We start from the raw sequence: 143,261 nt of genomic DNA on the forward strand, positions 1-143,261 counted from the left end.
CCTCCCGCCTTCCTCCCAGAGGGCGCAGCGTACCCCATCCCTGCCTTCCTCCCAGAGAGAGCCTCCCGCCTTCCTCCCAAAGGGTGCAGCGCACCCCATCCCTGCCGCCCTCCCAGAGGGCCTCCCGCCTTCCTCCCAGAGGGTGCAGCGCACCCCATCCCTGCCGCCCTCCCAGAGGGCCTCCCGCCTTCCTCCCAGAGGGCGCAGCGTACCCCATCCCTGCCGCCCTCCCAGAGGGCCTCCCGCCTTCCTCCCAGAGGGTGCAGCGTACCCCATCCCTGCCTTCCTCCCAGAGAGAGCCTCCCGCCTTCCTCCCAAAGGGTGCAGCGCACCCCATCCCTGCCGCCCTCCCAGAGGGCCTCCCGCCTTCCTCCCAGAGGGCGCAGCGCACCCCATCCCTGCCTTCCTCCCAGAGAGAGCCTCCCGCCTTCCTCCCAAAGGGTGCAGCGCACCCCATCCCTGCCGCCCTCCCAGAGGGCGCAGCGCACCCCATCCCTGCCGCCCTCCCAGAGAGAGCCTCCCGCCTTCCTCCCAGAGGGCGCAGCGTACCCCATCCCTGCCTTCCTCCCAGAGGGCCTCCCGCCTTCCTCCCAGAGGGCGCAGCGTACCCCATCCCTGCCGCCCTCCCAGAGAGAGCCTCCCGCCTTCCTCCCAGAGGGCGCAGCGTACCCCATCCCTGCCTTCCTCCCAGAGAGAGCCTCCCGCCTTCCTCCCAAAGGGTGCAGCGCACCCCATCCCTGCCGCCCTCCCAGAGAGAGCCTCCCGCCTTCCTCCCAGAGGGCGCAGCGTACCCCATCCCTGCCTTCCTCCCAGAGAGAGCCTCCCGCCTTCCTCCCAAAGGGTGCAGCGTACCCCATCCCTGCCGCCCTCCCAGAGAGAGCCTCCCGCCTTCCTCCCAGAGGGCGCAGCGTACCCCATCCCTGCCTTCCTCCCAGAGAGAGCCTCCCGCCTTCCTCCCAAAGGGTGCAGCGCACCCCATCCCTGCCGCCCTCCCAGAGGGCCTCCCGCCTTCCTCCCAGAGGGCGCAGCGCACCCCATCCCTGCCGCCCTCCCAGAGGGCCTCCCGCCTTCCTCCCAGAGGGCGCAGCGTACCCCATCCCTGCCTTCCTCCCAGAGAGAGCCTCCCGCCTTCCTCCCAAAGGGTGCAGCGCACCCCATCCCTGCCGCCCTCCCAGAGGGCCTCCCGCCTTCCTCCCAGAGGGCGCAGCGTACCCCATCCCTGCCGCCCTCCCAGAGGGCCTCCCGCCTTCCTCCCAGAGGGTGCAGCGTACCCCATCCCTGCCGCCCTCCCAGAGAGAGCCTCCCGCCTCCGTCCCAGAGGGTGCAGCGTACCCCATCCCTGCCGCCCTCCCAGAGAGGGCCTCCCGCCTTCCTCCCAGAGGGTGCAGCGCACCCCATCCCTGCCGCCCTCCCAGAGGGCCTCCGCCCCCGGCCCCCTTCCCGTCCTCCCTCCCAGAGGTCCTCGTGCCCCCGCTCTCCACGTGTCTCCCGCCCGGCTCCCCGCCTCCCTCCCAGAAGGCCTGGCACCGCCCCGCGTGCCTCCCGCTCCTCCTTCCGCGTGGCTCCCGCCTCTCCCCCAGAGGGCCTCCCGCCCCACTCACCGCCTCCCCCTCAGAAGGCCTCTCGCCTTCCCCCGTGAGGGCCTCCCGCGGGGAGACAACCCAACCTTCCCGGGCGCGCCCCGGAACCAGCGGCGCGACGTTCCTTTCCAGCTCCTGGAGGGGCACTTTTACTGGGGACTTCCGGGGCGGGAGCTGTCGGAGCGGAAGTGTCGTGTGGCGCGAGGGTTCCGGCGGCGGGAGCGGTTCGGGAGCTGTCGGAGGTGCGGGCTTTGGAGGGCGGCGACGGTGGCGCGCACTCGGCCGGCCGTGCGGCCATGAACCTTGAGCGGCTGCGGAAGCGTGTCCGGCAGTACCTGGACCAGGTGCGGGGCGGCCGGGGCACGCGGGGCCGCGGGAGGGCGCTGGCGGTGGCCTGGGACCCGCGGTGCCTGAGGGAGCCGAGGCGCGTTCAGAGGAAGCGGCCTGGGGTTCGGCTGGCCGGAGGCGTGCTTCCGAGAGGGTTAGCTGTGACTCTGTGGCGCTTCACGCGAATAAAGACGAGACCCAGCGTGTTGGAAGGCCGGGTACGAAGCTCGCGCTGCGTGGGGTTCCCCGCACCGCCCCGGCACGGCGAGTCCCTGTGCCGAAGGGCCCGCTGGCCCTGTAACAGGGAAGCGGGGCAGGCGCGTTGGATGCGGTGTTCGGGACTGAATGCCAAGCGATGTAGCCGGGTTTCTGCAGCAGGCCGGAAGGCAGCGTTTTTGTCTTCCACAAGTTAGTTTAGTCAGCGTTTCGCGATCCCTTCCGTGTGGCACGTTGAGAGGAATAACGGGGGCTGCTGTCAGAGTCCGTGGGGCGCCTCTGAGCAGACTGCCCGGGCCCAGCCTTTCCTTCTGCCCGCCCGTCTGCAGCTCTGTTTGGGTTTCCTTCTGCCCGCCCGTCTGCAGCTCTGTTTGGGTTTCCTTCTGCCCGCCCGTCTGCAGCTCTGTTTGGGTTTGCATCTGGGGAACTGAGCCCCGACCCCCGCCAGGGGTGAGAACCAGGGACTAGAGCTAGCTTTGACAAATTTGTGAGTGGCTTTCTTTTTGTCAGCGTTTTTGTTATAGTTGACTAGAGGAGGTGACCCTTCCTGTGGTCATTGATAGTTGATGTGTGTTTTTGAGTGCTGTGAATATTACAACTAAGGTATTTGCGAAGTGTTTTATGTACTACATTCCTCTTTGGGACCCATTAACAACTTATTGCAATTGTCATACAATTGTCTACACAGGAAATGCTAATGACTAGATATTGGAAAATACTGTAGAATAATCATTTCAGTTGTCTGCTGTTTGTGCTTGTAGGTACTTTTTTTTTTTTTTTGCTTGTGTATGAACTTTTAAAAACCAAATTACTTTCTTGAATTGTATATACAAAGATCTGAGTATGTTTTACTTGTACCATTGAACTAAAACTCACCCTTGTCGACCTATAAGAAAAAACGTGGTTGGTAGACCCTTGCTATGTGTAAAAACTTGTGTTGCTGTGCTGACTTCATATATGGCATTCTAATAATAGTACACATCTGTTCAGAGCTGTGGGAATGACAGGGTAGTCACCCCTTGTTTGTTTCTGTTTGCAGCAACAGTATCAAAGTGCTCTGTTTTGGGCAGACAAAGTTGCTTCACTTTCTCATGGTAAGTGACCAATGCTATTTTTTTTTCTAACTGATCTTTAAAAATTTCACTTTTTACCTCTGACCATTTATTTAATGTCCTCTCCAGAGGATCCCCAGGATGTTTATTGGTTGGCTCAGTGTCTTTATCTGACAGCACAATATCATAGAGCAGCCCATGCACTTCGGTCACGAAAACTGGACAAAGTAAGTATGTTAATAATGTAAACTTAAAAGTTTTCGAAGCTGTAAAACAGTCATTAGATAGGTATTTTAGGTGTATGTTTTGTTTATTCTCACATATTTAAAGAAATTCACCTTTTTTTGAATGAAAACTTCTTCCTAATTTATCACTTTATTCCTTCCTTCCTCATCCCATCTAGTCACTAAGTTCTGAAAATTGTGTTTTTGTTGTTGTTTGTTTGTTTTGAGATGAAGTCTCTTTATGTTGCCCAAGCTGGTTACAAACTCCTGGGATCACAGGCACATACCATCATGCATGGGCTTGGAAATCCTATTTGTATGTAGCTCTGAAACTGTGAGCATTTCTTTAGATTTTCTTACCACTTACATAAGTGAGGCCTTCAATTTATTAGTTGGAGTCCACCTTCTTGTTTTTTCTTCAGTAACATTTTCTTCCTTTCCACCTTTCCTATATCCAGTCCTTTTTACAAACTATCACAAGGGAGAATTTCCTAAAATACAGTTCTGATTGTGTTACCCAAAAAATCATTCAGTGATTTCCCTCTGCCCACTGGATAAACTCAGACGTCTTAATAGACGTGGAGGTTCCATCACTGCCGTTTCAATGCATATAACGCATACTCCAGTCAGTTGGGCACCTTTTAGTTCCTTGGACATGGTAGCAGGTGTTTATGCTACATTCTGCTGCCCAACCAGCTTCTGACTTGGCTTCCCCTGCAAATGTTTTTTTTTCAGCTGGCTAGTGCTATTATAGTGTTTTGTGTTGTGTTCATTCCCCACCACCACCACCACCACTGTAACATTTTCACTACTTTTTAAATTCGTGGTACCTGGTAAACAGTAGGTTTGTGTTGAATATGGGCTAAAGAGACTGGAATTTTTGCTGCAGGAGTGAAAGGAGAAATTATAAAACTAGCTGTCTTGTGCTTACAGTTTTGTTTTAAAATGAAAATATGTGACAATTTTAAAAATAATTTCTTTCCTAGTTGTATGAAGCGTGTCGTTACCTTGCAGCTAGATGCCATGTAAGTATGCTATTTTTCCTTTTTATTTAATAAAAGTTTGATTATGTGAGCATTGTTTCCCTTATGTATGTATATGTGAGAATTTGGGTAATGGAATTTGGCAGGTTATTGTAGTATTTTGTGAGGAAATGTGTTTTTCTTTAGTATTGTTTGCTATGAAATACTTATTTACTAAAAGCTGACATATATGAAGAAAATTGTAGTTCAGACAATTTAAGTGGATATATTGTCCGTTTAAAATCTAGAAGTCATGTTTGATGAATTGTATGTCTGTTTCCTGCATAGTATGCTGCAAAAGAGCACCAGCAAGCTCTTGATATTCTTGATATGGAGGAACCAATCAACAAAAGACTATTTGAAAAATACCTGAAGGATGAAAGTGGCTTGAAAGACCCCTCCAGTGACTGGGAAATGTCACAGTCCTCGGTGGGTAGTTTTGTTAGCATGCCTCAGAAACAGCAGTAGGAAATGCCCATATTAAGTGGCAAACTTTCTTTTACTTGTATATTATTAAAGTAATTATGATTTCCAGCTTATTTCCCCACCAAAACCAAAGAGTCTGAGAAATTTCTGAGTAAACCATATGTTGGAAACTAATGATATCCTCTGAGGCTGTGTCTGAGAGGCTAACCTTAGACTTGCTTCTCAGATGAGGTGCCATGAATTGCACCCTCAGGAGGAATAATCTTGCTTACTTTGTTCTAACAGTGTTTTGGACCTGCCCACCCAAAGAACTTTACCTAGCTGAACTTGTTTGCAGGGAATGTTGTGTTTGGTATGCTTCAGTTTATGTGCTTCTTACCACCATGAAATTGCAAGAGATTTGTCTTAGTGAATGACCCTCAGTCAGGCCAATAACCTGGATCATTATTCCTTTATTTTTAATAGTTTAAGATAAAATTCACGTACCAGATAGTTTATCCATTTAAAGTGTACAGTTTCTATGGCTTTTAATATATTCATATCTGTGCAAACCTCAGTTGTAGAACATTTTTGTTACTTAGAAAGAGACCTTCCCCCATTAGTGATCACCCAAAGATCCACCTGTCTCCATAATTGTAAGATTTATGAAGGAACTTGGTTACTCTGCTTTTCATCTTAAAATGATAGGTATATTATACATTCTGGGTGCTCACATGCTTTTTTAAAAACCACTCATCTATGTGTTTAAGCACATTAATTTTATTGCTAGATGCATAGATGAGGGAGATTGGTATTATCACTATTGTTTTTTGGATCTCTTGTTCATTAATTTATCTCTTATGAAATGTATGATTTATTTGTAAAGTATTATTTCTTCTTTGAAATTGCTTTTTTTGCTGGGTGCATTGGCACACATCTGTAATCTCAGCAACTTGAGAGCCTGAGACAGGAGGGTTCAAGGTCACTCTCTACAACTTAACAAGACCCTAAACAGTTTAGTGAGACTCAAAATAAAAAAGGCTGGAGATGTAGCTCAGTGGTTAAGTGCCTCTGGGCTAAATTCTTAATACCCCCCCCCCCCACACACACACACACACAAAAAGCAAATTTTTTTTTTTTTTTTTTTTAACACATCATAGGACACTGCTTAATTTAGGGACTAAATTAAGCATGTCTGTTAATTTTTAAATTTTGGTCTATGAATTTTCTCCATCTTCTTGATCATTTTTGCTGCTCATCTCTGGAGCATCTTTGAGCTTGGTTATGTGTTTCTTGAGGCTCAGGTCTGGAATGCGAGTCAGATTCTACATCCTGTTGATGGTCACAAGGTAGCCAGCACCATACATGGCATTTTCTCCTTTTTACAAGTGAGACCAAGCCCAGTTAATTATTATCCAGGATCACACACAAGTTTCAGGGCTGGAAAGTGAACTGAGGTCTGTGGGCTCCAGCAGTCCATGCCTTTGACCACTGGGACTATGGGCTGCCTTGCCGCCAATTACTAAGACTCACCAAGATCCTCTCATTAGGATCTATCTCAAATTATTGTTTGTCTTACAGTTGGATTTTACACACATACAGCCTGCTATCTCTAAGTCATTGCAATATTTGGGGTAAAACAAGTAATATACCTAATAGCTTTGCTATTTACATTAGTTATAAAGATTTATTGAATAAAGTGATCAGAGCCCAGGGAAGACAGATGAAAGAAACTCTTAGTCTTCATGTGTCTGTTAGTTCACACTATGCTTTGAGAGTTGGGATGAGTTGAATCCTTATTTAAAAGTTCTGACTTAGTATGTACATATCATATTTTTCTACCAGATAAAGAGTTCTATTTGTCTTCTACGAGGGAAAATCTACGATGCTCTAGATAACCGAACTCTAGCTACCTACAGTTACAAAGAAGCTTTGAAGCTTGATGTGTACTGTTTTGAAGCCTTTGATCTTTTAACATCACACCACATGCTGACAGCACAAGAAGGTTTGGAAACATGGGTGTTTTTATGTTTAGCACAATTAATACTGTTTGGATTGTCTTCTCTTAAATCTATATAATCAAGAGCAGGCTGTCTACAGGTTTTAATAGACCTACTGACTTTCTTAAGGTCTTCAAACATGAAGCATGTTGCAAAATGCAGTATCGTGCAGTACCTGTTGCTGTCAGAATCTTGAGAGACTGGACATCACAAGGTCATATTTTTGAGAAGCAATTTGAGATAATATAAACCAGGATTTCGATGTCTGATTCAGTGATTCTGAGCCTGGCTGCACTGTAAATTCCCAAGAAGCTTTAATAACATCAGTGCCTGGGTCCCGGCTTCAGACCAGTTTGGTCAGAACCTCTGGAGGTAGGGCTCTCACATCAGATGGTTTAAAGCTTGTAGTTGACCCTAATGTACCACAGGGACCAAGAAAGAGCCTCTGACCAGGTGTATTGGTAGTGATGCAAGGTGGACAGTCAAGGAAACAGGAAATGGGGTTGTTGAAGTGGTTCTCAATTGCTAGGGTTGTGTCTGGAGACTTTGGTTGTCATAACTTGGGGCATGTAGTATGGAGGAAGGATTCTGTTGGCATCTGTGGGTAACGGCCAGAGATGCTGCCAAACTGCAGTGCATAGGATGCCTCCCAACAGAATGGTCCACAAGCATCAGTAGTGTTGAACCCAAGGCACTCCACGTGGCCGCTGACTGCACCCCTCTGGATGCCTCCGGGCCCTAGCCCTCAGTTGATCTATGTCTCCTAGGCCTGGGAACCACTGTCTCAGCTTTCTCTGGTACATTTTGATCTTTCTATTTTCTCTTGAGTTGATTTATTTAGACCAAGAATTATAAAAGAGTATTTGTAGTTATTAACCTTTTTTTCTCATATTATGAGGACATCTTTTTTTGTTTCTCATCATTTTTAAGAAAAAGAACTTCTTGAGTCACTACCTCTTAGCAAGCTCTGTACAGAAGAACAGGAATTGCTGCGTTTTCTGTTTGAGAACAAATTAAAAAAGGTAAGGAAAAATGCAGCATTTGTTTATGTAAATTTAATTTCATTAAATTTGACCTTTATTCCTTATTATTTAAATTGTTAAAATTTTTTATCAAGTTAGCACATTTACAAGAAGAATTAGATTATTTTAACTATTTGGTAGGATTCCTAAATAAGCTTTCAAAATGTCTTTCTCCCAAGGACTCCTTATTCTAAAAGTTTGAATTAGTGCATGAAAAAGCAGATTTTTTTCTTATTCTTTCTGAATCTCTGTGATATGCTGCCTATTGTGGAACTCTTTTGATTAAATTGAGAAGAGAATTAAACTGATTGTGAGGAGTGCTGATGAAACTTGAAGTGTTTAGGGGCTCACATATGTCCTGTGTAATTGTTTTAACCACTTGGGCCAAACACAGAGTAAGTCTTCCTTTTGATTTGTTATTATTCATTGAGTTTATCTTTATATTTCTCTGTTCCAGTATAATAAGCCCAGTGAAACTGTCATCCCTGAGTCGGTTAATGGATTACAAGAGAATCTAGATGTGGTAGTGTCTTTAGCTGAGAGACATTATTATAACTGTGATTTTAAGATGTGCTACAAACTTACTTCTGCGTAAGTATGCTCACCGTTTTTGTGTTTGAACCTGAAGTTTAGTTCACATCTATGTAATTCAAAGAGGTTTTCCCTGAGTAATCTCAAACTAGATGATGGTTTAAGTTACCTTTGAATAATTCTGAATAGGCTGCTGCTTTTAAAAGAGCAATTTATAGCCAAGTTTTTTCACATTTGTAGGCATATTATAATAACTTTGGAGAAACATACATTTCTATCTTCCCAATCTTGATAGTTTTTATAGTTTGGAAGTACAATTTTGACGTGACACGTAATTTCATAAAATACTGTTAGAGACTAGAGTTGGGGCTATAGCTTAGTGGTAGAGTGTTGACTTAGCATGTACCAGGTCTTGATTTGGTGTACAGCACTGAAAAAAAAAAAAGAAAGAAAGAAAAAGTCTAATACTGTCCTGGGTGTTCTATGATGTCTGGCATACTCATTAGCTAAGTCATCTCCCCCACACACCAGTTTTCCAGTATGCCAAATCAGACTTGTCTTTTAGCTAGATTGTATTCTATTATTTTGAGGGTCTTTGGGTTGTTTAAAATTCTTGGAATCAGAAATTTAATTAGCAAATACCTGCGATCTATTTAATGGTTTAAACTTGTAAGCCTTTAAATAGTTGGAGAATTTATGTATTGAGATGCTATTCACTTAAAATAAATGAATGTGATAATATTTGTTTTTATTCCTACCAAATTCACCAGAATTTTCTCTTTGCTTTATAACCTGATCATTGCTGTATTGTAGCCTACAGTATCATGTATGATGTTTAATAATTAAACATAGCCAGTTATGATGAGTTCTGTCATGTACCACTTCTGTACCATCATTTAAATGGATTTTGTTCTTAGAAGAAGGGAAGGTACAAGATCCTTGCTATGAGAAGAGATTTTAATTGATTTGGAAGGGTAGTGACTAGGGTAAAGGTCAGATCTTAAACTGTATTTTTATGAATAATTAAACTTTTTTTTCCATTTCCCTAATATAGAACTTTTCTACCTTTCTCATGTACACTTCTGATGCGTTGCTTTAACTTTCAGAGTAATGGAAAAAGATCCTTTCCATGCAAACTGTTTACCTGTACATATAGGAACTCTTGTGGAGCTGAATAAAGCAAACGGTATGAATTTTCTTTTTAATGAAGATAATTCTTGCTGGGTGTGTTTGCCAATGCCTGTAATCCCAGTGATTTGAGAGGGTAAAGCAGGAGGATCACAAGTTCTAGGCCAACCTCAGCAACCTTTTGAGACCCTGTCCCAAAATTTTGAAAAGGTCTGGGGGATGTAGTTCAGGCAGAATGCTCCTGGGTTCAATCCTTAGTACCACCAAAAAAAAAAAAAAAAAAGAAAGAAAGAAAAAAATTCCATGTAATTCTTAAATAAGAAAAAGGTTAGGGCAAGAATTGTTAACTATTTAGAATTTGGAAGGGAGCATAGTTTTTACTTGGGTTTTCCACATTTTAATTTCAGGAACATTTAGTTGTGTTTGAGCAATAATTGCCCTTGCATCTTTAAAACTCAGTATTAAGTCTCTCAGGGAGCAAGAAAACCTAAAAACATCCTAGTTCTAAACCCCTGCTTCTCTCTGGTCCATGGACCAGCAGCATCACATCCCTTAGAAGCTTGTAAACTACCAAATCCAAAGTCTGCATGTAGGACATGCCTGCATGAGATGTAAGGACTGGCATGTTTGTCAAGAGAAAGTACTCTATTGCTGATGGTTTGGCAGTAGCCTGGGACTTAAGAGGTGCAGGGTTCTAGGGTAGGCATGGTGCTTTGAAGGAACCTTGGCCACTCCTGGAGTGCTTTTACTCAGGGCTTCTGTTCCCACATCGCCCACCACATGCCCTCCACATGCCCTCCACCTAGTTTTCCAAGCACTCAGCAGGTGTTCAGTGTCCTCTGTGGGACTGGGGAGGATGTGTCTGCCAGGTGGGATCTCTTTACCATCATTTAAATGGATTTTGTACTCAGAGGAAGGGAAGGTATGAGATCCTTACTATGAGAAGGGTAGTGACTAGGATAAAGGTCAGATCTTAAATTGTATTTTTTGTGAATAATTGAATTTTTTTTTTCGTTTCCCATTTCCCAAATATAGAACTTTTCTACCTTTCTCACAAACTGGTGGATTTATATCCTAGTAATCCTGTAAGTAATATCTTTTTTTCTTACCTGAATTTTAAGAAAATACTTAACTAGTATTTAGACAGTAGTTTAAGTACAAGCAAATAATATTTAAATCATTGGGGCCAATCTCCTAGTACATAAGATTTAGCAGCATTGATTTCTTCACTCCATGAAGAGATTTTCTAATTATACCAGAGCAATAACCTTAAAACAAAAACCTTTTTTTTCTAATTATAGAAATTATACATTTGTTATTTTAAAATAGTATGTAGAAAAATATAAAATATGGCTCATGCCAATCACATATCTGCCTTTCCTAAGGGATGTAATTGATTGGTAGCTTTCTCAAATTGTCTGTGTGAGACGGTGTACTGAGATGTGCACTGATTGAATCAGTGTGTCTTCCAAACTGCAGTGGATCAGAATGGAATACTAGGAATGGAAAGTGGAATTTGGAACTATGTCATTAAAAACAGAAGCCAGGAATCATGGTCTGTCTCAGACAAGACAAGAGTCTGTCCCTACCTCAGTAAACTGGAACTCTTAGTGCAGGAGAATCAGCTAATGAAGAGTCAGAACTCTGCAGTGAGAGCCAGGGACAAGCCAGGATTCAACAGGCTGGTGTCCTTAGGCACCTTGTCTTCTGGGGCAGCCATCTGAGAAACACCATGGAGTTAATAATCCCTTCTCTAGGACCTCAGTAGATAGACTGTATTAGATAAACTTGTAATTTGAATTGGAACATCTGATCTACCTCCTGTCTAGCTTAGCTTGTTAGGGTTGTAGTTCAAGTTAAGCATCTTTGGTCATGGTAAATATTGAACTTTTTAGGTTTCTTGGTTTGCAGTGGGATGTTATTATCTCATGGTGGGTCATAAAAATGAACATGCCAGAAGATACCTCAGGTATGCATTTTTTTCTTCCTTCTGTAGTCAACCCTAGGAAGAGATTTCTTGCTCATATCATATGCTTTAATGCTGTAAATAATAAGTACTTAAAAGCAATGTGAAAGGAAAAAATATTTTATTTATAAGCAAGAAATAATAGGAAACATTACAGAATAACAGTTTGAAAGGTTTTATTTTTCATTTACAGGGATATCATTAACATTTCACCAATGGCGGTGAAATTACACAAAACTTTATGTGAGGTTAGGGTCACCAAGTGAGACTATAAAACAGAATTCTTGGCAGAGTGAACAGCTTCCTGTTAAGGATCAACTGTGCATTTGGCTTAAGGAAAAGCATGCCACCCAATCATACATAAACACCCAATAATACATAATCTTAACCAGATTGTGTAAATGTAGAGAAATGCCTAGGGTGATAAGAATAGTTTTTTACAAAGACTTCAAGTGCAATAATTCCTGTGATTCCCTCTGCACACAAAATAGAAAAGGACATCCAAGGAAAAGAGCTTGTTTATAATCTAGAATTCTAATCCAAGGTCTATGATTTACCAGCCATAATTCCTGGGAAAAGTCACTTTCTCTGAATCTTCTCTAAAAGTGGGAATAATGTAGTACTTACATGCCAGATTGAAAGCACCTTGCACTCAGAATGAAACAGGAAGCGTTCTCTGGTTGTGTTCAGTACTTGAGAAAAGCCCAAGTGTATTGAGGCGGTCAGTTGTGAAAGGTCTTTTGGACTGTGCTTCTTTAATTTAGTGTGTGATTCCATGAATGACTGTACTGGAAATGGAAATTTGGGTGAAAGAAGGCATAGAAAATAAAATGCTAGAGAGAGAAAAGATCACTTTCCATGTTTTGTGATATGTTCTTTCTGTTAACCATTACCATGTTCACTAATTGAAGACTAATTACATATAGTCCAGTCCACTCTAGAGCCTGTGGTGAATCTCTTCCCACCACAGGAGATCACTTAATCTCTCATGCCTCAATACAGATGTCTTTAAAATGTAATTAGTTTGTCTTGCAAGTTGTTAGGATGAGACAATGCATCTGAGACATCAGGGAGGTGTCTGGCACAGAACAGGTCCTTGTTTGATGTCTGCTGCTGCCCGCACAAAATGGGCTCCTGGGTAAGATAATGCTTTTAGTCATATGCAGAATACTAATGGGTTCAGCCACAGCGCCTTTTTAAAAAGAGGTAGATGTCTCCTAAAATTTCTTAAAATTTTCGTTGTACTGTTAAATGTTGTTTTGGTCAGATGTATTAACACAAACGTTACATTAATATTTAATATGTTGATGATTCATTTATTCAATTAATGTTATTAGTCAATATCTTTGAGGCTGTTTATTCATATGAAACTTAAAGTTCAAAAGTAAATATTATTACTGCAATGAATGCTTTTGTTTTAGTAAAGCCACAACGCTGGAGAAGACGTATGGGCCTGCATGGATAGCCTATGGGCATTCGTTTGCAGTGGAAAGTGAGCATGACCAAGCAATGGCTGCTTACTTTACAGCAGCACAGCTGATGAAAGGGTAAGGCAGAGCAAGCTGATTAAACTCCATTAGTTATTTGCTAACCATGAAGTGAAATTTGTTAGTATGATTACTGCCGATTCTTGATAAACAAAAAACATATATGCTTCTTGTCTAATAGTTTGGTTGTAAAATAACTGAAAATGGAGGGGGAAAGAAGGTAGTGTAGTGAGTTTGCCCAGTAGCTTATGTAGTGCATGAGGAAGTAGGAAATTAGGCTAAGGGCTAAAGCCCTTTTCATGGTTCATGTAAGAGTGAAAATTACTATTGTGTCTTATCTGTTACCAAAAGTTATTTGATGAGGCTCCGTTGGTCATGCAGGACTTTATTTGCCAGTATTCTAGGTTTATGTCAATATTATACATACAGGTATTGATATCAACTGCTGTAAAAGTACCCTAAGAATATGTACTTTGAGAAGTAGAGTATGTCTGTTTTTCTCATTAATCCTTTGGCCTTGCCATTGGTTACTCCTTGTAAAGTGCTTTTGTATGGATGGTTTCCATTGACCAGTGACTCCATCCCTGTGCGGACAGCTGTGCAGAGGGCTGGTCTGCGGTCAGACTGCCTGGACTCTTTCCCAGTTCTTCAGTTTGGTGACATGTGGTAGTGGGCAAATTACTTAACCTGGTGAAAAATAGGAATAATAGCAAAACTTCCTGGTTTATTGTGAGAAGTGATTGAGATAATACCAACTAAAGACTTTGAACAGTGTCTTACACATAAAAGGGACTCAATGAAATTAGCTACCTTTTTTGCTTATAGAGTCCACAGATAGGATCATATATTTATTTATACTGAATTTCATTTTGATAAGTTTGATCTACCTTTTGACATTTAGTTCTACTTCCAGCTTATTTATTGTCCTTAGTTTTTATAGTCACACTAAATTTGATAAGGATGCTTGTTATATCCCTCCATGGGGACATAAACTATTACTGCCTTTTCTTGCTAAACATAAAACATATATGCTTTTTGCCTAATTGTTTATGAGTTTAGTTTCCACATGTTGTGAATTTCCCAAATTTCCTTTTGTTACTGATTTCTCACTCAATTCCACTGTGTCTGAAGAATGTTTTTGTGGGGTCTCAGTCCTTTCCCTATGAGCTAACATATGGTTCATTCTAGAGATGGTGCCAGGTGGGCTTGAGAATTCTGCTTTTGTCGGGTGGAGTGTTTTGTGGGCACCTGTTCTAATCTTTTTAGTGTTTTTGGAACCCTTGTTTCTTGTTGCTCCTGTACCTAGTTAATTCTGTCCTTTATTGTAACGGGATATTAAATTTTCAGCTCTTGTTGCTAAATTGTGTTTATTCCTTTGATTCTGGCAGTTTTGACTCTATGAGTTCTGAGTCCCTCTTAGTAGCTGGTGTACAACTGTATTTTCTGGCTGCATTGAGCCTTTCATCATTGTAGAATGTCCTTCCCTGTGTCTGACAGTTTCATCTTTGTCTCTCTTGTCTGATGTTGGTGTAGTCACACCAGCTCTCCTTTGTGTTATCATGGTTTTTTTTTTCCATTTTTAATTTCAACTTGTTTATGTCTTTGAATCTAAAATATATTTCATATAGTTAGATCGTATTTTTTTTATCCAATTTCTGCCTTTTGATTGGAGTAGTCCATTTGTGTTTCATACGTTACTGATAAGGCAGGACTTACGTGTATCTTTTTTGATCCTGTTTCTCATTACTGCCACCTTTTGTGCTAAATACTTCATAGATAACCATTTTGTTTTTTCCTTCTATATTTCTATGTTATTTTCTTAGTGATTATCTCAGAGATGATAATTAACGTCTTAAAACAATTTCATTTGGATTATTACCAACTTAATTTTAGTAGGATACCAAAACTTTACTCTTCCTGTCTCCTACGTGCTATTATTGTCATACATTATAAACCTGGCACAGATACATAATTACTGTTTTACTCAGTTGTCCTTTAATCAGAAAAAAAGAGTTACAAATAAAAATACCTTTACATTTGTCTGTATTTACCAATGTAGTTACTTTTGCTGGACTGTTACCTGTTTTGTGTGGGTTTGAATTGCTATCTAGTGTTCTTTCCTGCTAGTCTGAAGGAACTGCCTTTAGCATTTCTTGTAGGATAAGTTCTCTAGTAATGGAATCTCTCAGTTATACATTTGTTACCATGATTATTTATTGGTTCTTTCTTTTCTCTCTTTAGATCCGCTTTTAAACCCTTTAAGTGAATTTTTAATTTCATCTATTGTACTTTTCTATATCAGACTTATTACTTGGTTCTTCTTTATAATTTATTTTTATTCTCTGGTAAGACATTGTTCTTATACTTTAATTTTGTAGAAATAAACTTCTCAAGTTCTTTGAATGTTTAAAATAGCTTATTTAAAGGGGATGTAGCTCAGTGGTAAAGTGCCAGCCTAACATGCATGAGGCCATGGGATAACCAGCACTGGGGAAAAAAAAAAATGCAAACTTTGAACAGGTTATTTTAAGGTACTTGTCTTTTGGGGCCACTTCTGGGCTTCTTCCAGGACTTTTTCTGTTGACTGCTTTTTCCCCCCTGTATATAGATCATTTTTTCCTGTTTCTTTATATATCTCCTTATTTTTGTTGACAATTATATAATGTGGCAGTTGTGAAAATCAGATTCCCCACCTCACCCCAGGACTTCTCAGTGACTCCAGAACTCTGTTCAGTAACTTGAGGACTTTGCCCCTGTTCCAGCGTCTGTACTTGCTGGGACACACCATCAACACTCTGGCAATTGACGGCTCTGCCTTAGCCTTTGTTTCCTTTGTTCACAGAGCCTTGAGGTCAGGCAGAGATGTGAGACTGGAGCCTTCTCAGACCTCTCCTTTATGTGTGGAGAGCTCATGTGTGTGGCCGGAATCCCCCAGACTCTGTCCTCATAGACATCTACACCCAGATTTCCTTTCAACTTTTTGGCCTTCCACTTGTTTGCCAAACTGGGGTAGCTGCTTCAGGCAGCTGTGGTGGTGTCTAATTGCTGCTGATTTTTGGCAAGCACCCCAGGGATAATGCTTTTTCAGTGAGCTCTGAGGTCATATAAAATGGGGTATGAATGGGCCTTTTCTAGGGACTACCAGGCAGGTCCAACAACAGCAGTCCTCTGAATTGTTGCAGTGTCTCCACACTCCTGCCCTCTCCAGTAGCCATTGCTGCTGCTGTTCCAGTGGTGGGAAGCTGGGGGAGGAGGTAGGAACAGGACAGATCAAGACACTGTATGTTTGTTGTTCTTACCAAAAGCCAGCTATGTTCTTAAATGTATGCTCCTCAGGTTGTTGTAAGCCCTGGCTCAACTTACACAGTTCTGAAAAACATTGATTTTGACAATATTTGACAGAGTTCTTGTTACTGTTATGGGAGAGTAGACTTTGGAGGTCCCTTATGGGCCATTCTGAAAGTGTTTTCTTCCAGGTGATTACTTGAAAGGGCACTTCATGACCCTTCTGCAGATGAAGGTTTGCACTTAGCACTAGATGGTACCAATGCACATGGCAGACAGCCAGTCATGATATAGTGATGCAGATCATCTTCGAAGAAAGATCATCGTATTGCAGTCACTGCAGACCAGATAGTGTGGACAGATGCCAATCTGTTGAGACAATTTAGTACTGACTGCCTAGAACTGTCTTAGTATGAGACAGTTGAATTCACCCAGAAGATGTGGTTCAGAACTCTCCTACTAGAACCACTGAGAACTGATTATGCTGGCAGTGCGCCAAAGGGAGAACTGCCTAGTCTGGGAGAGCCAGGTGGCTTCAGAAAGTGTGGAACTTGACTGCCTCAGAAGGAACATGGTACTGAGTAGAACATGGAGAAGTAGAAGCACTGTCAGAGTGTGAGTGGGCTTCACACAGGCCAGGGGCCCCAGTTCTTCTTTTCTGAAGTTTTTTTTTTGTTTTTATCTTTTTACTGTGGAGTAATGAAAAATAAAGATGAATAGGTTGGTGATAGATTCTAGAAGTGGCAGCTAAATAGTCTAAAAGGCCATTAGGTATTCATTAATAGTTAAGAGACAAAAGTAACTTTTTTTTTTTTTTTTTGATCTATTGTGCAGATAGTATATGAAGTTGACTGATTTTTGCTGAATTACAGTTTGGAGTGTTGATTGAACATGTGGCTTCTCTGACATTTTTAGGTGTCATTTGCCAATGCTGTATATTGGACTTGAATATGGACTGACCAACAACTCCAAACTGGCTGAAAGATTCTTTGGCCAAGCTCTCAGCATTGCACCAGAAGATCCTTTTGTCATCCACGAGGTTGGGGTAGTTGCATTTCAGAATGGAGAGTAAGTACTGGGAGACCTGGCCCTGTGCTGTCTCTGAGTCCAGCTGACAGGGTACCTCTTCATTAGGTCTTGGTCTTTACTTGTAGTGTTTTAGGAGATGGAGGTACCTAGCTAAGGAAGAAAACAAACTCTTTCTTAATCTTGGTTTTCCTTAGAACAGAGACCTATGGGTTGAACCTCCTTTGATTGGGCTGTCATGAATTCTGATGCCATGTTGTAGCCCAAAGGCTTGGCAGGGTCCTAAGTGATCTCTGTCAGTTAGGAGTTGGATTCATTTGTTTGGGGAAGTTTTTCTGCAATTTTTGAACAAAAATTCATTTTTAGTTACTAATAATAAAATAAATTGGAATGACCCAGTTTCTGGTTTCTTGGTCAATTGACCGTTTTCTATAGCTTTGGATATTTGTAGAATAAGTGATTTGGTGATTTCTTTGCATGAGATTATAAATTTACAGAGAATAAATCTAGAACATCAGTTCTGTTTATGGCATATATATGTTCTAAAATCTAAAAATTGGGGTAAACTTAGAAGAAAGTTTGAGGCTTTTAAAATACATAATAATAATATAATGCAGTCTGTTTTCAGTATTTGCGAATTCACTTCCTACAAATTGGTCTACTAAGATTCACCCATTACCCCAAAACCAATTTGAAGTGCTTTCAGTCTTTTTGTACACACAGGGTGGGAGAGACTGGAGTCCTCAGAGTGCAGTTGCTGGCTAACCTTGCACAGGGCCACACTTGGCTCACACTATAAACCAGGGGCCTTGGATCTGTTAAGTGTCACATTTCTCACATTTTGTGCCCCCCCCCCCCTTTGGTGCTTTTACTGTTCAAAATGATCCCCAAGCTTAGCACTGTGTTTGAAGCTCAGGTAGCTGTGATGTGGCTCAGGGGAGACATGCTGGTAAGTGAACTTCATTCAAGCCTGTGTGGCTGTTCTGTTGACTATGAGTTCAGTGTCAGTGGATTGACAATACGTGTTAAACAGAAACACGTGTGGAGCAGGTGATGAAAAATTGTGACCAGAGGTTTACAGGAACCTAAATACCCTGAAGCAAGATAAATCAGTTCTGTTTACCAAATCACAGGCTCTGTGATATGGATGCTGTTAAGATTAGCCATTTAGCTGACTTAAACTCCGAAATAAACTAGTTGATTCCAGTAATTTACTCTGCTTCATTTCAGCACTATTAGAAAGAAATACTCAAATTTTTCTTAAAATGGTCAGACCTGTTAGTTTTGAATAACCTATAATCTTTTTTTCTCCTCTCTGTTTTAGATGGAAAACAGCAGAAAAATGGTTTCTGGATGCTTTGGAAAAAATTAAAGCAATTGGGAATGAGGTATTCTATAAAATACCTGTAAATACACATGTTCACACCCTTGAGCGTGGCTACTGTTGAATGAGGAAGATAATAGGGACACTGGAAGAAAGTAACCTGATACCCGTTGTGACAAATAGCTCAATAATGTGCAAGTTGTCAGGCAACTGTTTTATCATGTTGTACAAAATGAGTGTATTTCTGATTCATGGTCAGATGTGGCCCTGGCTGTAACATGTAGGAACAATCGGAACATATGAGAAGAATATATGAAATTGGACATTTTAGGTGGTTAGTGACCACCATAAAGCATCTAACACAATCCTCCTCTAGAGCTTGAAAGAGCCTATCATTAAGTGGGTTATCAGCAGATCTTCTACAGGGCCAGTTGTCATTCAAATGTAGACCACTTGTCACTGTCCCACACTATGTGCTGACTGTATATGTAGTTCATTCCATGGTTCTAGTGTGTGAAAGATGCCCCTTAAGAATTAGTGCTAGGGCTGGGGTTGTGGCTCAGTGGTAGAGTGTTTGCCTCACGTGGGCGAGGCCCTGGGTTCAATCCTCAGCATCACATAAAAAAATTTAAGTAAAATAAAGGTATTGTGTCCAACTACAACTAAGAAATTTTAAAAAATAAAATAGAAAGAATTAGTGCTGTGGACTGCAGCTGTGGCTCAGCGGTAGCACACTTGCCTGGCATGTGTGAGGCACTGGGTTCGATTCTCAGCACCACATATAAATAAATAAAGGTCTATCAACAACTAAAAAAAAGGAATTAGTGCTAATGAACAAACACTCCAAATAGCAAGGCTGTTTGTGCACTGGCAGTATTTAAAATACTAACACTTCTAGACATAAACTTGTGCATGTTGCTGCTCTTCCCAGTCCCTTTCATTTATATCTTGTGTTATTCTGTTCTGATTTTCACGTCCCAATTCACTCTGTGCTTATGCACATGTGCCCATAGACTTTACATTTGCTTTTATCTTCTGTGATTGACAGCTCTGCAGACCTCCTGTGGTGGCAATCTCTACTCCTAGACCCAGATTCTCTTGTTTTATCTATTACCATCTAAACTCATCAACAGTACATTTCCTTGTGTTTGTGCATGGGTGTATATAAGGCAGACTCTTCCTCAGCTGAGTTTTGGGTGGCTCTGGATTATCCTAAGTGTTTTTGTTAATACAGGGTGCCATTTACCACATAGCAGTTTTCAGACAGTGCCTTACTATTCATACTGACCCAGCAGCACCAGCATCATCTGGAAGCTCACTAGAAGTGCTGAAATAAAATGTTCAGTTGGACGAAGCTCACTCTGAACTGAAGTGGTCAGGAAGGCCTTTGGGTGTGTCACACACCTGTCTTGAAGGTGACCAGATCTCAGCCAGGCAGAAATGAGGGGAAGGTATTTCAGGGAGAGAACAACATGTACAAAGATGGGAGCTGATTCAAGTGTGGCTTGGGTTTTGAGTTCACAGAGAATGTCAAGAAGCGGGGCAGAAAGCTTAAATCTGAGTCATTAAAATCAGCCTTGAAAACAGTGTTAGAGTCCACCTTATCCTAGGAGAGTTAGAACACCAGGGGTCAGGCTTGTAGGATGGGGGCCCAGGTCAGATTTTTGCTAATGGGAAGTTGAGGGTTACAGGGTTGAAGCTATACCCCAAAAGGAGAATGAACAAGCCCTGGAGTCTTGGAAGGTTGGAATGATCTCGTACCCAGGAACTGACTGATGGGGTACTTGGCTAGGGTTAGGGAGCTGGAATGGCTGGAGAGATGAATTAGTGTGGCACACTTAATTTAGAGCTTGTTTAACATATCTAAGTGGAAACACCTAGCAGATAGATGACCATAAAGATCCGTGTTTCAGAGAGAGCCCTGGTCTGCAAGTGTACAGTTTGAGCTCCATCAGCATGGATGGGCTCTGGCAGAATTATAAGTACTAAGGAGTCCTTAGGAAGTCTCCTCTAGTGGGGGAGACAGGCCCAGAAACCAGCACATCCTCTTGCCTGGTGTGGCAGTAGAAGCACACCAGAAAGCCCAGAGATGGGAAATGTTTCAGTGCAAACAAATCAGGCTAAACGGCAACTTGTGTAACTCGTGGGTTTGATGTTGCTATGTTTTAGGTGACAGTTGACAAATGGGAACCTTTGTTGAACAACTTGGGGCATGTCTGCAGGAAACTTAAGTAAGTGAAGCAGAACATTTTCAGAATGTACTTTGTACTAAAAGTTTGCTTGATTTTGAATAGCATTTTCCACATTTTATTTCATGAGCTCCTCCAGCTTTCTTAAGCTTGACTACTCAGATACAATAAGCTTCAAAGTTACTGTTGCTATTTGTCTCTATTTATATAATTTTATTTTAGAAGCATTGAGAATTACAAATAATAGTTACTTTTTAGATTAAAATTTGCATTTAAAATTAATTCAAAAGAGTTGGGATAATAGGATCTAATTAAAACCATATCCATATTTTCACTTTGTTCTCCTAATGATAGAATAAACAAATGACAGTTAAAAAATGAATTCCTCTGTGGAAGAAGAGCTGACTCATGTTGTGATTCTGTTTCCCATTGTGATACTCGGGTTAAGTGTGTTCTCTGTGATTAATAATAATGCTCTCTCTCCACTCCACCTACCAGATGCCCTGAATAGTTAGCTAGAATCAAAAGCTACTGATAGTAAATCAGTATTTAAAAGGAGAAAAAAAATAATAATAAAAAAATAAAGATCTTCATAATGCTCATATCATACCTGGAATTAGGAGGCATGTGGAAGAGTTAGATAAAATTTGCCAAATTATTTGTCTGCTTACATTTCAATTTTTGATCATCTGGTAAAATATCAAGCTAATTTCAGAACTACTCACTGAATATTGGTCTTTGGAAGTTGCAACAAGGGGCCAAAGACAAGGTACAGGTTTGTGTGTAGAAAACAGAAGGGGGAGAGTTTTAAACTTAAAGCTAAAGCAGGAGTTTAGAGGAAGAAGGTGGATCTAAGAAGATGTGAATTTTGTTCACTACATTAACTACATAATTCAGATTTATTGTTCTGAGGTTTTAAGTTATTTTTAAAGAACACATTTTAATTATTATTATTATTATTATTATTATTATTATTATTATTATTATTATTTGTGTGTGTGTGTGTGTGTGGTGCTGGGGATTGAACCCAGGGCCTTGTCCACACCAGGCAAACACTCTATCAACTGAGCTACATCCCTAGCCCATGAAAGAACACATTTTAAATGCGGCTTTTATAGCAGTGAAATAATGGCACTCAGTGATAATTTAAACTCTGATATGGATCTCTCTCCCTTTCTAGACTAAGTTCCATGAGAATTAGAATTGTTTTTGGAATTCTGAATCCCCATGACCTTGTAGAGTCATTGATACCATGACAACTTAACGAAATACATTAATCGGTTCATTGATTAATAATAAAGTCAATATCTCCCTTTTGAATTCTGAACAATTATTCTGGCTTTTTACAATTGGTAGATTAAAAGATTTATTAAGGAGTTGGGATTGTGATTTAGTGGTATTGTGCCTGCCTAGCATGCATGAGGCACTGGGTTTGATCCTCAGCACCACATAAATGTAAAATAAAGATATTATGTTCACCTAAAACTAAAACATAAATTTAAAAAAATAAAAACTTATCATTTATTGAGTCATAAAAAAAATTAATTCCTTCTTTAAAATAAGTCTTGGAAATTCTAGCCTCAAAATTTAACAAAGTTTATTTCAGGATTCCCTCAAGACTTTACTTTGCATTACAAAGTAATAATTTCAATAGAGAATATTACAAACTATAGCATTTTCCAAACCTTAATTCAGCATAAAATCTTCCCCCATCCCAAAAGACTTTACAGGGCAAGTGTCCCAGAGAATACTTTGAGGAGTGAGTTTTAGACCTTAAAGCAAAACTCCTTGGCTATGTCTAATCTCCTGGTATGGGAGGTTTGCTGTCACATGAGAGGCTCTTTGTGATAATTCACAGGCCAGGATCTAAAATGAGGTTCTGGTTCAGTCAGTTGTCCCTCAAATGGTGAAACGAATGTATACAGCAGGTCACGAAGGGGTGCTTGGGGTTGGCTAAGAGGGGATGCCAGGAGAATGTTTCAAGGTGTTTAATCCATAAAAGGACGAGTGGAGGCAGTTACCAGTCTGTATTGCTATTTGGTAGATGAGAGTCACTGTCTGTCTCCACAGATTGAGGTACATCTTGGACTTAAAAAGGAGGTGCTTTTACTGTGCCAGTAATTGTTTTCTTTTGTTTCCCCTCTCTCCCTCCCCATCTTCTCTCAACAGAAAATATGCAGAGGCATTGGATTACCATCGGCAGGCATTGGTGCTAATTCCCCAGAATGCATCTACCTACTCTGCCATAGGCTATATCCATAGTCTGATGGGCAACTTTGAAAATGCTGTGGACTATTTCCACACAGTATGTCTTGTTTATACCCAACTTTAGATCTACCACTTCTTTTCTAGGCAACGTTTTATTCCTTTACTATTTTAAACTTTTTTAGTCAGTCTTAGGTTTTATTCTTTTCGTGGCAGAGGGAAGTGTATGTGGTGTTCAAATTAGAGAGAGACGTGAGACTGCTTCTAAATGTACAGTGGGGCATGCTGTTGCCAGGGGTCATCATTATAAGGGTCAATCTGGGTGTCTCACAGGTCAGTGCAGAATGTCTGCTCAAGTGAGGGCCTGCTCAAGACAGGGATGCCCCGTCTCTGCTTGGACCCTTAATTCTGTAGAGCACATCAGTGGATGAACAGAAACAACCTGTGCAACCATCACACGGAATCCACACACCTTACTCCATCAGAGCTAAGACACCACGAACAAGCAGGATCACAGAGACAAGTGTTGCCAATTAAACTTTTATGTTTTTATAATTAAAATATTCTTTTTGAATGTATTTAGACATTAATATTTTTAAAGTCAGGGATCATCTTAATACATATATGAAAAAAAAAATAAGTGGTTAATTTCCAACTGGGTGGTCATTATTCCCATTTTCCCAAAATAGTTTCCTGATGCCAGTACACTCCTTTCATTGACTCTGGGTTATTTCTCAGCCACATGATTTGCAAATCTCAACCTTTCAGCCTTCCACTGGGTCAGCAGAAGATTTTCAGAGGACTACCATAGTTCTTTTTCTTGAGCCTCTCAGCTGTGGCGGATGACAGTGTCAGTAGAAACCAGCAGTTGTAAGATATCCCAGGTTCAGAAACATTAAAAGTTAAGAAAATGTGAGCCTTAGAATCAATGTACTAATGGTATTTGGAGAAAGAGGTCAAATTAGGCAATGCAATCATGCAGAATCTCAAAAGATAAATTCAGTGATAAGTTCAGAGCTGTGTTGTTTTGTTTGACTGGTGATTGAATCCAAGGGCTCTACCAATAAGCTACATCCCACATCCTTTTTATTTTTTATTTTGAGACAAGGTCTTGCTGAGTTGATTAGGGGCTGGCCTTGAACTTGCCATCCTCCTGCCTCAGACTCCTGAGTTGCTGGGATTACAGATGTGCACCACCATGCCTAGCATTACTGCTTAAAGGTTATTAAGAGAGATTCTCAGGCTATGTGAAGTCATGAAAGTGCCTCTGTTGTAACCAGAATACTGAGCTAGTAAGAAGTTTGGACTAAGTAAGTTTTCTGGTCTTATTTGAAATATTTTTCAAGTATGTGTATTTGAGTATAATTTATTTCTCTGTTATCTAATTAATGCTGTATCCTCAGAGGGCTTTCTGTGGAGACTTCTTGGGTGGTTTCGAGCAAAAGAACCCAACAGTGATGAACCTCCATGGCCCTCATGTGCCCTCAGCAGTCATCAACTTCTGCTCAGTCTTGGATCTGTGTCTGCACCAATACCCCCAACATCCCAACCATGGAGTCCCTGGAATATGTTGAAGTGAATCAACGAGGGAATATTTTTTAAACAAAAGAAGGGATTACATCTTAACCATGCTGAATCTTTTTTGACAGGCCCTTGGTCTTAGGCGAGATGACACGTTTTCTGTTACAATGCTTGGTCATTGCATCGAAATGTACATTGGTGATTCTGAAGCTTACATCGGTAAGATTGTAATTGCTCTTGTTGGCACTGTGTTCCATGTTTTAGATTGTTATGTATCTCTGCTTTGGTGTTTTGAATTCTCATCCAAGGTTTTAAGTATCTTTCTGCCCTTCTATCTACATTAACATCAGGAAGCTCCATTTAATTCCATATAGCTATGCAGTGGGAATTAGTTTTGAGTTGAGTACTTGCTGCATTGAGAATGCTGTATACATGTGTGAAGCACTGTGTTACAGGAGAATTGATTGAACCACACAGTGGAGGAAAAAAAATCTTTGAATGTTCTAATGAAGAAATGAAGGGCTTTGGCCTTTTCAGGATATAATAAAATGTTAGTGTTTACATTTCAGTAACCTTAGGATGTTTGCATTCACTACATGTAGTACTTTTTTTTGTGTGGCATGTAGTACTTTTTTTTGGTAATCAGTAATGGGATGTCTGATGGAACTACTACACTGGGCACTCCTTTAGGTATAGATACTACAAGATAAGGTACACTGAGGTTAGTGAGAACTTGGTAGGCAGAGTATTAATAGGATGTAAGCCCTAAGGGGAAGAATACAATAAATTGAATGATAACATTAAGAACTTCTATTAATTACAAGTACGGTTAAGAGAGTAGAAGACATGCCACAGAAGTGAATTACAATACGTAACATGTCAAAGAATTTACTTCTAGAGTGCAAGAAATCTGCAAGCTGAGGAGCAAAGGTTAAACAAAAGTGGACAAGCTCTTAAAGAGGACCTTCACAAAAGCTGGTGCCAGGAAGTTATGGAGCATGTGCTGGTATCTACCAGCAGTATTCTCAGGGGAGGTGGAGTCGACACCCCAAGGAGCCATTGCACACTCCAGATGGCTGAAGTTACATAGCATTGCTCCCTGGGGAGCTGGAGTAGACACCCTGAGAGACGGTTGCATACCCTGCAGATGACTGAAGTTAACACATGCTTATATGGAGCAGCTGAAACTCTGTATATTATCAGTTACTGGTTGAGTTAGAAATGGGTAAATTTCCTTGAAAACTTCATGGCTATTAAAATTATCAGTTATCTCTCGCTACATTAACAAGGCACTCTAAAACTAAGTGGTTGGATAGTTTTTGTTTTTTTTTTGGTGGAAGACCTCTTATTGAGCCTTCATCCTAGGCTTTTTGATAGTGTGGTGGGCTCTGGGATGTAAAGGACAAGAACTGAAGCTTCAAGACCTCTTGAAAATTTGTGAGTTGTGCCACATCACTTCTATCACCTGCTCATTAAAACAAGTCACATAATAAGTTCAGAGGCACGATGGAAAGGGGTGTCCAAAGGTGAGGATGTAGGGGTTATGATTCATCGAAAGGCATTAGGATAACAAGTAACCAGATGCAGTTGTACTGCCGGGTGAGCCCAACTGAAACAGTGCCAGAATTGATCGGAGACCATGTGCAAGATTGTTCATCCCGTACTTGCTCATGATTGTACCTAACTGTTCAGCCGTGGGAGAATGGAGAAACAAATCGTGGTGTGCTCAGACAGCAAAACACTATACAGTTAAAAAGACAACTGAGTCTTGTAGCAACGTGAAGAATTTCACAGTCTGAAAAAGCATATGCACTGAATACTTGTAAGTAAGTCTAAGTGGTGGTGATGGAAAAATCAGCGTGGTGAACTGCAGTCTTGGGAAGCTGGGAGTGAAAGCACAGGTGGCTGAATGAGTAGGCAGTGTTCTGCACTTCTGCCTGGTGGTTATGTCAGATGCATTTGTAAGAATTCTTGCAGTTGTGCACCTGAGAGGAAGTACATCTCACTGTTCATCTTATAGCTCAGTTCTTCACAATGCTGGGTCAGAACCGAAGTTCTGCTGCTCAGCAGCCTCTGTGACTCTGAGCTAAGCAAGGACTGAAGGTGCCATGAGTGAGGGATGACTCCCTGCTCTCCAGGAAGTGGTCTCAGTGAGATTTCCAAGTTATCACTCACTACTAGTTTTATTTTTAGGTTTGCATGTAATTAACTGCCAAAATACCCAATCCTAAAAGCTATTAATTTGAACTATTTAAAATTGTCAGTTATGTCAGAAGTTATTGAAACTCATGAATCTGCTCAGATCTGTCCAAACATGTATTATTGAGGGTTTTTTTTTTTTTTAAGTTTATTTATTTATTTTATGTGGTGTTAAGAATTGAACTCAGTGCCCCATGTGTGTTTGGCAAGCCCTCTACCACTGAGCCACAACCCCAGCCCTGTTGTTGCGGTTTTGATATGTGGAAATGCATTTCCTTTGAGGTTTCTGAGAGAGTGAGATTGATGACTACCCAAGAGGCACACAGCCAGTTCCTCTATAGCAGGGAAGCAGAGTGGTGCTTGTGGGCTTCTTTGGTATTTAAGGGGCTTTGTGAACACTGGCAGGGATCCATAATTACATGTGCTTTCAGAGATCCTCTCAGCGTTTCCCTTGAAAATGGTGGAAAATGAAAGAGAAGGAGAAGAGACTTTTTCCTTCTATTCTGATCTTGGAAGTCAGCTTGACTTATATGGTAGAGGCGGTGTGTATACTGATGGAAATGGCAAATCAGTGATGAAATTTCTTCATTCTAATTGTGGTGTTTCTTTTTAGGAGCAGACATTAAAGACAAATTAAAATGTTATGACTTTGATGTGCATACAATGAAGACACTAAAAAACATTATTTCACCTCCGTGGGATTTCAGGGAATTTGAAGTAGAAAAACAGACTGCAGAGGAATCGGGGCTTGCACCACTGGAAAACTCCAGGAAAACTCCAGATTCCAGACCCTCCTTGGAAGAAACCTTTGAAATTGAAATGAATGAGAGTGACATGATGTTAGAGACATCCATGTCAGACCACAGCACATGACTGCAAACAGTGGTCCCTGGTGTAGGTCAGTATTCCCTTGTGTCCTTGGCCATGTCTTAAGAACTTCCCACTTGCTAACATGAACCCAAACTACATCTCTATATTTAGGATCAGAGGCCTGCCTTAAGAGACTGGATAGCATACCTTTGCAACAGATCTTTTTTGATTCTCTGAACCTATAAAATAGTTACATGTAGTGGAATAAAGAAGATAAACATCCATTATGTCTCCTATTGGATAAACTTCTGTTTTGGTCTAACGTTTGCTTTATGGAAAAGTTGGCATCATGGTAGAGAGCTTCTGTTGGTCCCTTCCCCTTGTCCCATGTCAACATCCTAATAACATTAAGACATTTGTCGTGGCTCAGATATCAGTGGTGTGGCCCTGTTAACAGCTGCCCAGATACATGCTGCTTTCACTTATTGTGTCCCCTTTGCACTCTGGTCTGGGGTTGACTCACAGTTTGGAGGAGCGCTCCTCAGTTGGTTTTTGGGACCTCCCTTGATTTGAGATTGTTGGCTGTGCTTCTTGTGATTGGATGAGGATTATGAATTGGGTAAAACTCAATATAGATGAAGTCAATCCCTCTTCACATTTGACACAAACCTTGGTCACAGTGGTGTCTGCCATGTTCTGACCTGTTAATGTCCTCTTTTTCCTTTACGTGCTTTGTGGGGCAGAAGGGCTGAGCTTCATTTCTTGTAGGGGCAATATCCATCCATACACATTTCTTCTTGAAGATCTGCCTCTTCTTTCCTATTTATTTACTAATTCAACCATTTATATTGACTCATGGGTACTTATTTCATATTTAGAATTATAAACCTACACAGTATCACTTATTTTGTGGCTTAAATTGTTTTAGCTTTAGCCATTGGGTGCTCTTTCAGCTTGATTTCTGTGACATGCTCCCATCCATTTGTTTTCTGTTGTTGTTTTTTTTTTTTTTTTTTTGGTAGTATTAGATATAACATAAACTATGTACTGTACTTAATAATAGTGTGTCAATATTGGTTTATAATTGTAACATTACACCAGTACAAGATGTTAACAATAGTGAACGCTGTATAGGCAGAGGGAGAGAGAAGCAGTATATGGTCAGTGCTTTTTGTTTAGTTTTTCTGTATACCTGAAACTGCTCTAATAAATAAAGTCTCTTATTGGAAACATACTGATCAATCTATATATGTGTATTTTTAAAATTTCAAGAGTACAGCTTGGTGGCATTAATTAGTTTGCACTGTTATGATGCAGTCATCACCACTATTTCCAAAATGTTCTCATTATCCCAGGGAGAAACTCGACTCATTAGGCAATAACTCCCTACTCCTCCCTCAGCCCCTGGTAACATCTAATCTACTTGTCTCTATAAATTGGTCTATTCTAGATATTTAATGTAAGGGAAATTACAATAACATTCTCAAGATTTATTAAACACAAAGGTGTTGCATCTTTAAATTTCATGACACCATGTGGTGCTAGGGAAACCACATTAGCCTAAAGGTGTAGAAGCAAAAGTATCTGTGCCCTCAGGGAGCCACCAGAGTGACCAGGGTTCTTGAGTTCTGCTTCCTAGTGTGTAGATGATAAAGAACGTGAGTTTCCCCACCTTTTTTCACACACTCATTAGATGACAGCTTTTTTTTTTTTAATAACTTTTTATTCTATTTATTTTTATGTGGTGCTGAGGATCGAATCCAGTGCCTCATGTGTGCTAGGCAAGTGCTCTACCACTGAACCACCAACTCAGCCCAGATGATATAGCTTTTTTTAACTTTAACACTTTAGTAAATGTTAAAGGCTGTTTTGGCCTGTTTTTATCTTTTACAATGTTTTGCACTTTTCTCACATAATATTAAGACTGAAGATGGAATCCATGTGAAATAAGCAAGTGATAACTGGTCATAAGTCATTTTTAATACATCACAGCTAAATTACTGTTCTATAGGTGCACCTGAAATCAGCCATAGCAGAATTGATTGAAATGCCCCATTAAATTAGGTGTTTTAGTCAGCTTTTTTGCTCCTGTGACCAAAAGACCTAACTATAACAATTTTAAAGGAAAAGTTTATTTGGGGCTCACAGTTTCAGAGGTCTCAGTGCATATACATGGCTGACCTCCATTTCTTGGGGCTGAAGGTGAGGCTGAATATCATGGTGGAAGAGTGTGATGGAGGGAGGTGGCTCAGGACATCACACCAGGCAACAGCACTCTTCCCAACATGGCAAAATACAAACCCCAAAGGCACACACCCAGTGACCCACCTCCTCCAGCCACACCCTACCTGCCTATAGTACCACCCAGCTAATTCCTGTAGGGGCTAATGCACTGATTAGGTCCCAGCTGTCATAACCCAACCATTTCACCTCTGCCTTCTTGCAGTGTCCCACACATGAAGTTTTGGGGGACATTGGGCATCTAAGCTATGACACTGGGGTCAAGAGAAAAGTTCTTGTACAGTTTTATACATGTGGCGAGTGATTTATTTTTTGAAAAGATGTTAGAATTTTTAAAATACATATTAAAAGTGATACAAGACAATTTTAAAATTTTTTTCATAACTGGAATTAGCAAAGGAGTCTTGCTGTGACTCCCAGGTGGGAGTTTCATTAACCACATAGTCTGCCCATTTACTCAGTCTTTTCTCTCAAACTCTTCCAGTCCTCTCTTCAGTGGACACATTGCCTACTTTTTCATAGAAAAACGTGGTTATAACATTTATTCACAGTATCATTAATAAATAAGGTGTTATAAGAGATGAACTTTACTAGCAAGTGAAGTGCTCCTTTAAATACCCAAACTTTTTATCTTCAGCTATTTAAAATGTATATTCTTTACCTGCGTAAGCAGAACAATAGTATCTCTTGTGGCGTGAGGGTGAGGCTTATCCATCACCCTCGTAGCGTCTCAAAGCTCCGTTATTTCATTCTTCAGTTTCTCCTTTTATTTATGCTTGAAATACTTGGGAGAAAGATGTGATAGCCAAAGGGAAACATGAACCAACAGGAAGGTGTGGCACGAGAACCGCTAATAAGTGCAAACCGGCCTTTCAGGTGTCAGTAACCGCGGCTGCAAGTGAAGCCCGCCGCGGGGACGCGGTACGCAGGGGCGCAGTTCTGAGCCGCTCATTTTCTCAGGATGAAATTCGAGGTTCCTGGATCGCAACACCAGCCCCAGGACCTGCCCGCAGGACCGGAGCTCAAGGTGGCGCGCCCGGGAACCCGACCTCTGCAAGCGGAGGGCTCTGGCAGGATGCGCCGGGGGCGGGGCAGTGGCGGCCGACGTCTCGCGAGGTTCCATCCTCGCGCAGGCGGCAGCGGCTGGCGGCGAGTACGGGATGCGCTCGGAGAAGGAGCGGGCCGGAGGCCCGGGCGCGACCGTTGGTACCCGGGGCCCTGGCGGGAGGGAGAAGCTGTCTGCCGCGGAAGTCCAGCTCCGCCGTGAGGCACCACGACGAGAACCCGAGACGCCAGCCTCTTCCTCGGGCTGCGGGGGCGGGGCCGGTAAGCCTCGCGAGGAGAAGAGGACGGCGCTGAGCAAGGTGAGCTGGGCCTGGGGCGGGCGGGCCGCCAAGCCTCGCGAGGACGGCCCTGGGCCAGCGTGGGCGGGACCCGGGGTGGGCCGGACCTGCGAGCTCTGCGAGGCGGGGACTGGCCTGAGTAAGGGGGCGGGGCCAGGACGGGCGGCAGGACTTCTGTAGGGGAAAGGGACGGCCCTACGCGAGGCGGGGCCGGGGACTGGAGGGCCGGGAGAGCTTCACTAGGAGAAAGGGACCAGGGGCCGGCGGGGTGCAGAACTTCCCTAGGAGAAAAGGAGGGCCCTAAGCAAGTGTAGGCGGTCCCGGGGCGGGGCTGACGGAGTGGGGCAGCGCGAGGGAAGAGGGCGGCCCGGAGCTGGTGTGGACAGGACGTGGCAAGGCGAGGTGTGCCCTGTAAGGGGAGGATGGCTCTGTGCAGGTGAAGGCTTGGTCCGCGGGGGACTGCGCCTTGACGCTGGTCCTTCTGGTGTGAGGGGTGGGAGTGCCCACTGTTGGTGAGCAGGTCTCTCCTAGGCCCGCGGGACCCTGGTTGCAGGATGAGATGTGCTGGGCGGGGTGTGCGCGAGGCCGGCGAGACCTTTGGCTAGAGGGTGGGATGCACACTGAGGCTGGCCGGTCTTCCGGCCGGCGGTCAGTTGGGGGACGCCCCAGGAGTGACAAGCCGGCGTTGTCCCTCAGGTGGTCCTCAGACGGCTGCCACCAGGCCTCACAAAGGAGCAGCTGGAGGAACAGCTGCACCCACTGCCTGCGCACGACTACTTTGAGGTGGTGGCCGCTGACCTCAGGTAGGTTTTGGCGCCCAGGTTCGTGGTGTGGGCGAGAAGCTGAGGGTAACAGCAACCCACTCCTTTTCCATCTCCCCACAGGACCCAGAAGTTCTCACAGACTGCCTTCTGCAGGACATTCCTGAGTTGGCAGGGCATTAATGGAACTTAGCAAGAGCCCTCTGTGATGTCCTCACAGTCCAAAAGTTATTTGGTGACACCAAACCTTACTCCATGTAGCTTTAAAGCATGTGAAGAGAGAACAATTGGTCAGTCCTGCATGTATACCCTGGTGTTGCTAGTGAAGACCAGTCCCCAGGTGGCCTCCGGCTTCTCCTAGCTGCCACACCTGCTAGCTGGGTCCTTCTCAGTGCCTGGCCATACCTGCCTCTGTCTAAGTCCCTATTTAACAGAGATAGCCATGAGATAGGGGAGGAAGGCTGAGTTTGCAGTAGACCCCATACTGTGTGCCGTTGTAAGTACTGAAGTGCCTGGAAGTGCCTCTCCTTCAGTATAGATGGTACAGTCAGCATTCTCTTCTCAGAGGGCACAGTGGCCTGCCTGTCCTGATGCCACAGGTGACCTTTGTTTCCTGGCTCTGCACAGTGGCAAAACTAGCCCAAAGCATTCTCCCCAGTAAAAAGCCCTCAGGTTGTGACTTATTTGTGTTTTCAGTTTCTTGCAGAAAAATATCCAGATTGTTATAATTAACTGAGAGATGAACCTTTGACATAAAGGCTTTATCTGAAGTAGTTTGCCATTTCCAGAAAAGAAGAAAAAGGGCAAAGTCCCAGGAGTATTTCATCTTTACTAACTGCTTCTGCTGTCCTGTATTTCAGTCTGCACCCTCATCTGTACTCCAGAGCATACATTAATTTTAGGGACCCTGATGACATCCTTCTGTTCAGAGATCGTTTTGATGGATATGTCTTCATTGGCAATAAAGGTTGGGTTCCTGGCTTTTAAACTCTTCTAATGAAGCTTTGATGGGATGTTTGTGAGTTTTGATTAAGAAATTCTCAGTCATATAAAGTAATACCATAAAATTTGATTGCTACTATATCATGTGCTGATACATTAAAAACATTAAAATGAGGGCTAGAGTTTTGGCTCAGTGGTAGAATGCTTGCCTGGCATGGGTGAGGCCCTGGGTTTGATCCTCAAAACCACATGTAAATAAATAAATTATATAAAAGATCCATTGACAACTAAAAAATATTTTTTAAAAAACCATTAAAATGATAAACCAAGGAATTCTAGAAATTGTGTGATGATGACAAGATTATCATTAGAAAATGGAGTTTTTTGAGTCAATTCTCTGGATAAATGAACTTTATGTCAGAACTAAGTTATTTTTCCTGTAATTGAAAGAAAATCTCTAAATGTATCTATATCTTGTCTTCTTAAATGAAGTATTCTGCAGTGTATTCTTGATTAACAGTTCTTGATAATGTTGTGGGGAAGGGGTTGAAACTGTGACTGATTGTGCTGGGTGGTATTTCCTGGGGGCTGCCTACCCTTTCTGGGCCTGCTTTTGGTGTTTTTCTTTCTCCTCTCCTGTCACATGGTCCTGTGCTGTTGAGTCTATAGACCATTGATGGCAAACTGTTTTCAGCCCCTCACTGCCTGCCTCTTGCCATTCACCTCCCCTCCTCCACCGAGGGTGTCAGAGTAGAGGAGGTCATTAGAGTGGCAGAGCTAGGGGCCAAGACACAGTCAAGTAAAGGGAAGTTTTAGTACTTGAACTATCGGGACATTTGTGTTAATTGCGCTGTTCTTTGTCTTTTTTTTTTTTTAAACTTTTAAAAAATATTGATAAAATATAGATAACAAAATTATTGATTTTTCCTTTTTCAAATGTACAGTTCAGTAGTGTTAGGAATATTCACCTTATTCAACTAATTGCCAGGACTCCCTGCAGCTCACAAAACTGAAACTATGCCAGTTAAATACTAACTCCACATCCCTCATCCCCAGCTCCTGGCAACCCCAGGTCTATTTCTGTTTCTGGGGTATGAATTTGACTACTCTGCATACCTCTTATTAGTGAATCACAGCATTTGTGTTTCTGTGACTGGCTTATTTTTGTGACTTAGAATAATGTCTTCAAGGCCCATCCATGTTGTAGCGTGCTGCAGAATTCCCTTCCTTTGAAGGACTGAATAATATTCCAGGTTTTAGCTGTGTGAACCTGGGTGTACAGATAGGTCTTTGAAATTCTTCTCTGAGTTCATTTGGACAAATACCCAGAGGTGGGATTGGTGGGTATACGGTCACTCTAGTTTTAGTATTTTGAGGAGCTGCCAAGCTGTTCCCCAGTGGCTACGCTCTTCTGCACTACCACCAGCAGTGCACAAGGGCTTCTGTTGTTCTTGTTCCTCACCAGCATGTATTTTCTGTTTTGCTCTCATATCACATTGTGATTTAGATTTGCATCTCTAATGTCTGTTGAGGCAGTCTCATACTATGCATGCTAGCCACTTGTAGATAATCTTTGGGAGAATACTTAATTCAAGTCCTTTGTACATTTCTCTCTTCTCTCTCTCTCTCTCTCTTTTTTTTTTTTTTTTTGTGGTGCTGGGAGTGAACTTGGCTTCATGCATGCCATGTATGCACTCTACCACTGAGATACATGCCGAGCCTGCTTTGTCTGTTTCTCAGTCAGTACCTCTCTGTGGCTGAATACAAGTCTGTGTGCATGCTGGATGTTAGCCTCTTCAGATACAAGATTCCCAAACATTTTCTCCCATTCCACACATTGTTTTTATTCTGTTGATTGTATTCTTTAATGCATGGAAGTTTAAAACTTGGTGCCAGTTGATCTATTTTTCTATGGCTGCTCTTGCCTCTAGGGTTGTATCTGAGAACTCATTGCCAAATCCAGCAGTTTAGGGTTTTTCTGCTACGTTTTTTTTCCAAAGAGTTTTAAGCCTTTCATTTAGGTTTGTTCCATCTTTTTTTGTGAATAATGTTGGGTAAGAGTCCAATTTAATTCCTTTGCACCCGGATTCAGTTTTCCCAGCACCATTGTTGGAGAGTCCATCCTTCCCCCATTTAGTCATGACAGCCTTTTCAAAAGTCACTTAAACAGATATCCAGGGGACTTTCTGGGCCCTGTGTTGTAGTTCCCTGGTGGGTATGTCTGTCTTTAGGCCAGTACCACGCTGTTTTGATTACTGTACTTTGGTAGTAAGTGTGGAAATCAGGGAGCATTCTGCTGTCTTTAGCATGTAACTGCTGTGTCCTGGGAGTTGGTGCAGGAGGGAGTTGACATCGCCCCTGCTGGAGTGCCATTTTCATTCTCATTCTTGACTTTATTCTGTGTAGTTGAGGTTGGCACAAAAAAAAATGTCTTCCAGATAAATGGGAATCAAAAATCAGTCACCTGACCATTACTGACATTACTGAAAATAATTATTCATTAGATTTGGTTCCAAGGTGCTAGTGCTTCATGTGTTGATCAAACATGTTTCAGATATTTTTCAGTGAGCATCTGTTTTCTTTCTCCTGCTCCAAATAGTAACAAATAAGTTTCTACTGCTTCCATTCTCTACATTTTTATTGGAAACAAATTTTATTTGGAACATGATACATACCCTTGAAGCACCCTTTCCCTTTAGTTCTGTGTCTGTTATAAGCGAAGTAATTTCCTTGAATTGTATAACAGATTGGTAACTGAATTAACCTTTGAAAATAAAAAAAAAAATTATATAGCTCAGTTGGCTAAAGATATTTCAGTGACAAGAGTGTTTGGAAGGGGATGGGGAGGTCAGTATGGTGAAATCCACCCTTTCAAGTTAGCAGTTTGAAGATCTGAATGTGTTCAGCCATGAAGCCCCACAATGGGGCATGTCATAGTGAAGATTGTCCTCCTACCACCAGCTTGTCCTTTGTTTAAGTCTGGAGTTTGCTTGATCTTAGGTGAGTGAGCAAGGCAGAGTTCAGAGTTTGGACTGTGTCTTGGTCACAGGCCTGGAGTACCCTGCAGTGGTGGAGTTTGCCCCATTCCAGAAGATAGCCAAAAAGAAGCTGAAGAAAAAAGACACTAAGACTGGGAGCATCGCAGATGGTAAGACTGTGGAAATGCTGGATCGGGGGCTGTGAGGTTAGACACCTGGCCCACTGTCATCCTCTCCTGTGTTTGAGGAGGAATATGTTTATTTTTTTTCTTTTTTCCACTTACAGATCCAGAATACAAGCAGTTTTTAGAAACATACAGTGTGGAGGAAGAGAAAACCAGTACCAATCCTGAAATCCTTCTGGGAGAGGTAGAGGCAAAGACAAGAGAACTCGTTGGTCTGTTTTTCTCATTTCTCTTTTCTTTATGGAGATACTTATATATAGAATATTTATTCATTCTTTTCATGATTACGGTAAAGATTTAGTTTGTTGTAGACTTGGCAGAATTGCAGTGTTTTTCAGTTTTTTTTTTCTTAAATTTATTTTTTGGTTTTTTTGACACAATACCTTTATTTTATTTATTTTTATGTGGTGCTGAGGATCGAACCCAGGGCCTTGCACGTGCTAGGCGAGTGCTCTACCGCTGAGCCATAGTCACAGCCCCAGTGTGTTTTTCTGTTTTGACAGAAGGGTGGTTGACAGAGGGCATGGATGTTTCTGAGCTTTGCTCATGGAGAGCACCTGAGTTTCTAGACAGTCACTCTAAGCCACAGCCTCTGAAGGATCAGTGCTGAAGACATGGGAGTGCTCTGGCCATCTGGGGTGGGGCTGGGCAGCAAGCAGTCTCTGAGCCAGTAGAGATGAGGTGCTGCAGTCAGAAGAGTACCAAGCACTGGGGGAAGCCAGCCAAGCCAGTGGACACCCAGCCAGAGCACAGGGTCTGGTTAGGATCCAACTTAACCCTGTACCCCAGAAGCACACCTGTCACATCCCTAGACACTCCCCTGTGGATGCGAAGCCTCTTCTCTGTCACCAGGCAGATGCTGTAGTTGAGTGCCACATGCACCTGGCAGTGTCCTCCTTCCCCGCTGGTCTGCTTAGTGCTGGGCCTCTCTACCGGGCCCTATTGCACCTCCACGAGACTGTTCCTGCTCACCCAAGACTTGTGTGATGTGACAGTCACTGTTAAATTTGTTTTTTTATCTGTTGGTCTCATTCCATGTAAACTCCCTCTCCTTTCATTTTTCCGCTTCCCCAAGGGAACCATATTTTCAACTTTGTTTTCCCAGAGCATAGTAGTTTAGGAGTTGAGTACAGTTGAATGAAGAAACAGGCTGGAGGCTGGGACTTTGCGGGAGCAGAATGCATTATCTGCTGTGTGTCGAGGCGTAGGAAGCCTGGTGTCTTCTGGGGGTACTAGTGAGGGGCCTAGAGTGATTCTAGGGAGCCACAGGAGCTGATTTGTTTGGTCCTGTCATTGCTGCATCCAGGGTGGATTGTGAATATCAAGGGACAGGCTTGGGCACTGGCTGAGAGGCTTACGTACCCAGGAGGCTACTGGTACTGGACTGGGAGATGCAGCATATATTTTGGAGGTAAAATAGATAGGGAGGATAGGTGGATTGGTTATAGAATATAAGTGACAAGGGCTGGGGATATAGCTCAGTTGATAGAATGCTTGCCTTGCATCCACAAGGCCCTGGATTCAATCCCCAGTACCACCCCCCCGCCCCCCCCAAAAAAAGAGCTGATAAGTGACAAAAAGAATTATAGGCTCCAAATTAAAATCATGAAGTGACCCCTATTATGAAGGGCAGACTCTGTCTGGGTGAACTCCTTGTTATGAAGGGCGGATTAGCATTTGTGGTATGCATTCTACAGTTTCTTCAGATACATGTAATGATGGCGCTGTTTTTGAACAGCAGTACTTATGGTATCATTTTCTGAGCTGCAGTCTATATTCTGATTTTACAGAGAATGAATGTACAGGTTGAGTATCCTGTATCTGAGATATTTGGGACCAGAATTATTTTGGATTTAGGATTATTCTGGGGGCTTGGAATATATGCATGCATTTAATAAGCCACCTTGGGGCTGGCCCAGGTCCAAGCATTCAGCTCCCATGTTTCAGCACACCTTGCACTTCACCTGTGGGGGGTTCTGCACTATTTTTCAGCACTTGCATTTTGAATGACTCATCACATGAGATCCGATGTGGGGTTTTCCATTCAAGGTGTCAAATCAGTGTTCAAAAGTTTCAAACTTTGGAACATTTCAGATTTTGGATTTTGGGATTAGGGATGCTCAACCTGGATTATAAAAAATTGCAAGAACCTACAGGTTTATAACTATTGTATAGGAAATGGAGAAGTATTAAAGTGAACATATGAATTTATAATTTAATGATTTCTTTAAACATACAAAGACATTTTTAACATTTGGCAAGTTAAACATATTGTTCTCATTTTACTTTTATACTGTCTTTGTGAATAGTATTTTATTTTATTTTTGGTGGTGCTGGGGATTGAACTCAAGACCTTGTGCATGCTAGGCAAGCACTCTACCAAGTGAGCTATCTCCCCAGCCCCCATGAGTAGTATTTTATGACTCCCTTAAGAATCAAGAGCTGCATGTCTACTGGGCATTTCCAGATTGCTTGGTTTATAATAATGGAATAAGAACTCCCCTGGATACAGTACACGCTCATGTAAATTTTTAAAATAACATATGTCCCTAAATTAAAGGTTAAATTGAAAATAAGTATTTAAATAAGAAAATTTTATTTAGAAGTTACATGTGTGCATTACAGTTTTTTTGTGTTTTAGCTAGAAGAACCACGCCTCTTTTGGAATATATTAAAAATAGAAAATTAGAAAAGCAGGTAGGTCTGGCATTTACCTGGTGAATATCTTTTCTGCATCTGCTGTTTCCATTCAGAAAACTTACACAGTACTTGTCCATACCTTCAGAGAATTCGAGAAGAGAAGCGAGAAGAACGGAGGCGGAGAGAGCTAGAAAAGAAACGTTTGCGGGAAGAAGAAAAAAGAAAGAGAAAAGAAGAAGAAACATGCAAAAGAAAGGAGGCAGAGAAACAAAAGAAGACTGCTGAGAAAGAAGTGAAGATCCAGGTAGTTGTGAGGAACCATTCCATTTTTTTTTCCAAAAACAGTTTCGCTATGTGAATTATGCTTTTGAGGTCTTTTAGGTCCTTAGAATTTTCAGCAGATTTTCAGTTAACCTAGTCTTTATTGTTAGAGCTCCCTTTCCATTCTATAGCTGTGGTTTTTAAGGCTGTGCCCAGCCCCAGGGGCTCCTGGACTGTCTATGGGGACCACAGGACCTGGAGGGCAGAGGAGCCCACATATGGGGTATCTGCTCACATCTTTCTTTAAAGAAAAGTTTTCCTGGCTGAAAAGTACCCACCTAGAACCACTGTCTTTCCATGTGCTCAAACTTGGGCTCATCATTCTCTTGTGGTGACAGCCCCACAGTCTGGCTCTTTCTCACCTAGTTTCTCTTATGAGGGATGTATTTGTTCAGATGCTTCAAGGGGATTTTTCTTTGTAATATGTGTTGGCCAGAATTGGGATCAGCTTTGTCTGCTTGGGACCTTATTAAACCCAGATTTCAGTCCAACGTGATTGTATCTAACTTCACAGAGGTACCTTAAATCATAACTGTGAAGTTAGGTACCTTATAGAGGCTCGATAGAATTGTACAACAAAGAAAAAGAAAAAACATCAGGACTTAGGGAGAGTGGGAAAGAGACAGCTATAGCACAGATTACTTTCTGATACTCTCTCTAGTCAGAAATAGAAAATTTGGTCAGAATCATGCTTCTCAGAAAACACCAGCTCTTCCAGGAAGTGGAGTTTTCTCTGGGTCTTTGCTCTAAGAGAATCTCTCCTGGGGATTCGCTAACCACAGAGAGGACAGTTTCTCAGCAGCATCCCACAGAAGCACGCACATATGTGTATCTGTCAGGACTGCTATTCCCAGAGTCTCACAGCTTGGCCTGGCCAGGGCATCCTGGCAGTGCTGTGCATCTCTGGGCACTGTTGCTGGTGCTATACCTGAGCTGATGGAGTGTCCCCCTTGGTATTTGCTTTTACCATCTTGAGGATGAGAAGGGAAAATGGACGTGGGAGACTGGACATGGATTCTTAAAGCTGCACATGGAAGTCATGCATGTGATGTTCCCCATGTAAGTGGCCAGGACAACTCACATGGCCCCTTAGTTCAGAGGGAAAGCTTGAGACTACTGAAGACTGACATAGCTGCTGAGGACTGTCTCCCCAACTGTCTCTAAAAGCTTAAGGACATTTGTGCAAAGTAGACTTCATGGAAGGAATGGGACAAGAGCCAGGCCACTCAAGCCCACTTGCTTCAAAAGTGGAAGCAGGTTCTCCAGGTAGCCAATTTATTCCAAACAGCCACCCATAGAGTTCAAGTTGACTCGGGTAAGAAGTGGGTGCAGATCTGTGTTGGTTTAAAATACATAGTCTGATAGTGCTATTGAAATCAGAGAGCCTAGCTGTGACTACATAGACAGACACCTGATGGGTGGAGCAGGGGTTTTCCTCAGGAAGCTGCTTGGAGCGCGGAGAGTTCTCTGTGTGTGTATGGGTCGGGGCTCATGCTCCATGGTACGGTGAAGTCTGGCCGTGAAGGGAGGTGCCCATCTGCTGTGACCAGTGCCGCCAAACTAGCAGGTTTCAGCGAGGGGCATGGGATATTTGAAGGAAATAAAGAGTCAACACACGCAAATCGCTGCTCTCTGGTGGCAAAACAGGTCTAAAAAATTACACCAGCAATGTTTATTATATATGTCTCTAAATCAGGTTAAATACTATGCAAGCATTATTCTTTGTATTCATGAAAGTTACAGAGTTAGCAAGAATATGCAGCTATTTCCTCAGTTACATTCTACAGTTGCAATGGGCAATGTTAGGAGCCTTGTGCATCTCTCAAGAAAGTCCATTGTTTAAAGTTACTAACTCACTTGCGGATGAAGGAGCCGCTGGTGAAAATGTTGTTGTCTTAGCAGGGAAGGTCCTTGGTTCCCAGGAGCTGCCTTGCCTGTCAATAAGGTTGAAGCTGATAAGACTCCAGCATGGAAGATACCTGCATAGCAACTAGGCATCTATGCCTTTGCACAGAACCTTTCCCAGTACCCAAGTATGCCACAGTCATGAAGTCATCAGGGACCTTAATCTCAGATACTGGTCTCCCAGTCACTGTCACCGCTGTCTACATCTGTCATTCCAGAACTCAGTTCTGTCTTATTGTCGTGTCCAGGAACACGGAGGGGACACCCTGTGAACCTTAGCAGCTAACCCCGTGCCTGATGCTTTATAGTCCGTAGATTACCACTAGTTTTTCAAAAAGAACCATGGAAACTTGTAGTCTATAATTTCAACTATAATTTTTAAGTAGGACTTTTGAAGTATTTGGAAGTAAGTGTTTTATTTCCGTATTTTTGATTATGCAGTTAAAATTTAAAATAAGCTAAAGAAATAAATCAAATTTAAGTCAACAAAAGTAAGTCCAGCATCCTTCATAGGAGGAAGAAATTAGAACATGACAACAGCTAGACTAGAGGAAGAGCTAGGCAGGTCAAACCTGAGAACAGCTATGGCTCCCAGCCTGAGGGTGGAGGGAGACTCATGAGCAAGGTCATCCACCTGTTTAGCTCTTAACAGGCAGGTGTGTGTGATTTGGGATCTCTGACTTATGAATCATCTGGAGAGTTCCAATTTTTTAAGAACCTCAAAAATAAAACCTGCAGCAATGCCAAAAGAAGTCATACAAACAGCCTAAGGGTGTTGTTCATAGAGAAAGGAGCACAGGGGCCAAAGCCCACAGGGAGCTTGATGGGGAGGTATGGTCCCAGAGATGCAGATACAATCCCTGAATCAGTGGTGGCTCTAGACCAGTTATCTGGAGAAACTGTCATTGTTATCAGGAAGTTCTGACTGGTGTGTGTGAGTGATTGGGGTGTGCATATGTAGTGCAAGCACAGACCAGGACCTGATTACATGTATGAGCATCAGCACACTTGTACCAGACAGGAACATGCCTGACCTCAGCAGCCCTGGGTCTCTGGAAGCCTCGCTGTGTTGTGCTTCCTGAGCCCATAGTGCTGTCCCCACTGTCTTGCTCCTGGCTCACCCCAGCCCTGCTTGCTTTGTCCTTCCTAAACATGTGGCTGCTCCTCTCCTGGCGTCAGTCTCTCTCACCTCTGCACAGTCTCCCTTCTTCTGCCCCTCTCCCTGGGTCTCTGTGCTTCTCAACTCTGGTTTAGTATGTATGTGGAGCTTTCAACCTCTACCTGAGCTGAGCTTGTTCCTCTCCACCCCTAGGAGGACTACTGTCTTGGCTAGAATGCCAGCCATGGTGTGGGGGGACATCTGTCTCACAGCCACATTCCCAGTGATCAACACAGGGTCCTAGTGCCCAGTCTCAACACACAAATGAGACTCTTGGTCTCTGCGGAGGGATGTGTCTTGTATGCCAGCAAGAGAGCCTCAGCCTGGGGACTGGTTGCCAGAAAGACCAGGGTGGGACTGGAGAGTGGGGCTTTGAGCCCACCTGCAGTCTCCCAGGAGGGCTGGTGATTATTAGTCACTAGCAGCTGGGGACTTAATCCTGCCTTTGTGAGGAACCTCAGAATAACACCTAAGATTCCTCCAGGTTGGTGAACACGGAAATTCTGGGTGGGTTTGAGTTGGAGTCAGGGCACATGGCCCCCTGCAGCCACACCTCCCTGGCTGGCTGCTCCCAGTTGCACCTGTACAGTACACAGTGGTGGGAAGTGGAGTACCCCTGAGTTCTGTAAGTCCTTACTGCTTATCCAGCCTCTGCCAGGATGGGTAAGAGGGTCAGAGGCACCAGTGACAACCTGAGTTCTGCACCTGGAGTGGGAACCTGCCTGGGGACACACACCAGGTAGATGTTCTCCTAAGTGTGAGTAACTGCGGTTTTAGGCACATGAAATTATTTTTTGAGTGAAGGGGCATGGAGACCATTGTACTTCTATAACGCTCATATTTATCTCAGACACACTGCTGATGTAATTTAAAGGAAGGTGGACAGTTCCCTAAAAAGGAATGTCGAAGGTCATGACTCCACACAGCTGCAGGAAGAGGGCATTGCTGGTTGACATCCACAGGGTGAGAGACAGCTGGTGCTTGTCTCGGGGATTCCTTCAGTGGAGCATGCCATGTCAGGGGCTCTCCTGCACTGCAGGTTTAAACACGCTCCCTTCATGGGTGAGGACAGAGGTCTCCAGAGTGCACCTCCTAGTGGTGCACGGAGTCTCTGTGGTGCTGGGCTCTGGGGAGGCCCATGTGCAGATGTCCAACCCCTGCTTCAAGGAATAGAAAAGGCAGTGTTTGAAAACTATAGACTGGGAGCTGGGGATGTAGCTCAGTTGGTAGAGTGCTTGCCTCACATGCACAAGGCCCTGGGTTCAATCACCAGCACCACCAAAAAAAAAAAAAAGAACTGACAACCATAGATGTTCTAAAGAACAGACCTGTGGGTGACAAGAAGGGGAATGCTCAGAGTTCCACCACCAAGAATGGTGATCAGTGAGTGTCAGAGCCTGCGGGCATTGGCGCTTCATACCACCTGAAGGCCAGAAGTGGTCTGGAGACTGAGGGCAGTATGTGCTCATGGGCCAGGCTGCAGTGGTCTGACCCTTCTCGGTGTCCCCCATTGTTGAGCGAGTGTGGCTGTGTGTGTGTGAACATAAAACCAGATCATGGTGGCTGGTCTTTGTGTAATGTTCTTTTATTGCTAACATGAGCATCTTTTCATTACAAAACATCATTTTTCATAACTATAGAATATTTCATTGACAGATCCACTGTGTGTTGAACCAAAAACCTGCTTTTTGTACCTCTGGTTTAATTCTTTAGCTATTGAAGCATTTGGGCTTAATATTGATATGCATTTTTAATTATTTAAGTTTCTTTTGTAATATGCTCTGGAATGCTGATTTGTTAACGTTACAATTTCTCAGCTTCTTAAGAAACCAGAAAAGGGAGAGGAATCAACCACTGAGAAACCAAAAGAAAGAGGAGAAGAAGCTGGTGTTGGAGATGGCAGGCGGGAAGCCCACGCCCCCTGCACAGTGAGGAAAACCAGGCTCCTGGAGAGCCTGCCGGAGGCGCTCAGGGAGAAGTGAGTGTGAACTTTCCTACCACCCGTGGCATGGACTCACAGTGTCAGCATGTGTGTCATGTGTTCTGGGAGTCTGGAGAGTGCTGCTCTCGTGCCTTTGCTCAGTCTTGCCAGGAGCATGGTGGACATGGGGCCTTTGGTCAGATTGCACCCAGTCAGCCTTCACTCAGGCCTGCAGGCACTGCCTCCATGGGCTGTCCTCCTGTCAGGTTTGCCTGTTTGTTCTTCCAGCACCCCGTCTAGCCCAGTGTTTCCTGCTGGCCAGGTCTTGGTGGTAGAGAAGTAGATCTTCGGTGCTTGGTCCTCCTGTTCCTGCTTCCCCTTGCCCTTGCCTCCTTCCTTACCCCTCTGCATGGTTCTGTGGAGGGGGCTGAGGTGCAGAGGCAGCGTCTGTGTTGTTGGCCCACAGGTCACAGGATGACAGTGATGGAGAGCAAAGGGACCTGGAGAGAAGACCTCGGGGGAGGGAAGCTGAAATGCTGAGGTGCCACCTGGACAGCAGCAGAAAACATGGTGCTCACTCTGAGTTTGCCAGGTTTGCCAGGAGGAACGAAGATGAGCTGAGATGGGTCCGAGGGTCCACCCAAGATAGAGGGAAGAAGGGGCGCCAGGACGGGGGCATCCCCATGGAGACGGCAGAGAGGCTGGCCAGGGAGAAGGAGGACAATGGCCTGGCCCCCAGGAAGGAGCGTCTGGGAAGCAAGGTGCTCTGAGCCCCTGGGCTGGTCCTCCCGCAAAGCTCTGCTCTAGGGCATCCCTGTACTTTTGCAGTCTCATGACTGCGTTTTCCAAATTATCTTATTAAATCAAACAAGGAGAATCTGCCTAGCGTGTAGCGTTCCTGCCTGGTGTGTAGCCTTCCAGGATGGGTCTCCCACCGCATGAGGCCCCCACCCGTGGATTCACTTGTCATGGTCTTCTGGAGATCTCGCTCTCCTGGGGCACATCAAACCTGCAGTGAGCACAGGGCAGAGCCCACCGTCTCCTCAGAACCAAGTTGCTTTTCACCAAGAAAACTGTCTTGTTTAGTCCAAGCTAGACATTTAACCCACTGACTTCAGAGTGAGACCCTAGCATTTACCTTTCAGACAACAGGAGAGCACCAGTGGCATGCACACGGCCTCCGAGCACCCAGTGGACATGGTGTTGGGTCCCGCTCAGCCCAGTGACAGCTTCTCTTTCTTTCACTTTTTTTTTTTTTTTGGTGCTGGGGATTGAACCCAGGGTGCCTTACCACTTAGCTACATTCTTAGCCCTTTTTGTTTTTCATTTTGCAATAGGGTGCAAGTTGCTGAGGCTGGGTCTCCAGCTCATGATTCTCCTACTTAAGCCTTCTGAGTTGCTGGGATAACAGACCGCTGTGCCCAGCTGAATTTCACTTTTGTTTGGTCGCATTTTCCCAGAGAAGCATTGGTACTGTATTGGTAACAGAGCTGGGTTCCACGTCCACGCTTGCCCAGCCTGCTGAGCAACTTGACTGTCCTCTGTCTCTGGTTTGGCACTTTAAGAATATGAATGGGAATTTGATGTGTGACCTCGGAGACAGGCTGTCTCCATTCCATTCACTTGCAATCCACTGGAACTGAATGTTGGTGATGTTCATTTGTCATGTTTCAGGAAAGACCAGCCTAAGACCCAGAGGAGAGCTTCATGCATGACAGTCTTATAGTACTTGACATTTCTGTAGACCCCTTAATCTCAGGGGACAGCCATGGGCCTTTTTTGAGAGAGCACCTTCACATGCTTCCCTCCTAGCTGCCTGTGTAGGCAGTGGTGGTAGCTGTTATGTTTTAGCCTTCAGCGGCCCACAAGGCCTGCCCCAACATGGTGTGGTGAGGCGCTTTGGGGTGACAGTTGCTACTTAGGAGGCCAGGATGCAGACACCAACCTGGGGAGGACGAGGCCCGGAATGCAGACCAGGTGCCTGCTGAGCCTCTTCCTGTTCTTCTCACTGGTCTGAAAAGAAGTAATGCTAAACACTTGGGGTAACTTCCGGGGGCCCCACACCCAGCCCGGCACTAGGTCATGGTGAGCACTGCGTCTTAAGAGAGGAGAGCTTGTCTGCAGGTCATTCAGGTCACATGTGGGGCCCCTGGTGGCCAGGAGGGTGCTGGGCAGGGAGTCTGCTCCTGGGGCTCTGGGCTGTGAGGGAAACAGGATTTGTCTCCTCCCTGTTGCTCCAATGTGGTGGAAAGCTGGCTGGCCTTGGTATCCTCGGCCGTAGTCATGTACTATGGCTGTGCACCCTTGTGCCCTGACATGGTTGCTTTTCATGTCCTCAGTCCTGCCTGCTAGTGGAATTAAATCAGATCAAAACACAAGGGTAGTTGTCTCACACAGCAAAATTCATTTGCAGCAATCAAGGAGACCACAGAGAATCACTACCAAAGCCATGACTTCCACAGGTCAGGCACGCTTGCAGGAGGCTGCGTCACATGCACAGTGGGAGATCCTGCCTTCCTCCCTTGTGGTAGAAATGAGGCTGTAGTTCTTCCCTGGGAGGACATTTGGTGTTACAATGAAGTGAAGTTGGTGTCTGCCACAGCACATACTCTTAGGGTAGCTAGTGGAACGTTGTTTTTGGAAAACATCTTGGGCTCATGCTGGTGAACAGGAGAGGCTACATTCGGCTTTCCCAGGCTGCTGCTCTGCCAACAGAAGCAGAGGGGCCTCGCCCTCCTGGCTTGCTGCCCTTGGAAGAGTGATTGGCACTTCAGCCAATCACAGGTGGGATGGCAGCCGTACCTGCCAAGAGCTTGCCCTCAAGCAGGAAGGGGTACAGAGGACTCAGGCTATGGCGGGAGCAACAGCAAAAAGAACCAAGGGCTGGTCCCAGAAGAGGGAGGAGGCCGAGTGAGCCTGCAGACCCCTGTGCAGACACGCTGGAATGGGCACCACAGGGAGGAAGTCATCCCTGGAACCTGACCTGAGAAGAGAAGTGGATCTGGTTTCTTCAGCAGCCCTGGAGGGGGAGGGGGAAGGGGGGAGGGGGAGCAGTCTTCCTGGAAATGGAATAAAATGTTCATCGTTCACCTTTCCTAGTAGTAATTTGGTCAGATTGGAAAGCAGAAAAACTTGAATGAGATGGGAGGACGTTGGTATTGCCTCCGTGAATTCAGAAGCTCTTTGATCTGCTGTCAGTACCCACTCTGGCGGGCACAATGGCCACACCTGTAACCAGCAACTGGGGAGGCTGAGGCAGGAGGGTTGCAAGTTCAAGGCCAGCCTCAGCAATTTAGTGCAGCCCTAAGCAACTTAGCAAGATCCTGCCTCAAAACATTAAAAGGGGGGGGGGGGCTGGGCATGTAGCTTAGACATCTCTAGTTCCAAAATAATGACAACACTACCACCCACTTTGGGTTTGCACATCCACAGGCCTATTAGCCTGTTGGGTTCTGCCTTCCTGGCTTTCCCTGTCCTCTGGGCTGGGCCCACCATAGCCCTTGTGAAGCCTCCACGCTCCTCTCTCCCACGGGGACCTTCGGGGCTGTATGATTCCTTAGCTCTAACCACAGTCCCTTGGGCAATTTGGTTACTGCCTGGATGAAAACGGCCCATGTTTTCCAAGGCTGTGCGTGGCTTGAAAGGAGTGGCCAAGACAACATATTACTGGGGATAGGACGCTGACAGCATCTAGAGACTGGCTTGAGTCTGAGGCACTTTCATTCTGTGTGATGTACCTCTCTGAAACCACTTTCTACAGTGGTTTCTGGGGCTTCTCCCTTTCAGTGAGATTTTTAAATGTCATATATGTTTAGCAGTGTGCTTTGAACAATTTATTAAATGAAATTTTTTGTTGCTATGGATTTAAAGTCCTAAATTTAGGGTGCTTTTTCTACAGAGAATTTTATATAATAAAATACTGCATTTAAAATGGAGATAGAAAAAACAGTAGAATGAAACAAGACATTATTACTGTATGTATATATGTGATTACACAACTAATATTATTCTGCAACATGTACACTAAGAAAAATGAGAAATTATATCCCATCTATGTATATTAAAGTGCATAAATACAAAGAAAAATGGGTTTCAGTTCCCTGAATATTTTGATTAAATCCATTTCCTTATTTTGAAAGTTTGTATTTGTCAAAACGTCAATAAGTTTTTGTTTTTCATTAAAAAGCCTGGGGCTGTTGGATGTGAGTCCATTTGGGCATAGCCACACGCCTGTTACTGACTCCCGGGCCCTGGGAGTCTGTGGGAAGCGGGGGGAATAGGGTGGGATAGTGGATGTGTAGACCATCCCTGTGTGAATGAATGTGACTTTCCAAGAGCAGGAACAGCCCCTCTGGCATAGCTGCTGACCCCGCTGGGTATCAAAGTTTTAGTCAGAGCCTGTTGATAGCCAGGAGTGAGACTGGCAGCTCCCACCCACAGCAGGGAAACAGCCGGAAAACAGCCTGTGGCCTCTTGAGGCAAACATCCCTCAGGGTCAAATCGGAGGATGTCACCAGGGCCACAAACAGTGTGAAAGGCCAGGGAATTCAGGACTGTAGGGAAATAACGAATTCCTCCCAGTGCTGAACATAAAGGGTAAAAATGCAAACGAATCTCTAAATGGAACTTGGGACTTGCCAGGCAGGCACTGAAATAACTCATTATGCCTCATAGGCCAGAAATCGCCACAGCACCTCTATGTGAAGGTTGACCAGCAGTTCAGAAGGAGCAGAGCCCTGACTGGGGTGGAGGTGTGTGGGACACTCCAACGGGGGCAGTACACCAGTCCCACTGGCCCTTCCTTGCCTGCAACAAAGGCTCTGCCCTTGCCACTCTTCTTGCTTTGTACCTACCCGTGTCAGGCTAAGCAGAGACGGGTCTTGCCAGAAAATGGAGCCATAGGAGAGCTGGTGCTGGGAGCAGTCGACTTCCACACCAAGGACCCTGGCACTTCACTAATTCATGTCGCAAAACTGAGGGCACATATGCATTTCAAGGGGAGGAGTACAAAGAAGAAAGAAAAATCACTAGGGTCAGTAGTTTGGCACAGAATATGGTCAGTGTGTTGCTTAAATATCCAAGGGGTTCTTGTTGCTTCTTAACCGTCTTAAAGCAGCCTGAAATCAGTGGTGGCCCTTGTGAGGGAGATGCAGGTGCCAAAAGTCCCCACCAGACTTCAAGACTTGTAGGGATGGTGGGAGAAACAATGTGCTGCTCTCTTCCCTCCTAATTCTGGCCAAGGACCAAAGTGTACTTTCTTCACCACCTTGAGGACACCCTGGGAAAGGAAGCAGCCTCTTTAGCACAATGAAAACAGTATATTTTGTCGGGAAAAGGCCCCTAAAATATATGTTGATCCTTCCACGGGATACACCACCTCCCAGGGAAACAATTCCATACTGAGGCCTTTGCAGGCCTGATGTAGGCCCCTGGCACTGCTGGTGGCCCTGCTGTCACTCCCCATAGCCCTTGAGCTCACTGGAGAGGCTGCATTATCCACTTTGTATCCCAGAGCCTGAAGCTTTTTCTACCACAGCAGGTCCTTAAAAATGCCTAACAAGAGAATAGACCGAGGCTTGTTCCACTCCAGATGACACCTCTGGTCAGAGCAAGCAGAGGGCCAAGTATTTGCCCGCTGGCTATGGTTCTACCATGGTTCTGAACTGTGGCTATCTGCAGGAGCACTTGAAGGCATCTACAAACTATGCAGGATTGTGCTTGGCCCCCAGAGATTTCACTGGCGTGGCTGTGTGGAGCTAGGAATCAGTTTTAAAAATGCTCCAGTGATCCAAGGTGCAGACAAGGTTCAGAACTATGAATGTGGCTGGGTGTAGGGGTACACACTTGTCATCCCAACAACTGAGGCAAGAGGTTCACAAGTTCAAGGCCAGCCTCAGAAATTTATCAAGACCTTGTCTCAAAATAATAAGAAAAAGGATTGAGGATGTAGCTATGTGGTAAAGCTCCCCTGAGTTCAATCCCCAGTACCTAAAAAGAAAAAATGAAAAAACAAAAACACCACTGTGTGCCTCTCTCTCCATGAGGAAATGCTGGGTTTCATCTCTGAGAAAGCTGTACATTCCAGAAATTACATGCTGGTCTGTGTATTCAGCTGGTGCTTACTGATTCCCTGCAGTGTCCATGACACAAGACAGTTGCTCAAAGCCAAAAGAAAGAATTAAGATCTCAGTAAAGGCAAATACATAGGTAATTACAGAAGTTGGCACTATTGTAGCAATCGTTTTGTGAGGCTTGTGCATTTCACAGAATGGTTAGTGTATGCTTTGGGGCACATAATGTATAAATAGGTAACTTCCCCCACACAGTGGCTGAAAGGAAGGATGGAAGGCTGAAAAAGAAAAGGAAGGCCGGTTCAAATCCAAGTTCGAGTGTTCCAGCTCTAGGGTGTTCAATGCAATTCCCATGGCAACCACAAAGAAAAGGGCTACAGAATATACACAAAAGGACACAAGGAAGAAATTTAAATGTTTCATTATAAAAAATCAACTAAACATCAAAGATAGTGCTGCAGGAAATGAGGGACAAGAAAACTTTATAGAAATCAAAAAGCAAAATGACAGGAGTCCCTCCATGTTGGTGATTACACGTAAGGTGAATAAGCATTCTAATGAAAATACAGAGCTGGGGGTGGGGCTCAGTGGTAGAGTGCTTGGTTACCTGTATGAGGCACTGGGTTCTATCCTCAGCGTCACATAAAAATACTTTATAATGAAAATACAGAAATCAGCAGGCTGGATTTTTAAAAAGATCCAATTATATGCTGTCCAGAAGAGATTCATTTTCAATCCAAAGACACAAATAGATTGAAATCAATGAAAAAAGATACTCCACTCAAATAGGAAACACAGATGAGCAGGGTAGCTATACTAATATCAGATAAAACAGACTTTAAATCAAAAAGGTTACAGGAGACCAAGAAGGACTTTATATAGTAAGTTTCAATACACTCAGGCTATGACAAGCACAGACCTAAGGATAAGTGTGTAAATCACACCTAATGACAGACCATCAACACACATGAAGAAAAGATGACAGAAAGAAGGTCAACCCCCCTATAATGTGTAGATAAAGCAGACAGAAGTGAGGAAATGGCAGCACATGAACAACACAGCAGATGAACTGGGCTCAGGGAACGTCTGATGGGGACACCGGGAACTAAGGCTTGACGTTCTGTGTCTCTGCTTGGGAAGGGAGAGGCAGCTCTGAGAAGAGTGTCAGGCTATCTGGAAGGAGCAAAAGAAAGGAGCTGGGTTTATGGGCTTGTAGGGTTGCTGGGCTTACTGCTGAACACTGCTGGTGTGCTCTGGCCTGTGCAGGCACTTTAGCCAAGTACCCTTGCCCTGTGGTGACGACGTCAAGTTAACAAAACACCCTGGCTCAGATGATGAGCCTGGTGCTCCTTGAGGGTGGAGAGATGGCATGCATCTAGCATCTGACAAAGTGAGCTACAGTGGGACACTGAATAGCTGTCAGGCCATGAACCAAGGCCCAGAGGTGCATCTGCCCTCTCTGCCCATGGTAGTCCCTGAGCATCTCAGATCACAATAGCAACAATGCGTATGTTTTTCCCAAGTGCATGTGGGACTTTCTCCAGGATGGATTATGTGTCAGGCCAGAATTAAAGTGTCAGTAAACATAAAAAACAAATATCATGCAATGTATTATCTCAGATCAGGTAGGACGGAGTTAGAAAACCATAAAAGTAAAACAAACAAACAAACAAAAAAAAAAACCCACCATGAAGTAAAACTAGAAAATTTATAAATTTGTGGGAATTAACACACTCTGAAAATAACAATGGATCAAAGACAAGTCACAAGACAAATTAGAAAGTACTTACAGATGAATGAAAATTACAACACAACAAGCAAAACTTACGCAATGCTGTAAAAGAAGCGATAAAGGGGAAATTCATAACTATAAACATTAAAAAGCAAGAAAATCTCAATCTACAATCTAACTTTACAATTTAAGGAACTTGAAAAAGGACAAACTAAACTAAAAGCTAACAGAAAGTAAGAAACAATAGATTAAAGCCGAAAAAAATGAAATAGAAAAGCAACAGGAAAAAAATCAATGAAAGAAAAATGATTCTTTGAAAATATCAATAAAATTGAAAAGTCTTTTTTATGAGGACTAAAAGAAAAAATTAGAGTAGATTAAAATTCCTAAATCTCAAATCAAAGTGGGAATATTTCACTCATTTCTTACAAAATAAAAAGAATTTTAAGAGAGTACTATGAACAATTGTATACCACCAAATTGGACAACATATTTGAAATGGACAAATTCCTAGAAACACAAAACCTAGCAACACCAAGTCACAAAGATATAGAAAATCTGAATAAATCTATAATCAGTAAGCAGATTGAATCAAATTCTCTAAACAAAGAAAAGTCCTGGACCTTACATCTTCACTGGTGATTCTACGAAACATTAAAGAAAAGCTGAAAAGGAAGATCATGTTGTTCTCAATTTCAAAACAAACTGAAGATGAGAAATACATCCTAACTCATTTTATGAGGCCAGCCTTATTCTGATACCAAAGCCAGAAATCACAACACAAGAAAATTATAGACCAATATCCAACATCATCAGGAATGAATACTGATGCAGAAATTCTCAACAAAATACTAGCAAATCCAATTCAGCAACACATTAAAAGAATTACGCACCATGACAAAGCAGTATTTATTCCTGGAATGCAAGGATGGTTTATACAAAAACTGATCAATGTAATACATGACATTAGCAGACCAAAGGAAATGAAACAGTTGATCATCTCAATCAATACAGAAAATCACATAATAAAACACCCTTTTATGATGAACACATTCAACAATCAATAGAGGGAAACTACCTCAACACAATAAAAAACAGGTATGAAAAGCCACAGTGAGTATCATACTCATGGTGAAAGACTGAAAACTTTAAGAAACCATGCAAGCATTCCCACCTTCACAATTCTATTAAAGTAGTAGTGAAAACTCTACCTTGAGCAATTAGGCAAGAAAAATAAAAAGAAGTAAAATTATCTTTGCTTATATAGATTTTATATGATTTTTTTTTTAGAACAAGGGCTTGCTATGTTGCCTAGGCTGGTCTCAAACCCATGATCTTCAACAGCCCAAGTAGCTGGGGTTACAGGGATGCCCAAGTCCAGGCTATATGATTTTATATATATATAGATAACCCCCAAATTATCATAAAACCCTGTTAGAACCAACAAATTCATTTAGCAAAGTATAGGGAGACAAAGTTACATAAAAACTGGTTGCATTTCTTAATGAGAAATCTGAAAAGCAAATTACAACACCAATTCCATAACTACAACATAAAAGTATGTAGAAAGTAAGTTAACCAAAGATGTGAAGGACTTAAACATTGAAAACTACATAGCAATTGAAAACATCACTGAGAGAAATTAAAGATAACATAAATAAAGAGAAACACATCTCATGTACATGAATTGGAAGACAATTTTTCTTTTTTCACTATCCAGGACTGATCCAAGGAGTACTTTACCACTGAACTACACCTCCAGCCCTTCTTCTTTTTTAATATTTACTTTTTAGTTGTAGTTGGACACAATACCTTTGTTTTATTTATTTATTTTTTTAATATTTATTTTTTAGCTATAGGTGAACACAATATGTTTATTTTACGTGGTGCTGAGGCTTGAACCCAGTGCCTCACACATGCTAGGCAAGCGCTCCACCTCTGAGCACATCCCCAGCCCTTATTTATTTTTATGTGGTGCTTAGGATTCAACCTAGGGCCTTGCACGTGCTAGGTGAGTGCTCTACCACTGAGCCACAACCCCAGCCCTCTAGCCCTTCTTATTTTGAGACAAGATCTCAGTAAATTGCCAAGACTGATTTCAAACTTGCAATCCTCCTGCCTCAGCCTCCATGTAGTTGGGATTACAGGTATGCACTACCCATTGGGCTGGAAAACGATACTGTTAAGCTGTCAATCATATATAAAGGAACCAAGAAAGTCAATACATTTTCCTAAAAAGAAAATGTGTCCTAAAACCCAAGGCATCTCAAGGGAACTCAAATAGTCAAACTTAGAGGAAAAAAGATCAGAGCTTGAGGATATACTCATTCTGATTTCAAAACGTATTATCAAAAAAAAAAAAAAAAAAAAGGTAATAAACCGTACAGTATTGGCATATAAACAGACATACCAATGGAACACATAGCTCCCCACTCTCAGAAAACCCTTGCATATATGATCAAATAATTTTTCACAAGGGTGCCAAGTCCACTTAAGAGGAGAAAGGATAGTCCCTTCAATAAATGGTGCTGAGAAAACTGGATGTCCACATGCAAAATAGACTGAAGTTGGACCCTTATCTAATGTCACATACAAAAGCTGATTCAAAGCATATCAAGACCTGAACGCAATACCTGAAAGTATTGGAAGAAAACAGCATAAATGTTTAGGACACTGGATTTGACAATGAGTTTTTGGATATGATACCAAAGGCACAGGCAAGTAAAGGAAAAACAAAGCAACAGAACTTCATAAAAATTAACTTGTTTAGAGGATGTTATTTCCTAGATTTTATTGTAAATTTGTGTCCTAAAACAGTGTTTATTTTACTTTTATACATTGCATTTTTGTGTTTACATTGTTTTATGTATTCACAGTATATTAAACTGTGACATTTAAAACTTTTTGTAAGCATTTAAAGTAAAATTACAGGCTTGGGATTGTGGCTCAGTGGCAGACCGCTTGCCTAGCATGATTGAGGCACTGGATTTGATTCTCAGCACCAAGTATCAATAAATAAAATAAAGGTCCATTGAGAAGTAAAAAAAAAAAAAAAAAATTAAATGCAGTAAACTTAAAAAAATAAGCTTCAAAAGTCAACTGTTATCAGGGTAGGGCAACTCACAGAATGGGGGTGGGGAACACCTGCGGAATTGAACCTCTAAGGGCTTGATACCCAGAATTCTTATAACTCAACCACCAAACCTCGACGACTGGATTAGGAAAAGGAAAACGGGTTTGCATGACTACTTCTGAGGCTCTGGCCTGAGAGTGGCCGCAGGCCTGCCGAGGTGCTCGCCTTCACGTGCCCTGGAGGCGCACCCCAAAGGCGCGGCACAGGGGGCGGAGCTGCCCAGCGGCCGGCCCAGAAGCGCGGGCACCGCAGGGCACGTGCGCACGCGGCGACGCCGGCGCTGAGCAGCGGGCAACTGGCGGCAGCGCGGACGACCCCCGGGGTGCTCTGTGGACCGCAGAGCAGGCCACCAAGGACAAACGCGCTATCCGCGTGGGCGCGGTCCCGGAGCGTCTGGCTGACCAGAGGCCGGGGAGCGCCGCACCACCCGGGAGCGCGACGCTTCGCGACCGCGCAGGCGCACACGCCGGCCCTCCAGGCGACAGCGGCGCCGCACGCGCGCCTGGACGGTGGCGGTGACACCACGGGGCTTGACCTCGAGCCACCAGGCGCCCCGCTGTTGCACGGCCAGCCCTGCGCCTTTAAAAATAAGCCCGCTCAAACGGCAATGACAGCGGAGACCCGCGGACGCCGGAAGCAGGAGACACCGGGAGAACTCGAGGGACGCTGGCACTCGCCTGCGCAGCGGAACCTTCTGACGCTCGCCGCGGCACTGGGAGGACGGAGGCGGGAGGCGCACTGCACTTCCGGGGCGGGCACGCGGCACTTCCGGTCCCCGCGTCCAGCCGCCATTAGGGATCCCGCGCAGCAGGCCTCTCCGCGCCACCGCGCCGAGGGTGAGAGCGGGTGCCGAGGAGCTGGCGGGCCGGGTCGCCGTGTGGGCCGCGCGCCCTCCCCGCTGTTGTGCGGTCAGCGGCGGCCGCGCGAGGCTGCGCCCGGGGACGCGTGGAGCGGGGGCGAGCGGGGGCGGGGTGATGGACCCGGAGGCAAGTGCAGTCCCGCTTCGAGCTTACGGTTCCGCCCGGCGGCGGGCGCGGGAACCCGCGGGCGGTGACGTTTCCGAGGGACGCTGGCGGATGCCCGTGGGCCCGGTGTTTGGGTCGCTCTCCAGGCGACTCTTGTTGGAAATGCCCCACGCTAATTAATGCAAGCTGTAGTAATAGAAACGGGGGGTGTAGGAGAGGTTTGTGGGAAACCTTTGTGTCTCCTGCTAAAATTGTTCAAAGCATAAAACTGTTAGAAAAATAGTTTTGTTAATTAAAAGAACCAGCCAGCGATGAAGAACAGAGCTAAAGTGTATGTAAACTGAGAACCCGATTAGATTTAAACGTGCTCTGCGTAATTGGATTTTAATGTGAAAAGCTACATATCAGAATATATTTTAAAAGACAGTCCGTCGTGTGAGACCTCAAGGAAATAAATGCTATAGAATGTGGTGTGGCCCTGCATGCTGGTGGGTGGGCAGAGCATCAAAGATGCAGTCCGTAGTGGTGAAAAGTAGGCAGAGAGAAATTTCTATTAATCTTGACAATTTGTAGTTAGTATTAGAAGCTCAGAAACTTAGGGGAATTTTTCTTATCTTTTTTCTTTCTGGAATCTTAAAGCTGGACTTTAAGATTCTGGACTTTTCTGGAATGCCCCTGTGGATGGTGCAGCCAGAGTGGGAAAGAGAGAGCATTGTGTTACAACAGAGACCTGGACTCTAGAATCCATGGTCTTCTGACCTAATGTTGTAATCTTTGAGAAGCTGCTTCTCTCCCTCAGCATCAGTTTTCTCAGTTGTAAAACAGAGAAATTGGACTCAAAACTCTCTGTTCCTGTACCAGTTGCTAGCTTCTAATTATGGCCCTACTGACAAAGCATCTTGTTCCAGTTCATGGTGGAGTAGTTTGTAAAACTGTGGAGCTAAAATCTGTTCTGCTGGCTTCCATTGTTGCTTCTAGAACAGCTTCTGTGTTATCCATAGTTTTTCTGCATGTGAAGTTAAGTGACTTGTTTTCCAGTGCCACCTGCCATTGCATTGCTGTTTTGCATGTTCACTAGTTTGCTAGGGACTCTTGGAGTGCCGTCTCTCCTGCCCAGAGCTAGATACTTTGTATGTGGAGTGTGGGATGCTCTGCCCAGTGCAGAATATGGGACATGGCTCTCTGTAGTGCTGGACTTATGCAGTTGGTGTGTGAATTCTAAATGTTTGATAAGGTTCATTTTGTTAGTTTTGGTCCATTGTACTGGCTTCTCAAGGCCTTACTGAATTTCAGTGTGTTCATTGGATCATGATGCAGTCAAGAGAGTCTGGAGAAACAGAAGTCTGTTTTGTCTTGGTCAGATGCTGGTCGTAATCTTGGGCAAGCCATTTAATGTCAGATTTGAGTCTCCTAAGTTGGAATTTTAAAGTAGATGCTCCCTGAAATGGGTGCTCAGGTCACTTCTGGTTTTAAAGTCCTTGAGTCTAAGATTGGGTCCTCAACCTTCTTAAGGTTGTTGGGATTGAGCAGATGTTTTCTGAGCACACAGTGTTTAAAGGGTGTACGAGGGTTTCGGAGGTAAGTAAGTGGATAGTCCTATGTGCTGAAAACCATGACCTGGTGTGGAATCAGGCTGACTTCTACCATGGAAGTATGCATATAGCTGGATGTAAGGATGGTTGGGGAATGGGAAATTGGCCATTGTCTAAAAAGGTAACCAGTTTGAGGGATTTGCCTGATGGGTAGGTAGCAAGGCAGAATGTAAAGGGCAGGAAATGTCTATGGAAAGACCCAGAAGCTTCAGAAGAGTCAGGGAGTTATATGTGGTCAGTACTTTTGAAAATGCAGTCTGGTCGGGAGCTTTCTGTGCTGTGTTGAGATTTTTGTACTGCAGGTGTTTGGCAGATAGGGATTGTAAGCAGGCAAGTTACATTAGGCTTGTAGGGTTTGGAGTTGTCCATGGTAGCAAGCAGAGTGATGAATGGGGGAGCATGGTCAGGTGTCAAAATTAAGAGTGTTGAGCCAAGGGGAGACAGGAAGGGGTAAGTGGAAGTGTTGGGGTTTATCAGGATATATTGGCAGTGGTTTTCTGTTCATGGCCAGTGTATTCTATTCTGTTCTTGTCAGCAAACTCAGCAGATGAGGAAACTTTCTCATTGAAATGCACATAGGGAGAGAATAGGCCAGAGCAGTCACTGGGTAGGTCATCCCTTCCCCCTCTCCGTCAGAACACCTCCATCATGCCTCCTGCCAGTCCTCTTTCTTTTTTCCTGTGGGTCCTGTTGATTGTATTGTTTCTTCCACGGCTGCATGTCAACAACATTGATGATCAGCAGAACATCAGTTCCTTACGCGCTGCACCAGCAGGTGTGTGAGTGCCTGACAGAGAAGTAAGAGTATGGGTCACTGTACCCAAGACTGTGTAAGCTAAAGTCAGGTAGTGAATTTGAGAGGGGTCTGGTTATAATTATATGGGTATAATTACATAGTTGATGGTAATGCACAGTGAGAAAAGAACAGTGGGTATCTACTGCAGGCTTTGGTGCTTTGTCTAGGCTTACTGGGTGGGATCCCTCACTATTGAAGGAGTCCCCATGGCAAGAGGGACATAGAACCAAGAGTGGTCCAAATGATCACGGAGTTGTAATTTTGATTACCTTTCCTTTGTTTTGTGTCCCCCCCCCCCCCAGATTCAGCTTCTCATCTTTGCCCCACTAAGGCTGTTTTCTGTGTGTTAGAAAGCCATGTAGACCACCTCTCCTTTGAAGGCCACTTAGGTGTCCCTGGAGATAGCTGGTAGGTGGCAGGGAAGAGTCTGTTATACTGTTTCTTCTCCACCCTAAAAACATTTTTCAGGATTTATAAAGCGCTATTTCACTAGCATTTCTTTGCATGTGCTGTTTTTTTGTTTGTTTGTTTTAATACTTACCATTTTTTAATGTTTAGGAGAATATTTTATAATTAAAAATTTTTGAAAAGTGCTGGAGTTATCGAGGAAAAATTCCACAACTGTCTCACTACTGCATGAAGGTATGCTGAATGTGCATGTCTCTGTAGAATTGGGGTATAAAGAATGAATTATTTCACATTCTTTGAAGAACTTTTTGAAGAAGGAGGTTATTTGAGTACAGTGATGAGACTTGATGGCAGCAGGCGTGAGTGGTGGAATTTAGGTGACAGGAAGAGGAAGGGAGACCAGCTGAGCTCTGTGATGCCCATGAGATGTGTGTCATGATGCTTCTTTGCTACCAGCAGCTCTTGGCTGTTCACTGTCGCCACTGCCAGATGGGGTCATTGAGACAAATCTTTATCTCATCTTAATCTGAAGCATGTTTATTCATCATGTTTATAAGTTAATCATTTTAGAGATTTTTCTTCAGAACTTATAACTATATTTTTCTACTGGTATAGTCTTGTTGGGCCCAAAAGTAATTTTCTAAAAGACATAATTGCTGGGCAATGTCTATCTTCTGTTTAGTTTTAGATAAAAAAAAAAAGACTAAAAAAAGCAAATGAGACACTACTGATAGAGCTAGTTGAAAACAGTAGTCAGCAGTAGCAGCTTTAAAAACATAATTTATGAGCTGGTGGTAGAGCTCAGTTGGTAAAGTGCTTTCCTATCAGACACCTGGGTTCAATCCCCAGTGCCACCAGAAACAAAGAGGGGAAAAAAAAGCAGAACGTATCAGAATCAGGCATGTTTTCCAGTCTTTCTCATCTGTGTTCTGATGCTGTGACTGAAGTGTCTGACCTGTTCGGCTCTCTGAGGATCAGTCCCATAGAAAGAATATGCCTTCCCCATCATCCTTGGCACAGAACATCCCACATGCTGTCTGCAGTGGCTTGTCGTTTTGGTAAAAGGTCAAGTGCCATTTGATAGGAAAACTTTTAAAAAAAAATTTTTAGAGACAGGCCCTCCCTGTGTTGCCCTGACTGACTTTGACCTCCTGGGCTCAGGCATCCTCCTGCTTCAGTTTCCTGAGTAGCTGGGATGCCGGCACATTGCCACTGTGCCTGGCTGATAATGAGAAAAGATTTTGCAGCCCACTTGGGGCATAAACTCAACAATATACAGTAATTATAGAATCTCTTATGCTCTTCTGCTGAGATTGGCATACCAGAACGGAAGTAGCAATGAAGGGAAGTAGAGAGGGAAACAGTGCAGAGCAGAAGAATATAGAGTAGAATTATACATGGAAGTTAGTAAATACTAAATGGTCCTCACATGGAAAAAAAGCTGTGTGATCAGGGTTGTTGAGACAGGTGATTCAGGGTGAAAAAATGGGGCTAGATTCTTGTCTCCTTAAACCAGATGGAATTAAGTGACATGTATCAGGTTGGAGGTGTAGCTCAACTTAGTGGTAGAGCTTGCCTAGCATGCGCAAGGCTCTGGTTTCCATCCCAGGTCCCAGCACTGCAAAATACCCCAATACTAATGTCAAAAAAAAAAAAAAGAAGAACAAGGGGCTGGGATTGTGGCTCAGCGGTAGAGCACTCACCTAGCATGTGCGGGGCACTGGGTTCGATCCTCAGCACCACATAAAATAAAGATAGTGTGTCTCAACTAAAACAAAATATTAAAAAAAAAAAATTAGGAAAAGCTTAGTAAATGGTTAAAAAATTAAGAAATGAGAAAGCATAATTTAAAACTGAGCTTTGCAAGGATAATAGCCTTAAGTTTTAAATTTTTATGCAAGCTAGTGTTTTTGGTGAATAAATATTATTCTAAAATTATGAGACAGATTATTTCAGGCCTGCATTTCTCTTCAGATAACAGGTAGTTTGCTGAGGAATGTGACATAGTCTGTCCACTTAGGCCAGTCAGTGCTGCAGGAAAATTGCTTCTTAGAAAAGAAAGCATGTGTGGGTCAGCACAGTTGCCCATTCAATAGAATTATGTTCCTACCACCTGCGCCTGTCTGTCTCCTGTCCTGATAAGGTATGGAAAACCAGTAGAGTACCTAGGACTCAGAAATTAGTTCCATATGCATCTCTCAGAATCTTTAGAGATATATCTGATAAAGCATATGCTCTTCTAGACCTGAAATCATGCAGTTATAGAGTGAACTAGGACAGCATTTTATTTAAAACAATGTCTGTAAAAATAATTTATTTTTACTTTGTTGCACAGTGTTGAAAGTTTTTAAAGAACGCAGTTGAATGTGTTGGTGATAGAAAGAAGATGGAAGTTTTCCAGGAACTTCGGAAACCATCTGTACGATTGGAGTGTGACCACTGCAGTTTCAGAGGCACCGATTATGAAAATGTGCAGATCCACATGGGCACCATCCACCCAGAATTCTGTGATGAAATGGATGCTGGGGGTTTAGGTAAGATGATATTTTACCAGAAAAGCGCAAAGCTCTTTCACTGCCATAAATGCTTCTTCACCAGCAAAATGTACTCCAATGTGTACTATCACATCACATCCAAACATGCAGCCCCAGAAAAATGGAATGATAAACTGAAAAGTCAGTTGAACAAAGAGACAGATCCTTTGAGAATGCCCCCTCTTCCCGAACACCAGAAAACACCCTCTAGTTCGGCAGAACTCCTGGAACCTGGGACTTCCCTCTCCATAGAAACACAGAAACTAGGTCCAGTTCTGTCTCCAGAGTCCCCTGAACCTGATCCTCTTGCTCCACTGGAGCTTCAGAAACCCGGCCCTGCTGTTCCTCCTGAGCAGGCAACAACTCCTCCTCCGGAGCCTTCGAAACCTGTTCCTGTTTCTTCTGAGCTTCCAAAATCAGCACCTGTTGTGTCTGAGTTGCAGAAGCCTGTCCCTGTCCCCTCTCCAGAGCCACAGAAACCTGTCCCTATGTCTCCTGAGCCAGTAAAGGCTGCTCTTGCTAACCCTAAGCCTCAGAAGCACTCTCACTTTGCAGACACAGGGGGACCACCTTCAGCCTCATCTCCTGAGTCACCGGTTCTGGCTGCTTCCCCTGAGTCTTGGGGGCTGTCCCCAACTGCATCTCCAGAATCTCGGAAGCCCACCCGGACTGCCTCTCCAGAGCCAAAGAAGCCATCCCCGTCAGAGTCTCCTGAACCTTGGAAGCCATTTCCTGCTGTCTCCCCAGAGCCCCGGAGACCAGCCCCAGCTGTGTCGCCAGGTTCCTGGAAGCCAGGGCCACCTGGATCCCCGAGGCCTTGGAAATCCAGTCCGTCGGCATCTTCAGGACCTTGGAAGCCAACCAAACCTGCTCCATCTGTGTCTCCTGGACCCTGGAAACCAATTCCTTCTGTATCACCTGGACCTTGGAAACCAGCTCCATCTGTGTCCCCTGCGTCCTGGAAGTCGTCTTCAGTCTCATCTGGCTCCTGGAAAACTCCCCCTACATCTCCAGAGTCGTGGAAGTCTGGACCACCAGAGCTCCGAAAGTCATCCCCTGCCTTGTCACCTGAGCACTGGAAAGCAGTTCCCCCAGTGTCTCCTGAACTTCGCAGACCAGGCCCGCCACTCTCCCCAGAGATCCGTAGCCCAGCAGGCTCTCCAGAGCTCAGGAAACCCTCAGGGTCACCAGACCTTTGGAAGCTTTCTTCTGACCAGCGGAAAACTTCTCCTGCTTCATTTGATTTTTCTGAGTCTCAAAAAAGTTCCCGTGGTGGTTCTCCTGATCTCTGGAAGTCTTCCTTTGTCATGGAACCTCAGAAACCTGCTGTCTTCCCTGAAACCCGGAAGCCAGGTCCTTCTGGGTCATCTGAGTCCCCAAGAATGGCTTCGGATATCTGGAAGCCTGTCCTTTCTATTGATGCTGAGTCTCGAAAGTCTGCACTGTTTCCTGAGCCCACCAGAGCAGCCCCTCCTGCTTCTCCTGAGCCACGGAAACGTGTTCTTTTCCCAGAGTCCCGGAAGCATGCCTTGTTCCCTGAACTGCCCAAGTCTGCTGTGTTCTCAGAGGCTCAGAAAGCAGCAGAGCTTGGTGATGAGCTACAGATAGATGCCGCAGAGGACCAAAAATGTGATCTTTTGGTTCAGGAAGAGCTTCTGGCCACTCCCAAGAAACTCTTGGAAGATGCCCTATTTCCTTCCTCCAAGAAGCTCAAGAAGGATAGCCAGGAGAGCTCAGATGCTGAGCTGAGCAGCAGTGAGTACCTCAGAACAGACCTGGATGCCATAGACATGAAGGGCCAGGAGTCCAGCAGTGATCAAGAGCAGGTGGATGTGGAATCTATTGATTTTGGCAAAGAGAACAAAATGGACATGACAAGTCCAGAGCAATCCAGAAATGTGCTACAGTTCACTGAAGAAAAAGAAGCATTTATCTCAGAAGAGGAGATTGCAAAATACATGAAGCGTGGGAAGGGGAAATATTATTGCAAGATCTGTTGCTGTCGTGCTATGAAGAAAGGTGCTGTTTTGCATCATTTGGTTAATAAGCACAATGTCCACAGTCCTTACAAGTGCACAATTTGTGGAAAGGCCTTTCTTCTGGAATCTCTCCTTAAGAATCATGTGGCAGCTCATGGGCAAAGTTTACTTAAATGTCCACGTTGTAATTTTGAATCCAATTTCCCGAGAGGCTTTAAGAAACACCTAACTCATTGTCAAAGCAGGCATAATGAAGAGGCAAATAAAAAGCTGATGGAAGCTCTTGAGTCCTCCTTGGAGGAGCCACAGATTTGATTTTTGAGCACACTTGCTGTACAGTGCTGTCTGTGGAGACTGCAGCTTGTTACGTGGCCTGGTTGGGCCAGTAGATGGTAATGTGCAGCGTGTACCGTGTGTGATTGTCTCACTAGTGTTGAAAGGTTAAGTACTTTTTTCTGCTGTTATGTGGCTGTCTTGTAAATCAACAAATTTCTACTGTATATTTCAGATGGTTAAAACTTCTCATTTCTTTTAAATATATTTAAATAGTAACACAGAGAAGTAGGCATTCTGTATAGTAAATGAACAAGTTCTGAACCCCTGTTAAAATATGTCTGTGTGTGTGTAAAACCCAGTTTCAGACAATAGAGGTTATTAGGTATAGGGCTCGGGAGCAACTCAGTGGTAGAGCGCTTGCTTAGCATGTGCCAGGCCCTGGGTTCAGTCCCCAGCACCCCACGAAAAATTATTAGGTGGAATGTTCAAGAATAGGCATGAAGAGTAAACTTAAGAAAAATTTTGTTTCCCTGATGTATTTTAAAATCCTAAGAGTTATTTTCTATTTGATCATGTAAAATTATTTTATAAATCTTGAACAGTTTTTAGATGCTCATAAACTTTTATGTCATGGAAAGCTGAGTCTCAGGGTTGCTGATTTTCTGCTGACAGGGAAAGTCAAGGAAGTCTTTGAAGTAATCTGCAGCCTTCTACAGGGGCTGTGAGGAAGGCCTGGGGGGCTCTTCTCGTCCTCAGTCAACTGCATATGAGTCTTCCATCTGCTGTCCTGCCCTCACTTTCCTGTCAGCCCACACTAACAAATTAATGGATGATCTCAGATGAGCTTTTTTCCCCCTCTTCTCTTCTGGGGTGCTGGTGATGAAACCCAGGACCTCTTGCTAGGCCAGTGCTCTTTCTGCCACTGAGCCACACCCCAGCCCACAGCAGATCCTTAACTGCCAAATGTGTTAGTGTTCTGTACCTCGTACTGCTGGGCCTTGCTCCCCCTGTTGGGTTTAAGACCAGAGTAGTGGGTAGGAGTTGAAAGTCTTCCAGATTCATAGTAAGAGCTTTTGTAAATGTTAAAGAAATATATCGGTTTTGAATTTCACAGTTATGTTACTGTAAATACCTTGTACCTGTTCAGGATTATTTTATTCTAAGATATTTTGTCAAATGTGTATTAACCAAATTAAAAAGACTTTCATGTCAGCAATGTCTTCTGTTTTCTTTGCTGTAACGCACGATATCCAGGTCCCTTCCCCCCACCTTCACTTGTTTTCAACGTAGCAATGAGCAGCACTTTCTAAGCCATGTGTTCTGTGGGTCCTGTGACCAGCACTTTAGGAACAGTGGGAGCTCCATGGGGGAAGCCTCTTCTCTGCATTGAGCGTATAACAGGCTGTGTGATCCTGGGTTTTCCTGTCTCCCCTGCCCTGTGCAGCCTTGTGAAGCATGTGGTGTTGGAGGCTCCGGAGCACGGCCAGCAATGCGACCCTGGGCTCACTTGGCTAACTGCCCTCAGCCTGAACCCTGTTTGGGGAAGCTGCTGTTCTTGGCTCCAGCTCTTCACCTCACCTCCTGTCATTTCTTCAGAGCTTAACAACTTATGGGATTGGACTTGGTAGTGTGCCTCCCATGTGGCAGAATCTTCATCAGTGTGGCCTGCTCCGAGCCTTTCCATTCTCATCCTGGTAGTGAACTCAGTCCATTGTGTGTTCAGTGACTGGTTATTAATTCTGCTGTACCTGATCTTGGCTATAGCAGATACCGCTCTTGTTTTTAATATTGGTGTAGTAGATTCTGTGACTTTGTTTTGAATGAAGACCTGGAAGAGTTTATCAAATAGATCTGCAAGCATCACGAGACAGGGTTACTTTTTTAGTTGAATTGCAGACCTCAAAATCCCCGAATTGTACCCTTCCTAATCTGGTGATGACTGTTGAGGTGTAATTGTGATCACATGGTGCATTAGTTGCCTGCTGCTGTCACAGACCTAGGATGTGGCTCAGGCCCACAGGTGCTGACACACCACAGGTGGTTCCCTGACTGTCCCATGTGGTGGCATGGCCCCTTCTGGAAGCTTGAGGAGAACCCACTCCTGTGCCCTCAGCTGCTTGGCACCCCTGCTTTCCTTGGCTCAGTTCCCTTCCCACCTCTGCAAAGCCAGCAGTCTCCTGCTGGCTTTGACTGCTCTGTTGTTAGCCCTTTTCCAGCGGCTGCCTCCCCTTGCTCTGAAGGGTACTGTGGTCACTTGGACCTGCTCAGGTGGCTTGGGAGCACCTTCCTGCATTGGGATGAGCAGCCTTAACCCTCCTTGTCGTGTCAACTGCTGTGGTCCTAGGTTTTAGGAATGAGGACCTGGATATCTTTGGGGGCTGTTCTGCCTACCACACCTGGGTTTTGAAGTTGGGATTCTGACTCCTTGTCTAGCCTCCTCCACGCTAGTTTCCTTGATGACACATCTGTTCCACTGTCTGTGGATCTAGGTCTTCCACTGCCCAGATGTTACAGTCATCAGGCTCACGTGTGCCTCCGCAGTTAACCCAGCCCCATACCCATGACCACCAGGTAAGATTCCCCAAGACCAAAGAAGTGACCTCTTAAGGTCTGGTTATTGTCATTGGCAAACTCCATCCAGCAACCTTCCTACCTTGGACACCTGGCTGGCTTGTTTATGTTGGGTGTGACTTCTCTGGGAACACAGTAGACAGTCATGTCCAAGGTCACCCCCATGTGGCTTCGAAAGCCTCATCCCCACCTTGGGGTTGTGTGGGTAGGACAGAGTCTGTTAACTGGTGTGAGTGGTCAATATGACCGCAGTGTAAGACAGACTGATAGTTATAGAACAGCTATGTGCTTACAAAGGCACATGTTACATATAAGAATAATTTAAAAATAAATAAAATTATTTGAACACTAACCAGAAGTTGGTTTATATTTTTAACTTCAGAGAAATAGAGGTTAAGGAAGGAAACAAACCAGCAATAAAGTCTATTTAATGAAGGGCCAGTTCAATGTTAAACACCAATCCTGCAAAGACAGCTGTGGCTTCAACATAACAAAGCAGAAACTGAAAGAGGAAAAGTGAATGTTAAAAGAAGGGCCTAGGGCAGGGTCATAGCTCAGCGTAGAGTGGTGCCTGGCATGGGCAACCCCCTGACCCTAACCCAGACACTCGGAACAGCCAGACCATACCAGCGGACTGGGAGATTCCAGTCTGAATTACCTACTTTTTTCAGTCAGTAGGTGATAAGCTGAAGAAAGAGGACTTAGGAAACATTAAATGCTGGGATGCTGCTAGTTTAAACCCAATTCCTTTATGTCTGGAAATTTATTTGAAATAATTTGAGAAATCTTGATTCGGCACTTGATCTTAAGGAATTATTCTTGATTATTTTCAATTGGTAACATGGCTATATTAAGCAGTTCTTTTAATTATGTGACTAAAATTTATAGAGGAAAACAGATGATGCTGGGATTTAATGGGTGTATCTGTTCACAGTGGGGAGGGTCATCTGGCAAATCCCAGGGGCCACTGGGTGATGGCCGTATGGTCAGTCATCAGGCTGTGCTGTCTAGAATCCTTGGGAGACCAGGGCCAGCATGCAGCCTATAGCTCCTATGGACCCCATAGTGAGGGTTGATGGTGAGAATGCTACCCAGAATCCTCAGGGGCCCACAACTCCCAGGAGCCTCTGCAGCAAGGGCTGCACAGGCAGAACAACTACACTACCCAAAATATTCAGGGTACCAGGGAAAGCATGTGACCTGAGGCTTCCAGAGGACTTCATGGTGAAGGTTGAGCAGCAGAATGATAGACTACTCTGCCCAAAATTCCCAGAGTTACCTGGGCAAACATGTAGCATGCAACTGCCAGAAGCCTCAACTGTGGGAGGTACTGCACTATCCAGGATCCAACGCAGCCTGCAGTTCCCAGAGGGCACTCCAGTGAAGACTGTGTGGGCAGAGAGACATATACCACCCACATTCCTTGGGGACTGCAGTTCCCAGAGGCTTCCACACTGAGGGCTGCAAGAGCAAAAGGCCAGACTACACTGCCCAGAATCTCCTGAGATGCCTGGGTGATGTGCAGCCTGTAACTCCCAGAGTTTTCTGTGATGAGCACGGCAGGTAGAGCACTTGACTTTACTACCTACAATTCTCATAGTGCCAGAGTGAAAATGTGGTCTGCAGCCCTGTAGTCCAACTGAAAGAGGTATGCAGGCAAAACACTGGGACTACATTGCCCATAATCTACAGGGCCTACAGTTCTCAGGATCCTCTGGTTAGGACTGCAGGGCAGAGAACTGAACTACACTACACAGAATCCTGGCAGAGGGAGGTGCCAAGATGAGCCTGCAGCCTGCAACTCCCAGAGGCCTCCATGGTGAGGGCTATGCGGACAGAAGGCCAGACTACACTACCCAGAAGCCCTGGGAAGCCTGCAGCACCTAGACATCTTCCCATCGAGGTCCACATTAGCAGAGCTTTGAATTGCACTACCCATCCTCAGGGGTGTCCTGTGGGCTTGTGGCATAGAGTTCCTACTTAGGTAGGTGGGCTGCACTACCCAGCATAATCAGTGGCCTAGAGTTCCCAGAGGCCTCTGAGGTGAGGGCTGCCTGAATAGAACTGAACCTTAATGATGACCACTTCCTTTCTTAAAACTGAAATTCTGACAATACCCAGAATTTCTGGGGATGTGTGGGTGAATGTGAAAACTACCATTCTTAGAGACTGAAATGCTGGACTACATTATCTAGAATTGTGGGGATACCAGGGCAACCCTGTGGCTTTCAGTTCCCATAGGCCTTTAGGGTGAGGGATGCCTGGCAGAACATGGGACCTCACTGCCCAGAAACCTCTGGGGCCTGCATCTCCCAGGGGCCTCTGCAGTGAGGGTTGCGTTGCAGAGTGCTGGACTCCACTACCCAGAATCCTGGAGGTAGTTCGGTGAGCATGCTGCTTGTAGTTGCCATAGGCTAGTGAGGTGAGGGCTGTTATGGGCAGAACACCAGACTACATTGCCCCAAATCCCTGGGAATGTTGAGTGAACGTACAACTTGGGGCTCCCAGAGGCCTCCACGGTGAATTATCTAGAATCCCCTAAGTGGTGGTGGGGGTGCATCCTGCAACTCCCAGAGGCCTCTGGGGGGGGGGGGCTTACTTCTGCGATGCAGGCACTCTTTCCCTTAATGATGACCACTTCCTTTCTTAAAACCCATGCTCCTAAGTGGGGCCAGTCCCTGGCTAAGATTACACTTCCCAGAGGCCTCTGCAGTGCCCTGTTTCTGGCCTTCTACCCTGGGGTTCATGAGTGAAGTGTCCCCAGGACTCCACGTCTGCGCCTCTGCATGGCTGCAGCAGCACTTGGCCTGGTGAAGCAGGGCTGGGGTGCCCGGACCCCCTTTTCTCCGCTCCTGAGATTCCACTCCTCGTGGTGCCACAGATAACACAGCCAGACCCGTCACTGCAGTAGGCACAGCTGAGGGTGGAGGAAGGGCTGAGATTCACCAGGAAGCTGGGAGGGCACCGCCATGCGCTGGGCGTGGCCAGAGGGGCGCCATTTTTTGGCGTCTGTCCTGCTTGCTTCAGGGTGTGGAATTGAGCTGTCTCCTCAGGACCAAGGGGAGAGCCAAGGCTTTGGGATGTGGCGGGTCACCCCACAGGGAGAGGCAGAGCTCCTTCTCCTCAAAGAGGCCTGGGGGAGATGCCAGCGGGGGGACCCTGTGGGTCATGTCTCTGGGGACTCCCGGGGCTCCCTTCTCAGAGCGGCCTGAAGGAGACAGCTGGTGTGGTGACCCTCCTGGGTCACATCTCTAGGGACACCCGGGGCTCCCTTTTCCTCAGAGTGGCCTGAGGGAGATGTTTGCTGTGGGGACCTTCGTGGGTCACGTCTCTTGGGACTCCTGGGGGTTCCCTTCTTACAGCAGCCTGAGGAAGATGCCAGGTGTGGGACCCTCTGGGTCACATCTCTAAGTAGGCTTGGGGTTCCTTCTCCTCAGAGTGGCCTGAGGGAGATGCCTGGTGTGTGGATCCTCATGGGTTATGTCTCTAGGGATGCCTGGGGTTTCCTTCTCAGAGCGGCCTGGGGGAGATGCCTGGTGTGGGAACCCTCATGGGTCATGTCTCCAGGGATGCCCAGGGCTCCTTTCTACTCAGAGGAGCCTCAGGCAGACGCTTGGTGTGGGGACCCTCATGGGTCACGTCTCTAGGTATCCCAGGGCTCCCTTCTCAGAGCAGGCTGAAGGAGATGTTAGGCATGGCAACCCTTGTTGGTCTGTCTCTAGCGGGTCCTGGGGTTCCCTTCTCAGAACAGCTTCAGGCAGACACCTGTCTTAGGGACTCATGTGTCATGTCTCTAAGGACATCTGGGTTCCCTTCTCAGAGCAGCCTGAGGGAGATGCCAGGCATAGGGACCCTTGTTGGTCAAGTCTCTAGGGAGGCCTGTGGTTGCCTTCTCAGAACAGCCTGAGGGAGAAGCCTGGCACGGGGATCTCGTGGGTCATGTCCCTAGGGATTCTTGGGTTTCCCTTTGCAGAGCAGCCTGAGGGAGATGCCAGGCTTGGGGACCCATGTGGGTCATGTCTCCAGTGAAGCCTGGGGTTTTCTTCTCCTCCGAGCAACCTGAGGGAGATGCTTCACTTAGGGACCCTCCTCTGTTGTTTCTCTAATGAAGCCTGGGGTTCCCTTCTCAGAGCAGCCTGGGGGAGATGCCTGGCTTGAGGACCCACCTGGGTCACATCTCTAGGGATACTCAGAGCTCCCTTCTCCTCAGAGCAACCTGAGGGAGAAGCCCAGCTTGGGGACCCTCATGGGTCACATCTCTAGGGACACCTGGGGGAGATGCCTGGCTTGGGGACCCTCATGGGTCATGTCTCTAGAGAAGCCTGGGGTTTCCTTCCCAGAGCAGCCTGAGGAGATGCCTAGCATGGGGACCCTCATGGGTCATGTCTTTAGGGACAGCTGTGGTTCCCTTTTCCTCAGAGCAGCCTCAGAGAGATGGCTCAGAAGCTTCTGGAAGGACTGGCAGCAGGTGAGGGGATGGTGGGGAGCATGGGGGGCAAACCCTGTCCTGGGCCTGAGAGCTGAGGGCAGCCTTGGCTGTCAGTCCCTCTCTCTCCTTCACAGTTTCATCCTGGCTCCCTGTGCAGCAGTGACCCTCCCTTAGGCTGTGACCCTCGTCGTCTTAACATAGTGACCCAGGGTGGTTTCCAGGGAACCTGGCAGGGAGGAAGGAGGAATGTAGAGCCTAAGGGAAGGGGGCCCCAGTCCACTTCCTTGTTTTCCTTAGTGTTTAAATGGTTTGTTTTTTCTTGCAGTGTTAAAATAGTAGAAAAAAATTGAAAAGTACATATGTTAACAGCCCACTATGTTATTTTTAAAATTGTTTTTTTATTTTTATTTTTGGGTACTGGGGATTAAACTCAGGGGCATGTGACCACTGAGCCATATCTCCAGCCCTATTTTGTATTATAGAGACAGGGTCTCACTGAGTTGCTTCATGCCTTGCTTTTGCTGAGGCTGATTTTGAACTCGAGATCCTTCTGCCTCAGCCTTCTGAGCCGCTTAAGTTTAAATATATTACTTCTAACAAAGCCAGAATTTATTAAAATACATCCCATGTTTTTTTTGGAACCGAACTCATGAACCACATTTTTCTTTAATCTTTTCTTAGTTTTTTAAAATTTTTTTTAGTTGTAGAAGGGCACAATACATTTATTTTATTTATTTACATTTATGTGGTGCTGAGGATCAAACCCAGGGCCTCACACATGCTAGGCAACCACTCTACCACTGAGCTACTACAGCCACACATTTTTCTTTTGGTGGAGAGTTTAATTAGCAAGAAGCCACCCCTCAAGGACCCCTGCCCACAAGGCCTCCCCCTCCAGACCCTGCCTCTCCTCCAGACCCCACCCACATTCTATGGCCCCACACATCCTCCTGAACCACCCTTTCCCCTCCTTCATACCCTGCCTCTCCTCTAGGCCCTACTCAAGTTCCAGAGCCTGCTCTTCCCTCAGGTCCCACTCACCTTCCAGGCCCTGCCCCCTTGTAACCCATTCCCCACTCTTTCAGACCCTGCCTCTTCTGCAGACCTTTCCCTTCTTCCTGTCCTGCCCTCCCTCCAGACCTCACCCTCCTCCTCTTTTTTTTAATTTTTATTTTTGTTGCACATGGACACAATGCCTTTATTTTGCTTATTTATTTTTATGTGGTGCTGAGGTTTGAACCAAGTGCCTCACACATGCTAGGCAAGCACTTTACAACTGAGCCATAACCCCAGCCCAACCCTCCTCCTCTTTAAGACCCTGCCTCTTCTCCAGACCCCACCCATCTTCCAGGCCCTCTGGAAGACTCTGCCCCTGCTAGTCTAGGATGAGCAGCTCCCTGGCTGCTGTGCTAATTGGCAGTATATTTGTAATGGTGCACAAATAATGTCTATTGTATAAACACTGACATCCTGCATTGGATGAATTATCTTGACTATATCAGAATGCGATATACCATAAAATAAATTTAGAAAAGTCACCTTTCTCTCTCTTTTTTTCTCTATAGATCATGAACATTTGAAATAAAATCAGAATTTGTTAAAGGGCAAATGACAGTCAGCCTTGAGCCCTTATGATCCTAGGATCCAATCCAGTGGGAGAAATCCAGTCCAAGCTTTTCTATGCTAATCGATTCATTTAGTTTTCTTACTTTAGAGTTATTTTGCAATGTAATTCCCCATGGCCTCCAGGTCTCCAGTTCTGTGCAGTAGGTTTTACCTATTTAATTTTTAATAAATATTCTTTCAGTTTTCTACAGAATTTTTAAAAATATGTTTTTAGTTGTCAGTGGATCTTTTTATTTTATTTATTTATTTTGTTTATTTATATGTGGTGCTGAGGATTGAACCCAGGGCCTAACACCTGCCAGGCAAATGCTCTGCCTTTGCACCACAACTCTAGCCCTCTATAGAATTTTTAATTCTGTGAACTTCTATTTTTTATAGGAATATTTTAAAAATTACTTTTAGCTTACCTTGTCTTTGATTTAGAGAATTATCTTGTTTGAGAGAATTGTCTTATTTGGAAATGCTCATAATCAAATGATTTTAATTAATTTCCACTTATTATGGTATCTTTAGAGACTGGGTGTGCAGCTCAGTGGCAGAGCACTTGCCTGGCATGTGAAGGCCATGGAGTCCATCCCAGCACCACACACACAGAAGATGTCTTTGACAGGACTCAAGCATGAGAGGTATCATTTAAAAAGATCATGTATTGGGGCTGGGGTTGTGGCTCAGCAGTAGAGCACTTGCCTAGCATGTGTGAGGCCCTGGGTTCGATCCTCAGCACCACATAAAAATAAGTAAATCAAACAAAGGTACTGTGTCCAACTATACCTAAAAATAAATTTTAAAAATTTAAAAAGCTCATGTATTTACACATACACACATATACCACACTGCCTCTTCCAAATTCATATGAAATTATTCTAAGAAAATTTCATTAACTATATGCTGACTATCGGAAAATAAATTAAATACAGAATCTTTAAACATCACAAAAGCTTGTAATACTGCATTAAGCTCTACCTTTTGAGCTGATTGTTTGGGTACTAAAAATGTAAAAGTTTGATCAGGGGTAACTACTGCTGCTGTACCATTATTTGACCCATCAGTGAATATATTTGGAGCATTCATGATAGGTGTTTTTCTTGTCATTTTTGGAAAAACTACAGGATGCAAAGACCAAAAAGACAACAAAGGATTAGATGGTAAGTGGTTATCAAATGAAACATTAGATTTGCACATGATTATTGCCCAAGTATTTAACTCATTAGCTAACTCATCAATTTGATCCGTAGTATATGGAGTAATAATTTTATTGGGAGAAATTCCAAACACTCCCTTTGCTGCTTTTATTCCTTTGAGTATTAATTGTCCTACAGCCTCAGGATACCTAGTAAGAATAGTGTTAGGAGAATAAGATAAATGTATCCATAATAATGGACCTTCTTGCCAAAATACTCCTGTAGGAATTTTTTTGTTGGTAGTACAATAAATAATAAAGGCAAACTTATATCAATTCTATCCAAATGCATATTTTCCATATATGTTTCAATGATTTTTGATGTCTTTATTGCTTCAGGCGTTAACATGCAGGGTGAATTTGGATCTGATGGACCTTTTAGGATATCAAATAAAGGTCCCAACTCTCCTGTTGGTATGCCTAGATAAGGCCTTATCCAATTTATGTCTCCTAATAACTTTTGAAAGTCATTAAGTGATTTGAGTTGATCTACTTGTATTTTAATTTTTGGTGGACAGACCATGGTCGAGGATAATAGAACTCTTAAATAATTAATTGGAAAATTTAATTGTACTTTATCTATTGCTATCTCTAGATTATAATTTTTTAATAAGTTTGTAAGTGTGGTATAACATTTTAACAATGTGTTTTTATCTTTGTGTGCTAATAATACATTGTCCATATAGTGAAATATTTGTAGTTCAGAATTTTGATTTCTAAGTGGCTGGATTGCTTTGTTAACATAAATTTGACACATAGTTGGGCTGTTAGCCATCCCTTGAGGGAGTACTTTCCATTCATATCTCTGATCAGGACCTTCATGATTCAACGCAGGGACAGTAAATGCAAAACGTGGACTATCCTCAGGATGAATTAGAATTGAAAAAAAAACAATCTTTAATATCTATAACTAAAACATACCAGGTTTTTGGCAAAGCAGATAATTGAGGAATCCCCGATTGAGCAGGTCCCATAATAACCATCTCATTATTAATAGCTCTTAAATCTTGCAATAATCTCCATTTACCAGATTTCTTTTTGATGACAAAAATGGGAGTATTATGGGGAGATACAGAAGGTTGTATATGTCCCTCCGCTAATTGTTGTTTGACCAGGTCATGGACTGCTTGTATCTTTTCTTTAGTCAGGGGCCACTGAGGAACCCATACTGGTCTTTCTGATTTCCAAGTAATTTTTATTGTCTCAGTGACCCCTCCTGAAAACCCAATCCATGTCTATCTATTTCTTGATCTATTTGTATTGGTGCCACTATACTTTGTCCTTTCCTAAAACCTTGTCTAGCCATAATAGTGGGTGCATTTGAATTGAGGTTATTTGTTAATGTTAGTCCTAATTGATCTAGGACATCTCTTCCCCATAAATTTATAGGAAGATGATCCAATATATATGGCTGTATAGTTCCTTCACATCCTTCAGGATCCTTCCAATCTAATACCATCACACTTCTATGGGGATTAGTTGCCACTCCTAGGCCTTGAAGCGTTTGAGTGGCTTGGTGTAACGGCCAATGTTTTGGCCATTCTTGACGAGAGATAATGCTAAGTTCTGCACCTGTATCCAGTAGCCGATTAAATTCATGTCCTTGAATATTTAGTTTTAGCATGGGGCAAGAATCTAAATTTAAAGAAAGCATAGCCCAATCTACACTTGTGGAGCATAATCCCCTGGAACCTCTTTCTATAGTACGATTAGAAAATTTATCATGTAGGCTGGGTATTATTAGTAACTGTGCTATTCTATCTCCTGGTGAAATTACTGATATACCCCTTGGAGAACTGGCTATAATTTTTATTTCACCTTCATAATTGGGATCAATTACCCCAGGACTTATCATAAGTCCTTTTAGAGTACAAGAACTGTGTCCTAATAATAAGCCTACTGTTCCTTGGGGAAGAGATCCTTTTACCCCTGTGGGAATGATTTGAACTCCCATCTCTGGAGTTAGTACTGCTCTGGTGGAGGCGCAGATGTCCAACCCTGTGCTCCCTCTAGTTTGTCTAATGAGGGATCTAATGGATAATGTGTCCTGGGCACTACCCTGATGGTGTTGCTGGGCTCCTCCAATGCCCCATATATTTGTGGTCATGGGCCCCAGAGCATTGGGCCCCCCTGTCCGTTTTTTGGCAATGGAGCCCAATGTTTTTCTCCATGATATCGTGGGTAAACACCTGGTCCTTGTCCATTTTTTGATAACGGAGTACCCTCTATAGTGGTTTGAGAATGGCATTCATTAGCCCAATGTCTCCCTCTATGGCATCGTGGGCAAATACCTGGTATTCTACCCCTTTGATCCTATCCAGTTTTGTTAAACCCTCCTCCTATGGAGCAACTCCTTCTAAAATGTCCTGTTTGTCCACAATTATAGCATGTTTTTGGCCTGGCACTTAAAGCCTGTTGTACTGCAGCTGCCAAGACTTGCCCTTGTTCATTAATGTCTCTGCATAATTTAATATATGTGTTTAAATCTCCATGTTTCCATGGTCTAATGGCCTCCCTGCACCATCTATTTGCTTGTTCATAGGCTAGTTGTTTTATTAATGGCATCGCTTGTTTTACATCCCGAAAGATTCTGGTAGCTGTTTGTATAAGCCTATCTACAAATTCAGTGTAAGGTTCATTAGCTCCTTGTATTACCTTAGATAATTGACCTTGTAAATCTCCATGCCCCTGTAAAGTTTTCCATGCCCTAACCGCAGTTGAAGCAACTTGTGAGTATATGGCAGGATCATATCTAATTTGTTGCAGCTGACCCTCATAAGGTCCCTCTCCTAACAACATATCTAGATTTCTCTTAGGATAATCGGCTGCTGCATTTCGCCTAGCTGTCTCCATGCAAAATTCCTGATTGGCAACCTTCCATAAAATATATTGTCCTCCATTTAGCACAGCTTTGCACATACTAGCCCAATCTGCTGGCGTCATGTTCAAGTTGTTAATGGATTCGACCATACTTACAGTGAAGGGTGCTTGAGGACCATAGGTTGTTACAGCCTCTTTCAGCTGCTTCACTGTTTTGAAATCTAAAGCATGGTGAATTCGCTGCCCTCCTGCCTCCTCAAATACAGGGCATGCTAATCTTTGAGGTCCTGTCTCAGGATCCCATCTATCAACTATGGGGGTTGAGGGCCACTCAACATATGTTGTCTCCGTATACATAGGTGGAGCTGTTGGTTGGACACCCACGCCCTCTGGTGATAGAAAGGTGTTAGTAGCAACCTCCCATTGTAACTTCTCCCCTGATAGCCCTTCCTCCCCTAAAATTTTTCCCTTGTCTGACTAACTCGAGAGACTTCCTCTTTTACTTGATATAGGATGTCTTCTCCTAGACTAAGCAAACAAGATTGTACCAACGTCCACAATGGTAATGTGACAACTGCAGAGTTCCTGGGCTTTCCTTTTCTATTCTTTCAAAATCTTCAACATGATGGTTCCATTGTGATATATTTAACAACCCCTCTTTAATGAACCATGGGCTACACCTTTGTATCGTCTTAATGTATGCCCTAACTGTTCTTGATTTTACTGAGATGCCTCCTTCCTCTAGCAATTTACTTAACACCCTTTCGGTTTGGTTTTTACTAATTTTTAATTCCATATTTCTGCTATAAAGATACCGCAACCCAACAAGATAACACAAAACAAAACCGAAACAAAAACAGAACAAAAGTTTGTTGTATCAGTTTTTCTATTTTCTTGACATGTGTATCCGTGGTCTATCTCTATCTCTTCCTCAGGGCTGAACAACTTTTCTAGCATCCTATTTATTTCTAGGGGCAGGCAGCTTGAAACAGGAATGTAACAAATCAAAACAAGAACACACTGTTTTTTGAAATGGTCACCCATTCTCTCACCCTACCCTCAGGGGCAAGCAGTTTCACTTACCCCCAAGCTTCAGGCGTTCCCCGTAGGGGCCATCAAATGCTGCAGTCTGGCTGGGCACAAAATAACTGGCAGGTCACGAGCCACTTGTAGGTTCAAATAGGAACTACTTTATTGCCCCAACCCCACTGGAACACCCCCCCACCGCCCGAACTCCACGGAAACTCCATGAGAACCAACAGGAACTCAATGGGAACTCCGCAAGAACTCAACGGGAATTCAGAAGTAGCGGGCACCTGAGGTAGCAGGAGCCGCCTTATTGCCAGACAGCAGAGGTTTATATACACAAACTGAATACACAGCTTGTTTCAATTTAGCATCATCCAGTTACAGCAATCAGTCATTATCTTAATAATTATACACAGCTTAACTTAATTATCATCATCTTAATGGCTCGCTGGCGTTACTTCTCAACCTCTCCTTCTGGCAAAATGCCAGGTGCCATCCTGACTCAGTTGTGGCTCTCAACAGGAATGATTATTCATTTTCTATTTGACACAAATTCTTTTTTTTTCCTTTGTGGTTCTGGGGGTTGGTCCTAGGGCCTCCTTGCATGCTAGGAAATCTTTCTACCACTGAGCTACATCCCCAGCCCCATAGATCCTTTAGTTGTCATTAGCTTCATGATGAGCTAGTGACAATAAAAGTACTTAGAAGTTCAACTAGATTTAGACTCATGCAAGAGTTTGGGCATCCATAGCTCCTTCTGATTTCTAAAAGGTAGAGTGTTTTCCCACAGCACAGCAGCATCTAATATCACTCCTGGACTGAGCTGACACCTCTGCTTCTCTTGGCTCACCACTTCCTGGAGAGGTTTTGGAGGAGATGGATGTTCTTTTACTATTTGTCCCAGTGACAAATATTGTTGCTAAAAGATATGCATAGAAATAAAATAGAGACAAGGATTCTTTGGAATAAGTGACTCAGTCACAGTGAGTCAATTTGCCATTAGAACTTTTTTTTATAAAGTCACTCTTTTGAGAAAGTTAAACCATGAGTTGAAATTGCTGGGAGCCATTAGCCAAGTAGGTATGACAATTTCCTTGCCAGCGTACCCCATGTTGCAGTGACATTGAATGTAGGTGACCTTGTTCAAGGACCAAGGCGAACTAGGGCGTTCCCGGTTTAGGTTCCAGGTTTAAGGTTTAAGATTATTCCTGCTGGGAATAGGGCGTATCCTGCTGCCTGAGTTCCCCTTGAGTTCTCACGGGATTCAGACAGTATATTTTGGAGATAGAAGCCCAGTGGAGGTGGATTTGGGCAGAGAACGTGGATTTCCCCAGAATGTGTTTGTAGATGGCTGGTGTGAGTTCGGGAATAAAGAGTTGCTGTTTGAATCTACAAGCTGTGTGGTGGCTCGTGATTGTGTGCCCAGCCAGACTGCGGCATGAAATAGAATCTCTAAAATGTCATTTTCCCCCCTCTAGTGATCAAGTTTTAAGAAGGCAAACCTACAACCTAGTGACAACATAAAAATATAATAAGTTAATATATGTTATTACTTCAACATGAAATATATAAAAGAGGCACATACTTTGAATTTTATATTAGTTTGAACTATTTGATTTTTGTGTTATAAATGTTCATAATAAAATATACAGAAGTAGCTAAGAGTGTCAGTTACCAGTAATTAACTGTATGAATAATTAAACAAGTAGGTGTTTGAGAAAATATAATTATGTCCTAAAGTTTTACTTTAGAGTAGTTTAATCTTTTTTGGGGGGAGTACTGGGGATTGAATCCAGGGGTGCTTAATCACTGAGCCACATCCCCAGCCCTTTTTTGTATTTTATTTAGAGGCAGGGTCTCACAGAGTTACTTAGGGCCTCACTAAATTGCTGAGGCTGCCTTTGAACTTTAAATCCTCCTGCCTCAGCCCCCCCAAGACACTGGGATTACAGCCATGTGCCATCATGCTCAGCTTAGTTTTATCTTTATACAGAAATTGAAAAGAAAATGCAGAGATTTCCCAGGTAGCCTCAACCTGGTTTCTTCCCTTATTATGACTTAGGTGAGCTGTCTCTAAAGTGTTAACATCTTAGACCATTTGTCATGAAGAAAACATACTGGTATGTTAAAATTAACTGAAGTCACATATCCTTTGGATTCTCAGTTCTAGGATCCCATCTAGGATACAACATGACATCCAGTCATCATGTCTCCATAGACTTCTCTTAGGGTGACAGTTTCTGTGAACTTCCTTATTCTGATGACCTTGACAGTATTAAGGAGGATTGTCCGATATTTTTTAGATTGTTTTCCATTGAATTTTCCTTTTTTTTTTCATATTTAAACTGGGGCTGTGGGTCTCAGGGAGGCAAGTCACAGAGGTGGAGAGCTGCTCTGTCATCTCTTGTCCTTATTGTCATATTAGTATTGAATGTGCTTACCTGGCTTAGACAGTGCCTTTCAGGTTTCCTTGTTTTTCTCATATTTACCCTGGGCTATTGGTTTGGGGGAGGCTGATCACTGAGATAAAAAGCTGCTCTATCATCTCATGCCCTCAAGGTGAAATGTTAGTATTGATTGTACTCACCTGCTTGAGGAAGGGCCTTTCAGGTTTCTTACTGTGAAGTTACTCTTTTTTGCATGTCCACATTGTCTTTTCTTCTGGAGGAAGTCATAATGCAGAGCCCACACTTAGGGATGAGAGAATTAGCTCTACTTCCTTGATGGCTGTGTCTTCTGCAAAAGAGGTTTCTATTCAACCCCGTTTGTTTGTATATTCAGTCATTTATTTATACCAGTCATCTGGATAGTTTCCTTACGCTGTTTTTTATTCTCCTTTTTAAAAAAAAAAAAAAAAAAGTACTTTGCTGCTCAATTCATCCCTACTTTAACCATTGGGAATTCTTTCCATTGGAGATCTTTCCATTATCTCCTGTTGTCCTTTAACATATTTTCTGGTTTTGTCCCTTAGTTTTTTCTTTCTGATATTTAAATTACCCTGACTTATATATTTACTGTCTTACTCTTAGTATCAGCCATTTCTTCAAAGAGTCCTGGCTCCTTTGATTAGAGAGTGATATTAAAATCTTTCATCTGGCAGGGGCTAGGGTTGTGGCTCAGTAGCAGTGCACTCATCTGGCATGTGTGAGGCACTGGGTTTGATCGTCAGCACCACATAAAAATAAACAAATAAAATAAAGGTCTTTAAAAAGTCTATAAAAAATCTTTCATCTGGCAGCTGAAGGTACCCATTGCATCTTGACCATACAACTGACAATGTAAATAAGTGTTGTGTATTCTAATCTTTTTATATCCCCTAGTTATAACTATGTTTATGTGGAACCAACTGTGAATGTATTAAACAAAATGTGAGTTTATACTGATCTGCAGTCAGTGGATTCTGACCCATTATGACAAGATCACTCTGCCTTCACCACTTGTTTATCATAACTTCTCACACTATCAGTGGGAAATCTAGCTCCCAGTTTCTGCCATATAATTAATTTATTGTTCCATTATGAGCAATGAATTCATTATTGCTCCAGATTATGGACTGTGACATAATAAGAAGTACACATTTGGCCTCTGCACCCAGTTCCTGGTACAGTACTCTTAAAATATTCATGTTGCTGAGTGATAGAGGTGTTAGGAGCATCTTTTGTTCTAATATTGATTCTTTTACCCTGGTTATTTGCACAGAGCTCCTAAATCATGCAGAATCTCCTGGGGGCTGAGGAGGGGCTTGTGCTTTAATAAAGATGTTTGGTGGGCTCTAGGACAGCTTCAGGATGGAGGATGGTCATGAGAAAAATCACAGGGAGGGTGGTGCACCCCAACTCCATGTAGATGGAGACTCCTGTGCTGGGAGGCTCCTGGTCCTCATCCTGCACAACTCTTCCTCTGTAATTTTGTCTTTTCTAGAATGTCATAAAAGGTAAACCATACAGCTTGTAGCCTCTTCAGCCTGGCTTATTTCACTTAGCAGTGTACCAGGTAGGATTCATCTATGTCTCTGTGTAGGGTGATAGTTCATTCCTTTATATTCTGTGTTGGTTATGCATTCAGCTATGGGAGAATGTTCTTATTTATGATCTGAGCAGCAACATAGAGCTGCTATGCATAATTACATGCTAGTTTTGTTTTGACATACGTTTTCAAAGAACTTCTCTAAATGAAGATAATTTATAGGGACATTGTTGGGTCATAGATTGGACTTTTTTTTTTTTTTTTTTTTTTTGCTTTGGGAAGAACTGGCACATCATCTTCCAACGTGGCCATGTCACATGTTCTCCTAGTAATGCCTGAGATTGCTGGTATCTTGCATCCTGTAGCTGTTAGTGCACTGCTGTTTCTTAAAGTTCAGCAGTTCTAATAGCTGTGCCATGCTACCTCACTATTGTTTTAATTTATGATTCCCTGATGATATGGGATGCTGAACATCATTTTTTTATAACTATTTGCCATCTTTGTATTTTCTTTGGTCATGTGTCTGTTCAGACATTTACTCATTTTAATTGGATTTTTAGTTGTTGGTTTTTAATAATTCTTTTTGTATTTTGAATAAAAATTTCTTTTCAGAAATGGATATGTTAAATAATTTATCCCAGTTCATGGCTTATCTTTTGTTATCTCTTTTAAAGAGTAGGAAAAAATTGTGTGTGTGTGTGTGTGTGTGTGTGTGTGTGTGTGTGTGGTGCTGGGAATTGAACCCCAGGCCTCACATAAACTAGGCAAGTGCTCTACCACTGAGCTATAGCCTATCCTTTGAAAAATTTCCTAGGCTGGCCTCAAGTTTGCAATCTTCCTGCCTCAGCCTTTTGAGTAATTGGGATTTTTGGCATGCAACAGTGCACTTGGTAAAAATTTAATTTTATAAAGTCCATGTTATTGGTATTTTTTTTCAGTCAGTTGGCATTTGGTTGTGAGTTAAAACTCATCACCAAGGACTGGGGAAATAGCTCAGTATTAGAAAGTTTGTGTAGCATGTGTGAAGCCCTGCATTCAATCCCTCGTACCAGAACAAATATACACCACCATCACTAAATCTAAGAACACATAGATTTTCTTATTTCTTTCCAGATTTTTTTTAGTTTTATCACATTTTAGTTATGGACTATTATGAGTTAATTTTTGTAGGAGTTTCTGATTGTGTCTACATTCATTTCACTCAATATGGTTCAAATAACGTGTTAAATCACCATTTCTTAAAAAAAAAAGGATAATGGGTTTCATTTTAGTTTGAATTTTCAAAATCATGGCTTTGAATAATCTAGATACAGTACTGAATTTCATCCATTTCTCAGGAATGCCAGGGGGGTGTCCATACACCACTTAATTGAAGCATTCTGTGCTGGGTCCTAATGACCACCAGAGAGTATGTGCCACCTTCCTGGATATGGTAGTGTCATAATACTGTTATGGTGGAATGATAATGCTAACATGTTGTCCAACCTCTAATGCTAATGTATTATCCATAGTAGTCTTTGATGCTATTGTGTCCACATGTGTCCTCTAATATAAATATAGTGTCCTTAGAGTGGCCTTGAACACTAATTCAACAGCTTCCATATTAATATAATGTCCACATCATGGCCTCTAATACTAAAATAATATTCACAACATGGCATCAAAAACTAATATAGGGGATGGGGATATGGCTCAAGTAGTAGAGTGCTTGCCTGGCATATGTGGGGCACTGGGTTTGATCCTTAGCACCACATAAAAATAAAATAAAAATATTTTGTCCACCTAAAGGTAAAAAAAACTAATATAACAGGTGCCCTGTGGCCTCTAATCCAAATATAATATACATAACTATAACATCTAAAACAAAACAGTATCTCCCTGTGATCTTTAACACTAATATGATATCCATAGTGTAGCATCTAATGCTAATATAATAGCTGCCCTGTGTCCTTTCATGTTCTTATGGTATACATAGCTATTATGGTTTAGATATGAGTTGTCCTTTAAAAACCTCATATGTGAGACAATGAGAGAAAATTTAGATGTGTAGTGACTGGATCCTGAGAGCATTAACCTACATCAGTGCACCAACCTAATGAAAACATTAACCCTATTATCCACTTATAGGGATTAACTGGGTGGTAACTGTAGGGTGTAACTGGATGAGGAGGGTAAATGGTGGCATTCCGTTGAGGTTAATATTTTGTCCCTGGGGAGAAGAGCTCTCTCTCTCTCTCTCTCTCTCTCTCTCTCTCTCTCTCTCTCCATCTCCATCTCCATCTCCATCTCCATCTCCATCTCCATCTCCATCATGTTTGCCAGCTTTTCTTCTCTACAGTTTTGGACATGATGTTCTGTTTCACTTTGGACCAAGAGCAAGTAAGGTGACTGGCATTGTAGCTCAGTGGTAGAGTGCTTGCCTAGCATGTACATTGATTACTAAAAAATTTTTTTTAAATGAGCAATTGAGTTGTGTGTCTTTGGACTGAGACCTCTGAAACCATGAGCAGCAAATAAGCTTTTCCTCCTCTAAAATTGTTCTTGTCAGATCCTTTAGTCACAGTGGTGAAAAAGCTGACTAACTCAGAAATTGGTACTGAGAGTGGGTTTTTGTTATGAATAACCTATATGATTCAGAAGTCTTTGGAGCTGGTTTGTTGGGGGAGGAATTTTGAAATGTTTAGAGATGCAAGTTGGAAGAGGTTTAGCATGTTGCAGGTGGAGCTTAATGAGGGATTCTGGTGGGAGCTCAGAAGTCTAAAATGCCAATAGAATTGTAAAAAGCAAAGACTGGACTTGTAAAGTTTCAGAGGAAGAAAACTGTATTGAAATAGGACTAGAGGGCATTCATGTTGCACTCTTGCTAGGAAGTTGTCTACATTTTGCCTGTGTCCTGAGACATTCTATGAGGTTGAATTAAAAGGTGATGAATTAATTAATCGGGCAAAGGAAATTTCAAGGCAATACAGCATTCAGGTAGTGAGATGGATATTGCTGGTGACCTTTAGTCAAATTTACTGTGGATCAGATCAGAAAGCAGAGCAGAAAGATTTTAGCAATTTCCAGTTTTCCCAGAAAAATATAAAATCGGGGTGAAGGAAGTTGTGATTGCTAAGAACATTACAGCCACAACAGAGATGCTAAATTACTTTACCCAGAGACAATATAAAAGATGGCTTTTGGCCATCTTAGGAATTGAAAAGACCTCACCTATCTCTGGCTCAAAGTTATAAAAGTAAAATTTCTTTGAGACCATTTGTATACCTGCTTGTACAAGGTGGGCTGGGAAGTTGTTTCACCATGCCAGTCACTCAGAGGCTACTACAGCCATGGTCATAGAAATCTTGACTACTGCTTGAGATGGTGGAAGAACTTGGCATCAACCACATGGTGCTTTTTCTTTTTAAATTTTTTTTTAGCTGTAGATGGACACAATATCTTTTTATTTATTTCTTTGTGGTGCTGAGGATCGAACCCAGTGCCTCACACATGCTAGGCAGGTGCTCTACCACTGAACTATAGCCCAAGCACCTTATTTTCTTTTTTTTTTTTATGACTGCAGGACATTGGAGTTAGGGGGTTATGGAGGCTTCCACAGAGATTTCAAAGGAAAACCTGGGAGGCCAGCAAAATGGTTAGTTGCTGTGGGCAGCCCCTGAGAGAGTGATGTATGAAGTGAGAAGGAAGCTGGAACTGTAGTGGAGACCCCAAGATTAAGAGATTCCAGTACCAAGGAAAGTCTGCCAAAGAAAGTTGTGGGAATCAAACAGATGTATAAGCTGAGAGAGTCTTGTGAGTTGCAACCAGCAAAGCCATAGAGCAGAGCTACACAAGCCCTTTTGGAGAGAACATCACCATGCCATGTGCCTCAGATGCTGGATGTGGAACTATAGGTTTTGTGTGTCCAATTGAGTTTTAGTGTCGGTTTGGTCTCACTGGTACCAGTCTTGGAGATCAAGAACAGGTCCTTGTTCCCCTGATGTTGAAGATTAAACACCTGAGAAATGCTTAGGCAATCATGGAAACCAAGTTTTATTTAAGAAAGAGATGAAGATAGACTTCTCCAAAGAACAGGGAGCCCAGAGTTGGATGTCTGTAGGGATGGGTGTGTCTTGCTCTTTTATATACCCCAGAACCCTCACATTCTCCTTCTTCACATATGTGCCTAAAGGCAGGAAGAAGCAGGCATCTGACATATCTGGTCCCCCTAGGCTAGGCAGGGCTGCATGCAGATTGCTTTTTTGGCAAAGAAACCACTTGGGTGCTGGGTTTCTGTTCTCTTGACTAAGAGGCTCAGGGATCACGCCAGTTAAACTGGGCTAATTGGGCTGCATAAAATAACCACTGACCTTAAGGGTCCGCAGAAAGAGAGAGAGCGAGAGCATGCGCTGATCCCTTTTATTGAGGAGAAGCTATTCAAATGAGGCAAGGGGTCAGGTTTCAGGGGGCTGAGTCTATCTTCATGATGTCCACTGTTAGCAGGTTGACTGACACCTGGGTAGGCCACACCCGAGGGCACAGTTAGAGAAGGGAACACACACAAGGCACTTCCATGGAAGATTCTATCCTAAACAGGGCAAGGGGTTATGTTACAAAGGAACAGGTGAGCATAGCTTCACTCATGGGGCTGTAGCAAGACACACCTATGCATGAGACACTGACCCTCAAACCCAAGAAGGGTGGGGGAAGCTCTGCCACATTTCTGTGACTGAGCACCTCAGCACCCAGCCGGGGATTGTGACTCAGTCAAGTGCAAGGTTGGTCTCCCACACGTGGGGAGTCAGTACAGTGGGCTTATTTTATATAATTATTCTCTTAACCTTATGTTTCCACCATACTCATCTATCTCTCCTTGACACCACCCTTGCTTTAAAAGACCCTGTGCTGTTATATGTTGAATTATATGTAACTTGCTTTTGATTTTTATGGGAGCTCATTGTTGAGAATTTGCCTTGAATCTCAGAAGAGACTTTGGACTTGGCCTTTTGAGTAATGCTTCACCTCCTGGCTCCGCGTTCGGTTCGGCACCTGGAACTGGATCTGGAGGCGCTGCTACGGTGCCGCCTCCGCCACGGTCCTAGCGCCGCTCGGCTTTGTGCTCCATAAGCCCCCGGCAGTGGGCAGGAACCGCCGTCACCACCGGCACCCGCGCGGGGGGCCGGGTCCGGCCGCCGCCCACCCCCGGCTGCGCTGGCGCGCGGACGGCCGTTCCCTGGAGAAGCTACCCGTACATATGGGCCTGGTGATCACCGCGGAGGAGCAGGAGCCCAGCTTCTCGGACATCGCGAGCATCGTGGTGTGGTGTATGGCTGTGGGGATCTCCTACATTAGCGTCTACGACCACCAAGGTATTTTCAAAAGAAATAATTCCAGATTGATGGATGAAATTTTAAAACAACAGCAGGAACTTCTGGGCCTAGATTGTTCCAAATACTCACCGGGGTTTGCAAATAGTAATGACAAAGATGATCAAGTTTTAAATTGCCATTTGGCAGTGAAGGTGCTGTCCCCAGAAGATGGAAAAGCAGATATTGTGAGAGCTGCTCAGGACTTTTGCCAGTTAGTAGCCCAGCAGCAAAAGAGATCTACAGATTTGGATGTAGATACGTTAGACAGTTTACTTAGTTCAAATGGTTACCCTGATCCTGATTTAGTATTGAAGTTTGGTCCTGTGGACAGCACATTAGGCTTTCTTCCCTGGCAAATCAGATTGACTGAGATTGTCTCTTTGCCTTGCCACCTAAACATCAGTTATGAGGACTTTTTCTCTGCCCTTCGTCAATATGCAGCCTGTGAACAGCGTCTGGGAAAGTAGTGATCCCTGGTTGCATAATTTGATTTCAGGCTTTTGGAGAAAAGGACCCAAGTGACTCTGATGTTTACAAAGCACCTATGAAACCCTGTGCACACCTAGTTCATATTCCTCATAATTTATCAACAAACACAAAAAAGTGTCTTACTTGAGAGTGAGTGTATGGCTGTGTGTGTGTGTGTGTGTGTGTGTGTGTATGTGTGTGTGTATGGAATTAAACTTATAAATGGGGGAAGTATTGGATAATGAAATATATAGATCTACAACTTTGAGCATATAGCAATGTTATAGGAGCCAAGATTTCAGATATAAAGCTTTGGGCCCCTACCACTTCCCTGTTTTTGTGGGGAGTAGAGGGAGAGAGTGACTAGAACTGTTTGGGTTGTTTGGGGAGAAGGGAATAATTTTTGTTCAGTCTTTCCTAGTGACCAAACTTTAATTTTTAAAAATAATATATTATTAAATCAAGGTATTCTCAGTTTGAGGGAGTTGCAGGGGAGTGGAGTTCTGTGTTGCTCACTTGTTAAAAGCTTGCTCCTCTTCAGAGGAGAGAGAATATCTATCTTGAGATATCCGTCCACTTTCATTTCTTACTTCATTGTAGTTAAACAATGTGACTTGAGAATGTTGCTCTGGTGTCTGTGTTCTGTGTTGTGAAGAACATTTGAAAAGAACTCTTGCTACACTGAAATGCAGAATTTAAAAAATTTAAATGTTGAATTAGGCAGTCAAAAGGGAAAAAAGTTGAATAAGTTGTAATCTTAAAAGTAAACATGGAAAATTTCCTAGAAAAGTTTTGATTTCCTATTTTGTGTAATGAGTAGTATGCTGCATACTATCCAAAGTTGGTTTAAAAAATATTTCCAGTAACTATTTTTATTTAAAATGAGCATTTGAGAGAAATTATTAGGGCAGCTCTTTTCCTTAGTAGTAACCTATTCATCTTTAAAATAACACCTGGGATTTTTTTTTCTTTTCCAGTAAATTCCAGTGGTGACTTTGCATAAAAAATTAAGTAGGATTGAGACCTGTGTGTGGGGAAGAATATTACCAAAGTCTACAAAAATAATTTAGATTAATTTTATATGTTCTCTTTTATGACAGAGAACTCATTGGTTCTGTTTTTTTAAATGAATAAATGATTTCTTGAAAGGTGTTTAATATTTTCCCCTCACTGCTGATCCTTGGACAGAAACCATACTTTATATTTGATGGTCTGTTTTCAGAAAACTCTCTTACAACAAGTGTACAGTAGTTATCTAAAATTGTACTTTTAAAATGGAGTAGTGTAAATACTAGGTCTCAGAAGTCTGAAAAACAGCAAAGAAGACTGAATTTGGAAAGCATGGTCTGGAATTGCTTGTCAGATTCTAAAGTAATGAAGAATAAATGTTTCAACTTTGGATTATAAAACCCCATTTATGATTTTAAAAATACACTTGAAATAAAAATGATTAAACTAAAAAAAAAAAAAAAAAAGAATATATGGACTCTTGGGCTGGGATGTAGCTCAGTGGCAAAGCATCTGCCTTGCATCCACAAAGCCCTGGGTTCGACCCCTAGTAATGAGAGAGAGAGAGAGAGAGAGAGAGAGAGAGAGAGAGAGAGAGAGAGAAAGGATATTTATGAATGAATGAATGAATGAGAATATATTGTCTCTTGGAAATGAACTCTAAGAATTTTGCATTGTGAGGTGGACCTGAGCTTTTGGGGGCCAGGGCCAGAATACTATGGTTTAGATATGAAAGTTCATGTGGGAGAAAATGCAAGAAAGTTTGCAGGTGAAATGATTAGATAATGACAGCCTTAAACTGATCAACATGTTAATTCACCGATAAGAATAAACTTGATAATTGTAGGTAGGTAAAGTGTGGTTGAAGGAGACGGAGAGCACTGAAGGCATTCCTTTGGGAATATATTTTTTCCCTGGTCTCTGCTTCCTGTTTGACATGTCCTGACCTACTCTCTTTCTCCACACCCTTGGATTAGGTGATGGTGTTCTGTCTCACTTCAGGCCCAGAGCCATGAATCCACTTTCTGTGAATGGAGACTTTGGAAACTATGAGTGCCAAATAAAAATTTTTATTCTCTAAAATTGTTCTTGTCATGAATTTTAGACACAGTGGCAAAAAAGGCTTACTAAAATTAACTTAATAGCTACCATATAACCTTTAATAGTATTATGATATCAATACTATAATGTCCAAAACTAATATAAGCCTGCACTCTGGTCTTTAATACTGTTGCCAAAACTCAGTTCTTATCTTCAATGCCAATCCTATAATGAGGGCACAGCTTTGATAGCAAAGGAGAAACACAGGGGACTCCTATCCCAAAGTCTAGGATTCTGCCCATCATCAGGAACAGAGGCCTTTTAAAGAGATGATTCAAAGGCTACACTGCGTGTGTTCTCTGTCTGGAATTGTAATTTACTCATTAATTTCAGAGATAGTAATTTCTGAGATCTTCTTGTACCATCCTCAAATTCTGGATGACTTCATTCCTAAAGTGGATGTGTAGTTAAGGACAGAGAAATTTACCTGAATGGGAAAGAAAGGTAATCCTGTTTCCCCTGAGATTAGGGAGGAGCAGAGAGAGAAATAAAGAAAAGAAAAAAAAAAAAAAAATATATATATATATATATATATATATATATATATATATATATATATATATATATATATATATATATAAAAATCTGTAGTTGGACACAATACCTTTATTTTCATTTTTATGTGGTGCTGAGGATTGAACCCATTGTTTCGCATGTTCTAGGCAAATGCTCTACTGCTGAGCCACAACCTCAGCCCCAAGAAATATGTCCATTTAAAAAATAAGTTGGGGGGGCTGGGGATGTGGCTCAAGCGGTAGTGCACTCGCCTGGCATGCGTGCGGCCCGGGTTCTATCCTCGGCACCACATACAAACAAAGATGTTGTGTCCGCCGAAAACTAAAAAATAAATATTAAAAAAAATAAGTTGGGGGTGTGGTAGTTGTGGCTCAGTGGTAGCATACTTGCCTAGCACATCCTCAGTACCACATAAAATAAATAAGATAAAAGGTATTGTATCCATCTACAACCAAAACCAAAATTTTTTTTTAAAAAGACAACTGCTTTCAATATTCTACTATATTAGTCATTTATTTTTTAAAAAGTCAATAAAAATATTCTACTATATTAAAAAAATAGTTACAGTGGCTGAAGGGAAAGCAAGGAACAAGAGATGGATAATCAAGAAATGAAAAATGGAGACCAGGCAGAGATACACACCAGAGTTTGTCAGAGCTGACAAATAACAGCCATCTCTCTGTAGGAAAGAGGGAAAACAGGCTTGAATTCTGGGATTTTTATAGGGCAGGTATAGGAATCAGAGCCCAGAGGGTTCAAATATGGAAGGTTAAAGTTTGGATTGGTATGAGGGAGTGATGAGCCTTTCTCAGAGAGATTCTTGAGTGGGAGAGTGAAACTTTTTTCTTAAAATGGCAGCTGTCACTTAAGAAGGCCATCCAGATGCTAAGCAAGGAACTTATAGTGGCAGAGCAGAAAGGGCTATATATTCAAAATATAAAGTGAACCACTGTAATAATACTATTATAATATCTATAATAGAGCAACTAAAACTAATATAGTAGCTATCATGTAGCCTTTAATATTAATGTAATATCATAATGTGGTCACAGTGCAGCTTTTATATTAGTTTTATAGGCCACTGCATGGATATTAATATTAAAGGCCAAAATGCACTGATTATATCAGTTTTGTATGCCATAGTGTAGACATAATATTAGTGTTAAAACTGAAATAAGAGCTGCCTTATGCCCTTTTAATACTAATATGTCATGCATACTATGGAATTGTAACTGATATAATAGCTCCTCTAAGAGCTTTATAACCAATATGATATCCATATTATGGCATCTAAAGCTGATATATTAGCTGAAATGTGGAATTTAATGCTAACATTATATCCATACTATGAATCTAAAAGTAATATAATAATTGCCCTGTGGCCTTTACTATTAATACAATATTCATATTATAGCATCTTAAACTAATATAATAGCTACCCTGTGGCTCTTAGTATTAATAGTATATCTATATTATAACATCTAAAACTAATATATGTGCCCAGTGCTCTTAGTACTAGTATGATATTCATAAAATCACATCTAAAAACTGATATAATCTATCTTGTGGCTTTAAAAAATATTTTTATTTTATTTATAGTTATATATGGCACAATGCCTTCATTTTATTTGTTTATTTTTTTATGTGATGCTGAGTTTCAAACCCAGTGCCTCACATAGGCAAGTGCTCTACTACTGAGCCACAACCACAGCCCCTCTTGTGGCTTTTAATACTAATATGATATCCATATATAGCATCTAAAAGCAATATATTTTCTTTCATGTGGCCTTAAATATTAATATAATATCCATACTATTGATATTTATAACTAACATAATAGCTGCCCTGTGGTCTTTAATATTAGTATAATATCCATATAGTAACCTATAAACCCAATATAATAGCTGCCCTGTGGCTTTAAAAAACTGTTTTATTTTTATTTACTTTTGTAGATAGACACAATACCTTATTTTATTTGTTTATTTTTATATGGTGTTGAATATCGAACCCAGTGCCTCACATGTGCTAGGCAAGCACTCTACCACTGAGCTACAACCCCAGCCCTGTCCTATGGCTTTTAATACTTTAATGTAGCATCAAAAATTGATAAATTACCTCCCTGTGACTTTTAATATTAATATAATATCCTTATATATTAGTAGTAAAGGCCACAGCTGCCCTGTGGCCTTTAATACTAATATACATTCTATAGCACTTAAAAGTGACATAATAGTTGCTTTGTGGCCCTTAATACTAATATGATATCTATAAGACCATTTAAAACTGATATAAAAACTGTCCTATGGGTCTTTAATGCTAATATGATAGTATTTTAAAGCTGATATTATATTTTTCCTATGCCCTTTAATCCTGATAACTTATCCATATTAATAAATTTAATACTGACAAAATGACTGTACTATGGCCTTTTTAAACATCTTTTTTAGTTATTGATGGACCTTTTAAAATTTATTTATATGCAGTGCTGAGAATCAAACCCAGTGCCTCACACATGCTAGCCAAGTGCTCTACCACCAAGCTACAATCCCATCCCATATTGTGGCCTTTTAACACAAATATAATGTCCATATCATAGCATGTAAAACTGATACAATAATTGCCAATCACCTTTAACATTAATAGCCATACAATGTGTATAAAACTAATAGTTGCCCATGACCTTTAATATTTACATATTGCCCATATGATAGCCAATATAACTGAGACCTCCAAAGGTTACATAGTATGTACAATGAGTCCTCTGATACAAGCATGTGTCTCATTGAGATCTCTGACACATATGAAATCTCCACAGAGGGCTCCAACCCTCAAATGACTGAGTCATTTGAGCCCACATTTTTCTCATTGACCAGCCTGAAAAAGATCATCTTCTTAGTAAAGCCCTTCCATGTAATATATAGTCATTAAGGCCTCTGATACTCATTTCATAATCTCACTGAGGCCTTTCACACTGATGTTCTTTGAACCCTGAAAACTCCATCACATACAGTGTCCTCACTGGGTACCTTGACACTCCCACCATTATTCTCAATGAGACATCTGACACATAGAACTTCCTCACTAGAGGGCTGGGGTTGTGGCTCAGCAATAGAGAGCTTGCCTCACATGTGTGAGACCCTAGGTTCGTTCCTCAGCACCACATAAAAATAAATAAACAAAATAAAGATATTGTGTCCAAAAAAATAAAAAAATTTAAAAAAATTAAAAACTTCCTAACTAGAAATTTCAGTCCTAAAATATACTCCCAGCTATTCCCCTTCTCGGACTATACCCAAAAGACCTAAGAAGAGCATACTACAGGGACACAGCCACATCAATGTTTATAGCAGCACAATTCACAATAGCTAGAATGTGGAACCAACCTGGATGCCCTTCAATAGATGAATGGATTAAAAGTGTGGCATTTATACATAATGGAATATTACTCAGCACTAAAAAACAATAAAATCATGGCATTTGCAGGCAAATTGATGACATTAGAGCAGATTATGCTAAGTGAAGTTAGCCAATCCCTAAAAAACAAATGCTGAATGTCTTCTCTGATATAAGGGGGGTGACTCAAAATGGGATAGGGAGGAAAAGCATGAGAAGAAGACTATTACTAAATAGAGAAGAGAGGTGGGAGGGAAAAAGAGGGAGAAGGGGAGTTGCACAGAAGATGGGAGGAGAACCTCATTGTTATACAGAATACATATATGATGTTGTAATGAGAAAAATAAAAAAAAGTGTGTCACATTAGATTGGATAGAGAGAAAGGATGGGAGAGGAGGGGAGGAGTAGGAAGGATAGGAAGGGCAGAAGAACAGAATAGACAATATGATTGGTGTATGTACATTCCATGTATGTATTATAGATCAAAATACATTCTACTGTCATGTATGACTAAAAAATAAATAAATAAATAAAAATTTAAAAAAATATATACTCACTGAGGAAACTATTCTCTCCTAGTCAGAAATTTTCTTCACTAAGGACCTTCATAGTCACATAACAGAGTGAGTAAGGCTATAATACCTGCATTCTCCTAGTCTGCAACACATATACTCAACTCTCTGAGGCCTCTAAGAGAAAATACTCTATACTAATAACAAAATAATCTCAATGAAGACTTTGACACCTATCACATCCTTATTGAGGCCTCTGACTTTGACCAAACATCTTTAGTACATCTTCTGAAAAATGTATTATTCTCAATGAGGATTCAGACACTCAGGTGATAGCCTCACTCTGGACTCTGACACTAAATATCCATATGAAGGTACTGTCACATATAATAGGCTAGCACAGGTCTCTTCCTGTTACAGCACATATATATCCTCACTCAGGCCTGCAACACTCATGGAACATTCTCATGGAGGTCCCTGACACTCAGGAAATATCCTCGGTGAGTCCTCCTCTGACACTCAACCTTGTGTACTTACTGAGGTCTCTGAAATTCCTTGATCATCTCACTGAGTCCATAAATTCTTCTATTTCCTGAGGACTGTCACATGTACAATAAACTCACTCAGGGCTCTGACACTCGTATCCTTTCCTCCCAGTTGCCTCTAACACTTACATCACATTTCACAGAGGCTTGTTGAATGCAAAATAGTATTCTCCCTCAAGCCTCTGTCTGTCCCTCAGTGAAGATCTCAATGAGAGCTCAGGCACACCTTAGAGCCCCACTGGCAGATATCTTGATTGTCTAATCATACTTAAAAATCATGGAGGGCTCAGACAGTATCTTTCTGTCAACATAGACACCTCTGACATTTTAATTGTCTCCTTGAGGTCTCTGACACAGACAATAGTGCCATGCAGGACTCTCACCCAAGCCGTACAAATGCTCAGGCCTTTGACACCATTATATCCCCAGTGAGGGGTGTGACACTGGTATAGCCTCTTCCCTGAGGACTCTAACATACATAATGTTCTCACTGAGTAGCCTGGCACTCCTGTCACATCCTATGTGAGACTCTTACACAGGATTTCCTCCCTGAGACCTTTGAGGCATAGATTAAGCATTCTAAGATCTCAAACACATTCAATGCCTCCAGCTAGGCCTCTTGCAGTCAGATATTTTCCTCACTGAGGATGTTCATAGTCATGTAATAGTGTGATTGAGGGATCTGAAACATAGTATATATACAGAGTCCTTAGACATATGTATTCAACTCACTGAGGCCTCAGAGACAATACCCTAGCTGAGTCCTGTGGCAATCATTGATTAATCTCAATGAAGCTCCTGACACATCCTCAGTGAGGCCTGTAGCCGGATAATATTTCATTATTGATTTCTGGGTCACATATATGATTCTTGCTGAGGCCTCTGAAACTCAACTAATAGCCTCACTCTGGCATTAACTTTCCACATCAAGTATCTAAGGCATATATTGTGTTTACAAAGGCCTCTTACTCTTACCATTGGCACACTGATGACTATGACCCATGTAATATCCTCATTCTGATGGTGACTACTCAAATAGAACCCTCCTTGTGGTTTTATCCCTGATAGGATATCCACAATGGGTCCTCCTCTGACGTTTGCATCCTATACACACTGCGGCCTCTGATATTCATATTTGATTTCACTGAGTATACAGACACCTGTAAGCAACTTCCTAAAGATGCTCTAAAATATCCTCACTCACAGCATTTAGAATCATGTGATATTTTCTCTGAGAGTTCTGAAACCCGTATAATATACTCATCGAGGATTTTGATGCATAAAATTTCCTCATGTGGCTGCTGACACTAACAGATTTTATTCACTGAGTTCTGAGATACTCCATCATAATCCCACTGAGGTTTCTGAAATCAAGATGAAATCTTCACTCAGGTTCTCATATGTTCTACCCACACTGAAGCTTCCGACTCATGGTATCATCACAGTGGCCTCAGGAAAACATATTTTCTCCTACCCATCTAAAAAACAATCTATCCTCTGCTGAGGCCTCTGACAACAATGAAGTACAAGTGTTGAGTCCTCTGACTCAGTTAATAGCCTCAATGAGATTTTTGGCTCATGTAATATCTTTCTGAAGACTCTGACATATATAATATACTCCCTGAGGCCTCTAAATTCCTGAGGTCCTCTGACACTTTTAATTGTCTCCTTGAGGTCTCTGACAGAGACAGTAGCTCCACTTGGTTTCACCCAAGCAGTACAAATGCCAAGGCCTTCAACACAGTAATACCCTCACTGAAGTATGTGACATTGGTATACCTTATTCCCTGAGGACTCTAACACAATTAATGTTCTCACTGAGTAGCCTGGCATTCCTGTTTTATCCTCTGTGAGGCCTCTGACACATAGGATTTCTTTTCTGAGACCTTTGAGGTATAGATAGAACATACTGAGATCTCAAACACATGCAATGCCTTCCACAAGGCCTCTTGCAGTCAGATATTTTTCTCATAAGGATGTTCATAGTCATATAACAGTGTGATTGAGGGCTCTAATACATATACTACTCACACTCAGGTAATAGTCTTGCTCTGGATTCTGACACATAATATCCTCCTGTAGACTCTAACACATTTACTATGCTTACGGAAGTCTCTAACAAACATAATAAGGGCTTCAGTGAGAACTGAAACTTCTGATATACATAATATTCTCAGTCAGGGCTTTCACATTTATATAAAATTCTTATTGAGTTCTCTGCTATTCATATAATGTCCTCTGTAAAGCTCCTCTATGTAAAAGATGTAATGCCTCACTGATGCATTTTACAGAATATACTCATTGAGGTCTGTAACACTCATATAATATTTTCACTGATTCCTCTGACACTCATGTAATGAGGCCTCTGTCATCTATAAGGTCCTCACTCTGACTCAGTTTTCAGAGGGTGGCAACAGTCAAGTCTACTGCTGCTATCTGGGATTTTCTTTCCTATCCTGGGGAGGATTGTTTCCCCTTAAGTCTGCTTTTTTTTCCCCAGATCTTTAGATGCTTTTTTCCCCAGATTGTTATTTTGTTTATTTAGTTTTTTTTTTTTTAATGTGGCATTGGTGATCGAACCCAGTGCCTCATGCATGCTAGGCAAATGCTATACCACTGAGCCATGACCCCAGCCCAAGTCTATCTTTTTCTTAACATCCTAAGTGGGTTTTTTTTTTGTTTAATTTATAAAAGTGATTTTATTCCTAATTGTCACATAGTAATTAGACATATTTTGGTATTATCCTGAGAAGTTAGAGCAGATCAGTTCAACCATGTACAGGGGCAATGTCTTCCCCACTTTGTCTTGATGAAAGGACTCGTGTCAATGGGATTATCCTCACAGGACTGGTATTGATTAAAAAGTCTTCATAGGATTATAGATTAAATTATAGATTAAAGTGGCCTTACCAGATTGGTATTGATTAAAGTGGCCTTACTGGATTGGTATAAATTAAATTTGCCTTATTGTATTAGTATAGATTAAATTTGCCTTATTGGATTGGTATTGATTAAAATCTCCTCACAGTATTGACATAGTTCAAAATGGCCTTACCATGTTGATATTGATTAAGCAGTTTTCACAGGGCTTGAATCATGTAGCTTCTCACAGTGGCCCAATGTTTGGAGAGGAATGAGCCCAATCGGTATGATGGGCTGACTCCTAGCTCTCACAGTCCTTATGTTGAAGTCCTAACTCAGTAGCTCAGAATGTGACCATATTTGAAGACAGGATCTCTGCTTGCCCTGGAGTGAGTCCTGAACCTGTTTTCTGAGCCCTTCCCTCCTCCCTATGCTTAGTTACAGACCTGGATAGGAGTCCACAGAGCCAGACCACAGCTGACCCAGGACTGTGTCAACACCCTACAAGGAGCCTCAGAGTCCAGCTTCTGGGAGGCCATCATACTTCTCACCTATGTCCTGGCATGCCCCAGGTATTCCTCAAGCCTGGAGGAAGAGGAGGGCACTAGTCCTGGCCTCTCAGGTTTGCTGAGCTCAGCAGGGTGTGTAAAGTTGGGGGAACAGCTATCTGCCTGCCTTCCATAGCAGCACTGGGCCCCTGCAACCCCACCAGGAAGTCTGTCCCAGAGTCAGGGCAGAGGGAGTTACTACTGTGTCTTAGGCTGCTATAGGGTGTGGCAGCTCTCAGCCCTCTTAGGAAATATTCAGAGCCCTGGGCTCATCCCAGCTCAGCCTGTGGCCTTTCCTGAAGATGGGAGGGTCTAGAGTTCCAGTAGGGTGAAGCCTATGAGGAGCTGGTCAATTAGAGACAGGGACTGAGTGATGACCTCCAGGTCATTTTGCTTCCTATGCTGGACAGGCAGTGGGTTCAGTCCTGAAATTTCCAGAACCCTGGAACTTCATCATCTGGCTTCATCATGTCCATTTTGGGGAAAATGGATTAAAGTGCCTGCAGCTGACCCTTGACTAGGACAGGACCTCCTGGGAAGGGGTACCTGTGCAGTGTCCAGAGGTCATTTGGATGGAGGCAGGAGGCTCCTCCTTAGTTTCTGTGCTCAGCCCTTATGGGGAAAGGTGTCTACTCTCAGTATACTGACAGCCAGCCCTGCTTCCCTCCCACCTATCTGACTTTGTCTTGGACCACTCTTATGGGTTTGGCTCCCAGCCTGTTTTATGCTTGCTGCAGTCTGGCTGGGCACAAAATCACGAGCCACTCACAGCCTTGTAGATTCAAACAGCAATTCTTTATTCCTGAACTCACACCGGCACTCTACAAACACGTTCTGGGCAAATCCACACTCTCCACCAGGCTCTGAATCCCAAATACTCTCTGAATCCCGCGAGAACTCAACGGGAACTCAAGGCGCCTGAGGCAGCAGGATACGCCCTATTCCTAGCAGAAATCACCTTAAACCTGGAACCGCCCTAAACCTGGAACGCCCTAAATCCTGATCCGCCCTAAACCCTGATCCACCCTAAACCCGGATCCGCCCTGGTCCTTGAGCAAGGTCACCTTTCATGCAAAGTCACTGCAAATGACCTGGGTCCACCATGGAGAGTCCTTCCTCTAAGCAACATGGAGTAGGCTGACAAAGAAATTGCGATGTGTCATTCCTACTTGGCAATGGCTCTCAGCATATGCTCACTCCCTTAAAGGGTCAGGTGGGTCCAGTGGTCACAGGTGAGACACCATGACCAAGTGGAGTATTCCTGAGGGACTCTCCCTGCTGAGATTAAAAGAGATATTTTGTCTATTCCAAAGTGTGGATGGCAAGAGGGGAACTGAAAGAGAATATGAGGGGTGGTTTGTTCAGCCCTGGACTTTCTGGGCTCCAGGGCTTTGGGGACACAAAATATGGGTGGAAAATATTCAAACCATAGTGCCATCCTTTTAGATCAAAATATGGGATGATGGGTTCTATTTTAATTAAAATATGCAAATATATGTTGAGTAACCAGAACAATGAATTTCAGAAGTTGTGCATCAGGACTAGTGGCACAGCTGTCTGCAACACTAAACAAGCTAATCAATCAACAGAATCCAAGCTCAGGATGCATTTGCAACCTGTGGAAAGAGATGAAATTAAAAGTTGGGATGGGGGTTATAAAGCTGTAGCATAATGTCCTCTAAGATAATCAGAGGTGGGAAACAGAGGCCCTAATGGCAGCCACCTCCAGGTTCTGCCCTAGATGTGGTTCTGTGAGGATACTGGAGGAACCTCCATGTTTGTCTGTTGTTCCCCCAGGAAGCTCCTATGGACAAAGATGCAGGCCTGCGTTGTTGTGCTTGCATTTTTCTGAGTTTACCACCCACATCCAGAACTTTTAATCTCTTTCCATAGGCAGCAACTGCATACTGAGCCTGAGTTTATCAGCTGCATATACAGGTGTTTCTATTCAGAATTCACTTTTACCTCTGTGAGGTGTGCAAAGGTAAGTGCAGTCCAGAGTCCAGACCAGAGTAAAGATCTGGGGGAGCTCAGAGACACCAGGGCCTCCAGGCATGGATTCATAGCAGTTATGCTATTTGTTCACCCATTGAAGTGCATCTGATTGCTTAAGGTATTGGGGCATTGTGAATACAACTACTATATGTAATTGCATGCTGTTATCTAGATATACATTTTTGAGGCAGTTGTCTATATTTTTAGGATCATGTGGTGACACCATGTCTAAATTTGGGGAAAATGGCCAGGTTTTTGATAGTGGTGAGCTGTTGTGTGCTCTACCAGCAATGTACAAGAGTGCCTGTGGCTGTTCATCATCCTCATGGTTCATATTACACTTAGTAAAGACCTTAGCAGTTTAGTAGGTGTGCAGTGCACCTTGGGGTCTTAGTTTGTGCTTTCCTCATGACAGGTGATACTAAGAATCATTTTTATGCTTCTTTTCCATCTTGTATCTTTCTTGTGAGTTGTCTGTTCAGATCTTTACCCATTATGTTGTCTTATTGTTGAGTGTCTTACTATATTTTGTGTACAAGTTTGTTTTAGACATATACTTTCCAAAGTTTCCCCCAATCTTTGACTTGTCTTTTCATTTCCTTAATATGATTTTTTACAGAGTAATTTAATACAGTCCACATTATCAGGTTTTTCTTTCATGGATTTATTGTTATTATTGTTTGTTTAGTAGCAGGGATTGAACCCAGGGGTGCTTAACCACTGAGCCACATCCCAAACTTTCATGGATTTTGGAGGGAGCTGTATTTAAAACCTCGTCATGAAACATGTGGTCATGCACATCTTCTAGAGTTTTACAATTTCCCATTTTAAATGCAAATCTAGGGAATATTTTGATAGGTTCTGGCATCCATATGTGTGGCTTCTTAAAGTGTGTCCTTTTGCAGTCAGTGTTGTCTATCTAGGTTTAAAAACAGCTTGTTGGGAATTTCTGGAATGCACTGAATCTTCAGATCAGGTTTGAGATAATTTCATCTCAATTATATTGAGACCTGAACAGAGACTATCTCTGCATTTATTTATATTTCATTTGATTTCTTTATAAACATTTCAAGATTTCCTGAAAGTATGGTTGTACTTTAAGACTTACATGAAAGTACTTCAAATTTGGGGTCTCTATTTTAAATATTAATGCTATAAAATTTTTCTTATTCCAGTTTATAAATTTCACTGTTTCCTCTACATGATTGCTGAAATATAGGAAATCAATGAAATTTTGTCTATGGGCCATGCACTTTGCTGCTATCTATCTCCATCCATTTTGATCAAGACATAGGATGGTAGGCTCTATTTCTTTTTGATTTCCAAAATCATGACCTGGAATAGTCAAAACTATGAATTTTAGACCTTCACTGTGCCTAGCACAAGTGGGGGCAGCTCTGAACAGTGAACACCCAGCATCCTGCACTGCCCACAGTGGCCAGCAGGGGGCACTCAGAACAACTTTCTCTGATCAACTGCTTTTGGGGGCTGTGTTCTGTGCTCTAATCAAACTTCCTTCTCCTGGGGACCCATCTGAGAGATGGCACATCTAGGAACTCCTAGGGGCTATACTAAGGTGTAGACCAGAGGGTTTTTTTTTTTTTATCCTGGGGACACACCTGGAAAGATACCATGGCCTGGGTATGCCTGGTGGATATGTCTATGGTGAAGACCAGAGCTTCCTTCTCCTTGGCCTACTCATAGAGACTCCACTGTGGATTCAGGATGTCTGAGGTCCATGTGAGGAAAACATGAAGAAGAAGCTTCCTGTGCACTGCCTGGTGTGCTGAGAAGGAAGTTCTGCCATGCTCTTTACTTTCTCAGGTAATATTTTAGCAGAACTTATTTTACAACAATATTTCTTACTGAGGCTTTGGCTGCTCATTATCATGGTATGTCAATGTATTTTGTGTGGCTTGAGTGTCTAAGGACACAAGTGCCCCCTCAAGATGATGCAGGGAGGACCCAGTGCCTGGAGTCTCACTGGGGCCTGAGGGTAAGGGCTCATGAAAATGCATCAAGAAGCTCACAGGAGCCTCTAGGGTGAGAGGTGCAAAAATTATGTTGGATTACACTACCCAGAATCCTGGATAACTGCAGAATCCTCACTGCAGTTACCAGAGCCTTCTGCAGTGAAGGCAGCATGGGTCAAATGACAGACTGTGCTACCCATAATTCTTGGGGACTTGCAGCTTGCAGAGACCTCTGCAGAGAGGGCTGTACTGACAAAAAAAATCAAACTATGCTACCAATTACTTTTGGGTGCCTGCTCTGCTCAGGAGCAAGTAACACATTCACCCTCATATCCCTAACCAGGATTCTGGGTAGTGCAATCCAGTCTTCTACAATGCAGTACCTGGAGTCTCACCCCAGTAGCCTCTGGGGTGAGAATTGCAAGAGCAGAATACCAGACTTCAATGCTCATAACCTCTGGGGATGCCTACATACCCTGTAACCCTGTAAGTCCAAGAGGTTTCTGTGGTGATGGTTATATTGGTAGAATCTTCCTAGAATCTCCAGGGTACCAGGGAAAGCTTGGGGTCTTCAGCTCCTGTGATCCTCAGCAAGAATGTGCAGGCAAAACACTAGATTGCATTATCCAGAACCCTCAGGGACTGCAGCTCCCAGAATCCTCTGTGGTGAGTGGGCAAACCATTGAACTGCATTACCCATAATCCTAAGGGGGAATTTTAGTTTCAGAATTTTCTGCAGTGAGTAGGAAAAACACAGGACATATTACCCACAAATCTTGGTGCCAGCAGCTCTCAGGATCCTCTGTTGTGAGGACTGTTGGACTGAGAGTTTAACTATAGTATCCAGAATCCTTGGTGGGGTGTGTTGCCCAGGTGAGTATGCAGCCTGCAACTCCCAGAGGTCTCCCAAGTGAGAGCTGTGCATTATGCAGGTCAGACTACACTACCTAAAATTCCTGGGGACACACTGGTGAATGTGCTGCCTCCAATTCTAGGAGGCTTCAACAGTGAGGTCTTCCATACCATGGCAAGCACGTGGCCTTCAGTTCTCATACCCCTTGCAGTAGGGGCATGCAGGCAAAACACTGCACTACCTTATCCACAATTCTCAGGGGGAATTGCAGTTCCTGGGATCTGCAATAGTTAGGGTGGCTGGGTAGGGAGCTGAAGTACACCACCTAGAATTCTTGGAGGTGCCCCATGTCCATGTGGCCTGGAAGTATCCACAGTGAGGGCTATGGAGGCAGAAGGCAAGACTATACTACCCAGAATCCCTGGGGGCCTGCAGCTCCCAGACACCTTTCTTTTGAGTACTGCCAGGGCAAGCTTTGTATTGCACTACATAGACTCCTCAGGGGTGTCTAGGCAGGCTTGTGTTACACAGATCCCAGAGCTTTGATGAAGCTTTGGTGAAGTCCACTTACGTAGGATGGACTGTACTACCCAGAATAATCAATGGCCCACAGCTCTCAGAGACCTCTGTGGTCAGGGCTGACTGAGTAGAACTGACTATAATACTCAGAATTCCTGGGGACTCTGAACTCTAAGTAGTTACTGTACAGTTGAACATAGCACCAGGCTATAATACCCATGATCCTTTGGGGATTGCAGCTCCCAGAATCCACTGTGGTGTGATGCTGCATGGGCAGAACACCAGACTACACTGTCCAGAATCACTAGGGATGCCTGAGTGACTGTGTAGCCTGCAATTTCTAGAGACCTCTGCACAGGGTGCTGCATTGTAGAAGACTGGATTGCACTACTCAGAATCCTGGTTGGGGATATGAGGGCGAATGTGTTACTTGAAGTCCCCATAGGCTTCTGGAGTGAGGGCTGAATGGGCAGAGTGCCAGACTACACTGTTCAGAATAACTAGGGGTGCCTGAGTAGCTTGAAGCTCACAGAGACCCCTGTAGCTGGGCTGCATTATGGAATACAAGACTGCATTACCCAGAATCCTGGTGGTATGAGGGTAAATGTGCTACTTGCAGCCTCTAGGCTTCTGGGGTGAGGGCTGCATGGGTAGATCACCAGATTCCACTGCCATGGTCCTCCAAGGTGCCTGGGCCAGCACATGGCACAGAGCTCCCATGGTCCTGAATGGCAAAGACTGTGTGGGCAAAACACCAGACTACACTGTCCAGAATCCCTGAGAACCCTGAATCTGTGTAGCCTGCAGCTCCCAGAGGCATCCATGGTGAGAGCTGGACAGGCAGAACAGAGTGAATGACCTAGAATGCTCTCAGAGGCTACTGGGAATTTGGTCTGAGCCCAGGTTTTTCTACCCTCCTACAGTGGTCACCCTGGGCTGGGAATTAACAGATTTTCTTAAAACCCCTGATTCTAAAATGGAGCAGTGTCTGGCTAAGTCACTCTGTCTCAAAGACTACATGACCCAGAAGCCTCTGAGGTGGTCTGTTTCTGGCCTCTGCCCTTGGGCTGAGCATCTAGACTCCCTGTAGCTGCCTCCCTCTGTGCCTCTGCCTGCCTGGCTCAGGCTGCTACAGTACTTGGCCTGGTAGAATGCAGGGAGGGGGTCTCCAGTACTCCATTTCTCCTCTCCTGAAATACCATTCCTCATGGTGCCACAGCCAGATCTAGTTACAGCAGTGGGGACATATTTTATTATTCAGTAACTGCTGAGGGTGGAAGAAGGAGCTGACATTCACCAGGGAGCCGAGAGAGGTCCCGCCTCTGAGCCATGAGCAGCTCATGCACATGTGCGGGGCGTGGTCAACCAGGGGAGGGGCTTCGCTGCCATCTTTAATGCCCCCTCCTTGAGAGTGAAGAGCTGGCTTCCCCCTTAGGACCAACCCGGGAGAGCCTCAGTCCTCAGAGTGTTGGGTCACTCCACAGGGAGGGGCAGAGCTCCCTTCTCAGAACAGATTGAGAGAGACACCCTCATGGGTCATGCCTCCAGGGAGTCCCAGAGCTCCCTTCTCCTCAGAGCAGCCTCAGCAGACTCTTGGCTTAGGGACTTTCATGAGTCGTGTCTCTAGGGATGCCCAGGGTTCCCTTCTCCTCAGCGGCCTGAGAGACACCTGGTTTGGGGACCTTGTGGATCACATCTCTAGGGATGTAGTTAAACTCTCCTCCTTAAAGCAGCCTGAGGGAGATGCCTGATGTGGGAACCCTCCTGTGCCATACACGGCTCTAGGGACGCCTGGGGCTCCCTTCTCAGAGTGGCTTGAGGGAGACGCCAGCGAGGGGTTCCTCATTGGTGGCATCTCTAGGGATGCCCGGGGTTCCCTTCTCTTCAGAATGGCCTGAGGGAGATGCCAGATGTGGGGACCCTTTGGGATCACACCTCTAGCCACTCCCAGGTTTCCCTTCTCCTCAGAGCGGCCTGAGGGAGATTCCTGGTGTGGGCACCCTTGTGCGTGGGTCTTGGGACACCAAAGATCCATTCTCCTCAGAGCAGCCTGAGGGAGATGCCTGGTGTGGGGACCCTCATGGGTCACATTTTAGGGACACTAGAGGGCTCCCTCATCCTTACAGCAGCCTGAGGGAGATGGCAGGCCTGGAGACCCTGTTGGCTACATCTCTAGGGACACCTGGGGTTCCTCTCCTCAGAGCAGCCTGAGGAAAATGCGTGGCCTGGGGACCCTCTTGGCCAAGTCTCTAGGGACACGTGGGGTTCCCTTTCCTCAGAGAAGCCTGAGGGAGACGCCAAGCCTGGGGACCCTGCTGGGCCATGTCTCTAGGGATGCCTGGGTTTCCTCTCCTCAGAGGAGCCTTCAGAAATGCCAGGCCTGAGGACCCTTGTGGACCAAGTCTCTAGCAATACCCGGGGTTCCCTCCTCAGATCAGCCTAGGGGAGATGCCAGGCCTAGGCACCCTGGGGGGAAATGTACATTTCTTGGGACACTCAAGGCATGGGGCAGGTGAAGCCTGCAGCTCCCAGAAGCTTCTGGGGCTTGGTCTGATTTCAGGTTTCCCAACCCCTAGAGTGGCCAACATGGCCTGGGATTTCACTGCTTTTCTTCACACCCCTGATCCTAAAGTGGGATTCTGACACCCTGTGTCAAAGAACACTTTCAGAGGCCTTTGTGGTGACCCTTTCTGGCCTCTGCCCTTGGGTACAGGAGTGAAGAAGGGCTCACTGTGGCTACCTGGCACCTGGCTGCAGCAGGCCTGACCTGGTGGAGGACAGACTGAGGTGCAAGGAGGTGGCTCCTGGACTCCCTTTTCTGCTCTCTAGACATTTCACTCCTCCTTATGCCACAGAAAGCACAGCCAGACCTAGTGACAGCAGTGGAACCAGGTTTCACCCAATAACTTCGGGGGTGGAGGAAGAAGCAGAGTTCCCAGGAAGCCCAGGATGCTCCCCTCCCAGAGGGAGCTTCTCCCCTCCCAGTAGGGTGTCTACCCATCCCAGGGAGGTTTCCTCCTTAGAATGGGGGCCTCTGCTCTCCCAGCAGGATGACTCCCCTCCCAGCAGGATGGCTCCACTTTTAGGGCTGGCTCCACTTTCAGGGGTGTCTCCCCTTCTAGCAGAGTGTCTCTCTTCCCTAGGGGTTGTCTGGGTTGGTGGGGGCAAGCATCTCCCCTCCCAGCAGGGAATCTCCCTACCAGGGGGCTTCCCTCAGCAGGTGTCTCTCCCCTAAAGGGGGGTGACTCCCCTACAGGGGGTGTCTCCCCTAGCAGCAGGGTGTCTCCCCTCCTAGGGGGCGTCTTCATTCCCAGCCAAGCTTCAGGTGAGTAGCACAGTGGGGGACTGAGGGCGGGGCCTGGGTGCCATCTTGGATGCTGTTTGCCCCTAAGGATGAAGAGGGAGCTTTCTCATCAGAGCTGAGAGGAGGAATCCTGAATGCTGGACCACGTGGGTCATTCCACAGGGAGGGCAGAGCTCCCCTCTCCTCAGAGCAGCCCCAGGACATGCCAGGCTGGGGAGCTCTCATGGACCTCATCTCTAGGTGTGCCTCTGGGTTCCCTCTCTGAGCAGCCTGGGAGAGAAGCCAGGCCTGTGGACCCTGGTGGGCCAAGTCTCCAGGAATGCCACGGTTCCTCTCCTCTGAACAGCATGGGGGAGTTGCCAGGCCTGGGTACACTCTTGGCCTGGATGCTAGGTATGCCCTGGGGTTCCCTCTCCTCAGAGCAGCATGAGGAGACACCAGGCCTGGGACTCTTGTGACCACGTCTCTAGTGATGTCGGGGGTACTCTTCTCGTAGCAGCCTAGAGGAGATGCCAGGCCTGGGGACAATGGTGAGTGACGTCTCTAGGGACGCCTGGGGTTCCCTCTCATCAGAGCAGTCTGGGGAGAGACGCCAGGCCTGGCCACCCTGGTGGGCTACATCTCTAGGGAATCCCAAGGTTCCCTCTCCTCAGTGCAGCCAGGAGGAGATGTCTGGCCTGGAGACACTCTTCACATCTCTTTTGCCACCTTGGCTTCCCTTTCCTCAGAGCATCCAGGGGGAGGTGCCAAGCCTGGGTCCCTGGTGAGCCACATATCTAGGGACACTCTGAGCAGGAAGCTACTGAGGCTTGGTGAGTCCAGGATTTCCGAACTTTGAGTGTGGCCACCATGGGCTAGGATTTCACTACTTTTCTTCAAACCTCTGATGCCACAAAGTTGGGTTATGTCACCCTGTGTCAAAGACCACTTCCAAACAGCCTCTGTGGTGGCCCATTGCTTGCCTCTGTCCTTGGGCACAGGACTGAAGCAGTACTCATATGGCTGCCTGGCCCCTGGCTGCAGCAGGCCTGATCTGGTGGTGTTGCTGGGGTGCAGGGAGCTCCTGGACTCCCTTTTGTTCTCTCTAGAGATTCCACTCCTCTTGGTGCTAGAGACAACAGAACCAGACCTAGATACTGTAGTGGGAACAGGTTTCATCCAGTAACTCCTGTGGTGGAGGAAGAAGCAGAGTCCCCAGGAAGCCCTGGCAGCTCCCCTCCAAGTGGGAGCTTTTCCCTTCTCTGCAAGATGTCTTCACATCCCAGGAAGGCATCTCCCCTATTTTGGGGGCTTCTCCCCTCCTAGCAGGGTATCTCCAAGCCCAGGGGCTGGCTCCACTCCCAGGGGTATCTCCCAACCCAGCAAAGTGTCTCTCTTTGCTGGGCAAGGCATCCGGGATATGCGGGTGGTCATCTTTCCTCCAAACAGGGTGTCTCCCCTCTTAGGTGGCATCTCCACTCCAAGCTAAGATTCAGGTGAGTTTTGCAGGCAGAGGGGCTGAGGGTGGGTACTGGTTGCCATCTTGGATTCTGTGTCACCCTCAGGCTGAGTAGGCAGCTTTCTTCTCAGAGCTGACTGCTGCACAAGGTGGGTCATTCCACAAAGTGGGCAGAGTCCCCCTCTTATCAGAGAAGCCAGGAATAAATGACAAGCCAGAAAACCCACTCGGGCCATGTCTCTAAGAGTATTGCAGGGGTACCCTCAGAGAGCAGCCTAAGGGAGATTCCAGGCCTGGAGACTCTCTTGGCTATATGTCTACAGATGCCTCTGTTTCCTCTCCTCAGACCTCCCTGAGGAAGATGCCTGACTTGGGGAACCTCTTGGCCATGTCTCTAGGGACATGTGTGGTTCCCTTACCTCAGATTAGCCTGGGGGAGACATCAGGCCTGGGGATCCTGGTGGGCCAAGTCTCCAGGGCTGCCGTTGTTCCTCTCCTCAGAACAGCATGGGGGAGATGCCAGGCCTGGGGACACTCTTGGCCATGACTCTAGGTACGTACCCGTGTTCCCTCTCCTCAGAGCAGCATGAGGAGACGCCAGGCGTGGACCCTATGACCACGTCTCTAGCGATGATGGGTGTAGTCTTCTCAGAGCAGCCTAGAAGAGATGCCAGGCCTAGGGACAATGGTGAGTGACGTCTCTAGGGACACCCGGGATTCCCTCTCATAACAGTCTGGGGGGAGATGCCAGGCCTGGCCATCCTGGTGGGCTACATCTCTAGGGATTCCCAAGGTTCCCTCTCCTCGGTGCAGCCAGGAGGAGATGTCTGGCTTGGGGACCCTCTTCACATCTCTATGGACACCTCAGGTTCCTTTTCCTCAGAGCAGCCAGGGATAGGCGCCAGGCCTGGGTCTCTGGTAAGCCACATATCTAGGGACACTCTGGGCAGGAAGCCGCTGAGGCTTGGTGAGTTCAGGTTTTCCCAACATTGAGAGTGGCCACCATAGGCTAGGATTTCACTGCTTTTCTTCAAACCTCTGATCCCCCAAAGTTGGCTTATGTCACCCTGTGTCAAAGACAACTTCCAAGAGGCTTCTGTGGTAGCCCATGGGCACAGGAGTAAAGCAGGGCTCCATGAGGCTGCCTGGCCCCTGGCAGCATCAGGCCTGATCTAGTGGAGGACTACCTGGGGTGTAGGGAGGTGGCTCCTGGACTCCCTTTTGTTCTCTCTAGAGATTCCACTCCTCTTGGTGCTAGAGACAACAGAACCAGACCTAGATACTGTAGTGGGAACAGGTTTCATCCAGTAAGTCCTGAGGTGGAGGAAGAAGCAGAGTCCCCAGGAAGCCCCAGCAGCTCCCCTCCAAGTGGGAGCTTTTTCCCTCTCTGCAGGATGTTTTCATATCCCAGGAAGGCCATGTCTCTAGGGACACATGGGATTCTGTGTCACCCTCAGTCTGAGTAGGGAGCTTTCTTCTCAGAGCTGAGCAGTGGAATACTGACTGCTGGACAAGGTGGGTCATTCCACAAGAAGGGCAGACTCTCCCTCTCCTCAGAGCTAGAGATCACAGTGCCACCATCTCCCCTATGGTTGGGGCTCCTCCCCTCCTAGCAGGGTGGCTCCAATCCCAGGGGCTTGCTCTACTCCCAGGGGTGTCTCCCATCCCAGGGGTTTCTCCCATTCAAGCAAAGTGTCTCTCTTTGCTGGGGGGCGGGGCATCTTGGGTCATGGGGGTGAGCATCTCTCCTCCCTGCAGCGTGTCTCCCCTCTTAGGGGGCATCTGCACTTCCAGCCAATATTCAGGTGAGTTTTGTGGGCAGAGGGGCTGAGGGCGGGAACTGGTTGCCACCTTGGAAACTCTGTCACCCTCAGGCTGAGTAGGGAGCTTTCTTCTCAGAGCTGAGCAGAGGAACCCTGACTGCTGGACAAGGTGGGTCATTCCACAAGGAGGGCAGAGTCCCCCTCTCATCAGAGCAGCCAGAATAGATGACAAGCCAGAAAACCCTCTTGGGCCACGTCTCTATGCATATCCTGGGGGTACCCTCAAAGAGCAGCCTGAGGGAGATGCCAGGCCAGGAGACCATCTTGGCTGTATTTCTACAGATGCCTCTGGTTCCTGTGTTCAGACCAGCCTGAGGAAGATGCCTGGCTTGGGGACCTACTTGGCCATGTCTCTAGGGACACGTGGGGTTCCCTTACCTCAGAGCAGTCTGGGGGAGACATCAGGCCTGGGGAACCTGGTGGGCCACATCTCTAGGGATGCCAGGGTTCCTATTCTCAGAGGAGCCTTTCGAAATGCCAGGCTGGGGACCCTCATGGACCATGTCTGTAATGATGCCCGAGTTTCCCTCCTCAGGTCAGCCTATGGAGATACCAGGACTAGGCACACTTGTGGGCCATATACCTCTCTTGGGACACTCACGGCAGGGGACAGGTGCAGCCTGTAGCTCCCAGAAGCTGCTGGGGCTTGGTCAGAGTTCAGGTTTCCCAACTCCTAGACTGCCCACAATGGGCTGGGATTTCACTGCTTTTCTTCACACCCCTGATCCTAAAGTGGGCTTCTGTCACCCTATGTCAAAGACCACTTCCAGAGACCTCTGTGGTGACCCCTATCTAGCCCTGCCCTTGGGCACAGGAGTGAAGAAGGGCTCACTGTGGCTGCTTGGCCCCTGGCCGCAGTAAGCCTGACCTGGTGGGGGACAGGCTGGGGTGCAGGGAGGTGTCTCCTGGACTCCCTTTTCTGCTCTCTAGAGATTTCACTCCTCCTCATGCCACAGACAGCACAGCCAGACCTAGTGAGAGCAGTGGGAACACTCCTGGGGTGAAGGAGGAAGCAGAGTCCCCAGGAAGCCCAAAATGCTCCCCTCCCAGAGGGAACTTCTCCCCTCCCTGCAGGGTGTCTACCCATCCAAAGGAAGTGTCTCCCCTAGAGTGGGGGCTTCTGCCCTCCCAGCAGGGTGTCTCCACTTCTAGGGGGTGGCTCCACTCCCAGCGGTGTCTCCCCTTTTAGCAGAGTGTCTCTCTTCCCTAGGGGTTGTCTGGGTTGGTGAGGGCAAGCAACTCCACTCCCAGCAGGTAATCTCTCCTCCCAAGGGTTGGCTTCCCTCTCAGCAGGTGTGTCTCCCTTAGTGGGAGGTGACTCCCCTAGAGAGGGTATCAACCCTGTCAGTCCAGTTTCTCCCCTCTAGGGGGCATCTCCACTCCCAGCCAAGCTTCAGGTGAGTATCATAGTGGGGAGATGAGTCGTGGCCTGGGTGCCACCTTGGATGTGGTTTGGCGCTCAGGCTGAGGAGGGAGCTTTCTCCTCAGAGCTGAACAGAGGAACCATGATTGCTGGACAACGTGGGTCATTCCACAGGGAGCACAGAGCTCCCCTCTCCTCAGAGTTGCCCCAGGACATGCCAGGCTGGGAAACCCTCGTGGACCTCATCTCTAGGTGTGCCCCTGGGTTACCTCCCTGAGCAGGTTCGAGAGATGCCAGGGCTGGGGACCGTGGTGGGCCAAGTCTCCAGAGCTGCCAGAGTTCTTCTCCTCAATACAGCCAGGGGGAAAAGCCAGGCCTGGGGACACTGTTGGCAATGACTCTAGGTATGCCCTGGGGTTCCCTCAGAGCAGCATGAGGAGACGCCAGGCCAGGAACCCTCTTGACGTTGTCACTAGCGATGCAGGGGGTACTCTTAGAGAAGCCTAGAAGAGATGCCAGGCCTGGGGACAATGGTGAGTGATGTCTCTAGGGATGCCAGAGGTTCTCTCTCATCAGAGCAGCCTGGGGAGAGACGCCAGGCCTGGCCACCCTGTTGGGCTACATCTCTAGGGAATACCAAGGTTCCCTCTCCTCGGTGCAGCCAGGAGGAGATGTCTGGCCTGGGGACACTCTTCACATCTCTATGGCCACCTTGGCTTCCCTTTCCTCAGAGCAGATTCGGGTAGGCACCAGGCCTGGGTCTCCTGGGAGCCACATCTCTAGGGACACTCTGGGCAGGAAGCCACTGAGGCTTGGTGAGTTCAGATTTTCCCAACATTGAGAGTGGCCACCAGGGACTAGGATTTCACTGGTTTTCTTCAAACCTCTGATGCCACAAATTTGGGTTATGTCACCCTGTGTCAAAGACAACTTCCAAACAGCCTCTGTGGTGGCCCATTACTGGCCTCTGTCCTTGGGCACAGGAGTGAAGTGGGGCTTCATGTGGCTGCCTGGCCCCTGGCCTCAGCAGGCCTGATCTGATGGAGGACTGGCTGGGGTGCCAGGAGGTGGCTCCTGGACTCCTTTTTGTTCTCTCTAGAGATTCCACTCCTCTTGGTGCTAGAGACAACAGAGCCAGACCTAGATACTGTAGTGGGAACAGGTTTCATCCAGTAACTCCTGAGGTGGAGGAAGAAGCAGAGTCCCCAGGAAGCCCTGGCAGCTCCCCTCCAAGTGGGAGCTTTTACCCTCTCTGCAGGATGTCTTCACATCCCAGGAAGGCATATCCACTATGGTGGTGGCTTCTCCCCTCCTATCAGGGTGTCTCCAATCCCAGGGGCTTGCTCCACTCCCAGGGGTGTCCCACTCCCAACAAAGTGTCTCTCTTTGCTGGTGGGGCATCTGGGGTAATGGGGATGGGCATCTGTCCTTCCAGCAGTCTCTCTCCCCTCTTAGGGGGCATCTCCACTCCCAGCCAAGATTCAGGTGAGTTTTGCAGGCAGAGGGGCTGAGGGTGGGAACTGCTTGCCATATTGGAAAATGTGTCACCCTCAGGCTGAGTAGGGAGCTTTCTTCTCAGAGCTGAGCAGAGGAACCCTGACTGCTGGACAAGGTGGGTCATTCCACAAGGAGGGCAGATTCCCCCTCTCATCAGAGGAGACAGTAAAGATGACAAGCCAGAAACACCCCAGAGGCCACGACTCTAACTGCAACCTGGGGGTACCCACAGAGAACATCCTGGGGGAGATGCCAGACCTGGAGACCCTCTTGGCTACATCTCTATGGATGCCTAGGGTTCCTCTCCTCAGACCAGCCTGAGGAAGATGCCTGGCTTGGGGATGCTCTCAGCCATGTCTCTAGGGACACGTGGGGTTCCCTTTCCTCAGAGCAGCCTGGGGGAGATGTCAGGCCTGTGGACCCTCTTGGGCCATGTCTCTAGGGATGCCCAGGTTTCCTCTCCTTCAAGGAGCCTTTGGAAATGCCACTTTGGGGACCCTCATGGACCATGTCTCTAGTGATGCCTGGGGTTCCCTCCTCAGGTCAGCCTATGGAGACACCAGGCCTAGGCACCCTGGTGGGATAAGTATGTCTCTTGGGACACTCGAGGCAGGGGGCAGGTACAGCCTGCAGCTCCCAGGAGCTGCTGGGGATTGGTCAGAGTTCAGGTATCCCAACTCCTAGACTGGCTACCATGAGCTGGGATTTCATTGCATTTCTTCACACCCCTGATCCTAAAGTGGACTTCTGTCACCCTGTGTCAAAGACCACTTCCAGAGGCCTATGTGGTGGCCCCTTTCTGGCCTCTGCCCTTGAGTGCAGCAGTGAAGAAGGGCTCACTGTGGCTGCTTGGCCCCTGGCCACAGTAGTCCTGACCTGGTGGGGGACAGGCTAGGGTGCAGGGATGTGGCTCCTGGACTCCCTTTTCTGCTCTATAGAAATTTCACTTCTCTTCATGCCACAGACAGCACACCCAAACCTAGTGACAGCAGTGGGAACATTTCTGGGGTGAAGGAAGAAGCAAAGCCCAAAATGCTCCTCTCCCAGAGGGAGCTTCTCCCCTCCCAACATGATGTCTCCCATCCCAAGGAAGTGTCTCCCCTACAGTGGGGACCTCTGCCCTCCCAGCAGGGTGTCTTCACTTCTAGGGGCTGGCTCCACTCCCAGGGGTGTTCCCCTCCCAGCAGAGTGTGCCTCTTCCCTTGGGGTTGTCTGGGTTGGTGGGGGCAAGCATCTCCACTTCCAGCAGGGAATTTCCCCTCCCAGAGGATGGCTTCTCTCTCAGCTGGTGTCTCTGCCCTAGAGGGTGGTGACTCCCCTAGAGGGGGTGTCTCCCCTAGCAGCAGGGTGTCTCCCCTCCTAGGGGGCATCTCCATTCCCATCCAAGCTTCAGGTGAGTAGCATAGTGGGGGGCTGTGGGCATAACCTGGGTGCCACCTTGGATGATGTTTGGCCCTCAGGCTGAGGAGGGAGCTTTCTCCTCAGAGCTGAGCAGAGGAACCCTGACTGCTGGACAAGGTGGGTCATTCCACAAAGAGGGCAGAGTCTGCCTCTCATCAGAGCAGACAGAAAAGATGACAAGGGTACCCACGTACAGCAGCCAGGGGGAGATGCCAGGCCTGGAGACCCTCTTGGCTATATCTCTATGGATGCTTGGGTTTCCTCTCCTCAGACCAGCCTGAGGAAGATTCCTGGCTTGGGGACACTCTCAGCCACATCTCTAGGGACACGTGGGGTTCCCTTTCTTCAGAGAAGTCTGGGGGAGACGCCAGGCCCTGGCACCCTGGTGGGCTAGGTACTTCTCTTGGGACACTCGAGGCAGGAGGCAGGTGCAGGCTACAGCTCACAGGAACTGCTGGGACTTGGTCAGAGTTCAGGTTTCCCAACTCCTAGACTGGCCACCATGAGCTGGGATTTCACTCCTTTTCTTCACACCCCTGATCCTAAAGTGGGCTTCTGTCACCCTGTTTCAAAGACCACATCCAGTGGCCTCTGTTGTGGCCCCTTTCTGGCCTCTGCCCTTGGGCACAGGAGTGAAGAAGGGATCAATGTGGCTGCCTGGCCCCTGGCTGCAGCAGGGCTGACCTGGTAGGGACAGGCTGGGGTGCAGGGAGGTGGCGCCTGGACTCCCTTTTCTGCTCTCTAGAGATTTCACTCCTCCTCATGCCACAGACAGCACAGACCTAGTGATAGCATGGGAACACTCCTGGGTGGAGGAAGAAACAGAGTCTTCAGGAAGCCCAGGATGCTCCCCTCTCAGAGGGAGCTTCTCCTCTCCCTGCAGGGTGTCTCCCCATCCCAGGGAGGTGTCTCCCCTAGAGTGGGGGCCTCTGCCCTCCTAGCAAGGTATCTCCCCTCCCAGCATGGTGTCTCCCCTTCTAGGAGCTGGCTCCAATCCCATGGGTGTCTCCCCTCCTAGCAGAGTATGCCTCTTCCCTAGGGTGCAGGGAGGTGGCTCCTGGACTCCCTTTTGTTCTCTCTAGAGATTCCACTCCTCTTGGTGCTAGAGACAACAGAACCAGACCTAGATACTATAGTGGGAACAGGTTTCATCCAGTAACTCCTGAGGTGGAGGAAGAAGCAGAGTCCCCAGGCAGCTCCCCTCCAAGTGGGAGCTTTTCCCCTCTCTTCAGGATGTCTTCCCATCCCAGGAAGGCATCTCCCCTATGGTGTGGGCTTCTCCCTCCTAGCAGGGTGTCTCCAGTCTTAGGGTTGGTGGGGGCAAGCATCTCCCCTCCCAGAAGGGAATCTTCCCTCCCAGGGTTTGGCTTCCTTCTCAGCAGGTGTCTCTTCCCTAGAGGGGGGTGACTCCACTAGATGGGGTGTCTCCCCTAGCAGCAGGGTGTCTCCCTCCTAGGGGACATATCCACTCCCAGCCAAGCTTCTGGTGAGTAGCATAGTGGGAGGCTGAGGGCAGGGCCTTGGTGCCACCTTGGGTGCTGTCTGGGCCTCAGGCTGAGGAAGGAGCTTTCTCTTCAGAACTGAGCAAAGGAACCCTGACTTCTGGAAAACTTGGGTCATTCCACAGGGAGGGCAGAGATCCCCTCTCCTCAGAGCAGCCCTAGGATATGCCAGGCTGGGAAACCCTCTTGGACTTCATCTCTAGGTATGCCCCTGGGTTCCCTCCCTGAGCAGCCTGGGAGAGATACCAGGCCTGGGGACCCTGGTGGGCCAAGTCTACAGGGTTGCTGGGGTTCCTCTCCTCAGAACAGCCTCAGGGAGATGCCAGGCCTGGGGACACTCTTGGCCATGACTCTAGTTATGCCCTGGGGTTCCCTCAGAGCAGCATGAGGAGATGCCAGGCCTGGGACCCTCTTGATGATGTCTCTAGCAATGCCAGGAATACTCATCTCAGAGCAGCCTAGAAGAGATGCCAGGCCTGGGGACAATGGTGAGTGATGTCTCTAGGGATGCCAGAGGTTCTCTCTCATCAGAGCAGCCTGGGGAGAGACGCCAGGCCTGGCCACCCTGTTGGGCTACATCTCTAGGGAATACCAAGGTTCCCTCTCCTCGGTGCAGCCAGGAGGAGATGTCTGGCCTGGGGACACTCTTCACATCTCTATGGCCACCTTGGCTTCCCTTTCCTCAGAGCAGATTCGGGTAGGCACCAGGCCTGGGTCTCCTGGGAGCCACATCTCTAGGGACACTCTGGGCAGGAAGCCACTGAGGCTTGGTGAGTTCAGGTTTTCCCAACCTTGAGAGTGGCCACTATGGGCTAGGATTTCACTGGTTTTCTTCAAACCTCTGATGCCACAAATTTGGGTTATGTCACCCTGTGTCAAAGACCACTTCCAAGAGGCCTCTGTGGTGGCCCATTACTGGCCTCTGTCCTTGGGCACAGAAGTGAAGTGGGGCTCCATGTGCCTGCCTGGCCCCTGGCAGCATCAGGCCTGATCTAGTGGAGGACTACCTGGGGTGTAGGGAGGTGGCTCCTGGACTCCCTTTTGTTCTCTCTAGAGATTCCACTCCTCTTGGTGCTAGAGACAACAGAACCAGACCTAGATACTGTAGTGGGAACAGGTTTCATCCAGTAACTCCTGTGGTGGAGGAAGAAGCAGAGTCCCCAGGAAGCCCAGGCAGCTCCCCTCCAAGTGGGAGCTTTTTCCCTCTCTGCAGGATGTCTTCACATCCCAGGAAGGCCATGTCTCTAGGGACAAGTTGGGTTCTGTGTCACCCTCAGTCTGAGTAGGGAGCTTTCTTCTCAGAGCTGACTGCTGGAAAAGGTGGGTCATTCCACAAGAAGGGCAGACTCTCCCTCTCCTCAGAGCTAGAGACAACAGAGCTACCATCTCACCTATGGTTGGGGCTTCTCCCCTCCTAGCAGGATGTCTCCAGTCCCAGGGGCTGGCTCAACTCCCAGGGATGTCTCCCCTCCCAGCAAAGTGTCTCTCTTTGCTTGGGGGGCATCTGGGGTCATGGGAGTGAGCTTCTTTCCTCCCTGCAATGTGTCTTCCCTCTTAGGGGGCATCTGCTCTCCCAGCCAAGATTCAGGTGAGTTTTGTGGGCAGAGGGGCTGAGGAAGGGTACTGGTTGCCATCTTGGAATCTCTGTCACTCCCAGGCTGAGTAGGGAGCTTTCTTCTCAGAGCTGAGCAGAGGAACCCTGACTGCTAGACAAGGTGGGTCATTCCACAAGGAGGGCAGAGTCCCCCTCTCATCAGAGCAGCCAGAATAGATGACAAGCCAGAAAAACCTCTCAGGGCATGTCTCTAAGAGTATCCCAGTGGTACCCTCGGAGAGCAGCCTGCGGGAGATACCAGGCCTGGAGACCCTCTTGGCTATATCTTGATGGATGCCTCTGGTTCCTCTCCTCAGACCAGCCTGAGGAAGAATCCTGGCTTGGGGACCTACTCGGCCAATTCTCTAGGGACACATCGGGTTCCCTTTCCTCAGAGCAGCCTGGGGGAGATATCAGGCCTGAGGACCCTAGTGAGCCATGTCTCTAGGGATGCCTGGGTTTCCTCTCCTCAGAGGAGCCTTCAGAATTGCCAGGCTGGGGACCCTCATGGACCATGTCTCTAGTGATGCCTGGGGTTCCCTCCTCAGGTCAGCCTAGAAGAGATGCCAGGCCTTGGCACCCTGGTGGGCTACTTATATCTCTTGGGACACTCAAGGCAGTGGGCAGATGAAGCCTACAGCTCCCAGAAGCTGCTGGGGCTTGGTCAGAGTTCAGGTGTCCCAATTCCTAGACTGACCACAATGGGCTAAGATTTCACTGTTTTTCTTCACACCCCTGATCCTAAAGTGGGCTTCTGTCACCCTGTTTCAAAGACCACTTCCAGAGACCTCTGTGTTGGCCCCTTTCTGGCCTCTATCCTTGAGCACAGTAGTGAAGAAGGGCTCATTGTGACTGCCTGGCCCCTGGCCGCAGCAGGCCTGACCTGATTGGGGACAGGCTGGGGTGCAGGGAGGTGGCTCCTGGACTCCCTTTTCTGCTCTCTAGAAATTTCACTCCTCGGGCTGGGGATGTGGCTCAAGTGGTAGCGCGCTCGCCTGGCATGCGTGCGGCCCGGGTTCGATCCCCAATACCACATACAAAGATGTTGTGTCCACCAATAACTAAAAAATAAATAAATAAATAAAAAGAAATTTCACTCCTCCTTATGCCACAGAAAGCACAGCCAGACCTAGTGACAGCAGTGGGAACATTTCCATGGTGGAGGAAGAAGCAGAGTCCCCAGAAGCCCAGGATTCTTCCCTTCCAGCAGGAGCTTCTCCCTTACCAGCAGGGTGTCTCCCCATTCCATGGAAGTGTCTGCCCTAGAGTGGGGGCTTCTGCTCTCCTAGCAGGGTGTCTTTACTTCTAGGGGGTGGCTCCAGTCCTATGGGTGTCTCCCCTTCTAGCAGGGTGTTTCTCTTTCATAGGGGGTTGTCTGGGTTTGTGGGGGCATGCATCTCCCCTCTCATCAGGGTATCTCCCCTACCAGGGGTTGGCTTCCCTGTCAGCTGGTATCTCTCCCTTAGGAGGAGTGTCACCCCTAGAGGGGATGTGACTCCCTTAGAGGGGGTGTCTCCCCTCCCAGCAGGGTGTCTCCCCTCCCATGGGGCATCTCCACTACCAGCAAAGTTTCAGGTGATTACCATAGTGGGAGCCTGAGTGGGGGGCCTGGGTCCGCCTTGGATGCTGTCTGGGCCTCAGGCTGAGGAGGGAGCTTTCTCCACAGAGCTGAGCATAGGAACACTGACTGCTGGACAACATGGGTCATTCCATAGGGAGGGCAGAGCTCCCATCTCCTCAGAGCAGCCCTAGAAGAGGCCATATGCTGGGAAACCCTTGTGGGCCTCGTCTCTAGGCGCGCCCCTGGGTTCCCTTCCAGAGCAGTCTAGATGTCTGAGTGTTTAATTGTTTCGTTAATATATATTCATCTAATTGTTTTTCTTTAATATAAAACACATAATTTATACATTTCTTATATATGCATTTATCTGATGTTCTGCCTTTTAATTGCAGATATTTGAGATAAATGTATTTTACTATATATTTTCTTTCAAGAGGTCAAACAACAATCAAGTAATCTCTTATTAGTAATCAAACTGTATTAAATGATAAACAGATATAATTCTGTCTACAGAAATATTCAAGTACTTTATATTTTCATGAAGATATTTTTCTTATCAAGGTATGATAACTTGTTTTGATTCTAAAGTTTTCAGAAATTGTTCCAAAGTATAACCAGGAAAAGTTTTAAAAGAAAAGAAGATGCTTCAACAGAGAAAAAGCACACATTGGAGGTCCTCAGAAGAAGAAAAAAAATCATCTTTGGGTAAAACAATGTCTTTCTATTCTAGGTTTTAATGATAAAGATATTTTCCTAAATAGATCTTTATATCATTATCTAGACAGACAGATCATATAGAAAGTTAAAACAATGGAGAAAAAGGTTTATATGTATTGGACTGACTATAAGAATTTTAATTGATTAATTTAAGAATATTTCAGGCTATTTTCCTGATTTTACTATGCTGATATGAGCTAATATTTGTCCATATTTAGACATGATGAAGACATATTAAAATGTTAAGTTTATTTTCTTTAAGGAAGGTCTTTATTGCCTAATGATTTCTACTGTTTAAGGCAAGGATTAATTTTTTCAATAAATTCATATCCTTAATTAAACACTAAATATATTAAACTGCTGACTTAGATCCCAATTTTGACAATTCTCTTTGGTTACTAAATTTGATTGATTCAAATACACTGCTGATATTTACATGTTACTTTGTTTCTTAGATAATTATGAGATTTGGGAGAACATTTTATTAGGACTGAGGTTTTCCAAATTAAAGTTGTATGTTAGTTTTGAGCAATAATGGTTACAAACCTTGTTGAAAATTCATTGGTACTTTATAAGTTCTCTTACTGGACCTATTATCTGTAAAAAAATATGATAAGATTTATATATCACTCTCTACACTGGGAAGTAACCTTAATCATATTTTCTAAAAGACAATTAAGAGACACCTAATTAAAGGATAATATTCTGAAACACAGAGATATTTTAAGACTTTGTCTCAGAAAGAGGTTGATAGTTGTTTCTAAATTGTTAGAATAAATTAACTATCTATATAGGGAAATTACAATAATCAATAAAAGGTATCTCATTTTCATATCTAGCCTTAATTTTATCTACCAGAAACTATAATCAAAGGAAACCTCTCAAACTTAATATAGACCAAAATAAATTCAGGGAGATTTCCAAGAGATCCAAATTCATATATTAATATATTAGAATCTACACCAGACCTTTAATCAATTTTATTAAATAAAGAAAAGGGGGAAAACAGGACTCCACAGGCATACACTACATCTTACAAATATTTTAAAATTTTCTTAAATTGTGATACTGAGAGTCTTATTGTTACTGAACATGATTCAGTAAATTAATCAGATTTCAAAAGATAAAGTTTAAACCTGTCATCATGATAATGACTGAGAAACCTGGCACAGGAAGTTAAATTTTCAGCTGCAGAGTTTATAGCCATGTAGATTCATGAGCTTGTCAGGTCAGTAAAAATTATGAAGAGACTTCTATGGACCCATTTCTCAGGTCCATTTTTAATGTACATTGCAGTGTGGACTGGAAAGTCCACCAATGAAACTAGATTAACTGTACTAATGATACCACTAGTTATTGAGTGACAAGTCCTGCTTCCCCATGAAGCTTGAACATTAGAGAAGCATGCTGAGGTAAGCATATGAACCAGGGTTTATTTAAAAGGGGGTAACATAGACTTCTTCCATGAGGGAGAAGGGAGTCATAGCTGGTATCTCAAGAAGCAAGGTGTTCTGCCCTTTTTATATGACCTAGGCTTTCTTTGTTCTCCTGCCTTTCCCCCCTTTCTCCTTCCTTTCTAGTGACTAGGCCCAGGAATGCTCAGTGGGTAAGTCAAAAGGTGGGAAATAGGTGGGCTGAAGAGGGAAGAGCAGTGTAGAATAGTCCTGGACATATTAACAACCTTATAGCTCCCTGAAGGGAGGGCAAATTCCTGGGACAGGTTACCTTGGCAACAGGTTGGAGCAGAGGCAAGTTCTTGATAAGATCCCTCAGGGGACAGTCTCCAACTTCCCCAACTCACTCAAAATTGGCCTCCTTGACCTGACCTGAGTCAATGTACCTATCTATACTGACTGCCTGTCTAATTCTGTCTTCACTGACTGTAGTGGTCAATTATACCTATATGTTGATCCTATGGTAAACAGGATGTCTGGAAGTATCATTTGAGAAAAAGACAGCATATAAGAAACCTAAACCAGCCAATCATGCTGGTCCCTAAGATTAAGACTATATTTACTTATCTAGATGATTGTCAGAAAAATTAATAAAATAGATTTTTTCCTATTCAAGACAGTTATTTACATAGAATATCCACCAATGTATTATTGCCCTAATATTTCTACAATAGAAGTTGATACCTTTTCTAAGTGGATGGATTGTGCATGTCTTGTCAGTACAACACAAGATATCTAGAAATAAAGTATATATTTTAGGCTGGTCTCCTAGAATGGACAAAAACAATTACATGAGGATGCCATAACTCCTAGAAACTTTAAACTCCCAGTGAGATGGCATCCAAAAAGATGTTTTGATGTTTGACTCCAACCTTAAGAATATTTATATTACTGACAGACCTAATAAACTCCTTAAATGTGAGAATTAAGAGTAAGGATGAAAAATACAACTTATATTATTGTTATCTCTAGTTATTTCTAGCTAATATTTCAGATCTATTATATGCTGAAGTTAATGTTCAGGCTTTAAAACAGGTGCATGCCAATTAACCAGACCTAGGCAAGCTCTTGATCTCGTGATCCTTGAAGTGATACTTTAAATATTATTCCTTGCTTCTACAATATTTCTTGTGGTTATATCTTAAAACTTATATTGATTTTCTTAATATTTGACTTAAATTACTTCCAAGATTCTTCATAGTCAGATAAGTGCTGATGGAAGGATTGTAACTAAGTTAAAATGCTCTAAAAAGCCACTGTAATAAATATTGTGAATGAGCTCTCTGCTCTATGGTTTGTGGAAAGGCCTAAATGCCATGCCAAATAAAAATGTCTATGTTACTATGGCCAAACAGAATGCTTCCCAATAAAATTGGGAAAAGATTAAGAATCTTCTGATAAGCATTGGCAAAATAATAATAATAACCTGGATATTCCAAAGTTAATTAAATGACTTTAATCCTGAATATGTTGAAACATTCCACATGGTGTGTCATTGAGATAATATGTTTTCTATTAATTCCTTTTGTGTTTCAATAGTAAATCATGATGACCTCGGACCAAGAATCCAGTGACTAAAAGATATAATTCCCCAATGGTATTTAAATATTAAGAAAGGGGGAATATGTGGGGAGCCACATTGAGCTACCATGTCTTCCAGTCCTGATGCACCACAAGGATCCGAAAGATCACTGTAGTTGGCATGGTAGTGCCATGACTCATGACTTGGTCTTTTCCCCCATTCAGATAGCAAGGCCAGTCTTCTGAGTAGGCATACCCCTGAGGTTGAGCTACACTCACCTATTCTTTTGTAACACTACCCCTTTGCCCTGTTTGGGATAGAATATTCCATGGAAACTCCCTAAAAAAGGCCATGCTTTTGAGCATGGCCTTTCTAGATGTCAGTCAACCTGCTGACAGCAGACATCATGAAGCCACACTCAACCCCCTGAAACCTGACCACTTACATCATTTGAATGGCTTCTCCCCAATTAAAGGGTTCAGCATATGTTCTCTTTCTCTTTCCATGAACCCCTAAGGTCAGAGGAGCCTTCACAGGACCCAAAGAAAAACGTTTCTCTGTCTCTTGTGTGATTACTTCATGAAACCCAGTTCAGTTTATGTGGAGTGACCCTAAGTGTTTTAGTCATGAGAAATGCAATAATTATGGGTAGTGTTATTGTGAGTTTTTCCCTCTCACCTCTGTCATGAATCCCATGGAAACTGAAAGCCATATACCCTGGTGCCCTGAGGATTCTGAGTATTGTTAGGGCCAGTATTAGGGCTATGGTAAGTTTAGGGTTTGTTTTGGTACTAGGGATTGAACCCAGGGGTGCTTAAGCACTGAGCCACATCTTCAAACTTTTTATTTTTTGAGACAGGGTCTTGTTAAGTTGCTTAGGGCCTCACTAAATTGCTAAGGCCAGCTTTGAACTTGTAAACACATTGGTGGGGTGATCTTGTTAGGAAGACAGAGCCCATCCTGATGTGTAATAAGGAGGACTGCAATATCTTGTCACATAACACCCCTGAGGCAGGGCCCATCTCAACACTGTTCTCTGCCAGGGCCCCAGAGCAGCTGCCAGCACCATCTGCCACCCCAGGCCCCACTGTCTGCCATAGAGCTGAGCCAGCTCCTGCTCTCCAGCAAGGTGAGGCCTTCCTATGAGCACCACGTTTCCCTCTTCCTGCCTGATTTAGAGCTCAAGGCTGAGGAAGGCTCAGCCAGTGTTGTTGATATGAATAGATGAGGTCAACAAAGATCAGAGACAACTCACAGCTGGATGTTAGTGGACTGAGAGCTGGAGTGGGGTTGTTGTAGGGCATTGTGCCCTCCAGAGTCCAGAGTATGGCCTGCACAGGGCCAGGAGGTGCCATGGGGAAGACAGACCTTGGGAGAGGTGCCTCTGCATATAATGCTTTGTTGGCTTTCTGGGTACATTGGCCTAAATCTGGGCCTCCTGTGATGCCTTCTCGGAAGGCAAGAGGCTACTTGAACTTTCAGTGGCATCTGGGCAGAAATATGTATGGGGAGCCAGGTCAGCCCCCCATGAGGAGCAGGTAAAGATTCTCAGTTTTTCAAAAACAGTTATAGAACTTCATTTTGAGTAAAAAACAGAGGTCCCCAGAAATTTCTTAAGGTTTCTGTGGAGACAAAAACTGCCACCCTTCAGTAGTGTGTTTGGCAGCTCCTTGTGTTAGAGGGAGCATTTGAGAAATGTTCAGAAATTGAGCAGCAGCCACAGGTCAGAATTGAGCTCCCTGTGTCCTCTGTGCAGTGAAGTCTTCCCTAGGGAGGGGAGTGTTCCTCCTTCCCACCACCTGTGCACAAGATCACATTCCTGCACCCCATTAGCCTTCTGAATGGGGTGTGGGCTGCATTCTGAAATGCTTGTGTCCATGGGGCATCTCCTTTGAGTACTGAGAAGGAAACCTGACTGAAGAAGGCCCAGGGAGGGTTGACAAGGGTGGATTTTGATGAAATTGTAATTCATTGGGTTTGAGAAGAGGGTTGTAGCCCCCAGCTTATTCTACCCTCACTACCTTAAAAGGCTGGCTGGGCCCAGTGGACACAGGTGAGATACCATGAGCAGGTGGAGCATCCTCTTCTGTGCCTTCCTGAGACACCCTTCCTGCTGAGCTTAAAAGGGACACCTCGGCTGTTCCAAATTGTGGATGGCTAGGAGGGCATTAGAGATTGGTGGGCTTTCTGGATTCTGGGATTTTGGAGATTGAGTTTCTAACACATGAAATTTTAAACACATGTGAAATGCAAACATTCAAGCCATAGTGCCCTGTTTTTAGATTCAGGCATGGGATAATGGGTTCAATTCAGCTTCAATGTGCAAACTTATGTTGTGGAATAAAGAGAACACTGAATCTCTTTGGCCATTCTGAATAGAATTTCGGTGTATAAATGCATGTTGTATATACATATTTTCAAAACATACTTTCTAAGCAATTGTCTAAATTCTTAAGTTTTTATTGGATCATATGGTATGCTTATGTATTGCTCTGGAAAAAAACTCAAAACTTTTAGAAATGATGAACTATTATGCATTCCACCAGCAATGAATGAGAGTTCTGGTTCTACATCTTCCAATTGAAAAAGTTTGGAGCCATTGAATGCAATTGAAGTTCCATACAGCATTGTGGGTCAGTTCCCCTCATGTCAGGTGTAGCTGAGCAGCATTTCTTACTTCTTTGCCATTTTCATATCTTCTTTGTTGAGTTGTCAGTTCAGATATTAACCCATTTTAATTCAATTGTTTCTTACCATATTTAGGATACAAGTCCACTTTAGATGGACTTCATGTATTTTCCAAATATTTTCACCAGTCTCTGGCTTAATTTTTTTGTTCCTTTAATATGAATTTTTCAGAGTAGATGTTTTTATTTTTAAAAATTGGGGGGGGAGCTGGAGCTGTGGCTCAGTGGTAGAGCACTTGCCTAGCATGCATGAGGCACTGGGTTCGAGTCTCAGTACCACATATAATCAATTAAATAAATAAAGGTCCATCAATAACTAATAAAAATATTTTTTTAAAAAAATTAGTACTGAGAATAAAACACAGGGGTGTTCTACCACTGAGCTATATTCCCAGCTCTTCTTAACTGTTTTACTTTGAGACAGGGTCTTGCTAAGTCACCTCAGGCTACCTAATAGCTGGGACTACAGGCATGCACCACCATGCACAGCGACAATTTAAATTTAAATTAAGTCCACATTATCAATTTTTTCTTTCATGGATTTGTTTTTGCAGCTGTATTTTTTTTAAATAAAAACTCAATATGAAACATGGTCATAGTAGTTTCTACTATAATTATTATAGTTTCACATTTTTGATGTAAGCCATGGACTATTTAGAGTGAGTTTTGTGAACCTTATAAAGGTTTTCCCTGTCCATTTCTCCCATAGGGTTTCCGAACGCTCCAACACCATCTGTGCAGTAGATGCTGTTTTCTTCATGAAGGTCTTTTTCCTTTGACAAAATCAGCTGCCTGTAGGCATGTGTGAGTTTTGGGCTCTCCACTCATCTCTATTTATATCTACCTGTGTATCCCTTCACAGCATCACATTTCCTCACTACTTCAGGTGTTGTGACACAGATGTGCGAGTTCTTTGTCCTTCTGTAGTCTGTGACATCTATTCTAGGTTCAGAAAAAAAATTTTCTGGAAATTTGAGTGTGATTGTGCTGAATCTGCAAATCAACTGTGAGAGAATTTCATCTTTACTATGTAGAGACCTGAACAACGAATATCTCTATTTATATTTTGTTTGATTTCTTTCAATTGTTTCAAGATTTTCTAAAAGTATAGTTGTAATTTAAAACATATAACTTTTCAATTTTGGGGGTGCTATTGTGAATGGAATAGTTCAATTTTTTCTTATTCTAGTTTTTAAATTCCAATTTTTCCTATATAGTTTTGCTGATATATAAGAAATCAATTGATTTTTTCTTATTAACTATGTATTTTGCTTTTTTTTCTATCTTTATCCTTTATGTACACGGTATGGTGGATTCTATTGCTGTTTAATTTCCAAAATTATGGCCTCATAAAATCAAAACCATGAATTTCAGAGCTTCACCAGGACTGCCACAAGGGGGTGCAGGGCCAATGCTGAACAGTGAGCACTGATTATCCTCAGCTGCCCACAAGGGCCAGAATAGGGTTTTCAGAGTGACTTTTTCTAATCCCCTTGAATCATATGACTGCCCGGGATGGATGTCCAATTCCCACAGCAAACTTTCTTCTCAGGACTCACCTGGGGAAATTCCATGGCTGGGGGTACCTGGGGTCTATGTCCACAGTGAGGTAACCCAAACCTTCAAGACCTGCTGTAACCCTCACCCTTGTGGTCCACCAGGGGAGACCATTGCTGTGGATACCTTGGGGCTATGAGTGTGGTGACAAAAGCTTCCTTCTCCTTGGGACCCACACAGGGAAATGCTGTAGCTGAGGACACCTGGTGCCCATGTCCACAGTGAGGTAACTCTAACCCAAAACTGGGAACCCACCCAGGAAAGGACCATGGGTGCAGGCTAAAGGCACCTTGGAGCAATGACTGTTGTGACAGAGCTTCCTTGATACCCTCACAGGGAGATGCCTTGGCTGGGGACACCTAGGGACCGTGTGTACCATGAGATTTCTTCCCCTAGGAATCTACATGTGGACGGCACAGTGATTTTGGGATAACTGAAGTCTATCTGAGGAACAGGTGGGGGAAGAATGAGGAAAAGCCTCTTGTCCACTATCCCAGTGCTGAGAAAGAAGCTCTGCTGTGTTTTTACTTTTGTAGGTAATATTTTGGTGGGACTTAATTTTATGAAATTATTCCTTGTGAGGCTTTGAATGCTCACGGTCATAGTATATTTTATGGGGAGAAGGTATATTTTATGAGGAGAAAACCCAGCACACTAAAAGGAGAAATTGAGGCACAAACTCAAGGTAGTGCAGGGGAGGCCTGGGATTCCCAGCACAGGGAGACTCACTAGTGCCTGAGGGCAAAGGCTAATGCTGCTTCATTGTTTATATTTATTCTGGGTAAGTCTGCACACAGTTGAATGATTTGTCTGATAATTCCCAGAAGCCACTGTGGTGATAACTGTGCTTCCATAGACATCTGACAGAGGTGTATGTGGGAAAAACACTGGACTACATTACCCACAATTCTCAGGGGGCAGTAGCAGCTTACAGGAGTGCTCCCCACTGTGAGCTAGCAAAGTGTGGGACTACATTACCCACAGTCCTAAGGGGGAAGAAGCTCTCAGGATCCCCCACAGAGAACCAGCAAAACACTAGACTACATTACCCACAATGCTTGGGGTGGAGGTGGGAATGGGAGGTTCATAGGAATTCCTTCACCATGAGCTGTAACATGGGACTACATTACCCACAATCCTGGGGGACAGAAATCACAGGATTCCCGTGCCTCACGTGAGCTGGTAAAACATGTGACTAAATTATTCACAATCCTGAGGTGGCAGAGGCTCCCAGATTCCCCCACAGGAGCCAGCACAATGTTGCACTACAGTGCCTTCAGCCCTCTGTTGCAGAAGTTCTCAAGAGCCCCCTTTCTCCACCCCCAGGCAGGCAAAATGCTGAACTACATTATTTATAATCCACGGAGGGGGAGGTAGAAGTGCACAGAATCAACCCCTCTGAGCCAGAAAATACAGGGACTTCATTACAATCCTAATGGGGCCGATTGTGGGTAATGTAGTTCAGTATTGGTTCTGCAGAGAGAACCAATACTGGACTACATTACCCACAATCTATTGGGGGGGGTCACCTCACAGAAGCAAACTGACAAAATGCTGGACTACATTACCCACAGTCCTCAGGGGCAGAAACTTTTAGGAGAATTATTTCCACCTCTTCCCGTGAGTGGGAAAAAGTCTGGACTAAATGACCTACATCTGGACTAAATGACCTTCATCCTAAGGAAGATGAAGCCCCAGGATCCCCCATGAAGAGCTAGCAAAATGCTGAACTACATTACAACAAGAATAGTTAGGGTTTGGGTTTTTCTGACTCTCCTTGGGAGATTCTGGGCTCTTCCTCACCCTAAGAATTATGGGTGATGTAGTCCTTGATCTTACCCACACACCTCTGCCAGGAGACCCATGAAAGCTGAATGCACATGCTTGCCCTTATACCCTGAGGATTCTGAGTAATTTTAGGGGTAGGGATAGGGCTAGGCAAAAATTAGCCACAGAGCAAAGGTTAGTGAGATTTACAAAACCAAGAGGTACTCTTGAATTTCTGCCACTAAAGACCATGGGTAGTATAGGTCGACGTTTAACCACTGACACTGGTGATCCTGGGAACTTCTTCCCCTTAGGATTATGAATAATGTAGTCCCAATATTTCCTGCTCTTAGCTTGGTATTGTGGGAGGCTTTTCCCAAATATTGTGGGTGAAGTATTAACAGGTGTATGGCTCAGGTTGAGGAATTCTGGGTAATTCCTCCTACCAATTCACATGGAATTGCGGGTAATATAATCCCATGTTTTATTCAAACTGTGGAGACTGGTGGGAGATTCCTCCCCTGTTAGAGTTGTGGGTAATGTAGTTTCATGATTTTTTGGCTCTGTGCAGAGGATCTTGGGAAATTCCTCCCTCCTAGGATTATGGGTAATATAGTACAAATTGTCTGCCCATTGCTGGGTATTCTGGGAACCTCCTCCCTGAGGATTTTGGGTAATGTAGTCCCATGATTTGCCCTCTCCACGTAAAGAATTCTGGGAATTTCCTAAGACATAGAATTGTGGGTCATGTAGTCCCACGTATTACACAGTGGGTGACTTGTGGAAGCTTCCTTTCCTGTGGACTTGTGGGTATTGTAGTCCCATGATTTAGCCTCTCTGAGCAAAGAATTCTGGGAATTTCCTAAGACATAGAATTGTGGGTCATGTAGTCCCAAGTATTACACAGTGGGTGACTTGTGGAAGCTTCCTTTCCTGTGGACTTGTGGGTATTGTAGTCCCATGATTTAGCCTCTCTGAGCAAAGAATTCTGGGAACGTCCCCTCCTTAGAATCATGAATGACATAGTATCAACATTTGCTGTTCACCACTGGGTATTCTGTGAGCCTTTTTCCATAAGGACCATTGGTGAAGTAGTAAAGAACATACCACTTACTTTGGGCAGCTCTGGGAATTCCACCCAATAGAATTGTGGGTAATGTAGTCCCATGATTTGTCCTCTTTGTGCAAAGGATCTTGGAAACTTCCTCCCCTTTAGTATTATGGGTAACATAGTCCCAGTATTTCTCCACTCACCACTTGGTATTTTGGGTGCCTCCTTCCCTGAGGATGATGGGTGAAGTAGTCAGGAGCATACCACTCACTTTGGGGAATTCTGGGAACTTCCTCCCCTCAGAATTGTGGGTAATGTAGTCACATCATTTATACTATTAGTGGGGAATTGTGGGAGCTTTCTCCCTATTTGAATTGTGGGTAATGTAGTCTCATAATTTGTCTTCTTCACGCAGAAATCCTGAGAACTTCCTCTGCTGAGGATTATGGGTAGTGTAGTTCCAACATTTTTTTTGCTCACTGCTGGGTATTCTGGAAGCTGTCTTACCCCTTAGTTTTATGGGATATGTAATCCCAAGTTTTGCCTGCTCACTGTAAGGGGGACACCATTACCCATAATCCTAAAATGGAGGAAGTTCCCAGTATCCCACTTCCTCCATTTTAGTATTATTGATAATGTCCCAGGTTTTTCCCTGATAGCAGTAGGGTCTCAAGCGAGGATTATGGGTAATGTAGTCCAAATTTCCTGCCCACTGCTGGATATTCTGGGAGCCTCCTCCCTGAGGATTTTGGATAATGTAGTCCCATGATTTGCCCTCTCCATTCAAAGAATTCTGGGACCTTCCTGTGCTATAGAATTGTGGGTCATGTAGTCCCACGTATTACACACTAGGGGACTTGTGGAAGCTTTCTTTCCTGTGGACTTGTTACTCTCCCAGTGAGGATTGTGGGTAATGCAGTCTTGGGTTTATCACTCACTGGGGGATTCTGGGAGATTCCTCCCCCCATAAAGATTTAAATACAGTGTCAGGTTTACCACAGGCCAAGGGTTTCCTGGAACATTTTTGCCTTAGGTAATACAGTTCCAAGATTTATGAATAACATGCCCTCATTTTTCCTTGATAAGCATTGGCAATACTGGGAGCTTCCTTTTTTCTTGGGATTGTGGATAGTGTAATCCCTGGTTTAGCTGGCACACAGTAGGGAATTAGGAGTTCCTAAACCTTAGTCTGTACATGATACATTCCTGAGTTTTCCACTTATGTCACAGGATCTTGGAAACTTTCTCCCATTAAGATTGTAGGTAATGTAGTCCCACGTTTTACCTGATCACTTAGGGAATCTTAAGAATTTCTGCCCATAGTAGGATTGTGGGTAAAGTGGCCTCACCATGAGGAATTTTGGAGTCTTTCTTTTTAGAAAATTATAGATAATTATGGATAACTAAATTATGGTTAATTTAGTCCTGGGTTTAACCACTCAACATAGGGTATTCTGGGACCTTCCTACCTCTTTAGAATTGGAGGTAATACATTTCCAAATTTATTTGCTTGCTTCAGGGATTCCTGGGAAACTTGTTAAAAATTATTGTGGGCACTGTAGTCCTATTTGACTGCTCATTAGATGATCTTGGTGCTTACTACTCCTTGTGATTGTGGAAAATGTAGTCCGTGGAATGCCCCTCACTGTTGAGGATCCTGGGAACTTCCCAGGACTGTGGCTAATGTAGTCCCAAGTTTTGAGTGCAAACTGCAGTGATTCCTTAAAAACTTATTCACAAAGGATCATGGGCACAGTAATTCAATCTGACTGGTCACTGATGGGCAACCATGGCAGTTTCTGCCCCTTACAATTGTTGGCAAGTTAGTCATTGGAATTTCCCTCTTGCTGTAGAGGATTATGGAAACTTCCTCCCTAAGAACTGTGAGTAATATAATCCCCAAATTTGCCTACTTACCTCAGAGAATTCTGGGAAATTTCTCCATGTAGGATTGTGGGTAATGAATATTTGCAATTTATCACATAGCAGGAAAACTTAGGAGCATACAGTGTCATAGCATTGTGGGTTTTGTAGTCCTTGGAATTGCCCTCTTACTGTGGAGGATTCTGGGAACTACTTCACTAAGTATTGTGGTGAATGTTGTCTTGTAATTTGCCAGATGACTGTATGGATTACCAGGAAACTTGTGCATTAAAAAACTGGCCATCAGTGAGCAGTCAAATTAGTCCAATTTGACTGCTCACTGATGGACACTTGAAGGGTCTTAACCCTTACAATTGTGGGCAATGTATTTCTTGGATTTACCTTCTCAATGTAGAGGATCTGGGGAAATTCCTACCTAAAGATTATGGGTAAGGTAGTCTCACACTTTGAACACTGCAGAGATTCTGGGAAACATGTCCATGTGGGATGGTGGGTAATGTAGTCTAGCAATTTCACCACTCATTTCAGGAACACCTGAAAGGTTCAAGGACCCTAAGACTGGGGACAATGCAATATTCAAAACTGCCACCTAGCTACATAGAATCCAAGGAAGTACCACCCTAAGAATTATAGGTAATATAGCTCAACAATTTTAATGCTAACTGCAGGGTTAGGTTTAAGGTAAGATTGTTAGGGTTATGGTTAGGGTTAGGGTCAGGGGTTAGGATTAGAGTTAGAGTCAGTGAACTGATTTCTATGATACCAAGACTCACAGCAGTATTGTACCCTACATGGTAACCTGGGGAATTTAGGCTGTATTGATGGTACCACTCTCAGAGATACTGGCTATATGTGCATAACCACAGAATAGGGTTTCTATTATAGGCAGTTTCACTGGCTCCTGAACTCCTTGAAAAACCATATAACTCATCTTATATGATGGTAGGATACACAAGCCTGGTGAGCAAAATGTAGAACATAGTTAACTGTTTATAGTATGTTAGAATTCCCAGAACTGTTGAGATCTTCCTATGGCTCTTGGGATTTATGATGAAAAACCTACCATATCATCTTGTGTCTATGGGAGCCATATAACTGGCTTTCCATTATGGCAGGATTCATAGATCTGCTGACCTCTATGTGTAGAAAAAGGAATCAGTTTCTATAATGGGAGGAAAGCAAAGCTGCTGGTATCTACAAAGAGAGTCAGAAAAGTGGTGTTGTATTTTCTAAGGATCCCCAGGTCTCCTGCACTTTATTTGGAGATCCAGATAAGTAGTGTCTTATGATAGCAGTTATAAAAGGTATGTTGGTCTCCATGTGAAAAGTAAGTGAAATAGGGTTTACTTTTGGTAGAAGTCAAATGACTGATTGATTTACTGTGTGTCCAAAGCTAGAGAACTGTGTTTCTCTCATGTCATAACACACAGAGGTGCTCAGCTGTCTGTGCAGACAGAAAAATGGGTTTCTGTGATGGTGGGTACCCCTGGGCTTCTAAACTCTGTAGTGGCCAGCCAGGGATCTGAATTTCTTTTGTTGGCAATGTGATTATTGTTGCTGGGTCTACATATGGAGACAGGTAACTGGCATTATAGGATGGCAAGACACGCAAGACTGCCGGATTCTCCTTTAAGAGTCAGGGAAATAGAGTTTATGATGATAGGTGTTTGAAGGCTGCTGGACTTTATTTTGAAATCCAGGCAACAGGGTTTAAATTAAGGCTGACTCCAAGGACTGCATGGCTCTCCATGGAGGCCTGGTCAATTGCACTCTATGATTTCCTAATACCCAAAGCTGCCTCAAAAAATGTGGAGTCATAGAACTGGGTTTCTTTGATGACAGGACACCCAAAGCTACTTGAATCTCTGTGGAGAGTAAAAAATGACAAATTCTATAATGACAAAACTTATAGAAATGTTAGGTTTTTCATGGTTAGCCAGAGAACAGGAGAAATAAAATAGCAGGGATTCCAAGCCTTCATGATCATATTTGGAGTCAAGGAACTGGAGTACTGATGACATGAATCTCCATGCTGCAGGACTCTTTGTGGAGTTCCAGGGATTTGAGGTTCTATCATGACATAACTTGAGATTTGACACTATAATGGTGAAACTCACAAAGTTGTTGAGATTTATGTATCCTAGGTAAATGGGGTTATATTATGACAGGATTCACATTTTTTTGGCCTCTTGGTGAAAATTGAGAGATCTTGATGTTATGTTGACAGGACTCAAAGTGCTACTGTGGTCCATGCAGAGAACAAAGGGATGAAATTAAATTGATAGTAGAATTCCCATCCTGTCTGAGCTGTACATGAAAAACCAAAACAACAACAAAACAGGTTTTCTGTTTATGGCACGATGCACAGGGCTCCTGGACTCTACAATGAGAGATGGAAAACTGGTGTTCTATGACAGCAGGACAACTGAGCTTGATGTAGAGAAAAGAACCTGTTTTCTATGATAGCACAAACACCAGAGCTGCTATGAGATATGTGGAAAGCCAGGGAGCACAGGTTTGATAAACTGGCCTCCCATGTTTTCTTGGCTTTACTTGGAGACATGGAAATGGGGTTCTATCATGTCAGAACTCACAGTTCTGTAGGTCTGTATATGGAGAGCAAGGGAACTTGGTTTCTATGATGACATGACTCTCAGGACTGCTGTTCTCCATGGATATAGCAAGTGAACTATTTTTTTTTTTAATGTTTCCAGGAAAATCTAGTCTGGTGGAATTTACATGGAAATCACAAGAAACTGGGGTTATATGATGACAGGACTCTCAGTACTTTTGACTGTCATATTAGTATTAAAGTTCATAGGGAAGTCATTGTATTAGTTTATACATATGTATACATACTAAAGATATTTAAAATACAAAAAAAAAAGGGCTGGGGATGTGGCTCAGTGGTCGAGTGCCCTTGAGTTCAACCTGCATCACCAAAACAACAACAGCAACAACAAAAAACCCACAGGGGACTGCAATTCTAGGATGGTTGGACTATCTGTCCTGCTAATATTTTTGTGAAAAGCATTGAAGCTGAGGTTCTATTTATGGAAGAATTCCTGGTCTCCTGGGGTCGACAAGAGAGACAGGTAAGTGGGTTTCTCTGGTAGCAGTGAAGCCAGAATTAGACAGGCAGTCAGTGTAGATAGGTAAATTGAGTCAGATCAGATCTAGGAGGCCAATTTGAGTGAGTATGGGCAGTTGGATATTGTCCCCTGAGGGATCTTATCAAGAACCTGCCCCTGCTCCAACCCGTTGCCAAGGTAACCTGTCCCAAGAATTTCCCCTCCCTATAGGGAGCTATAAGGTTGTTCAGGTGTCCTTGGCTACTCTGCCCTGCCCTTCCCCCTTCAGCCCACCAGTTTTCCAACTTTTGGCCATCCCACTGGGCATTCCTGGGTTTAGTCACTAGGCAGGAAGGAGAAAGATCAGGGGGAAAAGGCAGAAGAACAAAGGAATTCTAGAACACATAAAAAGGGCAGAACACCTCATCTCTTGGGATACCAGGATACCAGCTATGGCCCCCTTCTCCCTCGCTGTTACCCTCTTTAAAATAAACCCTGGTCATATGCTTGCTTTGGTGTGCTTCTCTAATGTTAAAACTTCAACATGTGGGGAAGCAGGACTTGTCAATGATAACTGGCAGTGTTACAGCTGTTTACTGGTGACAAGTCCTTGCTTCCCCGAACGTTGAAGTATAACACCAGAGAAGCATGCCGAGGCAAGTGTAGAGTGGAAAGTGGAAGGCTTTATTAAAGGATTTCAGAAAAGACTTCCTCCAGGAGAAAAAGGGAATCCATGATGGTGGAGGTCTTCCCTTTTTTATATCTAAGGTCTTCTTTTAGTCTTCCCACATTTTTGTCCTTTGTTTCCCTTTATCCTGCAGTGATAAAATGTAGGTGGGAAGGCCAAAATGTGAGAGATAGATGACTGGAGGAGTTATCTGGGCAGGAAGGGCCTGGGGTGGTTTGATTAGCACTTACCTGTTTGCTGGGATCTGTTTCATTAACAGTTCCTTAGAATGAGTTCCCGGAGGGCCATGGGGACATTAACATTTCAATTTCCCCAAATGCTGCTCTGGTTTCTTGGACTCCAGTTTTTGATAATGGCCTCAATTTTCTTTATCTTACTCCATATTAGACCCAATTTATGTAACTACACTAACTACCTATCTTTAAATCTGGCTTCAGCGGTATCAGCAGGGCAGTCAGTTCCTCTGAACTCTATGTTTAGAAAAATGGAACTGGGGTTCTCTTCATAGTAGGACTCACAGTGATGCTTGGCTTTACATGATAAGCTAGTAAATTAGAGTCTATGACAGCAGTACTCACTGGGAATCTTGGCTTTTTTTTTTTGGAGCATCCAGAACCTGGGATTTTATCATGGCAGTATAGCTAGGGTATATGTAGAGAGCCAGGGACCTTGACTTGTGGAGAGCAGGATTTGCAGAGATGGTTACCTCCTCATGGAATGTCAGAAAACAGGACTGAGGGAGCCTTCTGGCTGGAGTGATGATGAGGTACACAGTAAGATGGACCTTAAACATGGTGAGGGTTTTAATTAAGGCAAGGACATTCTAGGCACTCAGAGCAGCAAGAACCAAGGTGAAAAGAGAGGTGGCAAGTCATAATGACACAGGATTTATTTAGAAGAGTGGTTCTTAAATTTTTTGTCTCAGAGGCTGAGGCAGGAGGATCACTTGAGAGGTCTTGAATTTGAGACAAATTCTGGGCAACAGAGCACAATCCAATCTTTATTCATTATTAAACATTATTCATCACAAAGAGCCTTTATCATAAGATGATATTAATTAGTTTTTATTGTTTTGGGAATTAAAATTTAGTAAAGTTTGAGTTACTGTGTCAATTCCCTATGGCTGCTCAAGGACAGTGCCACAGATAGTGACTTCAGTGACAAAAAATTATTATCTAGCTCCTATAGTAAGAAGTCTAAGATGAGTTTCACAGGGCTAAAATGAAGGTATGCCAGGCAGCAATCTCTTGATGTCTAGCTCCCAAGATAAACCTCAGCTCCATGGGATTACAGATGTGCACCACCAAGCCCAGCAAAAGATTCTTAATCATATCTACAAAATCCCTTTTGTCACTTAAGATAACATATTGAAAGTTTCCACAGATGAAACATGTATATATCTTTGAAAGACCATTATTCTGCTTATCACAATTAGTAATTTACTAATTGCACATTGGCACACATTCATAAATCCTAGGGACGTGGGAAGTTGAGGCAAGTGGATCAAAAGTTTGAGGAGAGCCTGGGACACTTAGCCAGACCCTGGGTTTCAAAATAAAACAGAGGGCTGGGGATGTAGCTCAGTGGCCCACATCCCTGGGCTCACACCTCAGTACCACAACACACACACACACACACACACATAAATGCATTACAAGTTAACATAAAATCGTTATAAATAATAATCAAAAAACTGAGAAGAGCAGCATTGTTTTACTCTTTTGCAAATATTTTAAATTCTAGCATGATAAAATACCAGATTCTTGAAATTTGCTTCTGCATTCAGTTTCTTGGGTTAATGTAAGTCTGGTAGTCTCTGGTCAAATTCTGCTATACAAATATGAAATGATGATAATAAAAAGGCAAATAATGTATTATACCATGAAAAGTTTTCATTTTATGGACCCTCTGAAAGAGCTTCTTGTTCCATAGGGGCTTCTGGATTACACTTTTGATGGTTGTTTTGAGTTTGTCTGAGATACAAGGTGTATGTGTGGATGATGACCTTGGAACTATTGTTGTCATATTGATCTCCCACCTATGGTGGCCACTGAGTTCTCAAATGTCTGTAAGTTATACTGACATCAATAGAGGCTTTATGAATTGGAAAAGGTGTCACTATTTTGTTTTTTTATTTTTATTTTTTAGTTGTAGATGTGTTACCACTGTTTTACCGGTGAAGAGTCCTTGCTTCCCCAATGTTGAAGCATGCTGAGGCAAGTTCAGAGTGGAAAATAGAGGCTTTATTAAAGGACAGCAGAAAAGACTTCTCCCCTCCCTGGAGGAAGAAGGGGACCCAAGAGGTGGAATCCATGGAAGGGTGAATGTGTTCCCCTTTTGATAGCTAAGGTCTTCATCAAGCTTTCCCCCATTCCTGTCCTTTGTTGTGTTATCTTTCAGTGATGGAATATAGGGTGGGGTGCATGTGGGCCAAAGAAGTAATCTGGGCAAGAAGGACTTTTGGATTAGCATCTCCATTTTCAGTGGGAGCTGTTTCACTAACATTTCTTTATTTTATTTTTAGGTGGTGCTGTCTCTCCTTGCCCTTTATTTTATTGTTATTTTGAGACACAAGGGATGGCTAGGTTGCCCAGGTTGGCCTTGAACTTTCCAGGACTCCTCCCGCCTCAGCTTCCCAAGTAGCTGGGATTATATGTATGCCCTACAGCACTGGCTCACCACATGTTTTTATTTATTTATTTATTTTTAATATTTTATTATTATTTTTTTCAGTTTTAGGTGGACACAACATCTTTATTTTATTTTTAGGTGGTGCTGAGGATCAAACCCAGTGCCTCATGCGTGCTAGGCAAGCACTCTACCACTGAGCCACAACCCCAGCCCTTCACCACATGTTTTTAAATGGAGAAAGATATGATTTAAAATTTCAAGTTACTTTAGTAGAATCCTGGTAACATTTTGTGGCCAAAAAGAAAAACCACATAATTTTCACATGGAGGGTGAGAGTAAAAAAATTGTCATAATGAGGAATTAAGAAAGTAATAGTTCAGGGTTGAGCTCTTGAAGCTGAAGAAGTTGCTAAAGATGTTCACGTGGAAGGTGTGGCTGTGACTGCACAGGGCTACAGGACCAGATAAGTGCTCTTTGGCATGGAGAGGTTCAAGGATGAGTGTTAGAAAGCTCACCACACTGGCATCACTCTGCAAGACAGGGGGCCTGCTAAAATTACCAAACAATACAGGAGGCTGCTCTGGAGGCCTTTAGGTGATGATATGCGAAACCAAGTATCATATCATTACTAACACAGAACACAGACCTCCATAACTATCTCATTTCTAAATAATTTTAAAACTCATTTCTCTGTTTTAACAATGAGAATAGTAGCACAGTCAACTTCTATAAAATACCACATGGTAATAAGTTACTAGGAAGGACTTGTACTTGGCAAACACAGGTTATTAAGTTCCTATGACACTGAGATGCGATACTGTTACATTGGAGCCTTAAGTCATGCTCAACAGTCAATGGGTTGGGCTTTGCTTAAGCTCCGTGAGTGGTTTCTAGTGTCTCTGCTTGGGCTCACAGGAGGGCACCGTTTGCAGCAAGCAGCACCACCCAAATGAGCAGACTCCATGGTCTACCAACTTACTCAAGTCCATTCCTTTCTATGGAACCTCCCGCTGGAAGGACTCCGGGCAGCCTTGGCTTTAGCTTTCCTGGGAGTCCACTTGGGTGAGCAACAGAGGCCTGGGGCCGCTCACCCTGGAATCCCAGCTCGAGCTGCGCGACTGCGCAGATAGCGACCTGGAAAGAGACCCCGCCCTCAGGGGGCTAGACGGAGCCCAAGAGCAATGGCAGGCAGCCCAGTGCGGGCGCGCTTCCTTTTCTCTTCCGCTGGTCCTCCCGTGCACACCATTAGCTCACCTGGACGCTACTGTGGGTCTGCTGTCCGTTGTGATTGCCTCCGCCCAGGTGAGCGCAGGCTCCCGTCTTGCGGTGGCGTCGGAGAGCAAGAGGGCGAGCGCGGCAAGCAGGATGGGAGCGTGCGCGGGACCGCGGGGCGGCGGGGCGCAGAGGCTCCTGCCGCTGCTATATGGCGCTGCGGATATGTCGGCCGGGAGGAGAGGGGCGCCCTGGAACGCGCCGTCCATGGCCGCCTTCGGAACTCTGACTGGGCGCCAAGGTCCTAAGGTGAAGGTCAGGTGGAGAGCGACAGCTCCCTCTGACCGGGCAGGCGGTGGTCGCATCCTTAATGCAGAGGGGTCTGCGCTGCTCCGGAGCCTGCGTCTTAGAGGTCAGGGCTGTAATTAGCTGGAGGGACTCATTGTGTAGCAAAGGGATCTGCAGCCTGGGATGGCAGGATGTTCAGAACTGATGGTTTTGAGTGGTAAGCAATGGAATAGGGAGTCAATGATGTCTGGACTCCCAGAGCTGCTGCTTTTTTATATGGCGAACAAGGAAGCTGATGTTCTTTTGATAAGACTTGAAGTGCTCCAAGATTTATGAGAAACATCAGGGAAGTGTGGTTCTGTGATGGTAGGACTCATAGTACTGCTGGACTCTGGTAATAAGGGAACTGGGATTCTATTGATGACTGGACAATTAGTACTACTGTCTTCTAGATAGAAAGACATGGAACTGGTGTCTGACAGCAGTACACACAGGGCTGCTGCAATCATCATGGAGACACAGAAAGTTATGTTTCCATGATATCAGAAATCCAAGGGCTGCTGGTGTCCACATGGAGAGGCAGGTAACTGGTGTTGTAAGATGGCAGAATTCACTGGGTTACTGGGCTGTATGATGGCAGGATTGACAGAGCTGCTGAACTCCATGTGTAAGCAAGGGGAATTTATGGTATGCCTCACAGTACTGCTGGGATCTGCTTGGAGAGCAAGTTAACTTGGTTGTATGATGGCAGGAAATGCCAGGCTGCTGGTTTTAATGTGGAGAGCAGAGAAAATGGGTTTCTCTAATGACAGGATTCCTGGGGCTGCTGGTGTGTATGTTCAAGGGGAGATAATTGGGTTTCTATGATGGCAGAAATTGCAGGGGTTCTTGAATTTACATGGAAGTCACAGAAAATTGGGGTTCTGTGATGTCAGGACTTACAAACTTGCTCTGCTCTTTGTGGACAGCTAGGGAAATGGGTTCTTATGATGGCAGGATGTGAAGGACTGATGGACTGCTGTAGAAAAGCCAGGCAACTTGGTTTCCATGATGGGTGGACACACAGTACCGATGGGCTGTACATCAGGAACAGGAGAATGGGATTCTGTGTGGTCAGGAAATCATACTGTCCAGAATTTCCATTGCTAGTGGTCTATAATGCTCATGGTCTCAGAATTACCATGGCTGCTGGAATCTATTTGGAGATCCACAATGCCAGGGCTACTTCTGTCCATAGTCAAAGCCAGGCAACTGGGATAATGATAGCAGGAAATGCAGGGATTCTGGGCACCAATTGTACAGACAGATGACTGGGGTTCTATTGATGGATAGATGTGCAATACTGTTGAATTCTATATCCAGAAAACTGGAGTTTTCTGATGGAAGGATTCTTAAGGTTGATCATGTCTACTGGCAGATCCAAGAAACTTGATATCTAAAATGTGAACAATTGCAGAGTTGCACATGTCCACATGGAGAGACAGGAACATACAGGATTGCTGTGCTGTATATGGAGACCCACCTAACTGGTGTTCTATGAGAGCAAGAATCACAGGGCTGCTGTGCTCCCTGAAAAGAGCTGACAGTTTCTTTTTTTAATGGGGGATGAAACACCATAACTATTATAATTTTTTACTCAGATCCACATTTTTCTTCCTGGAACTCTTTATGAGCCTGTCCCTCATTTTCATGACTTAAACAGATGGAAAGAACACATATACATTTTGCTTTGAATATCTTCTTCCAGTTCTTTGGTGTAAAAACCTAGGAACAGACTTGAGTACTATGATAATTCTAATATTAACTTTTTGCTGAAACTGCAATTATTTCACACACAGGTTACACAGTTGTCTTCATTCTTACCAATGCTTGCTATTTTAAATTATTTTGAAAATGGTTATATTAACAGGAGTGAGGAAATTTCACTGTGACTTTAACTTACATGACCATAATTAATGAGACCTTAAGCATCTTTTCATATTTGCTAGTGCAGTGTGTATTTAAGTTCTTTTTTCAAGTTGAAAAGCATATATATATATATATATATATATATATATATATATATACATATACATATATATATACATATACATATATATATATATATATACATATACATATATATATATATACATATATATACATATACATATATATATATATACATATATATATATATATATATATATATATATATATATATATATATGCCTTTTATTTCTTTATGTGTGTTGGTGAGTCATAATAAGAAATCTGGACAAGGCACAGTGTTGGGGAGGGTGAGGCAGGGGGAATACAAATTCAAAGCCATCCTGAACAACTTATTGATACCCTAAAGCAACTTAGGAAGACCTTATCTAAAAATAAAATAGTTGAATAAAGAAATAAATAAAGGTATGGGGATGGAGCTCAGTAGTTAAGTGTCCCTGGGTTCAATCTCTGGTACCAAAAAAAAAAAGTCTTTGACCCAGTTTCCTGGCACTAACCTCCTGATCCTTCAATCTATGAAGCAGTGTGTCTATTTGCAGCCAGGGAGGTGAACCATGATCTATGATTTCTGGGTGGCCCTGGATGGCTAGGTGCAGTGGAACCAACTCTGTGATTAGCTCACTGGAACTTGTGCCCTCCCACAAGTTTGGGGAGGATTGAGGATTTGGGAGGATTCCTTCCAATGAGCTAATCATAGAAGTTGATTAAACCTGTGGGAGGGTACAAGTTCCAATGAGCTAATCACAGAAGTTTCAGGTGATCACCATGAGCAATTATTTAATAAATCATTAAATGAAAAGCAAAAGGACAGGGGTTAAGGACCTTCCATGTTGCTGAAGGTGCTGGGAGGTGGGACCTGGAGAGGGCATGAAGGGACATGCTCTTTATGACTTCTTTTACCTGATTTTTGTCACCTGCCTGTTCAAGTTTATTATTTAAGATATGTTTGAAAGATAGGCTTTGTGTTGAGTTGGCAGTACTAAGTACACTCCTTTCTGACTCCTGTGAGCCACATTAGAAAAAAAAGGGGCCTTGAAAGCTCACATTTTTTTTTAATATTTATTTTTTAGTTATCGGCAGACACAACATCTTTGTTTGTATGTGATGCTGAGGATTGAACCCGGGCCGCACGCGTGCCAGGCGAGCATGCTACCGCTTGAGCCACATCCCCAGCCCTGAAAGCTCACATTTGTGTCCATGAACATGGGAGGTATTTACATATTCTTGAGTCATCTTCAATTTCTTTATTCTATGTTCTATAGATTTCATTGTAGAGATCTTTCACCTCCTTGGTTAGATTTATTCCCAGGTATTTTATTTTCTTTGAGGCTATTGAGAATGGAATAGTTTTCGTGATTACTTTCTCTGCAGATTAATTATTGATGTATAGGAAAGCTACTGATTTTTTATGTTGATTCTGTAACTTGCTACTTTGACAAAGTTGCTTATTAGCCCTGATAGTCTTTTGGTGGTGTTTTTTTGATATTCTAAGTATAGGACCAAATCATCTGCCAACAGTGATAATTTGACTCCTTTCTTTCCTGCTTTTAATCCCTTTATTTCCTTCTCTTGCCTAATTGTTCTGCCTAGAATTATATTAAACAGGAGTGGTGAGAGTGGACATCTTTGTCTTGTTATTGATTTTAAAGGAAATGCTTTCAGTTTTCTCCTGTTTACTGTGGGGTTGGCTTTAGGTTTTTTCATATATACCCTTTAGGGTATTGAGGTAGGTTCCTTCTATCCCTAGTTTCTTCATTGCTTTTATCTTGTCAAATTTGGTGCTGAATTTTATCAAAGGCTTTCTCTGTACCTATCAAGATGACTAAATGATTTTTGCCCTTAATTCTACTTATGTGATGAATTACATTTATTGATCTGTGTATATTAAACCATCCTTGCATCTCTGGTATAAAACCAAGTTGATCATGACGTACAATCTTCTTAGTATGTTGTTGAACATGATTTGCTAATATTTTATTAGGTATATTTTTTAAAAGTCTAAGTTCATCAATGATATTGGTCTGCAGTGTTCTTTACTTGATGTGTCCTTATCTGGTTTTGATATGAGAGTGATACTAGCTTCATAGAATGAATTTGGAAGTGCTCCATTCCTTTCTATTTCATGGATTAATTTGAGGAGTATTGGCTTTAGTTCTTCTTTAAAGGTCTGATAGAATTCAGGTGAGAATCCATCTGGTCCCAGGGTTTTATTTTTTGGAAGGCATTTTTTATGGTTTCTATATATCATTCCTAGTTATTGGTCTGTTTAGGTTTTCTATGTCCTCTTGATTCAGTTTTAGCAGGTTGTATGTGTCTATTTCTTCTAGGTTTTCCAATTTATTGGAATATAAGTTTTCAATATAGTCCCTAATGTTCTGCTGAATTTCTGTAATGTCTGTGATTTCCCCTTTTTCATCTCAAACTTTATTTATGTAAGTCTTCTCTCGTTTCATTTTGGTTAGTCTGGCTAAATTCTTATCAATCTTGTTTATCTCAGAGTTAGCCCCTTTATTGCACAAAGTGTGTCCACTGAAAGCCCATTTCACTGAAAGCCCATTTCTGTGCAAGGGCAAACCTGCATTTACTTCCCCTTGGCC

At 44.1% G+C, this 143,261-nt stretch overlaps 3 protein-coding genes, 1 non-coding gene and 1 pseudogene across 13 annotated transcripts; all 5 read left to right on the forward strand.

Annotated features, from left to right (window-relative positions):
- The first annotated feature begins 1,783 nt into the window (after positions 1 to 1,783).
- Positions 1,784 to 28,753, forward strand: Cdc16 (cell division cycle 16). 3 transcript variants are annotated; one of them, XM_027938807.2, is made up of 18 exons: positions 1,784 to 1,924; positions 3,163 to 3,217; positions 3,305 to 3,402; positions 4,386 to 4,424; positions 4,710 to 4,850; positions 6,672 to 6,831; positions 7,757 to 7,848; positions 8,306 to 8,439; positions 9,486 to 9,565; positions 10,543 to 10,592; positions 11,403 to 11,476; positions 12,895 to 13,020; positions 17,161 to 17,313; positions 18,596 to 18,659; positions 20,765 to 20,826; positions 22,954 to 23,089; positions 24,639 to 24,729; positions 27,323 to 28,753. In XM_027938807.2, the coding sequence occupies exons 1-18, from the start codon at positions 1,877 to 1,879 to the stop codon at positions 27,580 to 27,582; spliced, it is 1,863 nt and encodes a 620-aa protein (XP_027794608.1). In that variant the 5' UTR covers positions 1,784 to 1,876; the 3' UTR covers positions 27,583 to 28,753. The 3 variants fall into 3 exon arrangements, with proteins under 3 accessions (XP_027794608.1, XP_027794609.1, XP_071467785.1); XM_027938808.2 differs by having other exon boundaries at positions 27,417 to 27,532; XM_071611684.1 differs by lacking the exon at positions 27,323 to 28,753 and having other exon boundaries at positions 24,393 to 24,725.
- Positions 28,754 to 30,831: 2,078 nt separating this feature from the next.
- Upf3a (UPF3A regulator of nonsense mediated mRNA decay) lies at positions 30,832 to 44,796 on the forward strand. Of its 4 annotated transcripts, none has more exons than XM_027938855.3 (9): positions 30,842 to 31,124; positions 31,800 to 31,906; positions 32,725 to 32,831; positions 35,856 to 35,954; positions 36,071 to 36,181; positions 38,611 to 38,666; positions 38,755 to 38,916; positions 43,812 to 43,972; positions 44,382 to 44,796. In XM_027938855.3, the coding sequence occupies exons 1-9, from the start codon at positions 30,921 to 30,923 to the stop codon at positions 44,683 to 44,685; spliced, it is 1,311 nt and encodes a 436-aa protein (XP_027794656.1). In that variant the 5' UTR covers positions 30,842 to 30,920; the 3' UTR covers positions 44,686 to 44,796. The 4 variants fall into 4 exon arrangements, with proteins under 4 accessions (XP_071467786.1, XP_027794658.1, XP_027794656.1 ...); XM_027938856.3 differs by having other exon boundaries at positions 30,844 to 31,124; positions 38,755 to 38,913; XM_027938857.3 differs by lacking the exon at positions 38,611 to 38,666 and having other exon boundaries at positions 30,841 to 31,124; positions 36,071 to 36,153.
- Positions 43,203 to 43,275, forward strand: Trnav-cac (transfer RNA valine (anticodon CAC)). Its single transcript has one exon. It is a non-coding gene; the product is annotated as a tRNA-Val (tRNA).
- Positions 44,797 to 55,608: 10,812 nt separating the features above from the next.
- Positions 55,609 to 64,613, forward strand: Champ1 (chromosome alignment maintaining phosphoprotein 1). Of its 5 annotated transcripts, XM_071611687.1 has the most exons (4): positions 55,627 to 55,687; positions 58,763 to 58,846; positions 60,948 to 61,146; positions 61,702 to 64,613. In XM_071611687.1, exons 3-4 carry the CDS (start codon positions 60,999 to 61,001, stop codon positions 63,438 to 63,440), a joined length of 1,887 nt encoding a protein of 628 aa, XP_071467788.1. In that variant the 5' UTR covers positions 55,627 to 55,687; positions 58,763 to 58,846; positions 60,948 to 60,998; the 3' UTR covers positions 63,441 to 64,613. The 5 variants fall into 5 exon arrangements, with proteins under 5 accessions (XP_027794670.2, XP_071467788.1, XP_027794672.2 ...); XM_027938871.3 differs by having other exon boundaries at positions 60,948 to 64,613; XM_027938870.3 differs by lacking the exon at positions 55,627 to 55,687 and adding an exon at positions 55,841 to 58,183 and having other exon boundaries at positions 60,948 to 64,613.
- A 21,402-nt stretch (positions 64,614 to 86,015) lies between these two features.
- LOC114095552 (dehydrodolichyl diphosphate synthase complex subunit NUS1 pseudogene) lies at positions 86,016 to 87,463 on the forward strand (annotated as a pseudogene).
- The last annotated feature ends 55,798 nt before the right edge of the window (positions 87,464 to 143,261 follow it).

The sequence above is a fragment of the Marmota flaviventris genome, chromosome 4 (assembly GCF_047511675.1).
Source record: "Marmota flaviventris isolate mMarFla1 chromosome 4, mMarFla1.hap1, whole genome shotgun sequence".
Lineage (NCBI taxonomy): Eukaryota > Metazoa > Chordata > Mammalia > Rodentia > Sciuridae > Marmota > Marmota flaviventris.

What these genes read in the sequence shown, in the direction of transcription:
- Cdc16 (XM_027938807.2), top strand. Translation starts at nt 1,877, where the DNA reads ATGAACCTTGAGCGGCTGCGGAAGCGTGTCCGGCAGTACCTGGACCAG. An exon ending in AGTTGCTTCACTTTCTCATG is followed by an intron (nt 3,218 to 3,304) that starts GTAAGTGACCAA and finishes TGTCCTCTCCAG; the next exon opens with AGGATCCCCAGGATGTTTAT. An exon ending in GGAGCTGAATAAAGCAAACG is followed by an intron (nt 9,566 to 10,542) that starts GTATGAATTTTC and finishes TCCCAAATATAG; the next exon opens with AACTTTTCTACCTTTCTCAC.
- Champ1 (XM_027938869.2), top strand. Translation starts at nt 60,999, where the DNA reads ATGGAAGTTTTCCAGGAACTTCGGAAACCATCTGTACGATTGGAGTGT.
- Upf3a (XM_027938855.3), top strand. Translation starts at nt 30,921, where the DNA reads ATGCGCTCGGAGAAGGAGCGGGCCGGAGGCCCGGGCGCGACCGTTGGT. An exon ending in GTGGTGGCCGCTGACCTCAG is followed by an intron (nt 31,907 to 32,724) that starts GTAGGTTTTGGC and finishes CCTGTATTTCAG; the next exon opens with TCTGCACCCTCATCTGTACT. An exon ending in GACTGGGAGCATCGCAGATG is followed by an intron (nt 35,955 to 36,070) that starts GTAAGACTGTGG and finishes TTCCACTTACAG; the next exon opens with ATCCAGAATACAAGCAGTTT.